Genomic DNA, 144,179 nt, shown 5'->3' on the forward strand with positions numbered 1-144,179 from the left:
ATTTTTTAAAGCTCGTGTTTTGACCTTTAAGCTACAAAATTACACCCCTTAAATCAAATCACCTATCTAATTTCTAAATTGCTCAAGTGATTTTGAGATTGGCCCAATGATGATATTATAGGAAAGATGAGCAAATCTACAATTTAAGCTTGTGGCACAAATTTTTCATACATTCGTCTTGCCATTATTTTTGGCATTTGAAATATTATTTACTTGGCTTAGATTTCACCTAGGGTTATTTAATTCCATTTCCCATTCACCATTCATAGATATGAGACTATTATTAAATGGGTTTTTTTCAGTTATTTTTGGGGTCTTTTGTTCATACAAATTTTAGTTTTTCAATACAAGCTCTCATTTTAGCACCAAACACTTCTTTATCTTGACCATTTTTAAAGAGACGAGTACAATTTATTTCCAAGTTGTCAACAATTTCTACAACACCACTATTGCAATTTATCATTACTCTATAGCCTCCAAGTTTTTTGTTTAAGCATTAGCAACTTCAAAGCTATCCCTACAATAACATGGTTTTGTCTTTGGCACCTTTACACATTACTTTTGTTTTCTTTTTCTCCCTATAATTAGAAAAAGACTCACTGGAGAAGAAAAAAAAAAAAAATTGTATCTCTAAGATACTATCACCACACCTTCAATCTCTAATGTCTTGAAATTTCAATTTCTAAGTGTGCAAATTTTTTATTAGTTATTTCAATTAGAATAGTTCATTAGTTTTAGAGTAAAATAGTTAGAATTAAATTTAATTAGTTTCACACACTTCTCTAAGTTTATAGCATTTTATTTTAGTTCTTTGTATTTTTATAATTAATTTGTTTTATTAAATTAATTTTATTTATGTAAATCTTTGTTTTATAATAAAGTATTTGTTTCAAATATCAACAAAATCAAGCTCGCGTCAACGATAAACAATCACAAACCATTAAGAGACAATTACTGATCTGATTAGCAACCATGAAACAAGAACAAACAATTATTTATCAATTTCATTCACAAAAATCAATGAGTTGTATCATTTGTTTTATTTTGTAAAAATCCATTACGAGCCAAAGGAAGTTAAGTAGAAACATTTGGATTAAGCCATGATTGAGATCATTGTTTTAAATTTAGCCATAAGAAAAATAAAATGAGAAATAGAAATTATTGATTTTTCATGTTAGTTTGCACATTAGTTCGATTTGAATTTGTTATAGTTGCATATAAATCATCCAAAAACAAAACAAATAAACAAAAATATTAGTTGCACTCATATAAATCTCAATGTTAATTGTTAGAAAAGATGTTAGCTGTTTGCATATTCAAAGGACATAAAAATAGAAAAGCATAGATTAGAATTATTTCACTTAATTTTATATTGTTTATTTTGATACTTAGTTTAATTTACAATTTGTATTTTGTAAGGAACCAATTCATTCAAAAAAGTAAAACACAACACTTAGGGCTTCTTTCATGCGAGCCAAGCACACTTTGAAAATTAGTCTTAACAACCATGCATTCACTAAACAAGCAAGTATGCATCCAACAAATCACAAATAAACAAGCGGACAATTTCAACAAATCACAACCAACCAAGAATAGTGAAGCCCATGTTCCAAGAATATAGTCAAATGTTAGTATCATTTAGTATATCATATTAATGTGTCCTAGGATTACAGAGGATTGGATAAAGGTTACCTTAAGAATATGGAGGGAAATCTCACCTCCAACTAAATCCATTGAAGAACAAGAAGTCCAAGCCATACAACAAGCTCAACCCAAAAAATTGACAATCGGTCATCAAGATACCACACTGGCATTTTTTAAAGTAGGAAAACTTTGTCTTAATATCTTCCTAGATAAAACTCATAAAGAACTCAACATCAAATGTATCACCACAAATGAGCATGTTAGAATTATTAAAACCACCTATTTACAAAGACATAATCATTGCCACCCATGAATAAGGCAATCCTCTAGACACTATTTTGTTTCACTAGCCTTTACCATGTAAGCAAGAGTGAGCTATCCACATGTATGCAATACATGTGCCAACCATTTTCAATTTATGCACAATAGTGATGAGTTGAATTCAGAGCATACGTATTTTGGTCAACCCAACACAAAGAGCAAATCTTTTTGAATGAGTTTTCTCGATTTTGACTCCATTCCATCCCATTTCCTCTATCTTTTCTATCTTCATCCATTTGTTTGTGGTTCCTACAATGCCCGCAAATCTATTAGGAGAGACAACCTAAGAGCAATTCAATTCTACTAATCTAATCACCCTTTCCTTTAACCATTACATCCCTCCAAATCATGTGGCTCTTGTAACAAATAAGTACGATTATGAAGACACTGATTCTTAGGACCCTCATCAAGAGCTAGAACAAAGCATGCAGCATAATCAAGACTTCTATACCTTTAACAACCCCAATTGGGGGCCATACTAAGAAATTGACCTTCAACCAAATCCAAACCCTTGAAAGGCCCAATGTGTGGTAGTTCAATATGAGATTCATAGGTAGGACCCCAAACTCAAAACTTACATAGATGGCTACCCACATCAACAACAAAATGGGTCACCTTAAAAAGGATATAGCAAGTGCAAGAATGGTCCTTGACATGGCTTTCCAAATTGATCAAGCCTCCTCACAACACACGCAACATGGAAATCCAAGGTAGTGAGAAAAGCACAAGATGCTAATCAAACAAAAGAAACAACCCCAGAGGCTTTTACCACCACCTTGGTTCAAGGGATCTAGACACTTGAAGCTCAAGGTGTTCAACAATTCTTCTAAAGCTAAACACAAACAAGCTTGGCTTGCATGTCTCTCATACAACATGACTAACACTTTCCAACTTGGACAAATACCCAACATACAATTGCACCACCCAAACTAGATCTTAACTAGTTGTCCTTTTACAACAAAATTATCCAAACCTTTTCAGGTTTCACCAACCCTACTCAAAACTTCAACCATAGTCAAACTATCAAACATATTTGTCAAGACCCATCTTTAGAGGACCACTTCCACTCATGCATGATCCCTTTTCAAGGACTTACCTTGATTATTTAAATAAGTCATTGGATCATGCAACACAAAATGATTTTATGCCAAGACCTCTCTTTATTTTACCCAAATCTAAGGGAGGAGATCCTATGATTAATGTCAAGATGTGTGCAAAGAAATGTGACTCTTAAACGGCCTAAAATAGCATTAAAACAACTTGAAATCACAAAACAATACAACAATCAAGATTAAGCTAAAATGAGGTCAAAAGAGAATATAAATTAACAAAATGAAACTAACCCTTTCTTAAGTAGATTTGCCCAATATGATCAGTTGGATGTGTGCTCACTCGAAAATCCAACAACGTAATGGTGCTCAAATACAAAAAGAGAGAGCAATAAAAATAGTTAGGAGTTGGATATAGAGGATTTTGGATGAAAATGAATGGATGGTTGAGATTGGAGGATGAATATCTATGGTGGAGGATGAAGGAGAGTAATAAAGGAATTAAAAATTCATCTTTGGGTACTAAGGGGACAATCCCATGTGCTTGTGTAAGAGGCACGTGTGTCTGATGTGGTGGGAGGAGTTGAGTTCACTTAATCAAAGATTAAGTGTATGCACATGCTTAGTGGAGGATTAGGTGAAGATTAAAATTAGGATTAGGCTTAAGATGCAAATGAGAAATGTTGGAGGATTTGACACTTGGAGAGACAAAGGGAAGAGGAATTAAAATTTGGATTTTAATTCTATGTGGAGAAAAAGGGAATAAGTGAATTAAATTAAATATATAAGGGTATTTGTTTAATTGAATAGATGAAGGGCTCAAAAGTTGTGTTGAATGGGTAAATTAATTACATGAGGAAATAGACTAGAAAATAGAGGGATAAAGATGATTAATTAAATAATAATAATAATAAATAATTTAATCAATGAAAATACCTAGAATAGACAAATAATGGGGATAAATTGACCATACACAAATAGTCAATTTTAGGTGTCTACAAAAGGCACCTATGATTAGTTGATTAGTGTTCAAGGATTGCTTCAATGGTATATATTAGTCACTTTTTTCCTAAGATCTTGGAACATATTACATTAGATTGGTATTATCAAGTGATTGAAGGGACAACACACTCTTAACAACTCCTTGACAAATTTGTCACAACTTTTGATATGAACAAACTAGTGAATATAAGAATATAAGAATTCTTAAGCATCAAACCATAACAAATTGGTACGTCACTTATAATGCGATGGAGATAAGATCTCTAGCCATCAATAAGTATACAACTCATGGATCACAAGGAATTATGCCTCTTCTTGTGAGCCCTAAACAAGAACACATAGGATGAAGTCTAGAAACTCCCTTACAAATCCTACAAAAAGGCTCTTGAAAGTGCCTTAAGAATTGAACAAGTTAGAATTGATGACTAGAGAACATATGGAATAAAAGGAAGATTGGTCACTCTACACTAGAGTAACAACCAAAATCCAAACAACCACCTACTTACACCTAAAATCTTTAAAATTGATTGAGGTGCCATGATGGATAGGTCGACAAATGCTCTGGCATGGAAAAGGTAGTCCTCTAGACACTCCCTCATGAAGAAGGTGGTCCTCCAAATGTTCCCTCACTTTATTTGCTTTTGCCATCTAAAAAATGATGCTTTATCTATATGCAATCCATTTGCCCCTAGCATTTTCAATTTACATATAGAAACGATGAGTTGAATATGGTGTAAAGACCCTAGGATTAATAAAATAGTAAATTCCTAGGAATACAAGGCTATACGAGAACTTGTCTGTACAAGGAGGTTTCCCAAAAGTAAAACACCACAATAAATTGAAAAAAATAAACAAAGTCTTACATCAACCTACAACTATTGACACCAAAGATTGCACAAGTGCCCAAAAGCATGAATCTACCAAAAAGATTTATGCCAAAATTGAGGAAAGAGGCTTCTTTTTATAGCATTAGAAGATTGCTCACCTAATAGGTGATTAACACCTATTCAATACTTAAGAAAGGCATATGAAAACAACACACTTTTCCCAAGCCCACCACTACTGATCAATTACTCCCAAGACCCTAGAATTGGCCTTATCACTCCCAAGTCTTTACATAGTTTCACACAGCTTGGTACATGCTCCACTAATTCATTGAGTTTCTCAAGGAATCTCTCACAAATTGTGATGCACCCAATCCATTTTGGAGAGATGCAATTTGCTCACCCATCAAGGATTGGTTGGTCTCCAAATGAGCCAATATTGAAGTAATAACCAAGACCTAATCTTAAAGTTGCATGCAAAATTTTGTTGTTTCTTTGATGCATAGGAAGATGACATTAATCTCCCCGTAGGTCTCTCAAACAAAGCTTTTGTTAGTAGGCCTTGCTTTTTTAATCCCAAAAGAAAAGATATGGCCCAATCCAAAAGACTACAAAGACTCAAGTGGGCAATAATTATCAAACACAACCTTTCAAATTTTGTAGAAAAGCAAGATGGCAATTCTAAGACATTTGACATATTTTTTAGAGGAATGTACTTTCTTTAGGAATAATGTAAGGTCAAGTCAAAAGGGTTTTATTTTCCAACTACTAAAAATGATAGTGAAAATGTTGGGATACATATTATCACACAACAAGCATACTACAAAAATGGCAATGTAATCAATCAAACCACCTTCTTGATGATTCCTTATAAGGAAAAGGCATAAGATTATCTAATTTGAGGTCGCCTCCTAATTTGACGATCAAGGATGCATAATAAACAAATAAACAATAAAAAACATGGGTACTAAGAGGATGCATACATTGATATATCCAGTTGGGTTGCTTCATGCCAATTGTGTCAATGTAGTGGGGAAGACAACCAATGGAGATGTTCCGAATATAATGCCAACTTGGAGTTTGTAAATGTGAAAATTCACAAAGAATTTCCACACAAACACTTGTCAAAAGAAGACCCCAGTTGCATTTGAGTAGGGTCATGTGGCAACACCTTTAGATAACACCAACAATTTCCACAAGAGACATACACAGTTGTCATATGAATAACTTGTCTTATTTATGTTACTGTAGCCAAACCAACTAGCTAGAAAGATACTTAGAACTCTTGAGTTAAGAGCCTATAGGACCATCTTCAAATTATGTAGGAACCCACTAAGAAACACTTGTAAAAACAATCCTTACAAGAAACATGACCAAAGAACTAATCCAACATATACATAAGGACTAACAAAACTTTTCCTTTTCACAATGCATGGTACAATCTAAATGACTACCAAAGGGGTTCAACAATTGGGAAAACATCTATACTTCAAGCCTAGGCCCCACCTACCCATCCATAGATTCCTTTTCATAGCACATGGTACAATCTAGATGACTATCAAAGGGGTTCAACAATTAGCAAAACATCTATACTTCAAGTGTAGGCCCCAACTACTAATCCATAGACCATCAAAAGCTAATTAGAATTTGCCAATCGTTCTAGTGATGCAACCTGAAACTTGGAAATGAAAGGACACATAACCAATGAACACATTATAAATGCCCATGGCACTAGCCAAATTATTTCCTTTTACAATCCTACCAAAAATACATATTTCAAATTCCACCTTGGCAATGCATGGCTCTAACCTTGGCATGCACTAGATATATGCCATTACCAAATGGGCAACCAAATTACTATCCGAAATTTGAAGATCAATAGCCAACAAAAGATTTATTTCCCAGCCTTGAGACCTTGCTAACTAACTATATAATTACAAATACCAATTATGACTTTTCATGTGGCTATTAATATTTTAGACCACAAGGACCCACCACTACCAACCTCGTTCCATCAAGTAATAGATACTTCTAAATGAACCGATCAAAATGAGACTAGTCAAATATCAGATGACAAATGCCATATGTGTAAAGTGTTTCAATGTTGATTGAGACCTTGAAAGATCTACAAATTAGAACCCACTACCCAAGCCAACTTGAAGATCTATAGATATTAGTTCGCAATTAACAAAGAAAGGGATATAAACAAGTTCATAAACTTTTGACCAACTAACCCAATATAGTTTGTTGGGAGCAACAATAACTATGTAGTTAATCAAAACAAAGGTCTGTTAATCTATTTGTTAACTGCAAACAATAGGCACTCATCACGACCTTATATTAATTGCCAAAAGCTTTGAAAGAGCAATAGTTAAGACTAGGGGGCAAATTAGATCACATAGTAACTGGAAACTCAAATAGACACACAACCACCAAATACAACCAAAGTCCTTGCAAAGGGAAATCTATCAAAATCAGTCCAATAGATAGTATCCAATTGATGTGGGACAACATTTTGCATATCTGTCACTAACAATTGCAGGTTCAACTATCAATTACTTTGTCTACATAGCATCCAACAATTTTTTCCGTTCTCTATCTCTATCAATGTTGAATTAGTTTCCGAATTTGTTTGTTCTCAAGGAAGTGAATTGCTTTTCCCCATTGCTATAGCACATTAAAATGGTGCTTCTTAGCACCACCCAACTTTTTCCTTATTAGATATACACCACTGAGTATCTTCTACAAGTAGAAAATGTCAAATTCTACAAATAATGGAATCACACCACCCAAGATAGAATCATATTAACTGGACCAGGCTGCAGCAATTGTGTTCCCAGCATAAAATTATGTGGACAACCTAGTTTACATTTTGTCATTATGCTTCCAACACATCCAATTTTCAACAATTTTGAGTTATGGTTAAAAAGTTATTATCAAAATAGTGAACAACTATGTATCAACCATCAAAATCAGTGAAGTCCTTTCCTTTAGTTTCCAAGTTTCTGAGCTGTCATATAATCTGCCACAGCTGCAGCTCCTTATCTAGGATCTTATTATATTTAATTTTATTTTATTCAATTATTAGCCCTAGATGTGAGGTATATTTTTTCCCTATAACTATTAATAAAGAACATTGCTAGTTTCAAAGGAATTGTGAATATTGACACATGATATACAGTATTGACTATGACAAAGTGGTCACAAAATTGACAAGTAAAAAAATTAAGCCTCGTAACTCCTACACATGTTCATGACTTGATTGTCTCAGAACCAACAATGAACTATACTATTTTTAGTTGAGTTTGCAGTTTAAAGGATATTAACAATGAAATTCCAAATAAGCAACAGTTACATGATATGGGATGGGAATGTGCTCTGAGTAATGAAACCCTCCATCTGATGCATTCCCATTCTGGAAAAATGCATAAAGGAAGAAAAAGATAGGAACTCTCTCTATAAGATTAAACCTCCTTTTGCATAAGCATTTTCTTTCAAAAGCATCCATTCATCATGTGGCACTTACAAGTCCTGCAAATTGGTGCACATGCTCAGCAATTGCTTGAGCCAGACTGTCTGCAGCCTCTTGTGTTAGGGCCTCAGCATAGACTCGTACTGCATCCTCTGTACCAGAGGGACGAACAAATGCCCGCCCCTGGGAATGTTTTGCTGCAAAACAGACAATTAATTTAAAATCCCAAAAATCATGAAATCAGTCAACTAACAAACTACTTATCAAGAGTGTAACGTAAGTGAAATATGTTAGTAGCAAGTATCACAATAAAGTTGTTAAAATAAAATAACATAGAAGCACACCAATAAGAAACAATGCATACCAACTTCAGAATCAATTGCTTCCTGAAGTCCCAAGGGCCTCAACACCCTAGTTTCTGCATCAGTGGTGACTATAGATGTTTTATCTGCAACTTTTACCTGGTAGCAAAACAGCCAACTTATCCAGACTGAAAACATGCATAGGTATAACTAAACAATAGTAAATGGAAAAGTGCGAAATCCAATCTCATCAGATATAACATATTGTCATCTCTTAACAATCTTATAAAAATATTAAATAAAATAAAAAGTTTCCAGTAAAACAAACCTCTAAAATAAAGACTAATCAATGTAAACTCCAGAAGAGAGAAGGTTTCAAAGTCAGGGAAATTGGGGGATGGGTGAAGTAGGGGGGGAAGTTAGATGTCAGATATTAGGAAATCGGTTAAGATAAGCTGGCTCCAACATATTGAGTTGAGTAAAACGCACATTAAGTAATAAATGGTCCTATAGGCTATATTAATATCGCTCTTTATGATCCAAACTTGCATCTCATTGACCCATGTCCACCTAGCTTATGTACCACTTAGATGGTCTACCCTCATGCTCTCCTGTCCGCTGCTCAGTAGAGTCTACGTAATAGCATATGGTTCATCCTTTCATGCAAAAAGTGATAGTCCGTGAGTGCTCCCCTGTGCACAATGGTAAAGAGCACCAACCATATCCACTTCGAAAATTTCCATGCCTCGATTTTCTCTATTGTAAATTGCTCTTTCACTGGTGTGAGTTTGCTTGAGAATTATCCTTATTCCTCAGTATGACCACATGATATGAGAACAGGATTCATAAAAGCCCTAAGTTGTTGCTCATCCATTGTCTGATTTGAAAGAAAAACAGCTGGAAAGGAGGATTCTTCTTTACAGTGGCTCGGGAAAAATCAAATCAAAAACAGGTACCTGACTCAGAGTCTTCTTCTCTTTTTACCATACAAGCTGGTGGTACTTTCCCTTTTTCGACTTAACATTTTTTGGAGTTTTCTATAAGGAACAAGGCCTCCTACACTAGGGAAGCTTTTTGGCTTGATCTACAACAATCCAACCATTTTGTTTACAATCAAGCATTGCATGAGTCTTCTAAACAGCTTAAGGAAGAGATCTCTCCAATCAATTGGTGATTTTCACTTCTATATTGCCAGATTGGGGTTCTTATTCCTTGCAACTCATCATCTTTTTTTTGAGATCAGAGCAGTTTCAAGCCAAATTCAACTATAAATATACATCATCGTTATTGAAATACAAGCTTTTATTGCTTTTATCATTATTGTTTCTTCTTTTATTGCCCACCACCATCCCTCTTGGCATGTGAGGAAAATTGTCCACTACAACTCAAAAAGTGAGGATTTCACTCACATTCCAACATTTTTTCTTTTCTTCTCAAATGGATGATATATTCTCTTCATATATAGTTGAAGTTGTAGCAATAACTGCATTATTCTCATAGTAGTCATTTCAGGAATTTGATCCCTTGGCAGATTTGTCATGCTCTACCTTGTGTTATTTTTTCTTGTTCATTGTGAACTTTGAAGTGTGCCCACAAAAATAAGTTTCAAAATGACATCAAATTTTCATGGTAAATATACCAGAGCATTTTGAAAGTTTCTGTCTTCCATGCTGACCCAATCCAGCCTCAAGATGGAAGTTTTTGTCCACCTTAGAAAATGTGTCAAAAAAAAAAGTTATCTGGTTCACCTTAAAAATTTTACCAAAAGATACATTTACTTCTGATGATAATTTTTCTCTGTTGTCACCAACGGCAATTCAGCCTCTGAATTTGATGTCTTGCATGAACTCAGAATGCGTGCAAAAATAAAAATTTCTCAATTTGATCTATTATTTGATAGTAAGGATTATTTATCCTCTACAGTTTTTTAATTCACTTTCTGCGTTGCAAATTTTAGAGTTTTAAAAAGTGTACATAGTTAAAGTTGTAAGACCATGTTTTTTCTTAAGGGCTGCATTTCTTTTTCCCGCACATTTTTCCCTTCTGCTTCAGATGAGTTTGTTCTATTATGCATGTTTCTTTTACATATATTTTGAGTTTCTGCTAGAACTTTTGAAGCTTTATTCATCTTCATATGCCTCTCATGGAGGAGCTCATTTCATTTGTAAAGCAAATAGCTCCATCTTTGAAGTCTTCATCTCCAATAACTTTTGTGGATGCCTGGGGCTTGATTTCCAGTGTCAATCAGATTTCTTAAAACCTACAATCACACAATTTAGACACTTGTATGAATTAAGTTTGAAATTAGCCAATTTTGTACAATGAGCCTTCAAATTAGCCTGATTTGACAACTTAAATTTTAGTGAAACGACCTTTAATAAAAATGCATGAATCACACTATAAAATCTTATTCCTCACCTACATGCTTATCCAATTTTATCTCTTTCCCATGCATGCATGTGTGTCTTTGCTCTCTGCATGTCGATCTTCAGTATGCACTCTGCAATATTCCTTCTATTTCCCCTAATGTTGACTACATATAGTCACTGCCTTCCATGAATGTTGCCTACAAACTTATTTGTGCAGTAAAGATACCAGGAAAGACATTTACTACAGCAAGAAAATGCTGGAAAAAATCCAATTTGCCAGAAACATTTCTGGAGTTTCTAGGCCCTTCTCCAAGAATTTCTGGCTGGGACAGAAATGTTTTGGAATCTCAAAAATAGGTTTCTAACATGCCAGAAACGGTTTTCGCCATTAAGAGAGAACAGCATTAAGTTGCAAGTTAAGAATGTTTGCAAATCACTAAGTTGGAAATGTTTGTGAGGGGGTAGATAATAGAAGCCTTGTGCATTTGCATGCCAAAGGTAAGCATAAGTGGTGTCAAAGTTTGTAAGAAAATTCTGGCCAATTTTATGGGCATCACAAAAACATATCTTCAGAAATCCTTTAGAGAGTGATCAAAGCCCAAACATCAATAGCATCCACCCTGAGAATAGTTGCTCACAAATCTATAAGGACTAATGCTACTCACATGAGATTACTATACACATCCCCAATATGGAGAACAAAATCAATTTTACCTAATTGAGTTCGGAATTTGTTTTACCTTAACAGGTTACCTGCTTGCCTAAGAACAAAGCTGTCTAAAATTATCACTAGAAATTGGAAATGAAAAGATGCATTTTTTTAATAGCCATGTGGAATATATTCTGGGTTGTGTATCTTCGCTGCCGGTCACCACTGTGAGATGATATTGTTTTGGTGCATTATTGGATTATTTTCAACATGATATATTTCTCTTTCTACATATCAATAGTGTATTTTCTATAACACTTTCCTTTCGATTCAAACCTTCAACACATCACATATACAGAGACTAGAAATCAAAAAATGTGAACAAAATGTTATTAATTTTCAATAACAAGATACCAATATTAATACAAAGTTACATGAATAAATCGTAAAATGACACGATACCAATATTATGAAATAACCTAAGGGTTTTTTAATCTGTTTAACCAGTTTCTGATCTTTGATTTCAAGTTAAATCTTCACCAGAGCTGTATTAATTCACAAACAGTAATGCTCAGTTTGTCCAAAATTCATTAAAAGAATTTAATTTCAAAAACAGAATTTCAGTTACAGAATGGATTCACAGCCAGTTTAAAATCAAAATCTGATCTGGTACAAGACTTACAGAATGTGATTGACCTTGAACTTCCACAAAATCTAGTCTCCCTAATGAAAAATTATGATTGGAACAAGGGCTGGTTAATGAAATGACTGGGGCCTGATGTAGATCTGACAATATTGGCTGGAGTCTTCCTTCTAAGCCCGCCCAGTGGCTTTAGGCATGAAACTCTCAGTGAATGGGACCCTAAATGCCCTAACTCTTGAACTCCTATGCAGCGATCTGTCTCAGGGAAAGGCACTCTTCTCTGTCTTGACTCTTCTATAGGGTTTAGGTCTGAAACACCACTCTGACTCCTGTTGTAGGTCATCAGGACTCTTAATGAAAATTTGTCAAAACATCCACTCTGCTGTTCACTGCAGGCCCTCATATTTGGGGTAGCAGCATGCCTCTTGAGACTTGTGTTTGGCAGCAATTCACTGGCCAGATCAGTTGATGAGTATGCCCTGTTGCTGGCAGCCGCAATCATTTGGTCTCCAAAGGGATCAGCAGCCCTATGAAATTCCGCCTAACACTCCATCTTATGGCCCAAAGGACCAAAAGTGATTGGGAATGTTCAGATCAGCAAATGGATGAGCTGCAGCCTGGTATCCTCTCAATTTAATCCTCAGAATTTGGCAGCCACTTGTACATTAGACCTGTTTAAGGATATCACTGTAACTAGGGTAAAAAAAGCAATTTTGAATAGGAAAGTTGATCAAAACAAGTCAGAGACTTCCTCCCAACCTGCTAGGGTAATTGAGGTTTTCAATCAATTTTCCAGATAATTAAGTCATGTATACAATATATATACGCCTTATTTCAAATTCAAATTTTACTTTATTTTTATTATTATTATTTTTTTAGATTTTGTTAAATATATATTAATTAATATGGTGTTAAAAAAACACCTTTTATTAGTTGTTGGGCCAACCCTGCTAGAAAAGGGACATGAAAGTCCTCCCTTCCCCAAATTGCTTTTCTCAAGCAATTTCAAACTTCAATGCTCAAAAATCTCTACTCTTTCTTGTTGATGTGTTTTTTATGACACCTTCAAACACAGAATAAAATACTAAGTATCTTATCCTCTCTTGAACAAAATCTCCTCTTATGCTAAACTTCGTGATCATACGAGGTGACTCCAAGGTTCTGAATATCAGGTCTTACGTGATGTGATTTGCTTGAATCACAAGGGGGACTTAAGTTGAACCTGAATGTTTGAATGCTGCTGGAACATGAAATTTTACTTAAATTTAAAACAAAAGGCAAAATAAATAGGGTCTAGAAAGCTAGTCTAATCCTAGGAATGTAAGAGATTATGAATGACTTAGCAAAATTCAGCTGGACTTTGCTTTGCGAAATTCAACTAGACTTTTCTTTGCCATGCAAAGCAACAACTCCACAAAGTTTAGCGCAATCTTCTAAGGTAGTCTTATCATATTCAAATCACCACCAACAACATAGACACCACCAAGGGGATGCATATCAATGAGTGAGTAGCAATCGAAGTTAAGCTTATAAGAGTTCATTTGACCACGCAAGATACTTCACAATCAGCGAAAATACTAGTAGCATAAACATGCGAATCTCACCATTAATCATTCACAATATCTTCCATCCATCTAATCAACATGAAAATAAATGAGAAGTATTGTAAATGTTGAGTCAACACATGAATTTCACCATATCTTCAATGAAAATAATATGCTTCGTGCAACAAAGTCTTGACGACAATCTCCTTTTCTCCTACTCTACTCTAGCTATCTGCTAATGATCTACCTAATAACTATTGACTATTAACCCTTTCAAATGAGAATACTAAGCCTTATATAGATAGCTCTTTGCAATAAGTGGCTCAGATTGATTCACAATCAATGGCCAAGATTACAAGATGAAAACCCTAATTAGGGTTTGTTACACCTATTACATAGAATTTAATGCTTGTCCAATGATAAAATTACAATAAATAGAACACATGTCCTTCCTTGAATTTCGAGCAATGATGATAAGAGTAGTGTTGTGACCTTTTCACACATCGCCCCATTGCTAATAGGGACCCCCCTCTTTTCCGGTTTCCTGCATTGTTAGGTTAGGGTTTTGGTTGCTTAGTGCGCAATTTTGCATTTCTCATGCCCGAGTCTCGGAGTTTTGATCATGCCTAGTGCCTTCTAGGGTTTTTGAAGTTATAGGATCACGTTGCAAACGTTGATATTTTTAATGATCCTAAGTTTTGTCTAAGTGTAGACCTATTGAGCGTTAACGTGTTTTTAAACACGCAAATCGGTGATTTTAAAGTGCCAAGGTATTCACAGACCTTTTTGGAGTTGTTTTCTCGCTCCCAAGGTATTATTTAAATTGATTTCGCACTTTATTCCAATATTTTCCTAGTGTTTTGCTTATTTTCGGAAAATTTGTCTAAATCCAGTGTAAATTTAAAGTTTCCAAGTGATTTTGAGTGGTTAAAATGATAAAATCCTAAGAGAAATCCTTATTCCAAGGGTAAAAAGGTCAAATTCCATGCTAGAGGTGCTTTTCCCCTCACATTCCAAACTACCCAACCCTTTCCCCCACTCCAAATCCACACTACACATGGGTTTCCCCTGAAATCCATACTGGCTACTATTTTCCCCCACTGTTTATCCATACCCAAGTCGATTTTCCCCTGGAAGTGCTAAAATTTGGCTAAGTGTCAAGATTTATCCAAACTGCCATCGATTTTCCACCAGGAGTGTGGACTGGAGTGCGAACTAAAGTGCGGACAACGTTAAGGATGATTCCATGCCTGGGTCGATTTTCCACTAGGATTTTTGTGACAACTAAGTGCGGATTTTTGTCCGGATTTTCATCCAAACAGAGGTCGATTTTCCCCTAAGAGCATTTGGTAAGGATTTTTGTCCGGATTTTCATCCAGACAGAGATTGATTTTCCACTAGGAATATTTTGAAGAGTTTTGAGTCCGGATTTTCATCCAGACTAAGGTCGAAATTCCACCAGGGAGTATTTTTCAAAGTTAAGTGAATTTGAAGTGTGGATTTTTCAATCCAGACTACCATCGAATTTCCCCTGGGGGTGATTTTTTGCAAGTAGAGTGTATTTTTGTCTTGATTTTTGTCCAAGTTGATATCGATTTTCCCCTGGGAGGTTTTTGTGTGCAATTTTGATGAATTTATGCATGGATTTTTATCCAAGCTAGGGTCGATTTTCCCTTATGGGGCAAATTTGGACATTTTAATAATTTTTAAAGGGATTTTTCAATCCCAACCTAAGTCGATTTTCCCCTGGAGGCTTAATTTTGATTTTAATTTGCAATATTTTAATAAATAAGCCCCATTTTTAATTGCTTTTAAATAATTATTAATGATTATTTAAAATTTAAAAGCAAAATTTAATAACTTGCAATAATTATTTAATATTCGAACCTTCTAGAAGCAAGTTAGGTTTTCACCAAGCAAGTATTTAAGCAAGTGTTTTATCTCACATTGCTTGTGTGGTGAAAGTGAGAGGTGAAAGCAAGTATAAGAGAGGAGCCTTAGCATTATTTTATTATTATTTCTTCCAAGTGTCTCCATGAAAACGATTTTTCTCCAAGTTGGGTGAATTTTAGCAAGTGATTGAAGTAAAGTGTTGGGTTGAGGATTCTTTCCTCCTCCATTTTTTCCAACTTGTTGATCTATTCCCCTTTGCTGCTATTAAAGACCATTACCAGATTTTCGATTTTTGCTAAGTTTGGCGATTTTTCCAAATTTGGCATTTTTTTGTGAAAGTTGGCGATTTTATGTTTGGAGACTTGGGCGATATTTTCTTCCATTATTTGCTTGTTGTCCAGACCTCCATTGTTGCAGATCAAGGCTGCCATTAATAACATTTTTCAGAATTTCACCTTGGTGCCATAGCTTGAAAAATTCGATTTTTGCTAAGGAAGGCGATTTTTTGTGTTTGGGGTATCCAATCCCAACTTGGGCGATTTTCCAGATTGCTGCCATCCTTGCCATTGCAGGTCAAAGCTGCCATTGACAACATTTTCAGAATTCTATTTTGGCGCCATAGTTGGGAAAATTTCGATTTTAGTTTGGGAGTGATTTGATGCCACATTTTGGTGGATTTTCATGCATGCTTGGTGGCTGCCATCATTTCCAGCCTGCTGATTCACTTCAGATCTGAGGTTTGCTTCAGATTTTGACCTCCATTAATGGTTGCCATTAATTTTCAAACTTAAGTTTTTATTGCCCAACCAATTCCAACTTAGGCGATTTGCATTTTGAGGTGTTTTGTGGAGTTTTCTGTGCATTTTCAGAACCATCTTATCGCTGTTGCAGGTCCGAAAACTCCATTGTTAGGCGGTTGTCTTCAGAAATTTTCATTTCCAGCCACCTAACCATTTTGGCGATTTTGCTTAGAGTTGATTCCTTAGCCATTTTTCATCATTTTCAGGGATTTTTAACTACTTTGCAAGGTGCTGGTAAGTCTGAAGTATTCAATTTTCAGACTTGTCCTCAGATATAAAATTTTTACCTGCCAAACTTACATTCTTGAATATGATTATTTTCATCATTAGAACTGATTTTTATCGAGTTTATGCACATTTTGAAGATTGCAACATGTTTTAAAAGTCTGTATTTCAGGTTGTCTTCAGAATTGTTGACTGCGGAAGGTGTCTTCAGACATACATTGTGTGAAAACACAACCTTTCACACATTTCCTTAGTCATCATTTATCCAGTATACTCCTTTGCATTTTAGCTTACATATTTTCTAGGCATAAGGAGGTATTAATGAATTTTATGAAAGGTTTCCATTCCTTAGTGTTGTCACACTTTGAACTTAATTGTTAAAATTTACCAAGTGTATGGATTGTTTTCCTGACTCCATGCTCTAAATTAGCTAAAATCTTTAGAAAGTCAGGAATTTTATTAAAAGAACATTATTTATTTTCCTAAGACTAACTTCGAGCTTCGTACAGGTGCGATGTCAAAGTCTGGATATAAGGAAAGAAAAGAATTATTGAAGATGCTGGAGATTGGATTCTATCCAGAGCTCAGAATTTCATCCAGATGGAAGGAGATCACTAATACAAACATGCATTTCCTAGACTTCGACCAGATGCAGCGTCGAATGTTTGGAGTCGGAGATCAAGTTCCTTCCCCAGCATATGCAAATATTATGAAGAGTGGCCTTTTCCATGCCGCTAGATTTCCACATTCCATACAATGCAGTGAGCTTGTCCTGGAGTGTGCACGATGTTATGATCCACTCACAAGAATGATCAAGAGTCCTAAGGGCGTTGTCATGGCCTACCTTGCTGAGGATGCTATTGCAGAGGTGTTCGGAATTCCACGCGAAACAGACATGAAGGATGTAACCAAGCAAGATTATGCAAAAAGATACACGAAGAAGATGGGTGTATGTAAGAATTTAATTAACAAAGAGTGGATGATTGAGCCTAGGTCTCATCATTCCAAGGCTCCCAAGAAATTCATGTGCATAGATTTTAAGGAGGAATATAGTGATTTGATATTCCTACTCAACAAAGTGATGGGGATGCCGCAGGGAGCAACATTTGATGGATGGATGTTCTAATTCATTCAAGATTGTCTTAGAGGAACACTAGTGAATTGGTCCAAGATTATAAGTGACAACCTGGATTTTCAGCTAAGGAATGTAGAACAGTCCAAGTCATTCGCCGTGACTTCCTACCTAGTGTACCTGCTTGCGCGGTTTGTTTCATACAGAGGATTAATATGCAAAGGTGAAGTCGGGAATGGGCAAGGACAATTCAAGAGTCATGAATGCTACCCCCAGCTAAGCATGTATAGAATTGAAGACTATAAAAGAGTGAATGATGCATTCACTATGTACATCATACGGATGTTGCAAGGCGGAATCCACAGAAGATTGTCCAAGGAGGCAACAGAGTTAATAGAAAAGTATGGATCATGGTATATACAGTTTCCCACTTTTACATACCTCAGGATTCATGGGTTTCAATCTGAACCCTACAGACCTCCTAGGTATCCAACCGACAGAATGATATTGTTGGAAGTGGTAAGACAACTTCCAGAGTTCGATGTTATCCAGAGAGAGAAGCACAAGACAGGAATGACATTCCCTATTTCAATTGGGAAGACGTCAGAGGTTTGCCAGTCCGCCATAGCCGCCAACACTGCGAGTGAGGAGCTTGCATTCTACCGATTTGCTACATATAAGAAGAGAGAAAGATTTGATCCAGACAAGAAAATCGGAAGGATCAGAGGAGAGAAGTTCACTCACCAAATTGACATAGAAGATTATTGGGCTAACCTGATGGACGAGCAAGCAGTGAAGAGAAGAATGTGGTCCAAAATGTCAGTGGATTTCATGAGGAAGTGTGGACTTTTCCTCATTCCTGATCAAGTATTAGATGATAGAGATCATACACATCCACAGTATGAGAGTGAAATGAAGAAGGCAATCTTATTGCCTAATTGGTCAGAGTCAGAAGAGATTGACTTGAATATATTGATGAGAGGTCTTGAATTTCTCCCGCATACGGGTAGACATACAAATGAACAAATTAGTTGACATGGGTGTTCCCTTCACTTATGAAAGGATGAAGCCGGAAGAGTCTACTTCCGAGGATGATCAGAGGACTATCGGTGATGTCAGGATTCATGCAAACGAAGAGAGTCAAGCTCCCAAGAGAAGAAAGAACACGTCAGGAGAAATCAAGGCCAAAGGGAAGAAGATTGAGGAGGTGAAGAAGAAACAAAAGACTATCATTCCTCCACTTATCATTCCTTCACCCCCTCCCAGTGTCTCATCAATCGAAGTGATTGAAGTAACAGAACATGACAAGGAGACTCAACAGTGTTCCAACACAATGATACTACCAGAGAATATTCAGGAGTTCCATGCCACAGCGACATCTGCACCTCCTGATGAGAATAATGATCAGCCGGAATCCCCTACTGTCCTTTTGGAAGTTAGCTTGGGAAATGAGGTATATAATTGGACCAAGAATAATCTTGACGATGATGTTATCTCGGCATTGAAAGAGCTTGATCAAGAAATATGTCTCGATGATGGTATGGAGATGGCTGCTATTCCTGAATGGCTAATGAGAAGTATGGAAAAAAGTAAACAAATGATAGAGGTACAGCCTATTGATGATATTGATGACTACCTAGCTAGGAGTGCTAAGGAGAAGGAGCCCAAGAGAGCGGAGATTTTGTCGCACATAGCTAGAGATGAGACAGGAATGTGGATTGCGCAGATTGTTGTTCCTATTGCAGGCATGACAACGGACATTGCTACTCCTATGGATTTCCAAATCACTTCAGTTGCCCTTGGTCGTACATCCAGAAAGCAGGAATTCCAGGAGATTGGTGAAAACCTCCAAGCAATCGATGCAAGGATAGACAGAGAGATTGCAGAGAAAGAAAAGTACAGAGAAGAGAATATCAGACTTAGAGAGTATATTGCAAGGACAAGGCGTGGAAATCCCACCCTTATTTCCCCTATTGCAGTTGACCATGGAATGCATTCACACTGTGAGGCAGCGAGAGATACACTCTCGGAGGTGGAAAAGTGGAATGAGAGCACAAGAAAGCAGGCAGATGATTTCCTTACTCAGTTTGTTCATGCATATGATAGGACAACAGGGCTTGTATTCAAAATCCAGTATTTGGAGGGAATTTGGGAAGAATTCCGGCCTATCCAAGACAAGACTATTCCACGCCTCTAGGCTTTGAAGAAGATTCCTAATTCCACCTTGGTTAGCGAGAACATTGTCAACAGTGGAGACAGATACGATTTCCATGGCTGGTATTGTTCATTAGCTGTGAAGAAATCAACTTATGAGAACACCCAGTCGAGTTGTATGGAAATGGAAGGATTAATTCGGGACATTCAGATAAAGATCCTTGCCTTGATTGAGGAATTATTGGGTATTGATGTTAGTGATGCTAGTGGTTTACACTTAGCCGAATTAAGAGACAAGATGAAATTTATGTATTTTTGCCAGTTGGACTCTTTGAAGAAGAGTCAGATAGATGACTTGGTCTCTTTGTTGATTCATGTTCATAGTTCGCAGAAGCTCATGTCAGAATGGGAGAACACTTTGATGCTTGCTCGGACTCATTGGACGTGATTGATTTATAGCAAGATACCTTGCCTAGCATTTCCAGAGGAGTTAGATTCAGTATTGGCTAGATTCTTGGAGTATGCTAGGAGAGAGGGGGATGCAGGAGGAATCTTCGAGAAGATTCCCTATTTGATGACTAGGTATCTTTTCATTGGGCCATATATTGGTGGCACCATTTTTTATGTAACCCTAATTAGGGCAATTCTAGGGTTTTGTTGGCATGATCTCGGCCGTTGATCTTAGATCAATCCTAGCCATCCATTTTCTAAGAGACTCTATATATGCCTCCTTGTCTCTCATTTGTAAGAGAGTTTTTGTAGAATTGTTGGTATATGCTGCAGCTATTTGAATCCTAATCATTGTTCAATTGTTGGTGATTTTGCTCTTCAAATGTTGTATTTGCATTCATGGTTCTCAATTCCTCCAAGTTAGATTAGAATTTATTTTCATGTGTGTTAGATTGAGTGAAAGATTTGTTGAATTCATTTGTGTGGAATCCTTAATCCATACCACTAGCCTCTTGCCGCTGGTAAGTGCGCCTTGTGTGGTCAACTAGACTTTTAAGTAAGCTTCACTTCGACTAGCACTCGTCCCTTGACAAGCATCAACTTGGATGGTGTCAACGTTTGATGGTGATAGCCTGAAAATCTTTAAGTATACCTTAGACGATTGCACTAAGCTTGTGTCAATACCTGATTGTGAGACCTTGCCTAGTTTGATTCCACTGAATCCATTCATCATTTCCTACATTCCTAGGCTTAGAATAGATTTCCTGAACCCTATTCGTTTTGTCCTTTTTTAGTAAGAAGTAAATCTAGAGCCATATTGATAAATCTTAAGTTGTCAGCACACCTATTCCGCATCATTCATGATAATCCAAACATTTGTGTAAGTCAGTCCCCAAGTGAACACAGCAATTCACATCAACCATTGAGTTACCCACACGTCAAGACCCGACATGTAGAAACCTTGTAATCATTTCAATTGATCAAGTTCTTAGCATCTAAGGTGATTTTGTTCAAGAGAGGGTAAATTATCTTGGTAATTTATTCTGTATTGTTATGTGCATAAAAAACACATCAACAAGTAGTTACATCGGACTGTGTGCCCACATGTGGTAGTTATCCACCTCGTTGGATGAGTCAAGTGCATTGAATCTAGACATCTTGACTTGAAATCATGTGAAGGTGAGTTGGTGAATACTGGGCACCAACTCAGCTATTTGCTCCTTGGAACTCATCACAAGAGTTTGTGATTCAGACAATATCTCTTGATACTCAACATTTCTAAGCCCCTGAGGTGATTGAGGTGGTGGTGGGAGATATTCCACATTGCATCATCTTTTTGACTAGATGTTGTGTGTTGCACACACTCCCTGTCACCGACAAGGTCCCCCTCTTCTTTTTTGGTCTTTTCGCCTTCGCCCCGTTGAGTTCTGCGCGGGGTGTCTCGCGTCATTTTTTGAGCGTGCCCATAGTCAATCCAGGAGATGATGATGTCATGAGCGGAAGCCTGGGAATCCGCAAGATGAGTTTAACGTTCGGGCATTAAAATTCCAAGGGATTGCTTAAAATTGTAAAATCGCCTAAGTTAGGTAAGGAATGGTAGAAGTTTGCAAAATTCCCAAAAGATGAAACGTCTAAAGGTCGCAGAAGGACCCAAAGTGTCGATTTTCGCCAAAGGGTATAGAAGGGAGAAAAAATTGTTAAAGTGTCAAAAGTTGACAAAACCTCCCAAAATCCCGAAATTCGCACTAAGGGGGAAAATTACAAGAGTTTTAAAAAGTTTGCAAAATAGGTGAAAATCCCGATTTTCGCCAATCAAGGGTAAATTGCAAAGGTTTTTAGAAATTGGCAAAACCCTCCAGAAATGCCGAAATGTGCAACTTGGGGCAAAATCGCAATGTTTTAAAAGACTTTTCAAACTGCTCTATTTTGCCGAAATTCAGTAAAGGCAAAATCGCGATTTTTAGAATTTTTAAAAGTTTTCAAACTCTCCATTTCCCAAAATTGGCCATCTAAGGTAAAAGTGCAAAATGTTTTAAAAGTTTACAAACCTTTTATTTCGCCAAAGTTTGAAAAATACCCCCCCCCCAAATCGCGATTTTCACAAAGTTTAAAAAGAGACTCCAAATGCCTAAAATCGCATTATGGAGGAAAAGTGAAAGAAAGTGAAACTTGGCAAACCTCCTCCAAACCCCGAAAATTGCATTATGGAGGAAAAGTGAAAGAAATAAAAAGTTTGAAAAGCAATCCAAAACCCCGAAATCGCGTAATAAGGCAAAATCGCGATTTTTGAAAAGGTTAAAAAGAGACCCCAAATGCTGAAAATCGCATTCCAAGGGTAAATCGCGATATAAAGTTTGCTTTGTCCCCCAAAATTGTGATTCTTTGGTAAGTTGTAAAAGTTTTAAAAACTTGCAAAATGCCTTATTTTGCCAAAGTTCGACCACTAATGCAAAAGTCGCGAATTTTTTTATAAAGGTTGAAAAGGGCGTAAGTATTAAGGAGTTAAAACTTTGCAGAAAGCAATGGAAATGCTGAAGTCCACGCTGTAGGGAAAACCGCGGAGAGTAGAGTTTGCAAGATGAAATCGCCAAAGTTTGCATAAACCCCTCAAACCCCGAAATCGCGCCTAGAGGTAAAATCGCGATTTTTGGTAAGCGTTGGAAGTTTTAAAAGTTTTCACAAACTCCCCTCTCCATTTGCCGAAGTTCGCCGCCATAGGGCAAAATCGCGAAGTTCAAAGTTTGCAGAAAGCGCCATAAACCCATTCAAAGCGCTATAGTAATCGCGCAGAAGTTAAATAGTTTGTTGGAAGAGAGAGCTAAACCCTACTTTGACACCATTTGAAGAGAAAACGCAGAGGTTAAGAACATTGCAATAGCCGCAAAGTTTACCACTAAATTGCAAAGTGAGAGCTTGCAGCAAGAGTAAATCACCGAAAATTCCAACCAAGGTAAATTGCTAAGTCTAAGTCTTCAAAACTGCATTTTTTTCCTCCAAACTTAGGCGCGAAATAAGAGACGTAGAGTTAACCGTTAAAATTTGAAATTGCAAAACTCTCCCATTCTAAATTTGCAAGTAGTGCATTTGTCTTTTCAAAAGCATAGGGCATAAGAGAGACATTTTTCAAATTTCAAAGGAAATCATTCCTGTGGGCCAGATTGTGCAGATTGACACCATTCGTTTCACCAGGTAAGTTAGCTTTGTCTCTCTTAGAATCATTTCAAATGTATGCAAAATTGGATAGATGTGTTTACGCAAAATTGATCAAATGATTAAATCCTTAAACCACATCTTTTCCCGTTTGAAAGGCATCAAGCAAAATAATTGAAATCAGAGTCTGTTCCTAGGAGTTAACCAAGAACGCAATTTTCAGACTTAGAGAATATTTAAACTTCATCCATTTTGAAAATTGATCTCAAAATGTCTAAGTGCAAATTTAGCAGTCGAAATCGCCTAAGTCTTTGAATCGCAGCCGAATAAGTTATTTTTTTTAATCAAAGAGCTTCATAATGATCATGTTCAAATCAATCAAGCGCTTTAGCTGAAGTATCCTGCTTTCTTCAAATTCGGTTTTCAATTAATCCTTGTGTGCTAACGTATCCCTTTTATCTAACCCGCTTTCTTTCCTTCATCTCGTCTTGTAATCCGCATCCGGCTGTGTAGGATAGATGCCTAAATTTGCGGTAGAATCCTCAAAGACACCTGGTGCAGCCGAAACGTCCCGAGCATCCAAGTCAGACATCCCTCGCAAAGTCGATAAGATGAAATATCAGTATCAGAAAGGAGGACTGAGGGAATCAAAAGTTCAAAGCATATGGGAAAATGTAGGTGATACTGACCTAGGCCACATTGATATTCAAGATTTTAGAAACAGAGTATTCTCCCCTAATGCCTATGGCAGGCCTAGGAAGATGATGGAAAGTGGCATCGCTCAGGCAGCAGGATTTCCCCCGTGAGTGCAAAATTATGAGCTGGTAGTAGAGGTTGTCCAGCATTACCAACCAAACACCAGATTGGTGCTCCTTGAGAATATGGTCCTCGCTGACTTCACTCCCTAAGCCATTGGCGACACATTTGACATCCCCTTCCCGAACAACCCCATAGCAGCAACTATAGATGAAGCACAAGTGGCGTATGATATGAACCCTAGATGAAGCACAAGTGGCGTATGATATGAACCCTGCCAAATGCAGAACATTGATAAATGAGGAGTGGTGCAAGGAGAGAAGACCTCCAAGCATCAAAATTGAGAAAAAGAACCCCAGAAGCGACTTTCACAATGAGCATGGAGATATGGTTACATTGCTCAGCAGTGTTATGGGACTCCCCCAATCTAACTACTTTAAAGAGTGGATGTTCTACTTTACAAAGCGCGTCTTTGCTGGGAAATCAAAGTTCGACTGGGCCCAAATCATAAGTGACAACATCCATACCCAGTTGGTCGAACTTGAGGAGAAAAAATACTTTACCATGACATCCTATCTAGTCTATATGTTCGCCACAAACCAGCCACTGTGAGGTTTAATCATGAAGGGTGAAATTGGGAACGGGCCCAATCAGGTGAAGGTGTACGATTGTTATCCACAATTACACTATCAGGACATAGCTCAGAGGGAAAAGAACACCCCTGCCTATGCAGTTGGTCAGTATGAGCATATCAATGACGCCTTCACAATGCACCCGGTCAGGCTGATGCAAGGGGGACTACACATAAGGCTTTCAAAGCAAGCTACCATTCTGGTACAGAGGTATGGCCCCTGGTTCATTCAGTTCCCAAGATTCTCTTATATCCGAATAGCTGGCTTTGAAGGTGCTCCTTTCCAACTTCCATGATATCCAACCGACAAAATCGTTCTTCTGGAAGTTGCAAGGCAAGCACGTCCGGTGAACAGTTTACTCAAAGACAAGAAGCAGTCCAGATTCGCCTTCCCTATGGTTATAGGTAACCTTGATGTCCATTTGAAGAATCCAACTCATGCCGAAGAATCCCTTGCAGAACTAGCTTCCTACGGCCTACAAGAACATTTCCCAATGCAATGCTTTGATCATGACAATCTGGCGAAAAGAGCCTACGGCTGGCGAAAAGAGCCTACGGAGTCAGTTGAAGATTATTGGAAGAACTGCTCTAATGACTACGAAGTCCAACGGCGCGAATATTTAAGGCTAACTGTGCAGCAAATGCGGCTCTATGAATACCGTCGGGTCCCGGATCAATTAACGGATTCTGGAAATTGCTTACAAGTCCGGGAATTTGAGGCAGTAAGACATCTCTTGCCAGGCATCGATTGGTCACAGGATCCAATCACTGATTTTGAGGCAGTCAAGGCTGCCCCAGGGACGTACACTGATCAGTGGTTGCACCAACAGATTGAGCGGCTGATTCATGAGGGAGTCCAATTCACCTATCACATGATGGGTAGCCTTGATTCTCAGTCCTCCGAAGATGAGGGAACCTCGAGTGCACCTAAGGAAGAGGTTGAAAAGCTCGAAAAAAGGAAGAAGGCTAAAGCCAGCAGAGGGACTCGGACATTTAAAAGAACAAGAAGGGAGAAGATCCCTATTAGGAGACCGGAGGTCACTTCATCATCAAAAGACCCCAGTTCATCTGATGCTGTAATAGAACTAGACAATATACCCACTCCGCCTTCCCAGAGCAATGTTGATGCATTCGGAGCTGATGATCCTCCTGCACAAGACATGCTAAATACAGAGGTGAGGGTCATTGAGGCTGCCGAACCTGAGAATCAAGTTGAAGAAGGAGAAATTCCGTCTACTCAGGGGATTGAACTGCATGAACCCACCCAGGGGAGCCGCCATGAATTACAACTGCATAGTACTGCCAAAGATGACTCCACTGTTGAAGGAGAGCCAAGGACAAATGAGACCCGCGAGCCTGAAAGGACTGAAGAACAACCATCACATGAAGATACCAGACAGTTGTTCACTGAAGTAGGAGAGAATTCAGCTGCAAGCAAAGGACTTGACACTTCCTTCACTCATCCTATAACAGAGCAGCTACAAATATGCGATGAGCCAGCTGAAAACATTAAAGAGCAGAGTAGGAATTTAACCATAGCATCAGGACAAACTATACCTCAAGATTGGTTAGTTGCTCGAGCTAAGCGAAAGGCAGCCACAAAGCCACCCATCAACTTGGAGGACATTTTCTCACACATAGACGAAGCCAACTCCAAGGGGAAGAAAAAGCCTAAAGCATATTCCCGGATAACCAAGGATGAAAAAAGGAACCGTACCCTCCATATCACCACCCCGCCTGTCGATAAGCCAGCAAATCAAGTTACACTCGCTGATTATAGTATCACAAACGTCCCAATCGAACGAGCCACCAAAGAATAGGAAAGGGAGGAGTTCAAGGACTCCGTGTAAAACATGCTCAGGCAACTCGAAGAGATAACTGCTGAGAAAGACATGTATCGAGTTAGTGCTGAGCAAGCCGATGGGTGCATTGATCACCTTCTGAGACCATTGCATAATGCCCCAGAATCCCATATTCCCCCGACAGCATTGGCGCAGAGGACCATCATAGAATTTGAAGGAGTACGAGATACCGCCAAGGTCGTCAGAGAATGGATTCAAAGCATTAAAGAAAGAGGAGAGCAAATCTTCAAGGATCTGCGCGAAATGGCCCTCCATAGGGAATCCACTATTATCAAAATGTGTAAGCTAAGGAAGGAATGCTATAACACTCATGAGGCGATTGCCAAGGCATTGCCCCTCATTGGGGCTCTATTTTGGACCTGCTCTCAAATCCCCGCTATCGATAGTATTCTAAATCCTTATAGTGTCAATACCTTCAAAGAATGGTATTGGACCCTCAGCATGAAGGACGACATGAAGGATAGTATCAATAAAATGCATGATAAGTGCGACGACACTTTATCAAATGTGAAGGATCTTGGTGAAAGGATCCTCAAATCCATGGTTCCCGGTTGGAAAAATAGTATGGAAGATAGTGAGGTGCAACCACAGTGGGAGGACAAGCTTAATCCCAGGGTCACTTACTCCGTAGAGGATCTAGATTCTGTTGTTGGGCTGCAAGCAGACATATCATGTTTTGAAAATCACAAGTCATACTGGAGGGAAGAGCTGGGGAATTTAGATAGCCTCCTATAGGGTATTCATTAGAAAATGTTTAATCCTCCTATGCCGCCGACGACCAAACTATTCGAGTTATATCTGAGATTTCAGGACTACGTTCGGGTAGAGCGTGCAGCCGATCGGGATATCTGGGGAGAGTACCTGCACGACGAGGTCAAATTCATCACAAAGGAATCTACAGCTGGAAAAGAAAAAGTGCTTTCTTAAAATGCATTTTTCTTTTAAAATTGAAAAAGCACTTTTTGGCTAAAGTTCATATTTGACTGCCAAGTCAACTGTAAACTTTAAACTCTGTGCATGTGCACTTTTTGAATTGTTATAGATAGCTTTTAATTACCTTTTTTAGGTAGTTATTGTTCCCCTTTGGGTGGTTGCTGATATTTACCTTCCATTTATGGGTATGAGTACCTTTTTGACTAGATGAATCTAGGCCACTTGTTTAGTTTAGATCTTGGCCATTCATCTATTTTTGGAAATCTATTTAAAGGGACTGTTTTTCCCTTATTTTTGTACAAAGTTCAAGGATTGTTGCTGAAGCTCTGGCGAAATTTACACAGGATTAATGGAAAATTAAAGTTGTTTTCATTTCATTGTGAGTGCATGGTCTCCTTCTTCACCATTTAAATTATTTTGTTATGTCTTTCATTTTTCAATAGCATTTTTAGGATAAACATCTGATAGAATCCTCGCTATTCATACCATTAAGGACTGACTGACTGTCATTCCCTTTGCATGGTTAATCTGGACCAATCTATATGCTCAGTTCGGTTATTAAACAGTTAGTGAATGAATATTAAAATTCTGAATCTATGTTTAATAGCATGAAAACTTATTTTTCCTTGAAGATCGCCCTAGATTCTTACAAACATTGTGCTTAAATAGCTGATAGTGTTAAATATGGTTAATTGGAGGTGTCTGTCTGTTTTTCTTGAACATGTTATCTTAGTTAAGTAATTAGATTTTCTGTATCTCTTTTCCCTATCCCTCTTTTTTCCTTTTTTTTACCAAGAAACCCCACAATCCAACTGAATTAGTATCAATCCAACTGAAATCAACCAATAACGAGACTGTTAAATTTCAGGGAACTCACCCAAAAGTTATTCATCTCATCGTAAGTCCCCTTTGTGTTTCCAGCAAAACACATCAAACCACTGAGTAATCCCGCAGTCAAGACCTGACAATCAAAACCTGAGGTCATCCCCTTTGATCAAACAAGAAACAGCATTAGGGATTTCCTTATCTGAAGAGAGGATAGGATACTCGATGAGATCATTCTATTTTGCATTGGCCAGATGGAGTTTGCAGCGATGCGACTTTAGACACGTCAACACTAGATCACCTTCACTTGAAGCCTCCTATTTGGGAATTTCATCTTTGGGCTGCACTTGATCCTTCATCTTTGCATTGATTCTGAATCTTCTCATTTTGATGTCCTTCACTAAGATTACTTCCCTGTTGTACCAGCAATAATTTTTCGATTTTCGGAGGAAATTCAAGATTGTAAAACATCTTCCTATCTTCATTGCTATACCTTGTCCTTGTCCTAGTGTAGCAATCTTCAATTTGTGATTTTGAAGTGATGAAACTTGATTCCCTATCTTTGATTTCCTCATGATATTGAATGTTTCTATGTATGTCTTGTCCACATGTTGCAATTGAAGTGTGCTAGTGTATCATCATGCTGATCATGTTCTTTGCATTTGCTGTCATCCTTATGTTGATCTTGAAGACTTTCTTGTTACTTTGCAGTTGTGATGATCTTCACCACGTTGCACTCCTTTATTTGGCTGCATCCCAATTGTGAAGTTTGACCTGCTCTTTTCATCAATTGATGACCTTGATACCAGCTTCGTCCGTTGATGAGTTCCTTGATGGTGTTAGCAATATGCACCTTCATCTTTCTCTTCAGTCATATCTGCAAACAAGGATGGCATCAAACATATATGATGTAGACAAATTTTTACGGATCTATTAATCTGATATGTATTCTAAGTGCTTTAATCTTCCGATTTTATGTCTGATTTTACTTCTTTTGATCTAATTTCCATCAATTCGAGTCTGATTTTGATGCTTCAAGGTCAAATTCCTGAGTTACAAGTCTGAGTTTCTTGTGCTTGAAGCCTGATTCTTATCTATCTGCCCTTGGCTGTGGATTCAAGGGGTCATTGGAAGTGGTTTCAAGGTGGTCGGGGTTTTGACCCCCTACTAGAAATGATCCCAAGAAGTTCGCGGTTTTCACCCCCAAGTGGAAGTGGACATCAGCTGATCGGACTTTTCACCAGCAAGTGGAAGTGCTATATGCTTGGTCGGGCTTTTGGGCATGCATTGGAAATCATAGCAATGAGATCAGGCTTTTGGGGTGCTACCGCCATGCTACTGATAGTGCTTGGAGCAGATTGGGGTTTTGAGGGGTCACTGACAATGACCATGGGAGGTCATGGTTTTGGGGTGTCACTGGAAGTCAACATAGGATGATCATGGATTTGGAGGTCCACTGACAGTAAGCATAAGGTGGTCATGGATTTTGAGGTCCACTAGAAGTAACAGCATCCGCCTTACCCATTTACATCTCATCAATTTGATCATCTACTTGCTTGATCATTGCAATCATCTTCATCTCTTAGCAGCATAAACATCATTCATATCTTTGTATCCTTAGGTGGGGTTTTGGGTGTTAACTGGAAGTGGTGATGAAGCAAGGCGTGGATTTGGGGGGTCATTGGAAGTCACCATCTGGTCGTGCTTTTCGAGGGCAAGTGGAAGTCTTCTCGGGCAGGTCATGGTTTTGTAGGGTCACTAAAAGTGCTCTTAAAGTGTCAATGTAGCTTGCCCAATGAACATTTCAAGACATTTCCACTTACTCTTGGCAAACTTAAATAATTTCAAGCGGCATTATTCTTCAAAACTTCAAGCATTCACCTTAATCAGAGCTTATTTCACCAAGTATAAGGGCCTATTCATCCTGATCGAGCTTTTGACAGCCTACTGGAAATGCTCTCAAGGTGGTTGGACTTTTGGAGGGTCTATGGTAGTGGTTCCAGGAAGCTGGTCGGGGATTTAGGGTGTCACTGGAAGTGGTGATGAAGCAAGGAGAGGATTTGGGGGGTAACTAGAAGTGACTTGACTTGTCCCGTTTTGCTGCTTCTATCACTTACTTATCCATTTCAAGGGTTCTTCCTTCATCTTATAGAAGTAACCTTAAAAGTAAACTCATCATCAACAAGGTTTATTCATCATTGCTTATGCCCTGACTACCCTCTCATCAAGCATTTCACTTTCTTTGACAATTCTCCACTCTTAGACTCAACATTTCATCTCTGATTTGAAGGCACATCATGATGATGATCAAATAAAATGATCATCCCAATTCATTCACCACCAAGGCATTGAAAGCTAAACTGACCTCATTCCAACTTAAAGAGAGAGGCGTGACTTGATCACTTCCTGACAACCTAAGGCACTACATCTCCTCAAGTAAAAGGTTGAGAACACTAAAACTACTACCAAACCAGACGACTAAACTAAGGCAACTAACCTATGAGAAAAAAGTGGGGGGTCCCCATTTGCAATGGGGCGATGTGTGAAAACGTCACAACACTTCCCATGTAGCATCCTCAAGTGGGAGATTTTTTCAATTCACCAAATACTCTGAAATAACCTTGTTTCTCAACTTTATTTACCATATTACCTCACATCAATGATACTCTCGAGCTCCAAAATCAATTTCCCATCATCTTCAAGTGGTGGCACCTCTAATGAAGATGTAGGATGTTGTCCGAGTGTTTTCTTCAAACATGACATGTGGAAAACATTGTGAATTTTGCTATTATCTGGAAGTTCCAGCTCATATGCAATTTCACCTATCCTCCTCCTTATCTTATGGAGTCCTTAAACAATGGTTGAAGCTTCTCTGCACTTCCCTTGATAGAAAATTGTCTATAGAGCTGTAACCTCAAAAAGACCACAGCTTCCACCACAAAAACTCTTTCAATTTGGTGGCGATCAGCATAAATCTTTTGCTGATTTTGGGAATGATATAAGTTCTCTTTGTGTGCATTGATAATGTCTAAGTTTTGTTGAGCCCAATCTCTAGCCTCAAGAACTCTACTAGCGGAAAGAATCAAAGCAATGAAGGAAATAGCATCATAACCATAGGCCTATAGACATGAGATGAGTAGAATTGTAGCAATATTCCCCAAAGTAGAGCCACTTAACCCAAGTTGTTCGTTGTCTTGTAACATAGTTCCTCAAGTATCCTTAGATCCATTTGTTTGCAATTTGCCTTTGCCCATTGATTTGAGGATGGTAGCTAGTGCTTGGGATCAATTCCATTCTTGTCAAGCAAAAGAGTTCTTGTCAAAACATGCTTATAAATCTATTGTCCTTGCCACTTACAATGTTCCTTGGCTACCCATGGAATCTAAAAATCTCTCTAAAGAACAAATTGATCAATTGTGGAGCCTTGTACTTTGAAGATATTGCATGAAAATGAGCATATTTGGTAAGTCTATCAACAACTATATAGCCTTACCTTGCACTTTTGGGAGTCCTATGATGAACTCAATGGAGATGCTCTCCCATTTCTGATTTGGAATGGGTAGGGGCTATAACAAACTAGTTGGAAATAAATGCTCTGCTTTGTTTTATCAATAAACCAAACACTCCTTAACATACTTCAAAACATCACTTTTGAGGCCCTTCCATGAAAAACACTCCCTTACCTGCTTGTATGTCTTGCAGTACCCAGGTGACCCGCGAGTGGTGTGCCATGCCATGCCCTCAAAATTTTCTCCTTCACCTTTAATTCTAGTACAAGATACACTCTGTCCTTATAAAGAATGAGCTCATCAACCACTTTATAATTGTCATCCTATAGCTCGTCATCTAAAATGTCAATAGCAAATGTGTTCTTGGCATATTCAGCTATTATAGAAACCTTCCAATAAGCAGATATATAAGTCATAGAACAAAAAATAAGGTTTCCTAGAGAGTGCATCAGCCACCACAGTATTTTTTCCCTTAACATACTCGATGTCAAAATCATAGGCTTGTAGCTTACTTACCCATTTTTGTTCTATATCATTCAAGTCCTCTGATTGAAGAAGACTTCAAGCTGTCATGATCCATTTTAATCACAAACTTCCCACAAACCAAGTATTGCTTGAATTTAGTTAGTGCATGCATGATGGCTAACATCTCTTTGTCATAAATAGAGAAGCTCTTCTCTATCTCCTTGAGCTTCCTACTCTCAAATGCTATAGAGCGTCTATTTTGAATTAAAATTGCCCCAATTTGTCATGCCCCCTGTAGCGAATACACATCTGTGATATGAAAGGATAGAAGGACATCAATGCATTTGGTTCAGCAAATGATTAAGTGACAAAACTGCATTAAGGATAGGACATAGATTAATCACCATGTATTAAGGAAGAGCATCAAATGTGATTCCTTAAGATAATGGCTTAGTTTCCCAAATGGTTTGTTAAGGCAACAAGTTAGTTAAGAGAGCAACAATTAAGACATAAAGGGAGACTGCACCTTTCAAGGAAAAGATCCATCCCAAATGACACATCCCTTCAGCGATGGGAGAAAGGTATAAGAAGGGAGGACAAGATGGTAGAGGATCATTATCAATCAATACTGAAAAAAAATATATCTTCAGATACCAGTATCGATCAGAACATCAGCAAAACATCAATCACAAAAGCAGATTGAATCCTCCAGCACATGCAGACTGAAACAATAGCATCAAACATCAGATCAGTCAAGGTTACAACCAGTCGATCAAGAAACAGCATTTGAGAGATTTCAATATAATCCTTACAATCCAATATTCTTGGTATAAATAATACTCACATATATTTGTCAATCCATTATAAATATGTTTATAAGTTGATGATGCTTAGTAAGATTAATGCTTAGGTGTATGCCTCTATGGTAGTAAATAGATATACATAGTGTCTGGAATCCACCTTCCAGGAGGCTTGAGGTGTGAGAGAAGGGTGACAAGCACGCTCGTAAGTAGGCCGTCCTAGAAGGACCATAGCGGCCTAGGACAAAGAGGGCAATTACAGAGTCAAGGAACCCCATTACAACCTCCCCCCAACTCCACAAGATGGCAACTGTCTTCTAGAAGATGAGACACGAATGGGGAAAGTAGGTGGAAGCCACCAAGCAAGTAAGAGGGTTGTGGTAGACATCCACTCTTGGGCTTGTCATAGAAATGGCTTTGAGCAGATCTATCATGTCTCTTCCTCCAAACCCTAATATGCTTTTGTAGTATTATTGATAATCTATGAATATGATATCATTTGGCCTAACCCTAATGATTGAATACACACACACACACACACAATCTCACCATTTAAAGAGATTCTACAAGTTAAGATGTAACCCTAACCCTAATTTGTTGCAATTGTGATTTTACGGCAAATTAGGAAGGGGACATCACAATTGGTATCAGAGCACCATTCTTGCCAGCCTAAGGGATAGAGAACAATTAATGCAGGCCAACCAAAGGGCCCAAAGAGCTTTGGAAAGGGAAAGAAAGAAACTCACATCCACCATGAACGATGAAATGAGGACTTTCATGGAACAAATCAACCAAACTCTTATAGAACAAAATGAAAAATTGAAAGGACAACCCAACTTCTCTTGCAGGCTATTCAAAACATGAGTAACAATAACCCTAGGTCCAACCAAATCAACGGAAGGGACACCCATTCCAATCATTCTGAAAATGATCACCCCACACGGGTATCAGGACCTAGACCTATGAGACCTCCCGTACCTAGGGAAGAACCAATGATAGAAGAAGTCAACAATCCAACTAATGAAAATGTGGAAGAACTTGCAGAGATATACTCAAGTATAAGCCCTGAAGTTGGGAGGAAATCTCCTTTAGGGAATACTATGATATCAAAACAAAATCTGCACTAAAAAGGAAAAGAGGACAACCCGATAAAGACCTAAAGGAAAGGGTGAGTAAGATAACCCTTCCTAGCTTTGATGGATTAGGGAAACTCACGGCACATTCATATGTACAAAAGTTGGACATTTATCTTTTGCTAAGCCCCATTATGGAGGAAAATGACATAAATTTTGTTGTGCTCCATTTGGCAGACCCGGGCACCATGGCCTTACTATCCAAGGTCATCAACATGTAACCACTTATGACAAATTTACATAGAAACTCATCAAAGGGTTTGATCAAAAGCATCCAAAATGGTATTTCAAATAATTGTCTCAACTTAAGCATCAAGGAAAAGTGGAAGAGTTCGCCACCAAATTCCAAAAATTGGCCGTCATGGTACCCAAGATCTCTCAAAGGAGACTCACTTACTTATTTGTGGAGGGATTGAAAGAATCAATTAGGGGCATAGTAAGTGCCTTAGACCCAACAAACTTGGAAGAGGCAATTCAAAAGGCAATGAAATTTGATACTAACCCATCAAAATAAAAGCCCAAAAGCTTTGCATCAAACACACTCCAAGGATCCTCATAAAGATGAAGGGCATAAGAAGGAACTATGAGGAAGAACTTGCTTTCATTGTAATGAAGAATGGGAACACAAACATGTATGCCGAAATGGAAACGCCCGAAAACAGAAAGATGACCTAAAGAGGAGGAATTTGTGCTTTAAGTGCAAGGAACCATGGGAACGTAGACACATGTGGAAAGGGAAGCTAAGTCCCTAAGATTGAAGCAACTGTTGTCACAAAAGCTTGCACCCTTGTTGAGCTATCAACTCAGCAACCTTGTGAAACATGGAAACAACCCCGAAGTGTGGGACCTTGCGCAAGGGGGTTGAATCTCAGGAGAAGGCCGCCTTCCTTCTCAATCCAAGTGCAAGTGTTGAACCAACTCAACACTCCAAATCTTACTTATAAACCTATCCTAACAGCTTGCAAAGGAAAAGGGAAGAGAGAAATGCTTAAAATGAAAGGAGGTGATGCACCAAGATAAGAGACGTTTCTCTCCCCACCCGAAATGGCACAAAGAATCAACTGAAATACCCAGGAGATGCACAAACTTCAGTTGCATGGATGACCTCAACGCATGTATGGAGGTTAGAACTTGTTGAATGTTAAGAGGGGAGAAGGTTTCCCACAAGTCACACCCAGAAACAGGTTAACACAGCATATATGTGAAAGAAAGCCACAAACATACACTTACAATGAAGGTAAGAACACAGACACAACATACATAAGTTGAAGTAAGGCAAGAATGGTGATTTCAATTCATTATAAGGTCAATGGCCAAACTTACAGTTGCAGAAATGCAAGATAAATACAAGTCTTTAAGAGAAGTGAAAAAGCATAGAATAGCTCAAGCCAACAGGGAGAGAACCCTTTACAATGAGGCTTAACAGCCTTCATATACAAAATTGGTCGCAAAGGAGAGACCATTGGACAAGGAAGAGAAGCCTTGACCCTTGTGTGTGCAAGGGAATGTCAGTCAGGGAATGCAGGGAAGTGCATGCACCTGACATTGTGTACATGCAAGCAACCCGGCCATACCCTGACAACGCAATCCCAAGAAGAAAGGGACTTCCAAAAGGTGGATTGCCTAACATTCCAAAGTCAAAGCATGCAAGCATGACATAAGTAACCACAAATAAGCATGGCCTTGTACTCCACCTGATGGAAATCCTACAAAAAATTAAAATTGTTAAATGCGCCCCTGTAGCTCCACAAAAGAAAATGTACAAGTCACAAGAGTTGGTGGAGCATTAAGGCTTTGAGTGTTGATCACGCCATCTGGAAGTGTTCAAAGTCGTCGGAAGTCGGAAGTTGGGAACTTCGGGGTTTCGGAGTTACGGAGCTCTGGGGAAGGGAAGACTTAGGAACTTGGGAACCTCGAGGTTCCAGAGTTTCGGGGTTGAGGACTTAGGAACTTGGGAACTTCGGGGTTCCGGCGTTCTTGGGTTGAGGACTTAGGAACTTGGGAACTTCGGGGTTCCGGAGTTCCAAGGTTGAGGACTTAGCAACTTGGGAACCTGGGGGTTCCGGGGTTGAGAACTTAGCAACTTGGGAACTTTGGGGTTCCGGAGTTCTAGGGTTGAGGACTTAGGAACTTGGGAACCTAGGGGTTCCAGAGTTCCTGGGATGAGGACTTAGCAACTTGGGAACTTCGGGGTTCTGGAGTTCCGAGGTTGAGGACTTAGGAACTTGAGAACCTGGGGGTTCCAAAGTTCCGGGGTTGAGGACTTAGGAACTTGGGAACCTGGGGGGTTCCAGAATTTCGGGGTTGAGAACTTAGCAACTTAGGAACCTGGGGGTTCCGGAGTTCCAAGGAAGAGGACTTAGGAACTTGAGACCTTGGGGGTTCCGAAGTTCTAGGGAAGAGGACTTAGGAACTTGGGAACCTGGGGGTTACGGAGTTTCAAGGTCAAGGAAGGGAAGACTTGGGAACTTCCTTCTGACAAGACAACACTTCACACTTTATGATTCCATTGTTTTCTCTTTGATCAATTGAGGCAATGTTGGTCCATAGAACATATCTCTAATCGGTTCTCACTGATGGACCAAGGGTGTCATAAAATGACAACAGCAACCACCAATGAAGAAGCAAAAGAAAACCCAAACAAGATAACAAGGCATGACTAAGATCTTAAGAGCCTATAAACAAAAGAAGGGACCATGACCAAATGGAGCTTTTTGGAAGTACAAATCTAGTAATCACAACACCCTCCTATTCGTAAGATCTTGAAACAAGATCTCCACAATAAAATTTGTAATGTGTCAAGCTTGAAATCTCTTTATAAGACCCCAAAGTCTCCTTATCATGTTAAGGGACAACCTTTTCATTAGACTTTGCAGAGTAAAGACGAATCAATGAATCATTCTAGTCAATGAAAAGGAAACTAACAATACACAGTCATGTGTATGCTCCATGTCTAGATGTACTTACGTGTATACTCCGCGCTTGGCATGTTTACTCCATGAATATCTATGATTATCATAAACATATTCCTATCAAGAGATTTCTATTTTTGGTTGATCTAGAATATGAGAATAACAAGAGGGAGCCAAAAGAGCTATGAATTTATTCAGGAAAGAACATTTTATTTGAGGTCATAGATGGTGTCACGCTTCTAAATCCTAATCTTATTACATAAGTTTTGACATTAGGAGATATTGGGTAAACAATGGGGCAACCTAACCATTTACAAACTGATGCAAAATGAGAATGGAAGAAACTTACAATCCATGCCCCACCTAAACAATTAAAACCCTAATGAAGAAAATTGTCTTTTCAAAAAGACTTCACAATTTTCTTTATCGATCCTAGTCAAACATTAATGTAGACAAAAAAGGAGGAGATCTTCAACCATCTAAATCTGAAGTTGCTTGAGGACAAGCAATCTCAGGGAGGGTGGATTGTCATGCCCCCTGTAGCAAATACACATCTACAATAACCTAAAGGAAATTAACGAAAGGATAGAAGGACCGCATGCATTTGGTTCAGCAAATGATTAAGTGACAAAACCATGTTAAGGATAGGACATTGGTAAGAGCATCAAGTGTGATTCCTTACGATAATGGCTTAGTTTCCCAAACAGTTTGTTAAGGCAACAAGTTAGTTAAGAGAGCAGCGATTAAGACATAAAGGGAGATGCCGCCTTTCAAGGGAAAGATCCATCCCAAATGATACATCCCTTCAGCGATGGGAGAAAGGTATAAGAAGGGAGGACAGGATGGTAGAGGATCATCATCAATCAATACAAGAAAAAACATATCTTCTAATACCAGTATCGATCAGCACATCAGCAAAACATCAATCACAAAAGCAGATTGAATCCTCCAGCACATACAGACTAAAACAATAGCATCAAACATCAGATCAGTCAAGGTTACAACCAGTCGATCAAGAAATAGCATTTGAGAGATTTCAGTATAATCCTTACAATCCAATATTCTTGGTATAAATAATACTCACATATATCTGTCAATCCATTATTTATATGTATGTTTATATGTTGACGATGCTTAGGTGTATGCCTCTATGGTAGTAAATAGATATGCATACTGTCTGAAATCCACCTTGCAGGAGTAGCTTGAGGTGTAAGAGAAGGGTGACGAGTGGGGTCATAAGTAGGCCGTCCTAGAAGGACCATAGCAGCCTAAGACAAAGAGGGTACTCCAAAGTCAAGGAACCCCATTACAACATCCCCCCAACCCCACAAGATGGCAACCATCTTCCGGAAGTTGAGACATGAATGGGGAAGGCAATAGAAGCCGCCAAGCAAGAAGAGGGTTGTGGTAGACATCCACAGTTGGGCTTGGTGTAGAAATGGCTTCAAGCAGACCCATCATGTATCTTCCTCCAAACCCTACTATGCTTTTGTAGTCTTATTGATAACATATGAATATGATATGGTTTGCCTAACCCTAATGATTGAATATATATATATATAGATATATATATATATATATATATATATGTTACTAATGTTATGATTGCAATATTCAAATCCAAGAATCACACAATTTAAAGAGATATTCTACTAGGTAAGATGTAACCCTAACCCTAATTTGTTGCAATTGTGATTTTAGGGTAAATTAGGAAGGGGACATCACACAATCCCCTCTCACGAAGTATCACATTCTAAAACAAAAGGAATTCAAAAATTTCGAATAACCAAAATAGGATATGAACTCATTACCTCCTTGAGCTTGTAAAAAACTCTTTGTGCTAAAATGCTCAAAGATAAGGCCCCCTTCATCAAATCTATCAAGGGGGCTACAAGCTTCAAAAACCCCTTGACAAACCTCCTATAGTTTTAGCTATAGAGTCCCACAAATTCCCTCAAACAAGACAGAGTCCTAAGCCTAGGCCAATCTCTTATTGCCTCGGTCTTCTCCTCATCCATGTTAACCCCTTTGGCACTAATCTTATGCCCCAAATACAACATTTTAGTCAAACCAAACTTACATTTGGATGCTTGGTGTAAAATGAATGCTTCTCTAGTATGCCAAGCACCTCATTTGTGTGCTTCAAGTGATCCTCCCATGTCTCACTATAAATCAAGATGTCATCAAAGAAAACCAACACAAATTTTCTCAATTGTAAAACCAATACTTAATTCATGTATGACTAAACCGTGGTAGGTGCATTAGTCAATCCAAATGACATGAACAAGAACGCATAATGCTCATAGTGACACTTGAAAGTTGTTTTGTGCCATCCTCATCTATAACCTTTATTTGAAGGTACCTTGACCATAAATCAATCTTGGAGAAGTATACTGCACCATGAAGTATACTCATCAATCCTAGGTATGAGGTAGTGACTCTTGATTGTCATTTTGTCGAGGGCTCCATAATCAATGCACAGTCTCCTAGTACCATCTATTTTTTTTACGAAAATCACGGAAGAAGCAAATGGGCTAGAGCTAAGACAAATGTGTCCCATGTCTAATAACTCCTTAATCGCCTTCCCAATCTCCTCCTTGTACCTCCTAGGATGACAATAAGGTGTAGTGATGATGGATTTTGCTCCTTCCTCTAGCTCAATTATATGCGAAAAGCACCTATATGGTGGTAAACCTAGAGGAATTTCACTTCACAACTTGCTATATTTATCTAAAATAGACTGGATTTCAACATGATAAGACCTCCCATCCTTGGATAAGCTTGTATCTATAATCAAACACTCTACTGCCTAAGGAATTTGATCTCTAAAATAAATCCTCTCCATCCTTAGTTGAAACTTGAGACCTTCACAGGGCCCCCATTGGATAGGCAACAAAGAACTACCTCTTTTCCATCAAATTTGGATTTCAACTCCAAAGTCTGATAATTTTGTGAGTACTCACCAAGTGAGTGCAAAGATTGCACTACCAAAACTAAATTCGTCTCACCAATGCTAATCACATAGAAATCATCTCGCATCTTGTACCATCCTAGAGTCAACTCCAACAGTCGAATCATTTGGTTCAATGGAATAGTAAACCCATTAGCCATTGTAACATTAAACCCCTCAAAATCTTCAGTCCTCAAACCCATCTTAACCCCCACAATCAATCAAAATCATCCCCTATGCCCTCATAAAAACCCTTTAACTTGGAGGGTGATATCTAGATGCTCCTAAAAAATGACAAGTATGCCACCTAAATACTCTCCCCTCTGATCCTCCTATTCAACCTCATCCACAACAACCTAGGGTTTAAACTCTCCTGCCTCAAAATCCTCATCGGAAACTACCTCTATAAAATGTATGTGCCCTTTGCCCAAACACCTATGACCTAGCTGCCATGGTTCTCTACAACTAAAGCGTAGATTTTTCCTTCAAAGTTCATTCTTAGATTCCTCAACCCTATTTGGTTTTGGGGGTAGTGTCTTAGGTTGAGGGAAACTCTTATGAGGCTTCTTATGCTTAATCATTTGTGCATTTTTAGAGTAGAATTTATTTTTGGTCATTGAATCCTCCAAATTTAGTGCTTTCCCAATTGCCTCTTGCAAGGAATTCAAATCAAACGCCCTTAAGAAACCCTTAAGTGGTTCGGATAGGCCTCTTTTAGTCACATCTAGAACCAATACTAATAGCCTCTAAAACTCTACCACGTAATGCTTAATTATGCCTTCTTACTTCAACTATGCCACCTCCCAGAAGTGAATCTTTGGATCCTTTCTGTCAAACCTTTCCATCAATCTCTAGTTCAACTCCTCTAGAGTAGTAATTGAGCCATGTCCTTGTTAGGATAGGTGACATTAACCTTGCATTCCTATGCCACTCTCATGTGTCTCCACATTCCTTGGAAAGTGTTCTAGGCGATATGAGAGTCAAAATATTATATCTATTTCATTTGACATTGTAATTGCATTCTAAAGAGGTGGACACATGTTAGTGGCAGTTACAGAGCATTCTAGGAGAATACTCCTTCGAGGTGTCCACTTTGGGGAGTGAGAACATCTTGTGTTGCATGTCAATTAATGTTGATCATTGTCATTTGCATATCTTCTTGGATAGGGCGCCCAAGTGTGAATGTAATTGCATGTCTTATTTTGTAGCCAGTGCAGCCTTGATCAAAGAGTAATGAAGCATCCAGGATGGACTAATTTTGATAGATTATGGGCTAGGCACCCATGTGAGATCCATGTGAAGTTATTAATTATTTTTACTATGTTTATTAGTTGCCCATTATTCTAGGTACAGGTTTTTGAAAATGGTTTTAGCCTCTTGTTTTGGGCAGCCACAGAAGTTTTTCCTCCCTCAAAATTCTATAAATTGAAGCCTTGGGATAGTACTTTCATATTGAGTTGCAGCTATCTAGGTGCTGCCAGATTGCTTAGAGAATGGTAATAAAGAGTATTGTTGTATACATATTTTAGAAGATTAATAATATTCTTGCCCTCTTTCTTGTGTGGAGTTTTTTCCCTAAAGGGCTTCTCCACATAAAGTTGGTGTTATTTCTAGTATTACTGATTTTATGTTTTTAACTGACTATGCAATCACTTAATCTTATTGGGTAATCTGTATTTTCAGATTTGCAATCAATTTGCATAAGATAATATTGCAGTGTGGTTTCACCTTGTTCTCAATAGTTTCTTGGGTCACCATGCCATGATACCACCACTCATGAGCCACAACCTCTAGGTGAAGGGTTCTAAACTTGATTGCTGCCTCCTCACACATGGAGTTTAAACAAAAATAGGTATCTGTTGTGCGTTGCACATGCTCCCTGTCGCCGACAGGGTCCCCCTTCCTTTTTTGGGCCTTTCTGTCTTCACCCTGTTGTTTTTCGCACACAGTGTCTCGCGTCCTTTTGAGCGAGCCCGTGACTGGTCCGTGAAGTGATGATGTTGAACGAAGAAGCCGGTGATTCCATTAGGCTAGTCTAGCCCTCAGACACGAATTCCAAGAGATTGTTCAAACTTGTGAAATCGCCTTGAATAGGCGTGAGATGATAGAGGTTGGCGAAGCCCGCCGAGCAAAGGACAGCGCATCTAAAGGTCGCATGAGGACCCAAAGTTGTCATTTTTTGCGTAAGAGCAAGGAGATAGATTACATGATGTTTGTTCTTATAGAGTTTACAAGATTTGAATGAATGACGATTTTCGCCAGCTAGAGGAGGAGCAAATTTCTTTGCAAAATGCCAAGGTCAACAAAATCGCCAAAATGCCCAAGATGGGCGAATTTCGGACTTTCAAGCCAAAATGAGAGAAAAGTTAAAAGTTGACAAAACTGGCTTAAGGTCCGAAATTTGCAAAAAGTTGACAAAACTGGCATAAGGTCCGAAATTTGCAAAAAGTTGACAAAATCGCCTTAAGGTCCAAAATTTGCAAAAAGTTGACAAAACTGGCTTAAGGTCCGAAATTTGCAAAAAGTTGACAAAATTGCCTTAAGGTCCGAAATTTGCTAAAAGTTGACAAAACTGGCTTAAGGTCCGAAATTTGCTAAAAGTTGACAAAATCGGCTTAAGGTCCGAAATTTGCTAAAAGTTGACAAAACTGGCTTAAGGTCTGGAATTTGCTAAAAGTTGACAAAATCGCCTTAAGGTCCGAAATTTGCTAAAAGTTGACAAAACTGGCTTAAGGTCCTAAATTGCAAAAAGTTGACAAAATCGCCTTAAGGTCCGAAATTGCAAAAAGTTGACAAAATCGCCTTAAGGTCCGAAAATGCTTAAAGTTGGCAAAAAGGCCAAGAGGTCCGAAATTCGCTGAAAGTTGGCAAAAGTGCCAAATGGTCTGAAATTTGTTCAAAATTGCCAAAACGTTTAAAAGGTCCGAAAAAGATAAAAGCGTCGAAGTTCGCCCTTGAGGTAAAAACAAAGTTTAAGTTTTAAAGGGCCTCCATATCCCCGAAAGCCACAAGTTGGAGTAAAAGCGCAAAGAAGCAAAGGGGGAAATTGGTGAAGTCACCAAATGGTCCGAAACAGGAAAATGACCACAAAGTTCGCAAAGCTTGCAAACTACCCAAAAGGTCCGAAATTCGTCGTCTAGGGCAAAGTTGCAGCGCGTAAGACGCGTATAAGGAATCCGGCATTGGCAAAAGCTCGTCATTCTCCGAAATTAGAACGGTAAGTCTACAAAAAAAAACCTCATAGAGCCGAAGTTCGCGATTTGGGGGATGAAGATGTGAAGTTTAAAAGTCTACAAAAACCCTCATACCGCCGAATTTCGCAATTTGAAGGATGAAGTTGCGTAGTGTTTGAGGTTTTAAAGTTCCCTCATTCCGCCAAAGTTAGTGTAGAATCGCGTAGGGGAGGATCGCGTGAGGTTTGAAAGGTGGAGCCAGAGAGCACAATTTCCCAAGGTAAAACGTTGGCATGAACCCTTTCAAACATTCAAGTTCAATTACCATTTCATCCAAGGTGAAGATCGCCAAGTCTAAAACTCAAAATTGCAAATTCTTTTCAAACCGCAACCGCGAAAATTTGAATTATAAAGTTAACCGTTGGAATTCAAAATTGCAGACCCCCCCCATTCAAAATTTGCAGAACTATCCATCCATTCTTGCATGGCCAATCGGGCAGTTTCTCACCACCCATTTTCATCAGGTAAGTACGCTTTACCTCTCTCGATCGTCTGAAACATTTACAAATTGGATAGATGTGTGTGCAGAAAATTGATTGAAATGCTTAAATCTTCAAAATTCGCATCTCTTTCCGTTTATAAGGCGTCGTGCAAGGCTGTTGAAATCAGAACTTACTCCTAAGAATCAGCCAGAAATTGAATTTTTAGACTTAGGAAAATTTCTCAAGCTTTGTCCATTTTTGAAAATTGATCCTGGAAAGGCTTAAATATAAACCTGCAGTCGAAAGCTTCATAACTAGTTATGTTTAAATCAATCAAGTTTGTCGCTAACAAAATCATGCTGGTTCCGATTCAATTTTTGAATTAATCCTTGAATGCTAGCATATTCTTTATCTAACCCGCTTTGCTTCCCTTGTATCGCCTCGTAATCCGCATCCGGCTGTGCAGGATAAATGCCTAAATCAGCAGTAGAATCATCAAAGACGCCTGCTACAGCCAAGACATCATGAGCATCTAAATCAGATATCCCTCACCGAGTCGAAAGGATGAAGTACCAATATCAAAGAGGGGGATTGAGGGAGTCAAAAGTTCAAAGTGTCTGGGACAATGTCGGTGATACTGACCTAGGCCATATCGATATCCAAGATTTCAGGAGCCGAGTCTTCTCCCCTAATGCCTACGGCAGGCCTAGGCAAATGATGGAAAGTGGCATCACCCAAGCGGCAGGGTTTCTTCCAACAGTGCAGAACTATGAGTCAGTGGTAGAGACTACCCGGCATTATCAACCAGGTTCCAGATTGGTGCTCCTCGAGAACATGACCCTCGCTAACTTCACTCCTGAGGCCATTGGCAACGCATTCGACATCCCCTTCCCGAACAATCCCACGGCTACGACTATAGACGAAGCATAGGGGGCGTATGATATGAATCCTCCCAGATGCAGAACACTGATCAATGAAGAGTGGTACAAGGAGAGAAGACCTCCAAGCGTCAGAATTGGGAAAAAGACCGCAAGAAGTGACTTTCATAATGAGCATGGGGACATGGTCACATTGCTCAGCAGGGTTATGGGACTTCCTAAGTCCAACTACTTTGAAGAGTGGATGTTTTATTTCACAGAGCAAGTCTTCGTTGGGAAGTCTAAGTTCGACTAGGCCTAGATTATAAGCGACAACATACACACTCAGCTAATTGAACTCGAGACAAAGAAGTACTTCACTGTGACCTCTTATTTGGTCTACATGTTCACCAGGAACTAGCCACTGCCAAGTTTAATAATGAAAGGAGAAATTGGGAATGGGCCTAGTTAGGTGAAGGTATATGATTGTTACCCACAGCTGCATTATCAGGATATAGCTCAAAGAGAAAAAAACAGCCCGGCCTATGCGGTTGGCCAATATGAGCGCGTCAATGACGCCTTCACAATGCGCCTGGTCAGGCTAATGCAGGGAGGATTACACATAAGGCTCTCAGAGCAAGCTACTATCCTAGTACAAAGATACGGAGCCTAGTTCATCCAGTTCCCGAGGCTCTCCTACATCCGGATAGCTGGCTTTGATGGTGCCCCTCTCCGGCTTCCATGGTACCCAACCGACAAGATAGTTCTTATGGAGGTTGCAAGGCAGTCACGTCCGGTCGGCATCTTACTCAGAAACAGCAAGCAGGCTGGATTCGCGTTCCCCATGATTATAGGCAATCAAGACGTCCATCTAAAAAGTCCATCCCAAGCGGAGGAATCCTTCGCGGAGCTTGCCTCCTATGGCCTACAAGAGCATTTTCCAAGGAAATGCTTTGATCACGATAATCTGGCAAAGAGGGCCTATGGCAGGGGGTACAGAGCAAAGGAATCAGTTAAAGATTATTGGAAAAACTGCTCTAATGACTATGAGGTCTGAAGGCGTGAATATTCTAGGCTGAGTGTGCAACAGATGCAACTCTATGAATATCGCCGGGTCCCAGATCAACTCACAGATTCAGGGAATTGCCTGCAAGTTCGGGAATTTGAGGTTGTAAGGCATCTTTTGCCGGGCGTTGATTGGTCGCAAGACCCAATCACTGATTTTGAGGCAGTCATGGCAGCCCCAGCAAGATATACAGACCAATGGTTGCATCAGCAGATTGAGCGACTAATTCATGAGGGAGTCCAGTTCACCTATCATTTAATGGGTGGCCTTGATTCTCAATCCCTCGAAGATGAGGGAACTTCCAGTGCACCCAAGGAAGAAATTGAAAAGCCCGAGAAGAGGAAGAAGGCTAAGGCTTGCAGAGGGACTCGAACATCCAAGAGAACAAGAAGGGAGAAGATCCCCATTAGGAGGCCAGAGGTCACTTCATCGTCAAAGGACCCCAGTTCGTCCGACGATGTAGTAAAATTGGATTATATACCTGCTCCTCCTTCCCAGAGTGACATCGATGCATTTGGAGCTGATGATCCTCCTGCACCCGACATGCTAGACGTCGAGCTAAGAGCTACAGAATCAGCGGAGTCGGGTAACCACATTGAGGAAGGAGAGATTCCATCCATTCAGGGGATCGAAGTGCATGAACCCACCCAACAAAGTCGCCATGAACTGCTGCTCCATAACACTGCCAAAGATGACTCTACCGTTGAAGGAGAGCAAAAGACAGAGGAGACCCGCGAGCTCGAAAAGACTGAAGAGCTACCATCACACGAAGGCATCAGACAATTGTTCAGTGAAGTAGGAGAAAACTCTACTGCAAGCAAAGAGCTTGACACCTCCTCCACTCCTCCGGTAACGGAACAGCTGCAAATTTGTGGTGAGACGGCTGAAAATATCAAAGAACAGAGTGAAAATTTAACCATAGCATCAGCCCAGACTGTACCTCAGGAATGGTTGATTGCCCGAGCTCAGCGCAAGGCCGCCACAAAGCCACCCATTGACTTGGAAGACATCTTCTCACGTATAGATCAAGCTAAAGCCAAGGGGAAGAAAAAGCCCAAGGCATATTCCAGGATGACCAAAGATGAGCAAAGGAACCGCACTCTTCACATCGCCACCCTGCCTGTAGACAAACCAGCAGATCAGATTACATTGGCAGATTATAGCATCACGACCGTCCCCATCGGACGAGCCACTAAGGAACAGGAAAAGGAGGAATTCAAGGATTCAGTACAGAACATGCTCAGGCAACTTGAAGAGATAACAGCTGAAAAAGGACATGTATCAAGCTCGTGCTGAGCAGGTCGAGGGATACATCAATCAACTCCTGAGACCATTACACAATGCTTCCGAATCCCACATTCCCCCGACAGCATTGGCACAGAGGACCACAACAAAATTTGGAGGAGTACGGGACACCGCAAGGGCCGTCAAGGAATGGATACAAGGCATCAAAGGGAGGGGAAAACGAATCCTCGAAGAAGTAAAAGAGATGGCTCACCGTCGAGAGACCACCCTGGTCCGGCTATTAGAGGTAAAGAGGGAATCCCTTAGAATGCATGAAGTGGCTGCCACTACTCTTCCCTTCATGAGAGCTCTCTTCTGGACCCATGCACAGATTCCTACATTACCCACCATCCTAGATCCTTATAACATTAGCACTCTTTAGAATAGTACTGGACTATCACCAAGAATAACGACACGAGAAATCATTGATAAAAAAACACGATGCATGCGAGACAATTCTAAACACCACGCAAGAACTCGGCAAAATGATCCTCCGATCAATGGTCTCGGGATGGCAAAATGCCCTGTCCGATAAAGTGATACGGCCAGACTGGGAAGAAAGACTAGGGATGGATAGGATCACCTATTCCGTTAAGGACCTAAGTTTTGCTGGTCAATTCCAGTCAGACATGTTGTGCTTCGAGCGTAATCGTTTCAGCTGGAAAGATGGTTTGAAGCACGTGGACCAATATCTCGAGGGCATGCAATATAAAATTCGTCATCCTCCTATGCCTCCATTCAGTCTGCTATTCCAATTATGCATCAAGTTCCAAAAGTATGTTCGTGAGGAACGTGCGGCAAGTCGTGATCTTTGGCAGGAATATTTGCATGGTGAAGATGAGTTCTTGGAAAAGGAATCTACAAATGGAAAAGAGAAAGTGCTTTCCTAGAAAGTGTTTTTTCCTTTTAAATCTTGAAAGTGCACTTTTTGGCCAAAGGGTCATGTTTGACTTCCAAGTCAACTAAATGTAAAACTTTATGTGTATGCACATTTTTGGATTATTTTTGGATAAGTTCTAATTACCTTTTGGGGTAGTTATTACTCCCTTTGGGGTAGTTGCTAATATTTGCCTCCCATTTATGGGTATGCGCAGCCATGTTTTATGAATGAATCTGGGCCACTTGTTTAGATTAAATCTTTGCCATTCATCCATTTTTGAAGCCTATTTAAAGGACTGGTTTTCCCTCATTTTGTAAGAAGTTCTTGGATTGTTGCTGAAGCTCTGGCGAAATTTACAGGATTTAATACAAAGTTAAGATTGTTTCAAGTTTCCTTGTGAGTGCATGGCCTCCTTCTTCATTAATTTAGAATTTTTCAGTTATGCTTCTTTCCTTTATATAGCATTTTCTAAGTAAACATCCGATAGAATCTTCTCTGTTCATACCATTAGGTTTGTTGGTATTTTGGTATGGTTTTGTCATTGATGTCAACACCTACTAAAACACTAGCACTTTGGAGATCCAGCAACATTCACCGGCAAGCAGGTAACTATTGCACAGTTACTGGTATATGGCTCACCGGCAGGATATAATGATCACCGGCACTTGGAATGATATGGAAGACATCTGGTAATGTCGAAGACATCATGTGGACACTTTGTTTTGGAGAATTGTTTATTGGTATATTCATATTTGCATATTTGCTTTTATCGACAAATAGGTCCAGGGTTACCTAGGGTTACATCGACAGGTTTATCTTTTCCAGATCAGCATGGCACGCTATGGAAATGATTAATTATTGTTGTAAATGCATTAAGCCGACATGTTCAATCGGTTATTGCATCGGATATTATATTGTTTGTAAAATGTTTTTATTGTAATATCTTGTAGAGCCGACCTACTAAAATTGGTCTTAGGTTATGGTATAAATGTAAGATCTTATTTGTAAGATCGAATGTGGAATGCGAAAAAAAATTGTGTGAAGGTATATGTGAGATTAAGCAGAGCTATACAAGAAGACATCATTTGAAGGTGAAGTTAGGTTTTTGTGGAAGCATATCAGCATTACACCGGTACTGAATCCAGCATATGAAGATGCTATTTTGTGCAGTACATTCTTATTGGATTTAACCATCCAACTGTAGTCAATGTGACTCCCATTTTCTCATTGAGCAGTGAGCTCTAGGTTGTTGGCCTTTCTGCATGTGCAGACCCCATTTATGTACACTTACTATCTGCAGTAGTATCATCTGATTGTAGGTAAGGTTTCCCATCGTGGTTTTTCCCCTTATAGGGTTTCCACGTACAAATATTGGTGTTATGTGTTGTGGATGACTTTGTGTTTATGTTTCATGCATTAATCTTTACCGATATAGCAATTAACTGTTAACACTGTCTACTGGCATACTTAACTGGTTTACCGGTATTAAGCATTAAGTTGGTTAAGTTGTTTTTGGTTTGAATTTAGTTGACAACTGATTCACCCCCCCACCCCCCTCTCAGTTGTCTCCGGGACCTAACAACTGGTATCAGAGCTTAGTCCTCTTTTGCAGAAGTTTAACAACTTGAGGAGATCCAATGTCTACTAATTATTTAAGGAAGGACAGTCATAAACTTGATGGAACCAACTATGGCATATGGAAGATCAGAATGGAGACACATCTAAACTGCATTGGAAAGGACATCTGGGATGTTACAAAGAATGGTTATACTGCTGCTATACCAGGTCAGCCCAGTCCAGCTAACTTGACAAAAGATGAGGAAAATGATTGCAAAGCAAGAGAAGCACTTTTGAGCGCATTATCAGATCAACAAATCATGGGACTATCAGATAGGTCTACTGCTAAAGCTATTTGGGATCATTTGGAAACACTGAATGAAGGAGATTCCACAGTCAAAATTGCAAAATTTGAAAGCTCCCGGGTCAGGTATGAACATCTGAAAATGGAAGAAGATGAAAGGATTTCTGCTTTTATGGAAAGAGTAAATGAAATTGTTTTGGATATTAAATGTTGTGGAGAAACCTTAAGTGAGGATGAAATTGTTTCAAAAATCTTAAGAGGATTGCCACCGGCATATAAAATGAAGGTTACTACTATAAATGAGTTAAGAACAATGCCTAATACATCAGTAACTAGGGATACATTGATTGGAAAACTTTCAGCCTTTGAAATTGAGGAATTGGTCCTGTTGCTACTATAAAGATAGATTTGGCCTTTAAAGCATCAACATCATCTGCTCCATTATTTGACAAATCAGATTGGAAAGCCTTTTATGCAAAAGAACTTGAAGAAACTAGGACGGAGAATGAAAAACTTGAAGAACTTGAAGCACTATTTGCAAGGAAAATGCCTAAAGGTCCAATTGGAAGTAAGTATGAAGGTAAAGCACCCTTTAAATGTTTTAACTGCAATAAGATTGGTCATATGGCTTCGAGATACCCTGATAGACATGCTAGACTAAAAGAAGAAGCTAGAAGGACATACAAACTTAATCCTAAATATCAGAGATACAGATTCAAGAAGAACAAAGACAAATCTTGTTACATTGCTGATGAAGGTGTGACTGATGATTCTGATGAGGATCTAGCAGACAATGGATGGGTTTTTGCTGCTATAATAGAAGATCAACCGGCACCTACTGCTCAACCGGTAGAACAAGCCCTAGCAGCTAAAGTTGAAGTAAATGATGAATGGATCATTGACTCAGGATGCTCACATCATATGACAGGAGACAAAGGTAAATTCTTGAACTTTCAAGAATACAATGGAGGTTTAGTAAGATTTGGAGATGACAAAGCCTGTTCAATCAAAGGTAAGGGTACAATATCTCTTGATGGTAAGCATAACACTGACAATGTCTACTGTGTTGAAGGATTAAAGCATAATCTTTTAAGTGTTGGTCAATTGGTTGAGAAAGGATTTCAGTTGCAATTTAAAAATGGAAAATGCAAAATCATGAATAGAACTGGTTTGGAAATTGCAATCGGTAATCAGACTAGAGGTAATATCTTTCATTTGAATAACAGTGAAAAGACATGCTTGATTGCACATATAGATGAAAGTTGGTTATGGCATAAGAGACTCTATCATGTAAACTTTGATTGCATGGTGAAGATCAGTACTTCTAAGGCAGTTAGAAATTTACCTAAAATTGTCAAACCTCAGAATACAGTATGTAAGGAATGTCAATTTGGAAAACAAGTTAGAGTTAGTTTCAAAAGTATTCCAGGAAAATCAAACAATGCTTTTGATTTAATTTACACTGATTTATGTGGTCCAGCTAGAACTAAAAGCTTACAAGGTGATAGATATTTCATGCTAATTATTGATGATTATTCTAGAATGTGTTGGGTTACTTTTCTCAGAGAAAAATCAGAAGCACTTGGAAAGTTCAAACTGTTCAAAGCAATGGTTGAAAATGAAACCGGTAAGAAAATTAAATGTTTAAGATCAGATCGAGGAGGTGAATTCACATCTAAGAACTTCAATACATTCTATGAAGTGAATGGAATCAGAAGACAACTATCAACACCTCGGACACCACAGCAGAATGGAGTTGTTGAAAGGAAAAATAGAACTATCTTGGATGCAGCAAGAAGTATGTTATCAAAAGCAAATTTACCACATGTGTATTAGAGAGAAGCAGTCAACACAGCGGTCTATACATTCAACAAAGTTCAAATCAAAGGTGAAAGTGAAACCGGTAAGACCCCTCATGAACTATGGTTTGGTAATACTCCTACTCTTAAATATTTCAGAATTTTTGAAAGTAAATGTTATATTAGAAGAGATGAGTATATTGACAAATTTGATCCTAGAAGTGATGAAGGAATATTTCTTGGTTATTCATCTAAGAGCAAAGCATATAGATGTTTTAACAAGAGATTGCAGAAAATTGTTGAGAGTACAAATGTAAAAATTGATGAATAATTCAGAGGAACTTCAAGGTATATAGACTTTGAACCGGCAACAGAAATTGTGACAAATGAACCTACACTAAATCTATCGGTACAGAATGAAGATCCAGTTACCCCGGTACCATCTGAGGATTCCACAGTAATTGAAGAACAACAGCAAACTAAGACACCCCGGTATGTAAGATTGAATCATTCTGAAGATCAGATAATTGGAAACAAATTTAAAGGAGTTATGACAAGAGGAAGATTGGCAAATGAAGAGGTATGTCTTATCTCTCAAATAGAACCATCATCTGTTAATGAGGCATGTGAAGATAAATTTTGGATTAAAGCTATGGAAGAAGAATTAGAACAAATTGAGAAAAATAACACTTGGACATTAGTTCCCCGACCTAAAGATAAAAATGTAATTGGAACCAAATGGGTATTCAGAAATAAACTTAATGAAGATGGTAAGGTTGTCAGAAATAAAGCAAGACTAGTATGTAAGGGATATTCTCAGAAAGAAGGAGTTGATTACAATGAAACCTTTGCACCGGTAGCTAGAATTGAGGCAGTCAGTTTATTCTTGGCTTTTGCAGCACACAAGAACTACAAAGTTTATCAAATGGATATTAAATGTGCATTTTTGAATGGAGATCTTGAAGAGGAAGTATACATTGAACAACCTAATGGATTTTCTTTGACAGATGACAATGATATGGTTTACAGGTTAAGAAAAGCTTTGTATGGACTGAAACAAGCCCCAAGAGCTTGGTATGCAAGATTGGATAAGTATCTTTTAAATATTGGTTTTACTAAAGGAAATGCCGACAGCAATTTATATTACAAAATAACTAATGATGACATCTTGATTATAGAAGTATTTGTTGATGATATAATCTTTGGAGGAGAAGATGGTTTATGTAAGGAATTTTCTACTAAAATGCAGCAAAAATTTGAAATGTCTATGATTGGAGAAATAAAATTCTTTTTAGGATTGCAAATTTCACAAACTGACAAAGGTATATTCTTGAGTCAATCCAAATACTAAAGAGTTACTAAAAATTTGGAATGGAGAACTCGAAACCGGTAAGCACACCTATGACTACAAATGACAAATTATCACAAAGGGATGAATCTACACCTGTTAATCCAACTAAATACAAATCTATGATAGGAGGTTTACTGTATTTAACACAAACCAGACCTGATATTATGAATGCAGTATGTATTGTTTCAAGATTTCAAAGTAATCCTAGAGAAAATGATGAATCGGCAGTAAAAAGGATTTTCCGGTACTTACAAGGCACTGCAAATCTTGGATTATGGTATCCTAGAGATGAAAATTTTGATCTATGTGCATACACAGATGCAAATTGGGCAGGAGATGTGGATGATAGAAAAAGCACCACTGGCGGAGCATTCTTCCTTGGAAAGAGATTAGTTTCTTGGTTCAGTAAGAAACAGAGTTGTACATCTTTATCAACAGCAGAATCAGAATATGTTGCAGCAACAACTAACTGTACACAAGTACTATGGCTTAAGCAAATGTTGAAAGACATAAAGGTAAAATGCAAGGAACCTATTACCATATATTGTGATAACGCTACAGCAATTGATATATCTAAGAATCCAGTATTACATTCTAAAACAAAACATGTTTTTATCAAACTGAATTTTCTAAGGGAAAAAGTTGAAGAAAAGGAGATAAAACTGGTTTATGTGAATACTAAAGAACAGCTTGTAGATATTTTCACAAAACCTTTGCCTAAGGAGACTTTTGAATATCTCAGAGATCAGCTTGGAGTCATACCACCACTGGTAGAGACTTAGACAGTTGATGTTTGTCATCAACCGGCAGAATTAACAGACAAATCTTTTACTCCGGTTTTTGATGAGGAAGCTACTTCTCAGGGGGAGTAGTTGGTATATTGAATTGATTGGTATTTTGTATATGAACTTAGTTTTATTGCAACTTTGGCATTTGATGTCAAAGGGGGAGAGATATATATGGAAAAACACATTATCTTTTGAAGAGATTGGTATGGAAACTTTTGAAAACACATGTTGCTCCCAAGGGGAGAGGTTGTTGTTTAGGAGAGACTATTACTGTCTGATTTCTGGTTATAATCTTTTTGGAGATTGTTGGTTTTTGATACTTGGCATTTCTGTTTTGGCACTTTGATGGTTTTTCCATCTTGTGTTGCCATCAATGCCAAAGGGGGAGATTGTTGGTATTTTGGTATGGTTTTCTCATTGATGTCAACACCTACTAAAACACTAGCACTTTGGAGATCCAGCAACATTCACCGGCAAGCAGGTAACTATTGCACAGTTACTGGTATATGGTTCACCGACAGGATATAATAATCACCGGCACTTGGAATGATATGGAAAACATCTGGTAATGTCGAAGACATCGTGTGGACACTTTGTTTTGGAGAATTGTTTATTGGTATATTCATATTTGCATATTTGCTTTCACCGACAAATAGGTCCAGGGTTACCTAGGGTTACACCGGCAAGTTTATCTTTTCCAGATCAGCATGGCACGCCATGGAGATGATTAATTATTGTTGTAAATGCATTAAGCCGACATGTTCAATCGGTTATTGCATCGGATATTATATTGTTTGTAAAATGTTTTTATTGCAATATCTTGTAGAGCCGACCTACTAAAATTGGTCTTAGGTTATGGTATAAATGTAAGATCTTATTTGTAAGATCGAATGTGGAATGCGAAAAAGAATTGTGTGAAGGTATATGCGAGATTAAGCAGAGCTATACACGAAGACATCATTTGAAGGTGAAGTTAGGTTTTTGTGGAAGCATATCAGCATTACACCGGTACTGAATCCAGCATATGAAGATGCTATTTTGTGCACTACATTCTTATTAGATTTAACCATCCAACTGTAGTTAGTGTGACTCCCATTTTGTGATTGAGCAGTGAGCTCTAGGCTGTTGGCCTTTCTGCATGTGCAAACCCCATTTATGTACACTTACTATCTACAGTAGTATCATCTGATTGTGGGTAAGGTTTCCCACCATGGTTTTTCCCCTTACAGGGTTTCCACGTACAAATATTGGTGTTATATGTTGTGGATGACTTTGTGTTTATGTTTCATGCATTAATCTTTACCGGTATAGCAATTAATTGTTAACACTGTCTACCGGCATACTTAACTGGTTTACCGGTATTAAGCATTAAGTTGGTTAAGTTGTTTTTGGTTTGAATTTAGTTGACAACTGATTCACCCCCCCCCTCTCAATTGTCTCCGGGACCTAATAAGGTTAATCTGAACCTCTCATATGCTTAGTTCGGTTATTGAATGCTCACTGAATGAATGTCAAAGTTCTGATGTTGTATTTAATAGCATGAAAACTCAATTTTCCCTTGAAGATCGCACTAGATTGATGCAAGTATTGTGCTTAAATGGCTAGTGATGCTTAATTTAGTTATTTGGAGGTGTCTGTCTGTTTACTAAATCTGCTATCTTAGTTAAATTTATATTTTTTGTATCTCTCTCTCTCTATATCCCTCTTTTTTCCCCTTTCTATCAAGAGAATCCGCAGTCCTATTGAAAACAGTATCAACCCAACTTAAACCATTTGATAAGCAAGACCATTAAAGTTTTGGAGAACTCATCCAACCATTGCCTATTTCACCGTAAGTCCCCCTTGTGTTTCCAGCAAAACACATCAAACCACTAAGCAATCGCAGTCAAGACCTGACAAACGAAACCTTGAGGTTATCCCCTTTGATCAAGTGCGAGAAATAGCATTAGGGATTTCCTTATCTCAAGAGAGGATAGGATACTCAGCAAGTTTATTCTATTTTGAGTTGGCCATATGGAGTTTGCAGCAATGCGACTTTAGACACGTCAACAGTATCCAATTTCTGCAACCAAGCTCTAGTTGTAACCCCAATAGATCCATCATAAATGGGTATAGTGATCTTTCCCAACTGTTAATGTATATCTCTCCTTGGTTGATCCTGATATCTTCTTCCTCTATGATGATCATTCCTGTTTTCATATCATAACACTCCACGGAAGATATCTCATGGCGAATGACTAGGTTAAGAGCATTATATTTTGCATGATACCATGCCATCTCTTCCTCAAATGGATCCTCTTCTTCTCTTTGCGAAAATTTGGCCCTGAATGTGTTGGTTGGTAAATTGATTGAAACTCCATTGGCGGAGAGACTTCTTTCAGCACCATTTGGATTATACCTTCCAGCACTCAATTGTTGATTCGTTCCTCTCAAAGTCCTCACAATTTCTGCCATAGACTTCCTCATGGTGGACTAAAATTCTTAGGCCAATGCTCTAATTTCATTCCTAATGACCTCCTGGGGATTGGTTTCCTCACTTCTATCCCCCATGACATCTTCCTTTCTCTTTTCTCTTTGCTGTTACCTGATGCCCCAATCATTTTTTTGCATGAATCTACATCACACACACCCACAGGCTGGCAAAAAAAAGTGGCTTTGACACCACTAAAATAACTTTAATCTATTTAACCAGTTTCAGATCTTTGATTTCAAGTTAAATCTTCACCACAGCAGTATTAATTTACAAACGGTACTGCTCAATTTGTCCAAAATTATAAAAAGAATTTAATTTCAAGAACTAAAGTTTCAGTTATAGAATGGATATGCAGCAAGTTTAAAATCAGTTAGCAGTTAATAAAACCTGATCTAGCCGAGGCTTTCAGAATGTGATTGGCCTTCAACTTCCACAAAATCTAGCCTCCCCAATGACAATTCCTGATCAGATCTAGGGCTGGTTAATGAAAAGGTTGAGAGCTGATGTAGATCTACCAATATTGGCTAGAGTCTTCCTTCCAAGCCTGCCCAGTAGCCTGAGGCGTGAAACCCTCAGTGAATGGTGCCCTAAACACCCTAATTCTTGAACTCCTTTTTAGCAATCTGTCTCAAGGAAACGCGCCCTTCTCTGTCTGTACTCTTCTAGGGATTTAAATCTGAAACACCACTTTGATCGCTGTTGTAGGTAATCAGACCTCTTAATAAAAATATGTCAAAACCTCCACTCTACTATTCACTATAGGCTGCAATGACCCCCGATTAATGTAAATATAATATCCTGATACCTTATTCTTGTCAAATACACAACAATTTTAATTATTAAAAAATAAATAATTATTAATTATTATTCATTTTTTATATATATATCACCTTTTAATCAAATGCTACAAATAACATGAGGGACAAATAATAATTAATTATTATTTAATTATTATTCATTTTATATATATATATCACCTTTTAATCAAATGCTACAAATAACATGAGGGACAAAAAATAATTAATAAATAAAGGATAAATCTTGGTAAATATTAATTAATAATGATGAAACAAATAAATAAGAAAGTGAACCGTAATTTATTAAGGATAAACCAATAATGTTAAGGATAGCGTTGGAGCCAATAATGAATTAAATTAAAAAAAAAAAAAAGAGAAACCTTAAGTCACGAAAGGATTAAACTAATATAGGCAAAGTATATATTAGTCATGCACAGGAGTCACACCCCTTGACGGGAACCAAGCCAAATACATAAGACCACGGGGTTGCGCTAAGCAAGGAGGGGGATAGGAAGAAGGATAGCCACGTTGGAAGCAAAATCGTGGAAGGAGGGAAGCGTACCCAGCATATCCAGGATACACCTCCAGCAAGTAATCGGTAATTGGTTCACCCTAAACCATAGTAAATATTTCATAAATAATACCGTAGGATTCGAATCATACTACAAGATAGACTTAAATAGAATAGCCGATAAATAACAGAGATACATTCTAAATTGACAGAGATGCATTTAGAATCAAAGTTGCAAAGATACATTCAGAATTAGCATCATAGAGATGCACCCAGAATTGAAATAACATTTCTAGAAACAGAGATACATTCAAGATTATATTATAATAGAAATATATTAGTGACGTTAAAAAAACAAATTACCATAAGATTGTAGAGATACACTCAGAATTAAAACAGAGGAAATAGAGATTGCTTCAGAGGAAATTTACAGAGCTAGGAATGAGGCATTTCAGAGCAGAGTTGAATGCCCCGATTCCAAGAGGAATCCAGAGAGAGATTCATAGGGAATCTCTTAGAGACAATATATATATCGTAGAGATTAATCATATGCATATGTTAGAGCTAGAGAGGCTTGAGCAGGGGTGGGATCTCTGCCAAGCTTGAGAGCATTAATGACTTCACTCATTAATAGAGATCCCAAATAGAGACCTAGGAGGACGACATCTTGGACTGCTCCTAACTGAGAAATGTTTCTCAATAGAGGGTTGGGTCAATCCAGGCAAGGTCCAACTAAGTATTGTATCCTTTTTATAGATAACAATAAATTAGTTTAACATTAATTGTTAAATATGTAGAATAACGTATCGCAGTCTTTCTTGTATAATTGCGCAAATAAATATATATATGTTTAATTACCTTTCATATTGTTTGTATACTAACGTTTGTGTGCAGGACTTGGACGCCTAATAATCCAATCCCCAACTGGGAACATTACATAGGCCCTCTGATCTAGGGTAGTGACATGCCTCTTGAGACTGGTGTTTGACAGCCATTTTATTTGCCAGATCAGTTGATGAGCATGCCCTGTTGATGGCAATTTTAGTCAATTGGTCTCCAAAGGATCACCCAGCAGCCCTATGAAATTCCGCCCAGCACTCCATCTTATGGCCCAACAGTGATTGGAAATGTTCAAATCAGCAAATGGATGACCTGCACTCATCTTATGGCCCAACAGCGATTGGAAATTATCAATTCAGCAATTGGATGACCTGCCACAGGTATAGTCTTGATGCAATCCTTCAAAATGTGGCAACCACCTGTAGATTAGACCTGTTTGAGGATATCATTGTAACTAGGGTAAGAAAAAGCAAGTTTGAATAGGAAAGTTGATCAGAAAAGGTCAGGGGTTTCATCCCAACCTACTAGTGTAACGAAGGTTTTCGTCCCACCTAACCAATTCAAAAATCTCTCCCAAATTTCCAATCAGTTTTCTAGATAATAGCAACCTATATAATATGTACATATATTGGCAAGGGTGCTAGGGCCAATAATTTGGTGTCTTCTTTCAAAATTCAAATTTTACTTTATTTTTATTTTAATTATTATTATTATTTTTATATTTTATTTGCAAATGTAAATTAATTAATATGGTGTTTAGAAATCACCTTTTATTAGTTGCTGAGCGGACTCTGCTAGAAAAGCGACATGATATATTAACACCAAGTTACATGAACAAATCATTAAAAATCATTAATTAACCCTACACTACTTCTCAATTACAGCTTATGTCATCAACTGTAGGAAGCCGAAAAACTATTCCAACTGAAAAGGCATTTCAGTATCTTATTCCCTTAAAGACCACTAAGAGTCCAATAAGATCAAAAACCAACCTTTATTTGTCTGCTTGGAAGGTCCTGATAAAGTTTGTTCCATGTTTGAATGGAGAATCCCATGTAATGAAGAATAGCTTCTACCAACAAGCAGCCACTCAATGCATCTCCTGTTGCTTGATTGATCAACTTACTGACTGCCAACAATCTTTGAACAGCCTTGAGCTGCTCCAAGCCTGGAATCAAAAGTTTTCAGACAAAAAGTAAGAATAATAAAGGCTTCAACAATTAAATTACCAACAGAAATCATAGATACTTGGCTAAAAGCAGTCATAATACAGTTCGTAGAGTCCAAACACAGTAAAACCAACCTGTTGAAAAAGAACCAAGCTCTTCATTCAAAGCACTAAGCCATGCTAAGAATTTCTCAGAAAACAAAATAGTTCCATGTCCATTTGCTTCAAAGTATATTCCAATATCATATTCAGCAGCCTTCTCATGTAAGTATTTCACTCCAGTGAGAGTGAACACAACTTCCAACCCAAGATACCTCAAGTAATTTGTGGAAGCTCCATTAGCATAAGCAGTCTGCACGATTCCCAGCTTAAATGAATGGCATTTCTCTTGGAGACAGTTCAACTGCTGGTTGATGAAAATAGCAAATAGAGTCAAGATTTTATCACCATCAATAAGATCAATGCTCTGCTTTTCCAAGGATGAGATATAGAAATAAACAAGTCTGTCTGCATCACCATCAAAGCTTGCACACCTATTCATCAATAATTTACAGAAGCCTTAGTACCCATGGGAGTTGCATAAGACACAGAAGAAATGCATTAGCCTGGGTGAATCTAGAGGACAAGTAATCACCTTTTTCCAACATCACCAACTCCAAATCCACAGGGAATCACCTTCTCTTTCTGCACAAAGTCAGCCCCAACTCTTTCATTGAGGCCACCTTCCCCTTCCTTGCCAGAGTTCTTGATCTGCATTTCTAGACCCTCCAGAAAAGACAGCAACAGAGACAACTTTTCTGCACCCACTCCATTGGCTCCATCTACTACCACATCTCCTGTATAAGGTTCTGATTCGAGCACTTTGAGGCTCAATGACATTAAAGTCCTGCAAAGGAATTCATATTTACTAGATTCTAAATGTCCACTTTCAAGCATACAGATAGAAAAAATCAGTCAACAAAAAATTTCAGAAATTGTGTCCCTTAGTGCATTTTCACAGATAAGACTACAATATTGCCATGTCTAATATGAAGATTGTGCAAAGTACCAGACAAAATTTACCTGAATGAGCTTGAGAGTTGTGTGTAATAATCAAATTCTGTTGCTGGCGTAGATCTGTTTCTGTTCCGGACCATCCAGTGAAGTTGTGGAGTTGTCAAGATACCCATGTCTACAGCTACAACTCCTTTTACAGCTCTAATTCCCTTCAGCAGCACCAACTATTAGTGATAGCGATCGTAAAGGAACAAAGATACATTACTTCTATGGTTCAAAAGATATAATTTAAATCATAATAGGTCATTTATCTTGCACCGATTCCAAACGTGCATGTAGAAGTACCACTTCTTACTCGCATGGCAGCACCAAGTAGTGACTCTCCACTAGGCCTTGTGTCTCTTGCTACAAGTACCTCCCCAGAACATGCTTCTTTGAATGATATACCTTCATTCCTCATGAACTCCTTAATTGTCTGAAAAGAAGCAATGTGATCAATAACTAGATAAATTTGAGGAGTTACATGCAACAGTATACGCTAACCATGCATGAATCTTCCTACCAATTTATTTTAGTGGATAAAACAATGTAAGAGATGTCTGCTCCCGCAGCTAGATACATTTTATTAATAATTTTGCAACACATTAACAATCTCAAACTCACTTGTACAAAATCCTCTGGATTGACAGCATTTGCCAAGGCCTCAGCAAATGGTTCCCAGTCCTGGGTCAACATGCCACCTCCTGGATCTGCAACCTTCACACCATTGTCAGAAGCTGGATTATGTGAGGCTGTGATCATTAGTCCAATAACAGATCCACTTTTCAATGACCTCAGAGCAGCCACAATTCCAGCTCTGAACACTGTTGATGACAAGAGTGAAGCATTTGATCGGAACCCTGCTGTTCCATAAGCAAATTTGATACCTAAACATATGCAAAGCAAGTTAAGAAAAATAAGAAAGAAGGAAATATATGGCATCCTAATCAAAGCAGAGAAGATCTGGAATATGTTAACATACACAGAAATTAAATATTGTTTGTGCAAACAACAGCAGATGAATTTTGATCTCACTGCTAAATGCCACCTACTAATGTGTTAATGACTGTTTCCATCAATTGGATGCAAACTAACCTGACTGAAATATACTTATCTTATATAATGTAAAAACAATCACAATTAAGATAAGGAATGAAGGGCAGTGAATGACAGCTAAAATGTTAACAACTGATTCATTAATATAGCAAACTGAACATTAAAATCTTCTGAACCAGTCAACTTCTCTCCAAAAGTTGGTTAAGAAGGGAAACATCCTGCTCAGGTATTTGTTTTGTGCTTACATTTGGTGAAAGAATGCTGCAACCAGAAACCATATTTGCATTTGGTATAAGAAAACTACAGTACTAAAAAAAAGACAAAAGTATCAAAACAAGCTCCTGCCCTATGTACTCAATTATAGCCACAGCATGACCCACTAAGTTGTTCATGTATTTTTACTACCCGCAAGACCCACTGTGCCAAAATTAGACTATTTTACAATTTCTAAGGATCCCTACACTTATGAGATAACAAAGTAAAAGCTAAACCAAAAGAACACTAGTTTATGATTTCTAAGGTTTCCTACACTTCTGACATATCAAAGTAAAAGCTAAACCAAAAGAACAGTAGTTTACAATTTCTAAGGGTTCTTACACTTCTGAGGAACCAAAATAAAAGCTAAACCAAACGAAGAAAAGAAAATATCCATAAGCAATAGAATGAAAAGTTCGTAGGTTGCATCTCAAAAATTGACATCCTGAGAAAAACATGCACCCTAGGAGACCATCCGGTATTTAAAAGAGGTCTTCAAAGAAAAAACGACCTGGGATTGTTTACTATCAAGGAGGACCTATATGTTGAATCCATGGAGAAGCCTTTTTAACAATCAGCAGCATCTTAACTTAAGTAGTGAACTAGAAATATCATCAGAATGAAAATTGAGAGAAGGAATATCTTAGCCCTGATAACTGATAAGGACAAGGAAACAAGAGACATCGAAGAAATAGAACAGGAAGCATCAGGTGGGAAATAAGGAAGAGGAGCAGAAAGCTAATCCCACCATGTTGAAAATGGAGATCTTGGAAAATTTCTTGTTAACAAGAAACAACAGAGACAGAAAGAGAGGGATTACCAGTTGTTCCAACAGAAAATAAGAGGAAGGCACTGCACATAGATAGCTTTCATAGAGGCAGAGCAACAGAAGCAAAGTGACTGCAAAAGGAAGCTCAATAAACGATTTGCAGGGGCACAACTATAGCTAATAGACATTCTAAAAGGAGGTAGAGAAGCAGTATTGAGAAGAAATAAAGTGTCTATCATGGGATGTAAAGGACCTCAATGCCCTAAACAAAATGATACTGCTCAAAAGGCAACCCCAACTAATAACCAAAGTTTGCCTTCATCCAAGAAACCAATTTTGGTGCTGAAGAAGTTGATGATCTTTTGAAAATATATATTAGCCCCAGTTGGAAGATATAGCAGCATATGCAGTTGATGAAAAATAGGGCTTAATTACTATACAAATAAAACTTAAAAGAAACATTTTATTGTCAAGAACAGAAATTGGATTTGTTGCAATTGCAGCCCTTTCAAGAGAACACTTAAAGCATATATTTCAATTTTTTCTGGCCAATGTCCCTGGTAAACAAGCACAATTGCTAAGAAGAGATAGTTCAAAATTCAAATTCTTATGATCTGTAAACAGAGTGAATATTTCACTCACTGTTTGTCAACTATGGAATCCTCCTTTTTTCAACGCTACAACTTCTGCCAAGCATTGTATATTCACCTCATATGGATGTAGTTACAATCAAACATGCTCATACCATATGTAAACAGAAAGGATAACACAAAACAGAAATTGAATAGTCCAAATAGAAAACATATAATAACTGAGACAACTTGTTTACCACAGAGATACCTTGAAAAGGGAAAAAATCTAGCAAGAGTGAGCACACTGCTCCTCATTTCAGTACGCTTCAGTCAAATACAGATGAATACAATTGCATCGTGGGCTACAATGGCTATGCCAATAATACACAACCCCAAAACACCTGCAATGTACTTCCAACACCACGAAACCCTGCTTCAATGTTTACAACAGTCAAAATGGGCAATCTGAATGCTAAAATATGAGAGCCAATCCCTCTAACTTTCTTTACAATAAACATATACCTCTCCTATAATCTCCCACACCAAAATGGAAGATCGAATGCCAGGCACTGCCTGCACTGTAGTGAATTTGTCACTTCCATAGGAGGCGATTTTGAAATTAACATGGTCAAGGCAAAATCCCCGCAGTTGATGATAAAAACACAACATGTACAAACTGGCATTTTCATCAAAATTGGTTTTCTGCTCCATTTCGTCATCTGCAACTTGTTTCATAATATTTTTGAGAAACCCCAGATCCTTCCAAACCTGTCTCTAACAAAAGTGCAGATTCCCCTTCGCTATTTCATCCCAAACTTGAGCAATTTACTCTCCACAATGATTCCTAGGCATCAACTGAAGTTGACATCATTTTGAACCCATGGTGCAGCATCTCGACCCAATTTTTCAGACTAGCTTACATCAGTCCCAGAGGAAAAAATTGTATTGGAAGAAATTTAATTTCCAGGTCAGATAAAAGAAGCAGCAACCCTGGGAGCACCCAAAATTAAAGGGATTTTTTGAACTTTGATTCACAAAGCCTTTTGTGTGATGTTCCAACAAGACTAGCAAGTACTCATGGACTAACCAAAGAGCAGCATTTGGCAAAATTGACTAAAGAATTGACCTTTTCCTAGAACCTTCCAATTGTTTGTAGGATAACCAGATCTTGGAATCTAATATACTGAAAGCATCAAGGTCTGATCATGCCCCCATCACTCTTCAAATAAAATCTGAATATCCTCCCTAGGAAAGCCCGTTTAAGTTCAATCAAATGTGGCTGAGAGTGAAAATCCTCTAAAATAAAATACAGGGTTAGTGAAGAACCCACCTGTGTTTAAGGATCCATTTTGTACCAGCTTGCAAACAAACTCAGCTGCCAAAATTTATCTAAAAGAAATTAATATTAACAGATTTGCCAATATATTTAAGCAAAACGAAACCCTCAAAAGAGCCCTGTAGAATATTAACAGCCAAACACATGAGTCTCGCCTTATTGATGAACTATGTAGAATGAAACATTTACCTTACCAAACTGGGATAAATCTCTGCCAGAGAAATTTCTTGGTGTCAGAAGTCCAAAGAAACTTGGCTGAAAGAGGGAGATTATAACACAAATGATATCATCAAACTATGAAATCCAGAAGGTAGGCAAACGCAAGTTTCCAGATGATTAAATGACCTCCACCTCAAAGGATATTCACTAATAGGCAGTACACTTTTTTCTCTCTTCAAATCTACTTACTGCAGAAGACCAGGGCAGATCCAGAGCAGAAGATGAACTCCATTTTATCCCTTCCACAATTTCTCATAAACAGCAAAATAATCACTTTTACTCTCCCTTTTTGGCAGAATTTTGAGAGATAGCATTCAGAATGAAAGGAGATAGGGTTCCTGGACAAGATGGCCTTTTCCCATCCCTTTTTAATGCCTTTTGGCAGACAGTCGGTAAGCATATGACCCAGTCCCAAAAATCAAAGGTCCTTGATTCAACTGTGCCCCTTCTGTTAAAACCTAAGAGGCCAAGAAGACAAATGTAATTTTTATTGATGATTTCATACTATTCCTATCTGCAACATCATTTCTAAAGCAGTAAATAAAAGGTTGAAAATGTTCTTACTCATTCTTTCCTTGGATAAAAATAGTTTAATCAAGGTTAAAAATCTTGGACAGCAAAATCTTCATATATGAAGCAATTCATCCAGTCCTTTTCAAAAAAGTTTGACTGCATGCTCATCAAATTCAAAATGAGAAAAGGTAATGGAGATCTCTTAAAAGTTCTTGTCAAATTTGAATTTTCTCAGTAATAGTGCCAATGCATTTACAATTGCATCTCAAACAACCAGCTACTCAGTTCTCAATATAGGGGCATTTACTCCTACCTTGTTGATATTATGGCTGATATTTTGTGAAGGGGCCTATCTCATGGCAACTTATATGGTAGGATAGAAGACCAATTACATCCTCAAGTGTACCATCCTCTTCTTGCCAGCAATTTGATGATAGTATCATCCATACAGGGGTAGCGGAAGTACAAGAAACCAAACAGCTATCTAGAATCCTAGACATCTATATGGAAGTGGCTCAGGAAAGGGCAAGGCCTATTTTTCAAATGTCAAACCAATGAATTGGATCATTCTATAACTGGGCACTCCCTTATTTTCTAGCAAATTGCCTTGTATAACAAGCTTGTCATAGGTTCAAAACAGTGATATCCATATGGTATCATAAATGAGTAACACTAGCAGGAGTAGGAAGAACTGGACGCTTAAGATTAGTACTTCAGACCCTTCCCATCTATCTTTTCTTTGACTAAAGAGTGCCATGCATTGTAAGAAAATAGATCATCAATGTGATATTTTTTTGTGACAATGCTACTAATATGAAGTAGAAGGTTCCTCTTCATAATTGGCCTTTATTTAGCAGACCAAAAGAGTCAGCAGGTAAAGGAATCAGAACTTTAAAATTTGTAAATAAAGTACAAGGAGCAATCTTGGTTATGCACTTGTACATTGAGGAATTCCAGCTTTAAAGCCAAATACTCAAATCTATGTATATAGGTGAGTAGTCATTTAAATTGGGAAATTGGAAATGGTATGTCAGCCAGTTACTCTTTGATTAGGTGCATACCTCTTGACAGGACCTCAGACCTTCAATAATTATAGGAAAAGCTCACCAACTTATGGGAGAACAGCATTTGAGATTATTGACCTACCTTACAAACAGATAGTGGAGCAATAAGGAAATGGGAAGCTATAACAGCTGAAGCGGGATACCAAAGTTATTAACTTACTCCTCTCAAGTAGTACCTTGAGACCATCATCATCCAGATATAACCTGACAGATTGAGATGGATGGGTAACAAGTTTGGGTCCTACAGTCAAAGATGGATATCAACCAGCTCTCACTAACCTAGGGATGGATCAGGCTTGGCCCAATTCATCTTCAAAGAGAACTCCTTTAATAAAATGCCTTCAGGCTTTAGTTAACTAGCCATTAAAAACAAATATTAACAAGTATAAAGAGGTAAAAATAAAAAATGAGGTTGCTTGGTCCCACCAAATGTATTGTGTAAAGCAGCATAAGTAGATCAACTTCTCTTGCTTTCTGACTTTTTTTAGCAATCTAGTGGTGGGTCCTGTTGTGACCCTTTCACACATCACCCCATTCCAAATGGGGACCCCCTACATTTTTGTCCTCTTGGTCTTTTGCTTTTGAGTTTTTGGGTAGTCTAGCAATGATTTCCTCTAGTTCCTAAGTATTTGGGTGAATTTTGATGATTTGTGCTAAGTCCAGAGGCAAGCATAGTCTGTTTTTAGGGTTTCTATACCACTAACTTGGAAAGGAAGTCCGTAATCTTGAACATAGTGAAATTTGGCTAAGTGTGGAAAAAAAAATCTTTCAAAGGGCCTACCAATGAAGTTTTTAGTGCTTTTCATGAACTTACTATTTTTGGTAAGTTTAACTGTGGCCACAATTGGCCTAAATTTGAGTTTGAACAAACTTACTATTTTTAGCAGCGTTTATTTTAAGTAAGTCTATTTTTAGTAAGTTTCACTGTGTCCCCATTTGCCCTAATTTTGTGTTTGGTCAAACTTACTATTTTTAGTAAGTCTATTTTTGGCAACAGATGAGCACTGACTACAGGACAAATGACCAAGGCATCGACTTACAAATCCGGTAAGATGAACGAAGTAGGCAGATAATGGAATTTTGGCAAGTCTGAGAATCCTCCTTCAAGATCCAAAAGCTAAATCAAGGAACTCTCCATGGGCACAAATGTCAAGAACGGGAGGATTCCTCCCAAAAGGAAAAATCCTCCTCCAAGCTCTAAATGCACTAGGAAGTGCCTCCTTGGCGCAAATCCCAAGGCATGGAGGATCCATCCTCTTTCTCAAAATCCTCCTTCACCTTCCATATGCGCCCAAGCACTCTCAAGGCGTGGAACTCAGAAATTTGACTATGGGAAAAATCCTCCTTCCCCCTCCAAGTGCGCTCAAGCATTCATGCAGGCATGGAAACTGAAATTTGGCTAAGTATAGGAAAATTCCTCCTTCCCCCTCCAAGTGCGCTCAAGCATTCATGCAAGCATGGAAACTGAAATTTGGCTTAGTATGGGAAAATTCCTCCTTCCCCCTCCAAGTGCGCTCAAGCATTCATGCAAGCATGGAAACTGAAATTTGGCTTAGTATGGGAAAATTCCTCCTTCCCCCTCCAAGTGCGCTCAAGCATTCATGCAAGCATGGAAACTGAAATTTGGCATTGTATTTGAATATTCCTCCTTCACCTCTAGAATGTGCCCAACTTCAAGATGGCAAGAAATGATGAGATTCTACTAAGTATGGAGAAAAATTCTTCACCACCTCTCAATTGCGCCAAGGATTCAAGGATGGAACTGTTGAAATGATTAGCTAGTTCGGACCATATTTTAATGATGTCATGTGGCAATCAAAATATTATCTTATTGTAATAAGGTTAAAGTAATTTATGTCTAATAGGGCTGGGCCCAAATGTAACATGTGGTTTATATCTAATAGGGTTGTGCCCAAATGTAACGTGTGGTTCATGTCTAATAGGGTTGGGCCCTAAAAGGAAACGTGCCTCAACTTACAAATTATGTAGGCCCCAAATTTGGGTGCCAAAAGTGCAAATTAAATATGTAAAATAAAGGGAATTTGGCAAAAGCCGACTTGGGATATCTTGAGCATGAATCTTGTATATAAACAAGATTCATTCTACACAACTCATATCCTTATCAAGTGCAATCAGCCTTATGCAAGAACAGTCAACGAATCTGGCATGTTAGAGAGCGAATCCATTGGACAACTTGTTGGGCAAGGTGGTGCGCTATACTTCAGTGATCTCCCTCGTCAAGTGGTGTCGATATTCTGCTCTCTCTAAAGACATACTACAGCTGCATATTCTAGGTTCAGTCTGCCCTAGATTGGCACTCAATCAGCTAAGTAATCTGATTCATGTAATCTGCTTATAAATAAGGAACTGGTCTGAATCTTTGATGCTGGGTTTTTCCTCCAAGGGGGAGGTTTTCCCAGGGTACTTGTGTCTTGTGTTGTGTGCTTTTATTATTATTTCTGCTTATTCTCAGTCTGATTATAATTCAAGTAACTAGATTAACATTTGATTGCCTAAAATCAACATGGTATCAGAGCCAAGTTCGAATTAGGGGTAATCAGATTGATTGTGGTTGTTCCTCCTCCTTCCATTTCTGCTCTTATTACTTCATTCGAAATGTTGAACTGTCTCAGGGTTGAAGATAGATTGGATGGTGCATCCAACTTCACGTCATGGAGATTTCGAATCATGCTTGCATTAAATGGAAGTGATCTTGCAAACTTTGTGGAGAGATCTTTCATTGAACCTGTGGCAGAAGAGGAAAAGACTTCATGGAGGAAGAAAGATTTTCAAGCTCAGAGAATGCTGGTTGACTCCGTGAAGCATCATATTGTACCTATCATCTCCAAGCTGAAGACTGCCAGCAAAATGTTCAAGACATTGGAAGAGATGTACGAAATCAACAACACCAGTCGTGCCCTAGCTTTGAAGCAGCAACTTCATCACATCAAGATGATGAAAGGTGAATTCGTCATAGCATACTTCATGAGGATTTCTGATTTGAGAGATCAGCTCTCATCCATTGGGAAGGTTATTGATGACAGTGAGTTGACCATGCTTGCACTCGGTGGTCTTCTGGCATCTTGGGAGTCTTACATTCAAGGAATCAGTGCAAGACCAAATCTTCCCAAGTTCGATCATTTGAGAGCAAATTGCATACAAGAAGAGTCACGATTGATAGCAAGAGGAATTGAGCGTGATCATTATGATGTAGACAATCAAGTCCTTGCTTCACATATGGTTAAAGGCAAAGGAAGGAAGTGGGATAGAGACAGAGGTTCAGATGTTGCCCCTAAGAAAAGGAAGAAGGACTTATCTCACATCCAGTGCTTAAGTGTGACAAGTATGGTCATTTTGCTCGGGATTGCAAATTCAGGTCCACTCCTCTTGCTTACTCTGTAGAAGTTGGCATAGGGACATCTAAGGAGGAGCAAAGGTCAAATGAAGACTTCCTTTTCTAAAAGGAGGAAATGTTAGAGGGAGCTTGACATCATTAGCTTCAGAGGGAGCTTGTCAAGCTCAGAGGGAGCCAGTTTCTTTCAGCTTCAAAGGAAAGAAACTCATCTTTTGTGTAATAGTTTTTCATTCCACCCTCTGCGAGTAGGCATGGTGGTGATGCATTCTTCTCTGGAAGAAGTTTGAGGTGAAAGCCCTCGTTCCACCCTCTGCAAGTAGGCATGGTGGACCCACCCTCTACGAGTAGGTATGGTGGGCATCATTGAAGAAATTCCACCCTCTGCGAGTAGGCATGGTGGTCCCACCCTCTGCAAGTATGTATGGTGGGTATCATGGAAGAAATTCCATAATGAGTTCTTTCACCCTCTGGGAGTAGCCATGGTGAACAAATTATTTGTTTCATCCATGGGAGTAGCCATGGTGGTAGTCACTTTGAGACTTAATAGAATCCTCTCTAGCTAAGAGGGAGTGTTGAAATGATTAGCTAGTTCGGACCATAGTTTAATGATGCCATGTGGCAATTAAAATATTATCTTATTGTAACAAGGTTAAAGTAATTTATGTCTAATAGGGCTGGTCCCAAATGTAACATGTGGTTTATATCTAATAGGGCTGGGCCCAAATGTAACGTGTGGTTCATGTCTAATAGGGTTGGGCCCTAAAAGGAAACGTGCCTCAACATACAAGTTATGTAGGCCCCAAATTTGGGTGCCAAAAGTGCAAATTAAATATGTAAAATAAAGGGAATTTGGCAGAAGCCGACTTGGGAAAACTTGAGCATGAATCTTGTATATAAACAAGATTCATTCTACACAACTTATATCCTTATCAAGTGCGATCAGCCTTATGCAAGAACAGTCAGCGAATCAGGCATGCTAGAGAGTGAATCCATTGGACAACTTGCTGGGCAAGGTGGTGCGCTATACTTCAGTGATCTCCCTCTTCAAGTGGTGTCGATATTCTGCTCTCTCTGAGGACATACTACAGCTGCATATTCTAGGTTCAGTCTGCCCTAGATTGACACTCAATCAGATAAGTAATCTGATTCATGTAATCTGCTTATAAATAAGGAACTGATCTGAATCTTTGATGCTGGGTTTTTCCTCCAAGAGAGAGGTTTTCCCAGGGTACTTGTGTCTTGTGGTGTGTGTTTTTATTATTATTTCTGCTTATTCTCAGTCTGATTATAATTCAAGTAACTAGATTAACATCTGATTGCCTAAAATCAATAGGAACTGGAAGATTGATTATGAATGAGAGAATTCAAACCTGAGACTAGAAGAATCAAATGGAAATTGAAGGGATAAAGTGACAATTCGAATTTCAACTAAGTCTAGAGAAAATCCTCCATGTCATCTCATGTGTGCCCAAACGGAAGAATCCTCCACGAAATGGCGTCCAAACAAGAAAAATCCGCCTACCTATCTAATATGCACCCAAGACAAGGAGTAACATGAAGGCAAATTTTGAATGCGAAATATTTTCATTAATGAAATTACTATTTTGAACTAGGCATGATGAGCGGGGTCCGCTGGAACAACAAGTCAACTCTCTCTCAACAATAGAAACATGAAATGTGTTTTGGAAAGAATTAATGAGTTGCTAAAAATACCCCAGTACCAACTTGGCAGCATAGAGGGCAAATTCTCTATTTAAGGGAGGTATGAAGTTTCATTTTTCACATCACATTTCTGAGAAGCACAAGCAAGAGCAAGGCATACTGTGAAGCAAGAACATGGTTTTTCATCCACGAATTCTTTTTCTTGGAGGTTCAAATTTATTCCAAGTCTGGAATATGCAACGTGGAATTCTTCTCATGATGAATATAAAAATTCTTTGACATGGTTTTAATGTTAGTTATTTTATTTTGCCGGAATTTAGATGGCGAAGTCATAGGGGAAATGAAGCATATGACTTCCCTCAGTGGTATTGTGCAGTGACCACCAGAAAGGAATTCTTTGAAAGATCAAATAAAGAATCAGCTCAATTGAGGAAGGCAATCAAGAACATTCAGGAAGGAATCCTCAATACAGTTGAATCATTGTTCACAAGGAGACTGACTAATGAAGAGATGGCAGTGTTAATTTGAGAAACAAGCTGGAGGAATTCTTCCACACGGAATCCTTCTCAGAGGACAATTTGGAGAATGTTTCCATATTCTCAAGCATCATGCGCAAAACTCGGGAGGCAATGTTGAGATGGGAAAGGATTTTCTTCAAGTGTGAAAAGGGTATGGCCATTATGGAGTACAAACTCGAGACTGCAAGAAGTGTCTCTGTGGACGAGCTTGAAACCCTCATGATTGAATTTGTTGCATTTGCCGCTAGAGAGAGGGATAGTGGGTGTGCTATTTTAGGCAATGAGCTATTGAATGCTTAGTGGGCATGATGCCTCATTTATTGCCAGACCCACTACTTGTTGCCACAAGGGTTATTTTTGGTCAAACCCTAATTAGGGTTTGCATGGTGTAATGTCGTCCCTTGATTCCAATTTGATCTTGGCCATTCATTTCATTTTTGAAGTTTATAAAAGGGGTTCACCACCCTCATTTGTAACAAAGGGAGAATTTTATGAAATTGTTGATAGAAATTATCAGAATAATAAAAGTAACTCATTGAATTTTGGTGATTACTTGTGTTGTTTTGGAGTTTGCATGGTTTCCCTTCCTCAAGTAGATTAGATTTTCTTTAAAGTAATTAGATGAACGAGATGGATAATATTGTTTAATTGATTTGTTGCTTGGGAGGGCATTTGGAAACTGAATTGCATGGGATCAGTTGCATTGGGATAAGAATAAAAAAAGAAAGTTGCACATGTGATCATGTGAGCTTTCATTCATCGCATTCAAAGATCTCTTTGTTTGAAGTTTTTGCTTGAAAATAAGGTATTTTGTTGATTCTTCATTTATATTCCATTTTGATTGTTTTGAAAGGTTGCAATAGTATTGGTATGACATTAAACCTTTATGTGCACTTTGTTTCTTTCAATTTGAGTAAATATAAATTTATTGTGAAATTTTTGTAATTTTTCCAAACTACGAGGTTATTATGCCCAACTTTTTAAGAAATGATCAAAATGTGAAGTTTATGTATAGTTACTAGGAGACGCGTCATTGAGATCGATACATGTTTCCAATACCAAAGACATGCCCAAAGATGCCTCCATTTGCGAGGAGCAGCCACAAACATCTCCCGATATCTCCTCATGTCTCCCATGGAAATATAGGCATCTCCCAACTAGCATGGTTGCCAAGTAATAATAATTTTGAGCTTAGAATAAAATGGGTAGCAAGTAGAAAGAGGCATTAAATAGCAATGGTGTACATTATGGATATTTCATCACCAATTTTGTCACTGTCTATTGTGTAAATATTGTAACTATGAAATTAGAAGCACGCTAATAGTTCAAGTGGCACTTGGTACCTGTGCTCTGTCTTTTAAAGCACTCTCTTTTCATTCTAGCTAAGCTCTGGCAATATCTTTTCCTAACGTGTTAAAAAAGAAAGAGGGGTCGTAGCTCAAGGGTGCCGCCATCTGCTAAGCCTTTTTTTTAATTATTTATATTACAACTACATCTTTTGTTGCTATTACATACTATTAATTTATTATATATTAAAAAAAAGAAATGGTGTCTCCAAGTACCCCTGTCTCCTATTTGCAAAAATAGTTGTAATGATCAAAGGTATTTACAATTTATTAAATTTAATTTATTTTATTGTGTTTATTCACAATTTTTTTTTATATTAAAATTTAAAATAGTATATTTAAACAAAAATTCATGTATTTTAATTTATTTTTATATACTTTTTATTTTTTAATAACTGAAATTAGATATCTGATAAATAAATTTTTTTCTTATTAATACATCATGAATTTTATTTTTTTTACAACTTTAGCTCTATACTTATGTTTATATTTTTTTTGTTGCTATTAATGTTGTAGGTTGATAAATCATCACAATGGCATCCCGATCTGCATCCGCTTCAAACTCAACAAGTGCACCCGTTGGTAACCATGACCCCGCTTGGAAACATGGCATAATGGGACCAGTACCAGGGACTGTTATTTGTACCCGGTGCGCAAATGAGCAGAGTGGAGGCATCAATTACCTCAAACACCATCTTGCAGGCATTCCTTGTCATGATGTTCGGCCATGTTCAAAAGCTCCTGAAGAGGTCAAACGAGAGATGATAGCCCTCCTTGCAGCACTAAATGAAAAGAAATTGGCGAGGGCAAGGAAACAAGCGGCCATAAAAGAAGCCATTGCTCCTAATTTGTAATGTCTAAGTTGCCTAAATATGAAATTTATGATGATAAATTTCAAATACAATTATCATAAATTCGTAATAGTTATTACTTATTAGTTAGTAGTTAGTTATTGTATCCAGTTCCACTATCCGGCTTCGTATGATGATGCCATTTTGTAATCCATATGTATTGAACAATCACATTTAATAGAAAACACTTCCTCCTTATTTTTAGACTCATTTGATACATTTTGTAATTGAATTTTGCAAAAAAAATGTGTTTTAATAAAAACAATTGGTACTTTTTAAGTTGCCGAGTTTTTGCCGTGTACTCTCCGAGTCCGAGTATGTGAACTTCAGCTTGAATGGCAAGGCTGAAGCCTGGAACCTAGCAGAGAGCATGCAATTAACCTCTGAACTCAACATTAACAAGTTAAACATGAACATGACTCCATGATTATTATCCAAGTCATCTCTAAAGGTAAAACTCCCAATTGAGATTAATGAGAATGCAGACCTCCTAGCAAATGCAAGACATGTAAGACTTCCACCAAAATCTGTGAACTTTCCTCAACCTGTAACTGTGAAGGGCTTGAAGCTAATCATAAGAAAGACAATATAATTCAAATTAGGAGGATTTGGAATTATTTGAAGAAATGCCTGCAATCTGTAGCCTCATGGCCTGAAAGCACTGCTATATATGCCAAACTTGGTGCTTCAGTGCAGGGTACGTTACTATGAAAAACAATCTAAACTGACCGAAAGAGTTTTTTTCCTGATTTGGTTGATTATATTTCCCAAATAGGCATGCTTATTTCATGACAGGATTTTTCAACTTTCCAATAAAATAACTCATCCAAATGGGGTTGCATGAATTGCAATCACTTGTAACTTGTAAGTATGTGCAGTAATAGCTCTTTCTAGCAAATCCAGCAGGTGTGACTGACTGATAAAGGCTGAGCATTTCCACAAAAGACCTGGGTTCAAATTTCTTTAAATAGAGATGATAATAACATCATTGCAAGATATGCAAGATGATGATACAAAAACATGATTTACGAAGTATTTCTACTGGTAATGCTCCTAGGCAAACACTGCTGGATCCAGCAATCGGGCATAGGATTTTTTTGTAAATGCATTGAGCAGGCATACATACAAACCCCTCTGTAATGTAATTACGAACAATTCACATAGACAGCCTTGATATACGTGGGTGGAAAATGATTGAGAATGGACATTTATTCTCTTAAAGGTTTGGTTTGACTAAAATGCTTAGGCATTAGCACTCCTGTTTAGTTTGATAATGTTTTTAGGTGATATTCGGCTCTAATTTCAGTGGGTGTTCAATGCTCAATGTGAACCTGCATTAGTTATGTTGCAATGCCAGTTACACTTTTACAAAGAGAATATTGTCCACATAAGCATTATGATTATGTATGTGCACTACATGAATTGGAAGCTAGAAGATTCAAATTGTGATCTTAGTCTCAAAGGAGATCCAGATTGCTACATTGGAGTAAACAGGCAACCAGAAATTCAATGATATGGACTCAGCCAGGGGAATTGGGAGCTGGTTTTTTTAGCTCGGGTTGCTAATTTACACGTGACTTGATGAAGGAAAATTCAAGTTCATGATGACAGTGATAATGTACAGCTGATAAAGAACATGGTTTATAACTCCATGGGAAAGTTTCCAATTGTGGATTAAATCAAACATAACCCTGATGAACACCAAAATACGCAATTGCAAAATATAAAAACATTCAAAAGGTGTGAAGCAAAAACTCAACAAACTCTGTCCGTACCCTCCCAGCGTGTGACAAAACTGAACTAAGTGGAACAGGAAATGGAAATTATACAAATTACAAGAAGAAACAGATTTTGCAGATGTGGTAGGTATAACTTCACTGATAGAAATTTGTAAAGTGTGAAGGTTTATAGAAAACCAAGTGGAATTGTTTGATAAAATACCACAATGATTTATTGTCGCACGGGAGATAGTAATTACCAGTTGTGCATTCAATGGCTTTATTGATGAGCAATCTATACTGAACAAGGTCTAATTTTTATTTCACCCTTCGACACTTTGAAGCAAATAAACATGAAGAATGCCGATCCAAGCTTATAGCTGTACAATTATTGGAGCTTGGCAGAAAGACTGCAGCATGCACGCAAATTATTTTACAAAATGTCTTAGCGAACTACGGATGGATAACAACCATTGTTGTGCATCTACCCTAAATTACTTGTTTATAATGCTCAGGAGATTTCGAGCAATTATAATTAACAAATTCCGAGGTTAATTTCAACTGGGTTTTTGAAGAATGTGATCAGTTTAGCTTTTCCCGCTATTAAAAAATAAAAATTTGATTCCTTTTGGACTTTGTATCAAATGCCAAATTATTATTCTTAGCAGGTCAGTGAATCTCTACATTTATTTTCAGTGGGCAGGGATCATAGCCAAACCCGTTGATCTTCATAAAAAAGACAAATCACAAGAAGAAGAAAAAGATCGAATAAAATGCAATTAGAGTGGTAGATCACCTGGTGGTGGGGGAAAGGCAGAAGCAGACTGGAGAATTAAATGTATTGCTTCATCCATTCTCCTGCGCCTCTGCTATAACTGTTTTACAATTCACTGTGAATTATGTTTTAAAAAAATTACGCCATAGGGGTGAATACATCTCATCCGTTCATGCCTCCGCCGTCTTTTATTCGTCGCGACTGTTTTTTTCTGAATGCCTTGACGGATATTTATGTTCGAATATGCTGGTTCACGTTAAGGAGCCCTTAACGTATTCTCCTTAAAATAAACTGAGCGTGAGCTAGAATTTTTCGATTGTTTTTTTAAAGGTTTTTAACTGAATTTTGGCCTCATAATAACGCCAATAGGAAAAAGCTTAGCGTTCTGAATTATGAGGAGAATCGATAGGGGCATTTGAAGCTTATTTTTGTCTAACATAGAGCACATATATATTGCACCTTGGTGTGCAATAGGTATGTCGAAGAGTTGTGGATTCTTATTTAAGGAAATTTTTGGTTTTTTTTTTTTTTTTTCGCATACATTTGTGGTACATGAGATCAATTTTTAGGTCATTTAATAAATGTTGTTTTTGTAACAAAGGTCTTATTGGAGACGTTATAGCCTCAAAATAATTGTACATGTATTTATAGGGATCTAAACATGATTGTAACAAAGCCTCTAGATTAAAAAGTTAATTTGATTCCATTACCAGTAGTCTTGTGTTTTGTTTGCAATAGGGAGCTATGGAGAGAGAGGAAGAGATATAGAGGGAAGAGTGAGAGAGAGGGGGGTGATAAGATGGAGATGACAAAATGGAACTTAGGATACAAAAAAGAGGGAGAGATAAAGAGAGGGAGAAGATAGCCATAGATAGAGATGGAAGAGATGGATATATGGGGAGAAAGAGGGAGAGACTGAGAGAGGGAGAGATGGAAAGTAAAGATGGATATAAGAAGTGATCTATAAAGAGAGGTAGAGAGAGTGAGAGATAATGAGATAGAGATAGAGGGAGACATGGAAGAAGAAATATGGATGGATAATGAGATATAGATAGAGGGAGAGATGGAAGAATAAATATGGAGGGACAAAGATAGAGGGGCAATGAGATAAATATAAAGGTTTAGGAAGAGGAAGATATATAAAGAGAGGGAGAGATGAATGGATAGAGAGAGGGAGACATGTATAGAGATAGAGGGGGAGGGAGGAAGAAATAGATGGAGATGAAGATATAGTGAGATAAGAAGAGGAAGATAAATAGATAGAGAGGTAGAGAGAGGAAGAGGTAGAGATAAAGATAGATGGATGGAAAGGGAGGGATATAAAGGAAGAGGGAGAGAGAGAAATAGAAAGATATTTATGGCGAGATAAAATGTTATATATATATATATATATATATATATATATATATATAGAGAGAGAGAGAGAGGGAGTTGGAGAGGGAGAGAGATAGGTAGAGAGAAAGAGGTAGAAGAAAAGAGGTGGGGGAGGGATAAATAGCTCAATTTATAGAGAGGGAGTGGGAGAGGGAGAGGGAGAGATATAGATAGAGGGTGATACAGAGAGATAGATACAGAAAGGGAAAGAGATGGAAAGATAGGATGAGATAGAGAGATAGAGGTGTGGAGAGAGAGAGAGAGAGAGAGAGAGAGTATAGGAGAGATGCAAAGAGATATGGAGTAAGAGAGACAGAGAGAGGGAGAGAGGGAATGATATAGGTAGAGGGAGATATTGAGAGATAGAGAGGGAATAAATAGATAGAAAGAGAGAAATAGAGTGATAGAGATATAGAGTATGAGAGATAGAGTGAATAAGTGAGAGCTAGAGATAATGAGATACAAAGATAGAGGTAGTTCAAGATATGTATAAAAATAGAGAAATAGAGAGATAGAGATATAGTGTATAAGAGATTGATTGAATAAGTGAGCTACAGATAATGAGATATAGATAGAGAGGGAGAGAGGAGAAGAAAAGATAGAGATAGAGGAGGAAAGAGTGATATAAAAGCAATGATAGAGGTAACTAATAGAGAGATGGAGAGAGATGGAGAGGATAGAGATACAAATAGGGCGGGAGAAATATAGAGTTTGTGTGTGAGCGAGAGAGATATATAGAGATAGATATAGGGTTAGAGAAATAGGGTGTGTGTGTGTGTGTGAGTGAGTGAGATATGTGGAGATAGTGTAGACACTTAAAAATAATTATTTTTATTATTTTTATTCCCTCACATAATTAATTTATTAATTATGCAAACTCTAATTCTCCTCAATATTAATTAATTATAATTAATATTGTCACTATAGTCTGTGATTGATTTATTTAATAAATCAACCCTCTTTTTATTCTTCTAAAATTAAAGCTTCTCAAATCCCCCTCTTAACTAATTAATTTAAATTAGTTAACCTAAATGATTCCTACAAATCATCTTCCTAATCCATCATTAACCTAATAAATTCTTCTAGAAACTCTCTAAGCTCACTTAGTATTATTCTTCTAATTTTTAATTCCCTCCACTCATTCTCTCTCCTAGTCAAATCCTCTTACAAATCTTATCTATCCTAATCCCACCTAACCTTTCCTCTAATCCCCCTCCTAATGAGTTGCTAGTGGCTAATCATCGTGATTAGCCACAAAGTCAACTCCTTGTCCCTTCCATCCAACCACTCTCCTTAAATGCTCTTTTCCTAGGTGAATGTTCCTCTAGGCATCTCATCTCGCAAGGAATTTTTAATTCCTTCTTATTCCTCCAATCCCCATGATCATCCCTTTTTGAAGAATTTTAAATTCTTCCTCCCCATTCCTCAAGAAATGTTTCATCCCTTGCTCTTCTCAAGACACGTGGGAAGTCTTCCCAATGTACCTTGAGGAGTGTGGAGACAAGAAATGCCTTTAAGGCATATCTCTTGGTCTCTACAACCCCTCTTGGGCCTTGTGTGAGCTCACAAGAAATCATGGCCCTCCATCTTGGGTCAATCTTAGCCCTTGATTTTTCCTCTTCTCTTCCTATAAATTGAGGACTCCATCCCTTCACTCATCATCTCCAAGTTTAGTAAGTTTATGTTGTTAGTTTGAGCCTAGAAAATCACAATTGCATCCTTACCATGCCAAAATCATCCCTCATCTATACTTAGTCACATCATCCATCTCATCCCTCAAAGATCCATTTTATCCATTTGTGCACAATGTTGGAGAGCCAACCACATCAAGCAATCTAGGAGCAAATTGACATCACATTGGAGGCATTTGGGCGCGCTTCAACTCCATCTAAGCTCCATCCGAAGGAGAAGGTAAAAAGGTTGTGAGGTATATGCATCTATATTCATGTTTTTCATGTGATTTGGTTTATGCCTTTTGGTTTCATGTGTTTTTATGTCTGATTTGCATATTTACAATCTAATCCACCTCACACTCATTTTTTCCTCTTCATTTTGGCACGCCTGGTGGGACCCATGTCCCTAAAAAATAATATTTTCTTGAGTTTTTGTGAAGTTGTAAGACGCAGGTTCTGGAACAGCGCGAGAGACTGCAAATCATGCGAGCGATTCGGGTTTAGCGCGACAGAATAACTCCTTCAGTGTGTGCGCAAGCGCAAATGCATCAGCGCGACAATTTTATGACATTTAAAAATTTTTCCCGCTCTGTTTAATTTTAAAAAAAATTACCCTCTGCCTATCTATTTAACGCATGCGCAGACGCATCAGCGCGTGCAGACGTGTTTCGACGCGAGCGAGTGCTAACCAGCGCGACTGTTTTTCCCAAACTCCCACCCTTAGCAAAGATTTCATTTTTAAATTTGAATTTTAAAAATTTTACCTGCTAACCTATTGGGTCTCTGTTTTTCAGGTGTTCCAGCGCGACCGATCCAGATCAGCGCGATAGGCAAGTATAAAATTCCAGTTTGCTCTGCATTGAGTTATCTTTTTTTTATTGTTTTTATTAACTGTAGAGCGTATGCAAGCATTTTAGCACCTACGTAGGCGCTTCAGCGCGACTGACTACTCTTCAGCGCGTGTGCTGTATGTATAGACCATGTGAGTACTAATTTCTTTTTTTTAGTGTTGCAGCTTTGCTCGACTGCCCAAGATCTTGAAAAGACAAAAAAACTATTAATCTAAACTGCTTGCAGGTTGCCTAGGAGTTCCAACCAAACATTGTGCTTTCTTTTTTAACTAGGCACCTAGATTTAATTAAAGGGTAAATGAACTATTGTCTTATGTGTTTTGTGAAAAGTGTAAAGGTAGGAGAGTATGCTCTCGTCTAGCTAGACGATCAGAAATCCAGACCCTCCAAGTTTTTCACGTTTGTTGCATGCTTACCCTTAGCGGGTCTGCCCTCCCAACTTGCTCTTTGAGAAGGTAAGAGGGGAACGACCCAAGTGAGTACACTCGAACCCAGGGTTCCCAATTCACTATAATAAATAGGCCATTGATGATGAAAGGGTCAATGGTTGGGGATATATGAGAGTTCACTCTCACATTGGGTGCTTAGTAGGATCGTAGAGATCTCAATAATGCTTGCGTGACCACTAAGTTCTTGGTGCTTCGTTGGGCTATAGGCCTCAATTGCGCTTGTGCAACTGCAAAGGGTAGCTCCTAACGGGAAGACATACTAAACACCTTGTGCATAGCGAACAAAAACCTTCTAGTCTTTGGTCGGACCTCCGAAGCCACCCATATTTCTACGACCCTTAGTAGAGACACAAAGTTCGCCTTGAGGAGTTTTCATGGGAATTGATGCTTGGCTGCCCTTGAGAAGTGAGTGTCATGGAGGGGAACTAGTGGGGTCAAGCATCTAAGTGTCCGCTCTAGTTAAGCATAGCTGGGAAACCAATTGGGATCCAATGATTATTGTCCTTACCAACCTTAAGAGTGTTGTATATGAGCATGAGTGTCTTTGAGTTAAAATTCATTTGATCATTGTGTTTGCTTTGTTTGATACATACTTGCTAAGAGTAGACTAAAAACACATCATTATCCTCAAACACTTTGCAAAAACATTTGTCCAAAAAGCAAACAATCATCCAAGTCATTATTCACACAAAGTCCAAATTGCGTCAAAACTCCATCTGTCTTATGTTTCATAAGCCTAAGTTGTATAAAAATCCTAAGAAGTCAATTCACCAACCTATCAAGAAGAAGAAGCTCACACAAGCACAACTCATTAGGCATCAGAAATTTTGGTATACCAACCGTAAACTCTTGCTCAAACATAGGACATTCTTGCATCATTACCACGATTACGTCCATGGTCATAGCAATGAGTTTGATGCTAGTGATGAACTAAGAGTCTATGCCCTCCATCAAGGTTCAGGATTGTCTTTTAACACCAACTATCATCAAAATCAGGGTGGTCGCATCCCTTCATACAACTTGCCATCCGAACCAATCATCGATTGAATCACGTTCATGCCAAGAATAACCTAGTCACCAAATTTCTTCTAATTATCTCTATCATACCTCCCCAATCAATCATCCTCAATTTCCTAAGGACTTAGCACATCAAATCAATCTCCCTCCATTATCAAGTCAATTTTCAAAATCCAAATCCAATCATCCTTTAATCCAATTTAACCTCACATTAAGGTTGCATGCCTTGTGAAGTTCCATTTAGACCTCATCATTAATCAATTGGCTTTTGTTTTTGAAGAAGAATCCTCTCCAAGTACCTTTTTCCTCATCCTTTGAGTTGATCAAGACTCTCAACTTACGCCTTTGCTTTGCTTAGGGTCACTAGTCAACCCTTGGTGGAAAAGAGGCTTTTTAATCATCATTCCAAGGTCTAAATTCTACCCAACTTGGTCATTACCTTGCTTGCGGTTTCATCTACCACCTAAGATCCTCATCCAAGGACTAAGGTGTCAATCCTAATCAAATCTAGGTTCTAATCCAAGAACCTCACCAATCAGCAAAATTCCTTGTCATCAAGGACAAAATCCAAAGAATCCAAAAGTCTTCCTAAGTCCTCTCATCAAAAATTTCTTCCTTCAAACTTTTATAAGGTTATTCTTGTATGGTCACAACTCGATCTCAAAAGAAAAAGATGGTTGAACAACAATATGGCATGCTGGACATTAGCGTCCTATATGAAGATCCTACACAAAGTGGGCAACCTATCAATCAAGAAACTCTCACCGGAAGTGCAAACTTTCCTAGTAGATTCTTATAACCAAGAGATGACTGAAAAATTTATCTAGCATAATCCTACTATACTTCTAAAGACCCTACTTGAAAATGGAGCTCAACTTCCACCCGAATTTGATAAATCCACTATCGGCCAACAACCACAAGGAGACCTCGCTCCCATGCAAAATGTTGCACCTATTATTTAAACTCAACCAATTGCAGCCCCACCAATCATCCAAACTCAATCAATGCCACCTGTGACACCTCCCCCCGTGGTCTCCATCCACCCTCCTTCCTCCTTACTACCTATACCACTATCAAATCCGATCTCATCTATTCTCCAACATACCTCTATACCATCTTCTTCCATACAACCACATATTTCTATTCCACAAACTTCACTTCTTGTCAACAATGTCGCCAATTTTATCTGGGCCACACTCAATCCCGTCACAACAGTTTGTGGGCCGCAACCAACTATCACTCAAATCCTTGCGACATCGGTCATCACATCTCACATTTCTTCCTCCTCATCATATCAATACATTGGTGGTGGTATACCTTCCTCAACTCATCTGATTCTTGGGGCAAGTACAATCCATCATTATCAAAATCCACAACAAGACCTCATTAAGGAAATTCAAGTCATGAAAAATATCATCAAGGACATGAAAGAAGGGACTAATAAGAGGAAACCTTACTCATTTGAGGAATTTTGTCCTTGTCCTTACAACCCGTCTATATCAGTTGCACCCTACCCCCCAGGATTTGAGATCCCTAAATTCACCAAGTATGATGGCAAAGGAGACCCCCACGACCATGTCCGGGAATTTCACATCTTATGTCAAGAAGTCTCCTATAGTGACCTCTACCTTCGCAGACTCTTCCCCAAGAGTCTCACAGGAGATGCCCTGACATGGTTCTCATCTCTACCACGAGGTTCCATTGTCTCCTTTCCAGACTTGGCAGATAAGTTTGTAGCTCACTATGCCTACAACATGGCTAATGAGGTTTCTATGATGCACCTTTGCAACGCAAAGCAAAGGCCTGGAGAGACTTTCACCAACTTCTTATAAAAATGGAGACATCTCATCAAGAAATTCCAATGGGACATGCCAGAACAACATCAAATTGAATTATTTCAAAAGAACTTGGTGCCCAAACTTTCAAAACCCCTGACGTCTCAATGTATCAAATCCTTTCAAAAATTGACCGATAAGGGCCTCGCCTTGGAACATGTAGTGAGCCCTCTAATAGTGAGCCTCATTTTGTAATCTCATATAATATTATCTTGAGAGTTAACCCTCTCTATGGTTTTTTCCATTTGGGTTTTCCACGTATAAAAATCTATTGTCTCTCTTATGGTTCTATGTGTTTTGGTTTTAATTTCAATTGTTTCATGCTAAGGTTAATTGAGATTAAATTTAGTTTTAAAATTTTGAGTTTAATTTGGGGAATATTGATTCACCCCCTCTCGCCCCCCCTCCCCCCTCAGTACTCCGGTTTGTTCAAGAATTGGTATCAAAGCTTGGTCCCTTGTTGCTAGGCTAACCGCTTGAGAGAGATCTTGACTTGGAAAGATGGCTCCTTTGTATGTGATAGGAGAATACTATTGGATAAAGAATTGAAGATAACCCTTGAAGATCTGGAGAGTGTGGAATCTAATAATGAAGATCTGAAAGAAAATGTTAAAGTAGCAAATGAATGTGTGAAAAATCTAAGCGTTTAGATGTGGAAATTCAAAGAAAGGCATCAAGAAGTTAACAAGGAATTAAAGAAAGAAAATGAAACTAAGATTGAAGAAAGCAAGAAGGTGGAAGAATGTCTAAAGGATACAATTAATCAAAAGTCAAAATAATGTGGGAAGTTAGAACAAGAAACCATGAAGTTGAAGTCAGAAGCAAAAGTAAACTCTTAACCATGCAGAAACCTCAAAAGGACAAGGAAGGATTAGGCTTTGTTGGAGAATGCTCAAATTAGAATGACAAAAGCAAAGGCAAGGAGAAGGTGGAAGCTAAGAATAAACCTAAAGATTCAACCAAGGTCCAAAATCCATAACCTGCTACAAATAGACCTCTAGTTCATCAACCTAATGCTCAAAGGTACTCATCATGCAATAGTTATTATTTTCAGTTCAATTATTTTGGACATAAAGCTGTAGATTGCAGAAGTAAAGTAAATCAGAATACTCAATGCTTTATCTGTAAAAGTTTTGGACATGAGGCTAATAACTACAGTAATCAAGTTATGAATAGAAGCTGATGCACTGCTAAATGGACAAGGTTAGCAAATAACAAACAACACAAGACACAAAAAAATCGTTAGTGTTAGTCAATCAAAAACTAATCTAAACAGGCATATCAAAAGAGATACTGAAATCATGCTAATACATCTAAAAAATGAAACAAAGATAATAAGGCATCTCCATATGCCTCTTAGCATGCTCTTAGCTCCTTCTCCCTTGTTCCTCTCCTCTCCAAATTCCAAAATAGTGTAGCCCTCAGCATCTTTTTGCACTATAGATGCTTATGGAGGATTGAAATTTGGGTATTTTGTTCCAAATGTAAAATGAAAAGCTAAAATACTAGATGCTATTTAAAAATGATTGATTTTAACCAAAATAACAAGATTTTAGTTTGCTATGTTAAATGCTCTCTAAAATGCCTATAGGTTAAATGCATACAAGTTTTCAAGATCTCAATTATGAAGAAATGGGCTCTATTTATAGGAAAAATGGAGCAATGGATGGTTGAGATTGAGTAATCTCAATAAGGGTCAGGATTGAATGATTTTCAATCCATGTGAGGGCTTTCAACCCAATCCTAGGATGACAAGTGTCAATGTGAGATAGGTTGAGAGGAGAGGGAATAAGCATTAAATGCTTGATATGACCTTGGGATTTAAAGTCAAGGTTAGTTGAATGAATAAACTTTTTATTCAAAGAATAAAGCTTTTATCCAATGGATAAACTCTTGTGCAAATGTAAAAAGGGATAAACATGGTCAAAGCAATAAATGTTTGGGGAGACAAGTTTGAAATAACCATAAATGGTTATGTAAGAGTCATAAATGGTCATGTAAGAGCCATTAGTGGTTTTGGAAGACTTTGGAGGTTAATTTGTTGAACACAAAAAGCATTAAATATTTTTCAAAGACTTTTGAAGTCTTTGAGAAGTGACTTCATTTTGCTTAGGAATGTGACAATAATTAGGGGATGGATTAGGCTAATTAGGAAGGGGTTAGAAGAATCTAGAAGGGGATTTAGGAATGCAATTGGATTTGGTGGGTGAGGGAAAATAGGATTTTATTAAAATAAAAATTCATTTATTTCAATAAATGTGTGCAAGTTGCATTTGTAGGAAAATGCAAGTGGGGGGGGATAATGATTTAAATAAATGTTTTTATTTAATTTATTTAAAAGAGGAAAAGGGGATTTAATTAAATAAATAGATTCTATTCATTTAATTGATTGTGAATTTGGTTTAATGAATTAATTAAAATAAATTGAATAATTTATTTAATTAATAGGAGAATGTTTGGAGATGAATTAATTTGAATATTGATTTAATTAACTGATGGCTAGTGGATTTTTAATCAAATAAATAGCAAATATTTATTTAATTAAGCTGGACAGATTCGTGTGACTACATTTGCCCCTCTTTGAGACGGTGCGGTTTATCGCGTCGTTTCAAAGAAAGAAAAATAGGTGTGAAGAAATGTCTCATAAAATATTAATTTAATGGGTGGTATGCCCTCTCGAGAGATGGGTCGAAAATTTTTGAAAAATTGGGCGATCTCTTGAAAAAGAATGAAAATTGGCAGGGTGTTAGAAGAGAAGGAGTCAGTAATACGAGTGAAAAATAGAAGAAATCGGGGGGAAAATGGAGAAATAGGGGGCTCGAGAAGTTTACGGGGACCACGGCGGTGAGCGGGGGGGAGTTATGGTGACAGCGAAGGGTTTAAATGGGGTGAAAGGGGTGAAAACAAGATCATTTGTGACCGCGACCAGTGTGAAACGAGAGCTTTGATAGTGACATTTTGGAGGAGTGAGCAACAGTTAGGATGCCGATACAGATTATAGAGCACAGATTTGAACGCGTCCGACGGTTTCAGCGGCCAGATGACTATGGACCAGTAGTACGCAAATTGAAATTTTGAATTTTTATGCATGTTTGATAGGCTTTTTGCTGAGTCCAAGTTGAGTCGGAGCAATAGCGCTGAAACTATGGTTTTGGCGCTATTGCCCAATTAACTAGTGCTATTGTACCGCAATGGCGCTATTGGCCTATTGTTTGAGCACTTTTGAAATGTTTTAGCGCTATTGCATGCATGTTTAGGCGTTATTGATTAATAAGCGCTATTGAGTGCTTAATTGAGCGCTATTATTCTTAATTAGCACTACTGTGTAGTTGTTTTAGCATATTTATAGTTTGAGCGTTGTTGGATAGCTGATTGAGCGCTTTTGTTAGGGTTGTAGCGCTATTGTTAAGAAACTAGCGCTTTTGTTGGAAAAATGGCGCTTTTGTTTTAGGATAAATAGATGCCCCAGTATGGATAAAGAAAATCTCCTGATGCCAATGATGAATGGATGGCGATGTGAAGTGGGAGTTGTTTTGAACCATAGGACCCTGATGAGACTTAGGTCATTTCTAGGATAAATGCCTATTTAAAGTCTAGTTTGCCATGATTGCTTACCTATTGAGACCCGAAGATACTTGATCAAAGTATCTGTTGATAGTCTAGGTTTAAACTTAAGAAAGTTTGAAACAAAACAACTGATGATGATTGATGAATGCCCATGTGCAGGAGGATCTAGGCATGTTGCAGTTACACGAGAGACATCCGACGACACAGGGGTTACAGGATCGATTGACAGAGGCGGAGATCAATTGTATTGCCGTGACTGGATTATATGAGGTGATGCACATGCCTGTGATTCGGATGAATCACAGATTGATTACGGCATTAGCAGAGCGGTGGCACAACGAGACGTGCACCTTTCATCTGGCACAGGGGGAGATGACAGTGACCCTGGAGGATGTGTGGCGCATCCTGCGGATTCCAATTCGGGGGGAGCTGGTCACATATGACAGATCCTAGGGGATCCTTGCAGTTCAAAGGTTTTTTGATGAGGATGTTTTTATTGATGATGGCTCTATTGCCTGGGAGGAGATAGCTGCGTTATATGAGCCTCTACCAGTAGTTATATCAGGTATCGTGGGAGGACTTCTGTGTCTGGACAGGCAATCACATGGTTTGGCCATGGGGTGGGGGCAGGTGATCGAGATGATGATTACCGAGGGGACCCGATTTGCTTGGGGGCCGTGCGTGCTGGCGCACCTTTACCAGGAGTTGCATGAGGTGGTTTACTGGGGGAGGGGTTCCTTAGCAGTGGGAGTGATGCTGCTTCATATTTGGGCTTGGGAGCACCTACCAGTGACTCGACCAGTGAGTCTGAGGTTCCGCGTAGTAGATCAGCCGTATATGTTTATGTATAGTGGCATGATGAGTCAGCCCCACCTAGGGAAGTTAGAGTGGTGGTGGTGGGCATTAGATGATCTAGATGCAGTCATATGGTGACCATACCTGGAGTGCGAGCCATGGGATGATGATGTAGAGGCACTGCCCTATGTATTTATGACCTGATTCCTTATTGGGAGGACCTTGTACCATGTAGAGAGACAGGTGTTGGGGAGAGTGATGACGCAGTTTGGACGGCAGCAGGGACTGCCTAGTGGATCAGGGGAGTATGCACGAGTGATTCGGGAGAGGTATGCATGGGGGCCAGTGCTGCCGTATGATCAAGCACTGGCGGAGTTTCGGATGCTACAGGCGAGACCGTGGGACATACGACTGAGGATCGTGGATGCAGGAGTAGCAGATGAGTACATGCAGTACCGGGCGGCCCACCTGATCCTACGGATATCTGATCCAGCAGAGCCGATTCCGGATTTTGAGGATGAGAGGGGATGGAGACGGAGGAGGGCAGGAGGTCAAGGATCAAGGATAGGTGGAGGAGGTGGAGGAGAGGGTGGAGACGGAGGAGGAGGTGGAGGAGGAGGAGGTGGTGGGTTGGGGATGCGGATTCAGCAGAGAGGGAGAGGTGGACTGCCACTACGGATAGCACAGGGACTGCTGATACAGAGAGGAGTTCGACTGGGTGGTAGGGGTATGGAGAGGGAGATCCCGATGGACAGAGGGGAGAGAGCTACTGGAGAGGGTGGTATAGGTGAGGCTGCTATGGATACCGGGGAGGGAGCCACTAGAGATCTTTGGGATCACATGATAGCACATTTGCAGACCCGAGTAGAGGATTTGGAGGTGGAGGTGGTGGCTAGGGATGTCCAGCTATTTGCACGGGAGTCAGAGCTGGCGGTGGTGCTGCAGGAGAGGGATAGTGTAGTGGAGAGATTGGCAAAGCTACAAGAGAGAGTCCGGGTTGGAGTAGGAGCACAGGGGCCTACGGGAGAGGTGATGAGGGAGATGCGGCGAGCACAGGCAGAGATAGACTACTGGTGGGGTTTATATGAGCAGGTGGTGCCAGCTAGTCAGCGAGCTCTTAGCTATTCTCAGATGCGGCAGGTTAGATCAGAGCGATCACAGAGGGTGCAGAGCAGTGGAGGTGTGATGGGTCCTCTGCGGAGGGAGAGATTAGGGGATGCAGGAGTGAGTGGGGGTTCGATGAGGCCTCCACAGAGAGATGGGTCAGGTGGTGCGGGTACCAATGGGGGAGCAGGTGGCGATGGTGGTACAGCATCTGGCCAGAGTGGCATTTGAGAGAGCATTTTTGCATATATGTATGGTATCATTGTTTATTTTTTGGACTGTATCTTGGATGGCTCTTGGTAGCCTATTTTGTAGACTTCATTGTACTCTGATATATGAGATGATATATATGAGGAGATCCCATATTTTGATGATATGCATTTGATTTATATAGATGTTTATGCAGGATGATGAGTTATTGCTTAGATGGATATGTGTACATGTATGCATTTTATGAGATGTTTCTTATATGCATGTTTTTTTATGATGAGTTATGATGTTGGATACTGACATATGAATGCAGGTTTATATATGTATGATTTATTTGATTTTTGATGTAATGCTTTATGTACGTAATGCCATGATGATGATGTATGTTTATGATGATTTTGGAACAGGATTTCGGTGTTTCCTTTTGTGATATAATGATGAGATAATTTATGCGATGATGTTATTGCAATGCATGAATGAATGATTTTATGTATGGATATGCATCTAGATGTTTTTAAATGAATGTAATATGGATAAACAAAATGTAACGTACAAATGTTTATATGATAACGTCTAAATAAATGTATATGTATAATGGATATATAAAATAATATGAACCAATGTGTGACAACAAATGGATTTATGATTCTAAATGCTTAAATATGATTTAAGTAACAAATGATAATGTGATGATAATGCAACTCATGGTTTGAATAACTGCATTTTAATGCAATTAAAAAGAAGGATAATGTATGCAATGTGAATGAATTCTAAAATGAGCATAATAAGATATTTAATAATGGATGAATGAATGCACCTTTTACTATAGATAAATGAATGTATGTAATGATAAATGATAAAGGATAATTAAATGATGATGGATAATCGATACTAAATGAATGCATAAAATGGCTAAATATAATCAAGGACAATTTGATCCCATGAATGAATCTAATTATTTATGATTTATGCAATGATGCAAAGGATTAATGAAGACTAATGTCAAAAATGAACTATATGCAATGTTAAGTTAAAAATGACATGAATGTACTTAATGCAAGATGCAACTAAATGTGATGATGATATGACCATGAGGAATGCAAGGTTTTTGAGACTTTGCATGATGCATTGATGATATATCAGAGTACTCGGTCGTGATTGTATCCAAGACCAGCTCAATTCTTACATAATTGTTCATACGAACCTTGTTTACTTTTGGCATATAAATCATACCTATGAATGAGTGAATGGATGGGTGATATGCAACGGAATGCAAGATATAAATAGATGAGATGAAATGACGATCCATAGTGCTCTATTTTCATCATTGAGCTTTAAAATGTTGGAAGAGAATACAAGCATCTTGACATAGTGATTCAAGATGACCTGAGTATTCCTTACATGGATTTTATATAGCAAGTTAATACTAATGACTTGATATAAGGGTCAAGTCGACCAAAGTATTGCTTGCGGAACAAACAAGGATTATCTCCGTTCATGCATGACTTGGATCATCCTCCTTGATCTTAGGCTGATCATATCCTAAGACAAGTGCATACCGTACTAAGAGATAAAAACCTTTATCCAATTTGGATGAGGAGGAACCCAAGAAGGAGCATTGTATCTACAAACAAACAGTATGTACATAAAGAATAAAAAAAAAGGATCCTTGGTAATGGTTCACGCTCATATGGTTGAGGTATACGCTGTAGTCAACAAGCCGTAATGATCTATGACTGTATTTTGCATAAGATCGCGTAGCTTGGTGAACTTCCCACGTAGACACCATTAGTACATGCCCCAGAACTTCATCGAAAATAATGCGCAGACGATACAAAATAAGGCTTGAAAGATCCCGATATAGATAAACGAATGAATTACTCACAAATCAACCAAGTATTTGATAGCTTAACATAATTTTCTTGTCAAAGAAAACGTCACTTTTGTCTTTGTTTTGGTAAGGAAGGATGCATCCTTGTTAAAGACAATTTTGATTTGTTGATGTTGATTGTATGGTTTGATTGATAAGTGGTCATCGTGTGAGTATTTTGTCAATGTTTGTTTTGCACCTGTGCGAATGAGTATGTACGAGGTGTTGCCATGTTTTTGTGTGATTTCCAATGGTTTTTCGTTGTTTTGGGATTTTGTGAGACATTTTTGAATGTTTTTGGATTTTGGTGAGATATTTTTGAATGTTTTTTGGATTTTGGTGAGATAGTTTTGAATGTTTGTGGCCAATGAATCACCAGTAATGTAGAATCCACTTCCATCAACTAGATTTTAAGGGCATTGCCCCCAAGTTGGACATGACTATGAAAAAGCGGGATGCCAGATGCATGAAGTACTTTCTTTGATTACAGATCAGATAACAAGCCATGGTTTAGATGGATGGATGTGTGTATGCATTGAATGTGATCGCAACGAGCTTGAAAGATACTGGAGCCGTAGTCTATTACGAGTGGCGCCTGTTTGCCAGGTTTTCACCATCGCACTTACCCAAGGTGCCACCGGAGTGGTTGTTCACCGTTTGGATGCATGATTTTTCTTTACTTTTTTTGAATGTTTTTTGTATTTCTTCAAGACATTTTCTGAATGTTTTTGGTATTTTCTGGTATGCAGGGGAGCTTGATGCTCTGTATAGCTTAGGTATAAAACCGCTTGAGGTGCATGCTGTTGATTGGATCTACAAGTGGTTCTCCTTCTGATGTAGCCAACTGATATGCCCCGAACCTGAATATAGCAATGCAACATATGGGCCCAGCCAGTTTGATTCAAACTTGCCTTGATGTTCTCTGTTTGGTTGGTTGCGAGGATTCTCTCGGAGAACAAGATCACCTACCTCAAATGTACGAGGTCTAACTCGGTGATTGTAGCTTCTGCTCATGCACTGCTAATAGGCTTTGAGATGGTTGTATGCAGCTTGTCGCTTCTCATCAAGTAACTCTAAGTCTTGGAGGTGTGAGACTCTGTATGCTTCATCATCTATCAGATTATGCAAGGAAACCCATAGTGATGGTATCTCAAATTCAATAGGTAAGATAGCTTCGGCACCATAGACCAATGAGTAGGGAGTTGCGCCTGTAGGGGTTCGAATGCTAGTTCGATATGCCCATAATGTTGGATTCAGTTGAACATGCCAATCATGGTCGGCATCATTGACTGTCTTCTTTAGGATCCTCAATATGTTTTTATTGGATGCTTCGGCCTAACCATTGCGTTGTGGCTAATAGGGAGTGGAAAAGCGGTGTTGGATATGAAATTTCTCACAAAGTTCATGGACATCCTGATTTTTGAAAGGAAGACTGTTATCTGTGATGATGGACATGGGTACACCATACTAGCAGATGATGTAGTTGAGGATGAATGAGGCGATCTGTTTGCCAGTGACTTGGGTAAGTGGAACCGCTTCGATCCACTTTGTGAAATATTCAGTGGCAGTAATAATGGATTTATGGCCATTGGATGAAGATGGATGAATCTTACCCACAAGGTCAAGGCCCTATTGACAAAAAGGCCATGGTGTTGTGATTGGTTGCAGTTCCTGGGCTAGTGCATGTATCAAGTCGCCATGAACTTGACATTTCTTGCATTTTCTGACAAAGTAGTAGGAATCTTTTTCCATAGATGGTCAATAGTATCCATTGCACAGGAGTTTCTTGGCTAGTGACGGACCACTTGAGTGAGTCCCGCAAATTCCTTCATGGACTTCTTCCAAAGCCTTTGTTATCTCACCTTGTTCCAGACATCGAAGGAGAGTACCATTAAGACCGCGGCGATATAGGGTTTCAGCAATAATGGTATATTGAGCAGTTTGGCGAATGAAGGTTTTACGTTGGTTATTCAATTGGTTGGGAGGAAGGGTGTGATTGCGGAGATAGGTGTAGAACTCACCATACCATGGGGATTTAGAACCGACAAGGTGACATATCATCTCGGATCCGGGGATATCATAAGCGGGGATCCAAAGTTGTTCTACCAAGAACTCGTAGCGTGTTGAATTCTGTGGAAGATCTAAGAGAGATGCGATGGTAGCCATAGCGTCAGCAACTCGATTCTGATCTCTTGGTATCTGCTCAAAAATGATAGTAGTAAATGATGTCTTTAGATTGTCCACCACTTGCTTATATGGCATGAGTTTATCATCCTTGGTCTGATACTCAGCAGTTGCTTGTCGAATGACCAGTTGTGAGTCGCCATATACTTGTAGTTCTTGTAATTTCCATTGTACGGCTAGCCTGAGTCTTGTGATCAAGGCCTCATACTCTGCGATGTTGTTGGTGCATGGAAATGTGAGCCTGTAAGACTTCGGGATGCTATCACCTTGAGGTGTGATAAACAAAATGCCTGCCCCCGAGCCGTGCCTAGTGTAGGAACCATCAAAGTATAATTTCCATGGTTGTGTTGTTGTGATCATGAATATCTCTTCATCTGGAAAATTGGAAATGAGAGGATGATCGCCTATGAGTGGTGCATCGGCCAACTGATCTGCAATAACTTGACCTTTGATAGCTTTACGATCCACATACTCAATGTCAAATTCACTTATAATCATCACCCATTTGGCCAAGCGACCTATCAATGCTATCTTACTGAGTAAATACTTGAGTGGATCAATCTTTGCAATGAGTTGTACCTTGTGCGTCAATAGATAATGCCTTAGTTTTGTTGCTGCAAAGATTACTGCTAGGCAAGCTCGGTCAACAGGTGTGTAATTGAGTTCATAGCCCACCAGTGTTTGAGAGATGTAGTAAACAACACACTCTTTTCCTTCTACATTATGTTGTGCCAGTAGTACACCTAATGCTGTACTTGTTGCTGAGATATAGAGTAACAATGGTCTACTTGGATCTAGTGGGATCAACAATGGTGGTTTCACGAGATAATCTTTAAGTGTCTGAAATGCTTGCTGGCATCGGGCATCCCACTGAAAGTGGATGTTCTTGTGTAGCAGGTGTGTGAATGGGTGACACTTATTAGCCAATTGTACAATGAATCTTCAGATGGATTGAAGCCGCCCTTGTAATGTCCTTAGCTAACTGATATTCTTTGGAGGTGGCATGTCCATGATTGCTTTTACCTTTGCTGGGTCGACCTCAATACCTTTTCTTGAGACAATGTACCCTAGAAGTTTCCCGGAGGTTACTCCAAAGACACATTTCTTTGGGTTGAGTCGAACATGGTATTGTTCCAATCTATCAAAGATTTTATCTAAGATGTGGAGATGCCCTGCTCTGGTGAGTGATTTTGCTAGTAAGTCATCAACATAATCTTCCATCATAGTATGCATCATGTCATGGAAGATGGTGGTCATTGCTCTTTGATAAGTCACTCCTGCATTCTTTAGACCAAAAGGCATTACATTCCAGCAATATGTGCCCCATGGACATGTGAAGGCTGTCTTATGTTGATCTTTTGGTGCAATCTTTATCTGATTGTATCCTGAAAAGCCATCCATGAGTGAAAGCATGGCATGTCCTACTGTCAGATCCACTATGATGTTGATATTTGGTAGGGGAAAGTCATCCTTAGGACATGCCTTATTCAGATCTCGGAAGTCAGTACAAATGCAGATGCCCCCTTTTGGTTTGCTGACAGACACAATGTTGGAGATCCATTCTGCATAGTCAATTGGTCTAATGAAACCAACATCTAGGAGTTTCTTGAGTTCTGTTTTAACTAGCACTGCAATCTGAGGATGCATCTTGCGAAGCTTCTGCTTGACAGGTTTGGCTCCTTCTGCGACGGTGAGGTGATGCATGACTAACTCAGGATCAAGCCCAGGCATGTCTGCATATGACCATGCAAAGTTGATCTGACGCTGTTGAAATAACTCTATAAATTTAGGTTGTTCTTCTAGAGTGAGAAGAGATGCCAGATGTATGAGGTGAGGATTTTCAAGAGTTCCCACATTGTATTCTTTGGTTTCTTCGATGAGAATTGTTGATCGTTCCTATTGTGCACTTGCAGGGAGAATGTCAAACCCTTCATCCTTAGGTACCTTAGAGAGGTTTTCACCATTGGATACGCTCTTTCTTTTTACTTTTGTTGGATCAAACAGTGCCACAGTGTGGTTTTCACTAGAAGATCCATGTTTAGTTGTTATATTTTTGCAGCTGAAAGGTTTGGCATTCGCCCCAAAGTATGCTGCGCTATTAAGTTCAATGGCAAATCCAGCTTTGTGATCCCCACTTGGTAGGTTATCCCTTAATTCCAAAAAGTCAATGATGGCCTCATCGTTTTGGAAGAAGTCAAGACATGGGGGATTTGGTTGGTTCCATTCGATGAGTTCAGGGTGGATAATGGGCATTACTTCATCGATTAGGTTAAGTGTGTTAGATGTATCAGTGAGGGTTAAGATGTTATGGTGAAGGTCGTTAATGGTACTCTCCCTATCAGAATCTGGTGTAGGATGAGACATAGGGTCTGTTGAAGATGTTTCCAGTTTAGGAACCCAAGTGGTCTTTATCTGTGCTTCTCCATAAACAGGGATGTCTTTGCGTGGTGGAGGCAGTGATGTGTCTTCCTCATCTGAAGTGTTAAGCTGTACAAAATCAAATTCCCACTCATGTGAGTCGGTCTCTGAGTCACTTTCCAACATCCGATTACTATACCATACTGGGATGTCTTTGGAGTTAAATACTGCAGGTGTGATTGGTTGATGTACCTTTGTAGTGATCGGTGCTACAGGAAGGTCGATGGGGATTAAAGAATCTGGTACAGGGAGTATCGATGGTGTTGACTCAGTGGCTTTTGCTAGAACTGCTGGTGCCATAGATGCTGTTGTGGGTTCTGATACAGTTGTTGTTGCTAATGGTACTATTGATGGGATTACTGGTTCGCTTGGTGGGATGAATGGCATTGGTGATGGTTGTGTTGGGATTCTAAGCCTTGGTGGGGCAATGGTGCTTGATGTTGCTTTGATAATGAAACGTGTCCTTTTTGTAGTAGGTTGACATAATGGTTTGCTAGGTTTTCCTTTGAATTTGAGTTTAGGAAAGATCTCTTTTTCAAAACCTAGGCATGTATTACCTTTGGGATTTAATTTCGATAGCAGAGGTTCATGTCGTCCTTGTTTGCAATATCCCAAAGCACTCTGACCATCATACCCCATTCTTTGCATAATGAGGAGACCTTTGCCATACTGATCCGTAGGAAGTTTAACTTGCGGGAGACTAGTGGTGATGGGATCTTTATAGATCCATTCCGCTAAATCCTCATCTTGGGTTTCTTCTTCTTGACTTTTTCCAAGGATGAAAGACGTCAAAGCACACATTGGCATGATTAGTGGTTGCTGGAGTACCTGCTGTGGTTTACCATGTGTTTTAGGAGAAGTGGGCATCTGTCCCACACAAAAGAGTTGACTCAAGTTGTATTCCCCAGGACCTTCCTTGGCTATTTTCATTTTAAGCTTTTCTTGCTTTGGTATAGTGGTGTTTGAACTGGCAAGAGAGGCGGGACTTATATATGACGTGGAGGAAATGGCTTCTCTATTGTTAGGAACGGTAATCTCTGGTTGATGGTTGATATTATGGCAATACGCAAAAGGATTTGCATCGCCCAGGATTGTGATCTCTACACTGTTATGTGGGAACTTGATACATTGATGGTAGGTAGATGGAACGACTTGCATGGCATGTATCCAAGGTCTTCCTAATAATAGATTGTATGGAAGAGGAAGGTCTAGAACTTGACAGATGATGTGTTTTACCACAGGGCCCACTCGGATTGGGAGTACCACAGCTCCTTTAGATGAACGCTCTGCATCGTCATAGGCTTTGATTGTGATCTTCTTGTGAGGATCCATTGATTCTATGGCATATCCCAATGCTGTGACCAACTGTATTGTACAAATATTTAAGCCTGCTCCATTATCAATCAAGACTCGCTTGATCCTATGCTGGTTGATAAAGCTTTCAATGTGTAGCGAAGCGTTATGAGGTTGCTGGAAAGAAGAGTTGTCACTTTCGAAAAAAGTGAGACAAGGTGATGACTTTAGACTTCCAACCATGACTTGAAATTGGTTTGTATTCAGGTTTGCAGGGACTAACGCCTCTCGGAGTGCTTGATCCAAGATAGTTTTATGGGATGGCGATAGGTGCAATAGTTCTAAAATGGATATAAGTACAGGCATTTTGTCTAATTGTTCCACAAGATTGTACTACTTTGGGATGGAGGTGGTGCCTTGTGGAGCTGCCTTTATGGTGACCTTGCCACGATGTGTAACAACATTGCAATTTGGGTTGAGATTTTTGAAGGTTATAGTTGCAACTTGTTCATTGGCATCATACAGATGATTTACAGTGTAATTATACGCAGCCTGTGTATAATTAGTGGTATCAGTGCCTCACCTGGAAGTGGAAGGACCCCTTTGATCTTGTGATGGAAGTGGATTTTTGAACATTAGATGATCATTATTTGTTGTTTTTGGGTCATGTCCTTCTATTTCAATTTCTCCTCGGTCAATAAGATCCTGAATAAGATCTTTCAATCGGTGACAATTACTTGTCTTGTGTCCTCTCCCTTGGTGGAAATCGCAGTGTTCAGTATCTCGCCACCATGCAGGTTTGACCTGAGGTTCATAGTTTGATGTTTTAGGGAGAGTGACCAAATTTTGAGAAATGAGTTGTCGCAATACTATTTCAATAGGTTCCCCTAAGGGAGTGTATGTGCGTTTTTGTTTTTGCTGACGAGGTCTTGGTTCATCGTGAGATGTGATGCGACCTTGATTGGTAGGAACATTTGTGTTATTTTGAGGTGGAGGATTCTGTCTTGCAAACTGAACCACAGGTTGTGCAGTTTGTATAGTCCTGGCATCCACGACCCCATCGTTGACGATATTCTTGTTTTTGTTCCAGAAGCTTGGTTTATCACTATTGAAGCGTGGGTGAGGACCATCCTTTGGTTCATTAAAGATTTTGATGAGTCCTTTCTTGATGAGGGCCTGCTCACATTTCAAACCCTTGGTGATCATATCATTAAAAGAGTCCGTGTCTTTGACATCCAGGTGAAATTCCATTTCTTTGTTTAAGTTGGAAATGAATATTTCCACTAGTTCTCGTTCAGGTAACTGAAGAGAACGTCTGCTAGACATTTGATGCCATTGTTGCAGGAATACTGAGAAAAATTCACCTGGTTTTTGTTTAGTGTTGCATAGATCAGCCATTAGGTATGTGTCTTCATATGCCACTTCGAGACAAGTGAAATGAAATTCTCTGACATGATCACGAGGATCTCCCTTTCCTCTATATTTTTCGAATTTGGGTGTTTCAAATCCTCGTGGAAAGGGTGGCATATAAAGATTCCGATCAAAAGGATAGGGACAGATGTCATTGAGTGAGAATTGGTTAGTCTTGACACCACTATGAAGTTGTTGGGCGAGATTCTCGACTTGTTGCTACAACATCTCCATTTCATTTGGAGGAGGAGGTGGTGGGTTACCTCGAGGAATATTATATCTGATGGGATCTCTACCTCTTTCCTCTTCATGGTGACTTTGTCTTTCTGATGCCTATCTTAATTGGGCAAGATCAAAGTCAGAGGGGAGTTTTGCTCCTTCTTGAGCGAGCTTTAAGAAGTGAGCATCCGCATTGCTCTTGAGTATTTCGTCAAAAAGTCTGTTAAAGAGAGGGTTATGCTGGGCCCTTTCTATTGTTGTAGGAGTAAGAGTACTTGGGTTTTCATCATTTGCATTTCCTCCAAGTGCTTCTTGAAATTCATTGAGGTTTTCCTCTTTTTCTTCTTCCATTTCTATTTCTCGTTGCCTTGACTGTGATCGGGTTTGAGCCATTTTTCTTATGAGTCTTTGTTGAAGTTGGGTGAAAATGATGATGAGTTTTTGATGAAATGAGAGATTGATGGTTGGTGAATTGTGTTGCATGTAGATCTCTAGCACTTTTAAGGTAGATGTAACCAAAATTCTTTCTTTGAATTGCTTGTTTGTTTTGATAAGATTTGATGTGATAAGGTGTAGAGAAATCTAAGATGTGTTATAGATTTAACTACCTAGTAATGAGAGGATTCACTCATGAACTAGTTTTAACCTGCGTAGATGTGTCTCTTAGGATAAGCTTATCCTAGATGTAGAAACAATCTAAAAAGTGATGTGATGTGTTTGATTCAAGCAATATCTAAAAAGAGAACTTGGGACAAGAACCTCTTAATGTTTCGAGAGTTGGAATAGATTGATGATGAAGTGATGATGTATGAAAAAGATAATGGATGAAAATGTTTTTAACTTCAATAAAAACTTTGTGTCACAAATGGGACAAACTCTACCTCTTCCCTTTCGGGTGTTGGTGGTATTCCTCGAGCTATGTTGTATGTGATACAGACATTTGGGAAAAAGTTGGGATTAATCTTACCTCCTTGGTTTTTGTGATAACTCAGAGCTCTATATTGCATAAAAGCTCCGCGGTTCAATGATTTTGAATCAAATTCGTTTGTTTTGCCTTGAAGGTAGAGACGCATGTGACGTAGAAAAACTCTATGGGAGACAAAGATTTGTTTATTTAGATAAAAGAATTTTCTTCTTTTGATCAAAGCCTTTGAGCTTAATGGTCTTCTTTTCAAGTTGATATTCTGATGATGCTTCTTCTTTCGCAAGATGTGAAGAATGGTCATAAAATTTGACTCTTTGTTGTTTGCACTTTGTTTTTGATGTGTTTGGTTGTTTTTGAGAAATGTTTGGTTGGATGAATACTTTGTTTTTGGAAGTGATTTTTCTGATTTTTCTTTGACAAGAAAAACAAAGCAAGCACACAAACACAAGAATGTTGCCCCAAAGGCACAAATGAGTATGGGTCTAGATCAACCCAATCCTTGGAATTTTATATGACCCTTCCTTTAGATGTATTTTAAGGTGTATTTCCAAAGCCTAAAGTCGCCTCAATTTGCACTTGGTCTTGACTAAAACGAACACACTTCAAACACTTTTTATCCTTAAGGTCAAATGGCCAGTTGTGATAAATTTAGCCCACATCTTGATATTTATTCGACTTTGGTACTACATACCTTATGAATCCCGCCTTAGCAGGTAAGGATGTGATATACTAAGTCTTGCACGAGCATAACAAATAGATGATCCCTATGATGGGGGAGTCACCACTTTTATCAAGCCACAAGTGACTTTTCAAAAAGCTATGTTTCTACTCAAGGAAATATGTATGGTGAGTATCTTGGGAGCAAAACCATCTATGCTCTTGCACTAAATTATGTCGCAAATATCTTCAATCAATAGAATGGGTGGGCTACTACTTAAAGGTGTTTAGTCATGTTTGATATTTTTGGACATAAGTTCATTCTGCAGTGACTCACTTAAGAGCCTTGTAACTAGTGGTGGGGCCCATTTGTCCTTTCGGCCAGTTACACTGTAGGAACAACTATACCCAAGGCTACAGCTTTCGCTCTCACCTAATTTCTATAGCGGCTCGAAGGATTTACCGTGCGAGGTTGTTCCCAAGAGTGATGTGTCTCTTGGCAGGCCTCTCTTAAAAAGATAAAAATTTTGAGTGTTACTAACACTTTTCTCTTACACCTAGGACCACGAAAGCCAAAGGAGAGGATAGTGGGTGTTAGAAGTGGGACCACTCAACCGACTTTTTGCACAAGTGTGCCAAGCATGAAAAACACTTGTTCTTTTTAATTTGCTATTGCAATGTGATCTAACTATTTGGAGATGTTGCTCCAACAGGCATGGTGTTCTTTTTATCCTTTCAATGGCAAATTGTGTTGTAATCTAGAAATTGGAAATCCTGGTCAACTGAACTTGAAGCATGTATGCATGAAAAAAAATCGTTTTGCAAAAAAAAAATTAAAACAAGTTGATTGTGTATTTTATGTGCACCAAAAATAGAAGTGTGGATTGTAAATTCTTTTGATGCAAGAAAAATGGAAGTGTGGATTTTAAGCACCAAATGAAGTGTGTTTCCTAACTTGCAAGAAAACAAATGTTTGTTTTGTTCAGTTTTAATGCACCAAAGAAACAAGTGACCCTAACTAGAAAGAAAGGAAAGTTTGTTTGTTCAAATTTTCAAAGCAGCAAAATAAAGTTTGTGATTTTTAATGGTGAGTTTTAAACCTGCACAAACAACAACTGGTTAGTAAAATCCATGTCTGGGGGGGACTTCCACAAGCCTAAAAACTTTCACTTTTCGGTTACAAGATCCTTTTTACAATGTTCTGTTACGATAGCGCTAGTCTGTGTTTGAACAGAAGCGCTATTTAACACAAATGCGCTAAAAGAAAAAGAAAGACAAAGAAGGCAAACACGCTGAAATAGGATGAATAGCACCAAAACAATGTCAAAAGCGCCAAAACAGTATCAAAAGCGCTAAACTTGATACAATAGCGCTATTGTAAGAACAATAGTGCTAGAACAACAAGTATCAATAGTGCTAGAACGCGATCAATAGCGCTAAAACGCAACCTGTGTGACAATTTCAACATTCAAACATGTTATTTGGTTAAAAAAATGATCTCTTGGATGTTTGGATTCACGTCGGGTTCACCAAATGATGCCCTGCTAAATGGACAAGGTTAGAAAATGACAAACAACACAAGACACAAGAAAATCGTTAGTGTTAGTCAATCAAAAACTAATCTAAATATGCATATCAAAAGAGATACTAAAATCATGCTAGTACATCTAACAAATGAAACAAAGATAATAAGGCATCTCCAAATGCCTCTTAGCATGCTCTTAGCTCCTTCTCCCTTATTCCTCTCCTCTACAAGTTCCAAAATAGTGTAGCCCTCAGCAGCTTTTTGCACTATGGATGCTTATGGAGGATTGAGATTTGGGTATTTTGCTCCAAATGTAAAATGAAATGCTAAAATACTAGATGCTATTTAAAAATGATTGATTTTAACCAAAATAACAAGATTTTAGTTTGTTATGCTAAATGCTTTCTAAAATGCCTATAGGTTAAATGCATACAAGTTTTCAGGATCTGGATTATGAAGAAATGAGCTCTATTTATAGGAAAAATGGAGCAATGGATGGTTGAGATTGAGTAATCTCAACAAGGGTCAGGATTGAATGATTTTCAATCCATGTGAGGGCTTTCAACCCAATCCCAAGATGACAAGTGTCAATGTGAGATAGGTTGAGAGGAGAGGGAATAAGCATTAAATGCTTGATATGACCTTGGGATTTAAAGTCAAGGTTAGTTGAATGAATAAACTTTTTATTCAAAGAATAAAACTTTTATTCAATGGATAAACTCTTGTGCAAATGTAAAAAGGGATAAACATGGTCAAAGCAATAAATGTTTGGGGAGACAAGTTTGAAATAACCATAAATGGTTATGTAAGAGTCATAAATGATCATGTAAGAGCTATTAGTGGTTTTGGAAGACTTTGAAGGTTAATTTGTTGAACACACAAAACATTAAATGCTTTTCAAAGACTTTTGAAGTCTTTGAGAAGTGACTTCATTTTGCTTAGGAATGTGACAATAATTAGGGGATGGATTAGGCTAATTAGGAAGGGGTTAGAAGAATCTAGAAGGGGATTTAGGAATGCAATTGGATTTGGTGGGTGAGGGAAAATAGGATTTTATTAAAATAAAAATTCATTTATTTCAATAAATGTGTGCAAGTTGCATTTGTAGGAAAATGCAAGTGGGGGGGATAATGATTTAAATAAATGTTTTTTTTTTTTTAATTTAAAAGAGGAAAAGGGGATTTAATTAAATAAATAGATTTTATTCATTTAATTGATTGTGAATTTGGTTTAATGAATTAATTAAAATAAATTAAATAATTTATTTAATTAATAGGAGAATGTTTGGAGATGAATTAATTTAAATATTAATTTAATTAACTGATGGCTAGTGGATTTTTAATCAAATAAATAACAAATATTTATTTAATTAAGATGGACAGATTTGTATGACTACAGAAGCTATAGACCATTCATGAATGAAGTGAATGGATCACATATAAATAAGCCCTTTCAAGGTTATTGTCACATATGTTGTAAATTTGGTCACAAAGCTAATCAGTGGAGATCTAGAACAAATTCGGTGAATTCAGGATAGAGGAATATCAAGTGTTACAATTGCAACAAATATAGACGTTTGGCTAATAGATGCAGGAATGTGAATGTTTCGGTAAAATTAAATAAACTTGAGAAGAAGAATGCTATGTGTGTATGGTGAAAATGGATAACAATAATAACAATATTGAAAGGCTAAATGAATTCAACCACAAAACCCTAGCCTAACAATCAACAAAGATCCACCATAACATATGAAGATTACCTAAGACAATGCAAATCACATGAAATTACAAAGATTATACCATCATATGTCCAATAGGGTTTTGATCTCCATTCTTCCTATCTCCATTGATCTTGCTTGATATATTTGCTCTCAGATTTTTATATGCACAAGAGCTCAACAAAGAACGGAATGTGGTTGCAAGTAGGATCGTAGTGTAGCCAAGTCTTCAAGATTAGTCATTAGGGTTTGATAATGAAGGAGGCATCTGCTTAAATAGAAGACACAATATGAAATGGAGGGATAAGATTGAGAGGTGTAAAAAGAGAGGTCGGCTAAGATTAGAGGGTAGGTAAAAGAAATACCAAAATAATGAAAGAGGTAGGGAGTGTATGAATTAAGAGATGAATGACGTGTCATGTGTAGAAAAAGATAATGAATTGATTAAATAAATAAATATTTATTTAATTAATAGAAGAAGTAGGATAATTAAATAAATAAAATATTTATTTAATTTAGGAAAGGGATAATTTAAATAAATAAATGTATTTATTTAAATGAGAAATAAGGCTAGAAGAGGATAAATGAATTAATTAAATAAATAAAGATTTATTTAATTAATAGAAGAATTAGGCTTAGATAATTAAATAAATAAAATATTTATTTAATTAGACTGGACAATTTTAGGTGTCTACATTTTGCCCCTCTTTGAGACAATGCGGCTTGTCGCGTTGTTTCAAAGAAGATAAGATGAACTGATACAGAGTTGCCCCAGAATGGGAATGATATGCCCCCTCGAGAGATTGGATGAAAATGTCTGAAAAGATTGCAGACAATCTCTCGATAAGAAAGAAAGGCTAGAATGGACTGACCGGATAAAGTGACAAAGTCGCGGGATAATGAAGACTGACTCGGAAAATGAAGGCTAAGGCCAGGGTAGGCTATAAGATAGACCACAGGCAAAAGACATCCTCGTTGCCATCTACACCTTCACGAGATCACAGTGCAGAGCAAGAAAAAGAGCAGCAGCAGTCAGCAGCGATGGCTTTCGTACACAGATTCGACCGCGTTCGCCGATTTCAGAGACCAGCAGAGGCAGGAGAGTCGGTAAGTACCACCAAACCTCCTCGTACTTTGACGCATTCAATTTTGTCATTAATGCATGCTAGTTAGCAATAAATGTGCTTAGGAATAGGGCACAAAAAAGTGTAAAAACGTGCAACCGCATCTGCGTCAGTGCCAGGTGCGTCTGTGTCCAACAGGCGCGTCTGTGTCGGTGCCAGGCACGTCTGTGTCTGGAACCGCGTTTGTGCTTGATGCGGGCGCGTCTACATCCTGAAGGGGCGTTTGTGTGCCAAAGTCGCATTTGTGAATGATTTAGGCACGTTTATGTCAAACAGGCGTGTTTGTGTCATTTAGGCGCGCTTGTGCAGTCTATAGGCACGTTTGTGAGGTAGAAACGCGTTTGTGAGTTAAAAGCGCGTATATGTCAAAAAAATGCAAGGTTTTGGTGTTCTAGGTCAAATCGGCAGCTCTGTGATGAACATACGCTGTCGATTGGATAAGCTGCTGAGAGGATACACTCAAGCAAGTCCTCGAGGAAGACTAGGATAGATCAAAGCACTTTGTGATGAACAGGGAGCACCAAGATAGAGTACTTTGTGATGAACAAGGAGTACCCAAAGTATGAGCAGCACTTTGTGATGAACAGGGAGTGCAAAATGTGAGTAACACTTTGTGATGAATAGGGAGTGTCACAAACGTAGTACTTTGTGATGAACATGGAGCACTACTAGGATAGAAGCAACACTTTGTGATGAACAGTGAGTGTCACTAGAATAGATAACCATATGCATTTAGATAGCGAGTAGCATTTTGTGATGAACAGTGAATGCCACCCTGACTGACATGATTGATTTGCTTGACTGCAGGAGTATTTGCCTATGTTGGAGTCACGGGAGAGATTCCCGTCCACACAGAGGTTGCGACCAGAGTTGTCATTTCAGGATAGAGCTGCCATTGAGGAGATGGGATTGAGACACGTGCTGTATGTGCCTGAGTTTCGGGCAAACATGGGTTTGCTGACTGCGGTGGCCGAGAGATGACATTCAGAGACATGCACATTTCATTTGTCGATGGGTGAGATGACAGTCACCCTTAAGGATGTTTATAGGATTCTGCACATACCGATCGATGGAGAGCTGATTCCATACGATCGCGATGGAGACAGAGAGGCTTTGAGACGGGTGTTTCAGGATCCCGGCCTAGAGATGAGAGCAGGACATGTGGCATGGGACACCATGACCGCGACAGGATTAGCTTTGCCAGCTGTGATCGGAGGAGCTATCAGTGGGTTCCTATGTCCGGACAGGGCGACACGGGGGTTGGCAGTGGGCTGGGGAGGAGCACTGGAGATATTGGTGACTCAGCACACCAGATATGCGTGGGGTCCATGTGTGTTGGCCCACCTATATTATGAGCTTCACCAGTTCATCTACCATGGATCAGTGGGACTGGGCTATGGAGTGACACTTCTGCAGGTTTGGGCATATGAGCATCTGCCTATCACACGACCGATACATTTCAGAGGCAGGGGTCATGGACGGAGCTTTGTGCATTTATATGACATGATCACTTCGCAGCCTCGGATTGGCATGTTAGAGCATTGGAGGCGAGTGATAGATGACATTGACGTAGTCATCTGGAGGCCATATCTGGGATGTGAGAAGTGGGAGGATGACGCAGTGGAGTTGCCTTATACCTTCAGGAGTAGATATCTAATTGGGCGGACGCTCTATATATTGGAGAGGCAGCTGGTAGACAGAGTATGCAGGCAGTATGGCAGGATCCAGAGGATGCCACGAGGCTTGGGTATGTATGTCCGTACAGTGAGGGATCAGGCGCAGTTCGGGCCATTGTTGTCATATGATCAGGCAGTTACACAGCTGACAGAGATGATGCCCCTACCCTGGGATATGTGGCCAGAGATTGAGGATGCAGGCATGGATGTAGAGTATACAGCATATTGGGCAGAGCATCCGTTCCCACGACTGACAGATCCAGGAGATCCACTGGAGGGAGAGGTAGGAGGAGATGACGATGATGATGGTGGAGGCGATGGGGGCAGAGGCCGATGGAGGCGGAGGGGAGTAGTTGGGGAGAGGAGGGTGGCACCTCGGAGGGAGGGTGGATAGGAGGGACAGGCCCAGGTGGTGAGGGGTCGCGGTGGAGTGCCCCTGCAGGTACCAGCAGCATAGGGTCCTAGGGCACAGGGACAAAGACAGGGACAGGTGCAGGGACAGGTGCCAGTACAGGCACAGGGACAGAGACAAGTACAGGGACCTAGACATGTACCGAGACAGGTACAGGGATAGGTACAGGAGCAGGCACCCGCAGAGGGAGAGCCATAGGCAGAGGAAGAGGGTGGGGATCCAGAGGAGGATGAGCTGATTGAGTTCAGGGAGATCTGCCAGGGCCAGGCAGATGAGATCTAGGAGTTGGAGAGGGAGAGGGATCGGCTCAGGACCCAGCTCAGGGATACTGAGCGGGAGAGGGATCAGGCGATTCAGCGCTACACTGAGGCTGAGACAGCGCTGAGGGCAGGGAGGCAGGCGGCGGAGGACACAGGAGCAGGCTATGCATATGTCCTGCGAGCTGGAGAGGAGATTGCCTACTGGAGGGACCTGTATTATGGTGCCGTGCCAACAGATCAGCGGGCGAGGAGCTTCCATAGACCATCGCGGACAGCGACAGCTACGGGAGGGAGCCAGAGGAGACAGGCATCGAGTGGTGGGGTCATGGGTCCTCCTCCACCACCAAACAGGCAGGGTGATCCTGGAGCGGGTCCTTCTAGAGCTCAGATTTCGTTGAGGCCAGGCGGCTCCGAGGGAGGGAGTTCATCATAGCCATAGAGGGCTCCCTTGTATCAGTATTTGTACCATTTTTTTGTATTGTAGACACCTGCGGGTGATTTTGTAGCCATATGATTCTTTTGACATCATTGTATCATGACACATTTGATTATATAGGAGAGATGATTCATTTTTGCGGCAGCTATATGCATGTGTACCTATGTGATGAGATGTTCTTAGAATGTATGCTTATGATATGGATGCAAATATGTATATGATACAATGCAATATTTTTGTTCTTTTATGTTTTATATGTGATGCATGACGCAAATGTGAATGTATGTAATGCAGATGAATATGATAACGCAAATGTAAATTGTGCTAACAAGTGTTGTGTGCAGGATGTGATGCAATTGTGATATCTATATGTATGTGTGAAATGCTTATATGTGGTAATGTCAGTGTAGCTACATGAAATGCAAATGTTTTTGGTGTGTCATTATACTCAGTCATGTGATAGCAGGCTATGCGGACTCAAGAAGGATGATGGAAGTCAATCAAGAAAGGGGGATGGAAGACAGAAGATATGAACGTGAAAGAGCTTCTTGTTAGAGTAAAGTAATTAATTAACTTTGCTCTCCTCTTAAGATTTCTCTTTATGCATACATTAGTCATTTAATAATTAATATTTAATTATTAAATGCTCACACCTTAGGGTTAGGTTTTCCTTTTGGTGTTGATCTCCTTTATAAGGATTGATCTCTTGTATTATTCATATTCTTGATTCATTTTTCTCTGATAATACATCTTTTCTCTTTGTCAGAGCCAAAACCCTTGTATTCGTTCTCTCTCTTTCTCTGTGACAGGTTTCTTGCATGCAGGTTTCTTTTGGGTTCTGTGGATTTGTATTTCTCAAATCCTACACTTCTTGTGCGTTATCATCATTGAGCTTTATTATGGCAAGTAGGTTATGACAATCGAGGCATATGTTCGACCCAGAAAGTCATTGTACCTGTTTGCATGGAGATAAGACAGTCACAAACAAGGAATGCCCCAGTTCACACTAGACTCATAGTGTCCTCATATCCTTGGACAAGTCATAGCATTACTAAGAGACAATCCACAGACAACAAATACAAATAGGTGATGATACCCCATCCTCGCCTTTCTAGTCAAAGACATCCTGGAATAGAGTCTCTAGTTAGAGACATCCCGGAAAAGCTAAAAGACATGTCACCAAAAAGATGAAATCAAAAGAAAACCAAGATTCGACCCCCAACATCCACTGTAGTCCTCAAGTTTAGTGTCTCTTGTCACTTGTATAAGTCGTATTTGATTGTGGTCACAATGTTCACTTTCACAAAAAGGATAGATAGCACTGAACCATATGTTGTCTGAGTCTGTTGAAAGATTTGATTTTGTTGAAGCCCATTATTGTTGCTGTGTCTCATCTGAAACTGACTGAATCCATGAAACTAATACTTTATTGCGGAGAAGATGAAACTTTATGGCGGATCTGCGATGCAAATGTTGCTTTATTGTGGATTGTGCGCGGATAGACTGAAGGAAGCTGGAAGAAACTGTACTCCTCAGAACGTGTGATGTTCTTAGTTCCACACCCATCACTAGACGTAGGATTTACCTTAGCCACAGATAGGATCTGATTTATTATGGATGAAAAGGGAGGTTTATTATGAATGGCTAACCAATCTTGGGTAGATCAATAACAAGCCATGATGGGAATGGGTAAGTTTATTGTGGACGAATAGGTCGTGAGTGTGTGCAAAGTGAAGGATGAAAGTGAATCCTGAAGGAGGGAGGAGCAATGTCTCGACACATGGCGTTGGTGACCCAGTTTTCACCATGGTACTTGCCCAAGGCGCCACCGAAGTGGTTTTCACCGTTGGACGAAATTATTTCTCTTTACTTTTTTTCGATTTTTCAATGTTTTTTTGTTTTTTTTTGTGTCACAAGGCACCTATTTGCCAGGTTTTCACCAAGTAACAATTTTTTATGTTTTATAATTTTTTTGTATTTTTGAATTAGGATATTCCGAAGAGCTATGTGTAGAACCTGCGAAGATGCATGCTGTTGATAGGATCCTCCAAAGGTTCACCCTCTGTAGTAGAGAGCTGATATGCCCCAGATCCATAGACTGCTGTAACGATGTAAGGACCCAGCCAGTTTGGTTCAAACTTGCCCCTCTTCTCTCTGTCTTGTTGATTTTTAGGATTTTCTTTGAGAACCAAATCACCTACCTCAAATGTGTGAGGCTTGACTTTGTGATTGTAGCTGCGACTCATTCGTTGTTGGTAAGCCTTGAGATGATTAAAAGCAATTTGTCTCCGTTCATCCAACAGTTCTAGTTCTTGTAAGCGAGAGACCCTGTAATCTTCATCACTGATGATGTTTTGCAAAGAGACCCGTAAAGAAGGTAACTTGACCTCAATAGGCAAGATGGCTTCAGCGCCATAGACAAGTGAGTAGGGTGTAGCTCTTGTAGGTGTGCGGACACTTGTGCGGTAGGCCCAAAGTGCAGGATTGAGTTGGATATGCCAGTTACGGCCATCGTCGTCGACTGTCTTTTTGAGGATTTTAAGAATTGTTTTATTAGACGCCTCAGCTTGGCCATTACCTTGGGGGTAATATGGTGTGGAGAAATGATGGGAACTATGGAAGCGGTCACAGAGTTCACGAACATCCTGATTTTTGAAGGGACGCCCGTTATCAGTAATAATGGATTTAGGAATACCATATCGGCAAATGATATAGTTAAGGATGAAAGTAGCAATTTGTTTCCCAGTGACTTGTGTGAGAGGCACAGCCTCAATCCACTTTGTGAAATACTTTATGGCTGTGATAATGAATTTATGACCATTGGAAGAAGGAGGGTGAATCTTGCCTATGAGATTGAGTCCCCACTGACAAAAGGGCCAAGGAGACGCCAGTGGTTGTAGTTCTTGTGCTGGTGCATGTATGAGGTCTCCATGAATTTGACATTGCTTACATTTCTTGACAAACTGATATGAGTCTTTTTCCATATTGGGCCAATAATATCCAGTCCTGATGAGTTTCTTCGCCAAGGTAGGACCACTAGCATGCGGACCACATATCCCTTCATGCACTTCACGTAACGCAATCTAAGCTTCATCGCTTTCTAAACATCTAAGAAGAGTGCCATCTAGACCTCGTCGGTATAGGATATCAGCTAAAATGACATATTGAGAGGATTGGCGAATGAAAGTGCGGTGTTGGTTATTTGATAGATCAGGAGGTAAGATATTGTCACGAAGATATGTGAATATGGAACCATATAACTGGGATTCGGGACCGACAACGCATATCATTTCAGTAGGAGTGATCTCATATGAAGGAACCAATAGGTTGTCTACCAGGAACTCATAGCAGGTTTCATTTTGAGGCAGGTCAATTAGTGAAGCGATTGTAGCCATGGCATCTGCAGCACGATTCTGCTCTCTTGGTATCTGCTCAAAATCTATCTTTGTAAAGTGTCGTTTCAAATCATCTACCAGTTGCTTGTAAGGCATTAATTTTTCATCTTTCGTTTGGTAATCATCAGTTGCTTGATGGATGACAAGTTGAGAATCCCCAAAAACACGAAGTTCTTGGATCTTCCATTGAACTGCAATTCGTAATCCAGTTGTTAATGCCTCATATTCCGCTATATTGTTAGTGCAAGGAAATGATAAGCGGTATGATTTTGGTATAGAATCGCCTTGAGGAGTTATAAAGAGAATACCAGCTCCTACCCTGTGCTGTGTGTATGAGCCGTCAAAGTATAGTTGCCATGGTCTTTCGTGTGATATTGTTAAAATGGATTCATCTGGAAATTCTGAATTTAGAGGAACATCATCTATCATGGGGGCATCTGCTAATTGATCTGCGATTGCTTGTCCTTTTATTGCTTTTCTGTCCACATACTCAATGTCAAATTCACTCAGGATCATTACCCACTTGGCCAGTCGCCCAGTAAGTGTAGCTTTGTTGAGAAGGTATTTTAATGGATCAATTCTTGCAATCAACTTAGTCTTGTGAGTGAGCATATAATGGCGTAATTTCTGTGAAGCAAAGACCACAGCGAGACATGCACGCTCGATTGGTGTGTAGTTTAGCTCATATCCCACCAATGTGCGACTGATATAGTATACTGCTTTTTCCTTACCGTCAGCTATTTGTTGTGCTAGGAGTGCCCCTAGTGCTATTGGAGTAGCTGATATGTATAGTAGCAAAGGCTGATCTAGAACTGGTGGCATCAAAACTGGCGAATTCAAAAGATAATCTTTGAGCATCTGAAAAGCTTGTTGATAGTTATCATCCCATTTGAATTTGATATTTTTATGTAGCAGGTGCTGAAAAGGATTACACTTATCTCCAAGTTGTGCTATGAATCTTCGTATAGACTGGAGTCTCCCTCGTAAGGATCGAAGTTGACTGATATTTCTGGGTGGCGGCATGTCCAAGATAGCCTTGACTTTTGCTGGATCGGCTTCGATTCCTCTTTTGGACACAATGAATCCTAGGAGCTTCCTGGAGGTTACTCCAAAGACACATTTCTTGGGGTTTAATCTTACCTTGTATTTTTCCAACCGATCAAAGACGACTGAAAGTATGTCCAAATGTGTATCTCTGTCTATTGATTTACCCAAGAGATCATCAACATAATCTTCCACGGTTATGTGCATGAGATCATGAAAGATAGTGGTCATTTCTCTTTGATATGTAGCACCTGCATTTTTTAGCCCAAAGGGCATAACATTCCAACAGAAAGTTCCCCACGGACAAGTGAATGATGTTTTGTGTTGATCCTTGGGTGCAATCCTGATTTGATTATAACTGGAAAATCCATCCATTAAAGATAACATTTCATGACCTGCTGTGAGATCAACGATCAAGTCGATATTTGGTAATGGGAAGTCATCCTTCGGACAAGCTTTGTTGATGTCTCTGAAATCTGTACATATTCTGATGCTGCGATCTGGTTTACTGACAGGTACTAAATTGGAGATCCATTCAGGATAATCAATTGGGCGTATGAATCCAACATCCAATAATTTCTCCAACTCTGCTTTGACTAGTAATGCCACTTGTGGATGCATTTTCCTTAATTTCTGTTTTACTGGCTTTGCCCCCGGTTTGACTGTCAAATGATGCATTACCAAATCCGGATCTAGTCCAGGCATATCAGCGTATGACCATGCAAAGTTGATTTGTCATTCTTTGAAGAAGCTTATGAATTTTGCCCTTTCGGACTCTGTCAATGATTGAGCCAGGAATATATTGTGTGGAACTTCTTCTGTACTAATGTTCGTTTTGATAGTCTCTTCTACCAACATGGATGACTTTTCCTCATATGATGCTGGGAGAATGTCGAGCCTTCCATCTTCGGGTGCCTCAGAGAGGTTTTTGCCCTCAGATACGTCCTTTCTTTTTACTTTTTTGGGATCAGATAGCGCCACAGTATGGTTTTCGCCATAAGACCCTTGATTTGTTCTTATTTTCACATTTTTGCAACTGGAAGGTCCGACACCCTCACCAAAATATGCCACGTTGTTGAGTTCTATGGTGTATCCTACTTTGTGGTCCCCAGGGGGAAGATCATCTCGTATGCCCAGATAGTCAATAATAGCTTCATCATTTTGAAATGTGTCAAATTGTGCTGGTCCTTCATAATCCCAGTCAATGAGTTGGTGGTGAACAAGGGGAAGGCCTTTAATGTTTTCGGAGTTTGCGGGGCTAAGAGTGAACATGTGGTTATATTCGGGTATATCGAGGCAATTGTCGAGGTCATCGATGGCACTCTCCTCATCAGTTTCGATCGCAAGCGAATCCCAATTGTCGTCACTAGTAGCGCCTTCCGAGACAGGTGTCCTCATCCTATGTGATTTCGACCTAAGACCTTGAGATGAAGACTGTGCGGAATCTTTATGGGTTATTTCTTGACCCACCCTGAACTTTTTTTAAAATTCCTCTTCTTTTGTCGGTTCATTTGGCTCTCTAAATGTCTCGATGAGCTCATAGTCACTGGAGGATTTGTCTGAACCCCATTCCCATTCGTTGGAATCTGTGGAATAGTAATCTTCTTGTTGAACTTTGGCAACTCTGATTTGTGATGCCTCTTCTGTCCTTTTAGTGTGGATCTTGGAAGTCAGAAAACCAAGTCCCTTTGAGCATTCTCTTTTTACAGTCAATTCAGGTTGTAAGGGCTCCATAGTGCCTTCTTTGCGTAACCCAAGAGGGCTTTTTCCATCATACCCAAATTTTTGTAGAATCTTGAAGCCTTTGCCATATTTCTCACAGGGTATATTGATCTGATCTTGTGTGTCCTCTTCAATGTCTTTATAGAGCATTCTGTATAAATCTTCCTCTTCTAGTTCGCCCCATCTTTGAAAGGTAGTAGGATCCCATTTGAGTATCATGATGGATATTTGCTTGTTAGGATGTGGCCTTCCATATTCTTTTGGAGAGCTCATGACTTGTCGTAAATACATTGTCTGATTTAGAGTGTATTCTCCCATGCCTTTGTCTTGAAATTTGCCTTTAAGTTCACCTTGTTTTGATGTCGAAGGTTTCAGTGACTCGGGGTCAATGTATGCCGAAGAAGGAACAGCTTCACGATTATTGGGAATGATGGTCTCCGTATGTGATCTCAAGTTATTGCAATATATGAACAGATTAGGATCACCGTTAACTGTTACCTCGACTCCATTATGAGGAAACTTAATGCATTGATGGTATGTCGATGGGACTGCCCTCATTTCATGAATCCAAGGACGTCCTAGCAATATGTTGTATGTGAGATCCAGATCTAGGACTTGACAAACCACATCGTTTGTAACTGGCCCAATTCTTAGAGGTAAGGTGACCATGCCCTTGGATGAGCGCTCTTCATCGTCATATGCCTTGATGGTGATTTGATTTTTTGAATTCACAACTTTATCAGAATATCCCAATTGTTTAATGGTGCTCAATGTACAAATGTTTAGACCTGCTCCTCCATCTATCAGGACTCGCTTTATTCGATGTTTGTGTATGAAGGCTTCAACATGTAAAGGTGCATTATGTGGCTGACATACGGAGGCGTCATCAGCTTCTATGAATGTAAGGGAATGTGGAATGGAAAGGTATCCCACCATGGCTTGAAACTGGTCCACGTTCAGATCAGTAGGAACAGCAGTATCTCTCAAGATTTTGTCAAGAATAGCTTTATGAGCGGGGGATATACGTAGGAGCTCAAGGATGGAGATGAGCGCGGGTGTCTTCCCTAACTGTTCTACAAGGTCATACTCAGGTTTGGTTGATGAAGAAGCGGCATTTTTAGTGGAAGCACCTGGCAAAGTAATCTTACCTCGACGGGTTGTAACATGACATTCAGGGGTATGTTCGGAAGAAGATCCAACACCTCTTAGGACAATCTTGGGTCTCTGAGGAGGATTCTCAGGATTTTTGTTCTTGATGGTAATAGTAGAGATATGATTGTCCGTCGAGATGTGATTGATAGTTGAGTCATAGTTGTAAGGTGCTCTAGTATAGTTGGTCTGATCATCTGTTACTTTGGCTTTTCCTTTGTCATGCTTTGGGAATGGTTCCTTAAACATCTCATGTTCTTGATTGGATGAGTGTCCCTCAATCTCAATATCACCTCTATCAATGAGATCTTGCACAATGTTCTTCAGTTGATGGCAATTACCTGTCTTGTGACCCTTGCTCTTATGAAACTCACAATACTCATCATCATTCCACCAATTTGGTTTGACCTTTGGTTCATATGGAGGAAAATCTGGAACTGTGATCACTTTGTTTGCCACAAGCTTTTTGAATACTGATTCAAGTGGTTCTCCCAATGGGGTGTACTTCCTTTGTGATCTAGAAGTTGTTTGAGTATTCACTTGATTGTTTGTAGAACTTGATCCCGAAAAGATGAACTTGGGTCTCACTGTATTGGCATCAACAACACCATCATTGACTGTGTTCTTGTTTTTATTCCAAAATCTTGGCTTGTCTTTTCCTTTAAAGTCATCTTTGTTTTCCTTGAATATCTTAATGATTCCTTGCTCAATTAAGACCTTTTCTGTTGCTAAGCCCTTTTCAATAACATCCTTGAAGGTGGACAAACAAGCTTTCCTTAGATCATAGCCAATGTCCTTGTTAACGTTTTGAGTGAACATTTCTACCATTTGTTTCTGTGGGATTTCACAAGAGCATCTGCTAGCTAGATTTCTCCATCTTTGTAAAAATGACGCAAAAGATTCTCCCTCCTTTTGCTTAGTATTACACAAAGTAGTGACTGAGATATCTGTTTCTATATTGTAAGAGAAATGCTGAATAAATGCCTCTGCTAAGTCACCCCATGACTTAATACCAGGAGGTAATTGAGAGAACCATTCCATAGCTTGATCGCCTAAGCTTTGCGGGAACAACCTCATCAAATATGTTTCTTCTGCCGCTACCTCAATGCAAGCTGTGAAAGATTATCTTATGTGTGCCTTGGGGTCTCCTTTTCCTCTATACTTGTCAAATTTTGGCGTCACAAAGTGTGCAGGAAATGGAGGCATTGTAATGCTCTTATCAAATGGATAAGGACATATGTCTCTCATAGTGTATGTTGGTTTTGGTGTACTCATGTCCTCCATTTTCTTTTGTAAATCTCTGATTTGTTGCTCCAAATTATTCTTAGGTGGCGATCGATTTCTTGTAGCATACCCCATGTTTGAGACACCAATTTGAGGAGGAGCTTGTTGCATGTATGGATGATATTGATCATAGACATGTTCATATGGAGGAGGTCTATATTGATGCGGCATATAGGGAGCACTTGGTATAGCTTCATGTTGAGGAACCCCATATCTATTTTGTGCGTGTATATCATATTCTATAGGCATGTCATGTTCTATTGTGTTGCCCCCAAATTTGACATGAGGTTTCCTTGTGTCCAAATTTTGAGCATGCCTTTGAATGTCCACTTGTTTTGATTGATCCATAGCTTGAGCATGTGATTGAGCATATCTATCTGCATAAGACTTCCATAATGGTCTTCGAAGGTAAGTATCATATGTTTGATCGTGTGTATGTGGGATTTCTGGTTTTTGAAGCAAAGCTGATGGTGATTCAGGTACCATATGCGGTCCTCTATTTCCTCCACTATTGGGTCTCTTTTGATCCATGTTGGAGTGAGTTTGTTGTGAGGGTCGGTTTTCCATAAGTTGAGACATGTCAAAGTCATGAGGTATTTTAGCTCCACTTTGTGCCATCATGTGTAAGAAGTATTGTCTATCCCTCTTCATTATCTCTTCAACCAATCTATTGAAATGAGGATTCATTATGGATTCTTCTACATCTGCTGATTGTATTGAAAAGTTGTCCACATTGTCATTGTGTGTAGCATTTTTGTTTGTAGTGTCTGTGTTTTCCACATTTGGAATGTGTCTATAAACATCCATGTCAGGCAATGTAGTGTGCTCAGGATTGAAAAATAAATCGTTGTCATACTCATAAGAACTCATGTTTGCAGACTCTTGAGCTTCTTTAGCTTTTCTCCTAGATTTTTGAAGACGGGTTTCAACCATGAACTAGGTGTTTGACCAAGATGTGAGAGACTATATGAAAAATGAAAAGAGTATGGAAGACCAAGAGTTGTATGGAGTGTAAATGAATCTTAAGGTGTACTTGCAATGTCCAAAGTATAAGACCAAGTATGTAAGTAGTAGAGTAGGTGTGACTTCCAAAGAGATGATTGTTTCTCTTGATGAGGTAAGCTGACCTTGACTCTAAGTAAGACCAAATGAGACCCAAAGGTAAGAAACCTTGATGAGGGACCACTTAGCAAAGTGTAGTTGTATGTAGTATGTTGACAAAGTATAATGAGGACAAGCAAGTGACCTTTTTGACTCAAGTTTAGACAAGTATGAATGTAACGAGATATGAAGCAATGATGGACTGTATGAGACCCAAGGATAGATTGAATGCTAGATGAAACATGAAGAAACAACCTAGGAAGCTCAAGTATTCCGAAACTGATTTCTTTTATTTGCTGGACTGTAAAAATTTTCAATTCTGGACATAGACGCTTCTGTATACTTCACAGACGTGATTCCCAGACACAGACGTGTCTCTGTTTGACACAGACGCTGTTATAGACATAGACGCTATTCTGCCCTTCACAGACTTGCTTAGATGACATAGACGCGGTTAGAACAGACACAGACGCGTTTCTGTAAACTTCGTGCAATTTTTCCAATCTGTGAAGTTGTTTTGTTGTGACCAAATCCGACTGTTTGACTGTTTTTCGTGACAAGAGGACACAATGTTAATGAGGACTCAATGTTTGCAAGTGTTTAGACTCCAAAAGTGTGTTGTTTGATGTAAAGTTGTTTTGCATACACTTGAAGACACAAAAGACACAATTTTTAGTTGTTTGGTCTTGAATGTTTGAATGTTTAACATAAGACAAGCACAATTCTTATGGCTGGCCAAGACAATAATTGTTGATCCCACATAGGGTTTTACCCCCGAGGCTACGCTATTCAGAGCGGATACTTAGATGCTTGACCTCACTGGCTCCACCCTCGGCACTCACTTCTCAGGTTAGCCAAGCATCAGTCCCCATGAAAACTCCTCATGGCGAACTTTGTATCTCTACTAAGAACCGTATGTGTGTGGGCTGCTACCAGAGGTCCGACCTCCTACCTCAACAACTAGAAGGATTTGGGCTTCTAAAACAAAAAGGTGCTAGTAAGGGCATCCGCTCGTGTGGCCATACATGCGGCACTTTCAGCTCTGTAAATACAAAAGGCTCCCAGCCGGTAGGGGTTACGCCCTACAAATGATCAAATAAATTTGATCAAACGGGTTTATGGGGAGACATAGTGTCGGTATGAACTAATCAGCACACGTTATTCATAGTTTTCACCATGAATACATTTGATTATAGTGGTTCGGATGAGGTGGGTTTTCCTCGCTACCACTTGGGTCGTTCTCTTCTCACTAGTAGTCCTAATAACCACACAGGAAGACAGACCCTCTAGAGATTAAACAAAAAGAGCCTATTGCTCAAGACACAAAAGACAATGATTCAATTTTAGTGCACCAATGGAAGTGTTTGCTAATCTATGAAAACAAGGCACACAACAAAATCTCAAAAACCCTAGCCAAGGACCTGCAACAAAATTTGTTAGTAGTTTGGGTTGTTTCAAATGATCACCCCTTCCTGCAAGCACACAAGTTAGGTAAATTTTAGAAACCCAAAAGACTTTGTGAAAAAGGGGCCTTCAACAAAAACATTTTTTTTGCTTCCAAGACAAGCTGCACAAACTTGGTTAGCTAAATCTGCAAGGGTTAGTCCAAAAATAAACCAGATCTGAAACCCTAGGTGCGAAATCCAAAAACTGAATCAAAGAAAGTTTGAAATTCTGAAACAGTAAAAACACAGACGCTGTTATACCAGACATAGACGGTTCTGTGATGCACAGACACGGCCAAAACACACAGACGCCCTTCTCAGACACAAACGTGATCAGAAGTAACTCAGATGCGATTATGTAACACAGACGCCCCTGTCTGAGACCTGCAAAACAAAATTTGTTGAAAACACAGACGCGATTCCCGCCTCCGTAGATGCTCCTGAAACTTAGAGACGCGGTCCGAACACTCGCAGACGTGGAAATACCTAAAATGTCGTTGAAAAATGTCCGATCTGCAACTTCAAAAACGCAAAATCTGCAACAAAAGGGTTAAATGCAAAGGGACAAGAGTCCCACCGGGCGTGCCAAAATGTGTATGGTGAAAATGGATAACAATAATAACAATATTGAAAGGCTAAATGAATTCAACCACAAAACCCTAGCCTAACAATCAACAAAGATCCACCATAACATATGAAGATTACCTAAGACAATGCAAATCACATGAAATCACAAAGATTATACCATCATATGTCCAATAGGGTTTTGATCTCCATTCTTCCTATCTCCATTGATATTGCTTGATATATTTGCTCTCAGATTTTTATATGCACAAGAACTCAACAAAGAACGGAATGTGGTTGCAAGTAGGATCGTAGTGTAGCCAAGTCTTCAAGATTAGTCATTAGGGTTTGATAATGAAGGAGGCATCTTCTTAAATAGAAGACACAATATGAAATGGAGGGATAAGATTGAGAGGTGTAAAAAGAGAGGTCGGCTAAGATTAGAGGGTAGGTAAAAGAAATACCAAAATAATGAAAGAGGTAGGGAGTGTATGAATTAAGAGATGAATGACATGTGTCATGTGTAGAAAAAGCTAATGAATTTATTAAATAAATAAATATTTATTTAATTAATAGAAGAAGTAGGATAATTAAATAAATAAAATATTTATTTAATTTAGGAAAGGGATAATTTAAATAAATAAATGTATTTATTTAAATGAGAAATAAGGCTAGAAGAGGATAAATGAATTAATTAAATAAATAAAGATTTATTTAATTAATAGAAGAATTAGGCTTAGATAATTAAATAAATAAAATATTTATTTAATTAGACTGGACAATTTTAGGTGTCTACACTATGGTATGGAGAAGGAAAGATGCAACTGAGTTTGTTGCATCTAAGTTTCATGTGGCTTCTTCTTCCTCCATAAATCGATTTGGTAGCTTTGATTTAGGGGGACTTCAAAGAAAGATCTATTTGTAACCCCTCTCGTGAAGGAAATGCATGTGGTGGCTTGCACGTGATGGTGTAGTTGATTCTATTGGTGTTATGTGTTGGTAGATAGTGTATGAGTACAAAATTCAGTTGACGTCACTATGACAAGACAATTTTTGGTAGCGGAACCCTAGGTACAATGAACAAGTTAGATATCTAACTTTCAAGATCATTTTGCATTATGCGTTGAAAAGTTTGAAGAGTAGAAGGAAATTCACATCAGAGAAAACATGAAAGGTATTTTTCATATCTTTTCTCTATGGATCCTAAGATTTCAGTTGTAGGAGAATCTAGCAATAAAAATATTCAAAAAATTGAAAAAGTGCAATTACAGGAATATAATCATGAGAAGATTAGGAATTTGGAAAATTCTTTGTCGAATGAAGAATTGCAAAAAATCATGGAATTAAGGCACAAAGGCTTGGATATTTGGAGTGAGTTTCTATGGTTTGTAGATGAGGATTTGATCAAGTTTCTTTTAAATCATATTAAGGATGATCATATGATACTAGACAAACCCTATCCGATTTTGAAGGAAACAATCTCTCTCTCTCTCTCTCTCTCTCTCTCTCCTTTTTGAAGATTACCTCATCTTTTTATTTCCATTTTGCATATATTGGTGTCTTTTCTATCATTGAATATGCCTTCATGAGAGTACATGTGTGTTCCTTTCTTAGGACCTTTCCTTTGCTTGAAGTGCTACATATTCTTATGAATAATCTCTTTTTGGAAGTTGTGTAATTCTTCTCATTGTCCCTATGCTTGGGGGGCATTGATCTCTCCTATCCCTTCTAAGGATCCACTTTTCCTTTGTTGAGTGGTGTTTTCTTATAATATGATGCTATTCCTTGTGTGAAGTGGCTTGTTCTCTCAAGGATTCTCTCTTATGCAAGAGGTGTATATCCTTGTGTACAACATCTTCTTCACTTGTAAATGTATATCTATAATAAACCCTTCCCTTTAGGTCAAAAGTGTGTTATCCTTCATCAAGAATCACTTTTTCTTATCAATGGGAGGTATGTATGAATTCTTTTTCTCCTTCCTTTCCTTTGGTCAATGATGTCATTTTTGCTCAAACATCTCTTCTACATCTCCTCTTGGAGGTAGATGTATTTGAGCAAAGATCTCTTCCTCCTTCTCCTCCTAAGATTCCCTTTACACTTGTTGTAAGATGTCTCTTTTTCAACCATCTTTTCCTTGCTTATAAGAGTGATGCCTCTTTATCTTGGATTTATGAACATTGTTGACTAAAAGGATATCTCCTTGGTTTTGAAGATGCGTATCCTTGTTTCTAGCTTCCTTAAGACATGAACATAGGACTATGGTGACATCTTAAGGTGGGGGGTGGGAGGGAAAGGAGAGACATTGCATATCGCCCTCTTTGTACAATATTTTTTTTATTATATTCTACTTGTTGAAAGAACATGTTGTTGTGGTTGTCATTGATGTCAAACTTGTTGTTCCGAATAGTTGTTGGTCTAGAATGTCTGTTGGTGTAGAGAAATATTGGTGTGTTGATGTTGTAGTAGTTATATTGGTTGTTCCAAAAGTGTCCGAGTCCAGAAAGTGTTGCTGACATTGTTTGATGTTGTTATCTTCTTTGGTTATGATTTTAGTATCATGGATATATTGGTTTTGTGGTCCGAAAATATCTTTGTGTTCTCCACAAGTTTTGGTATATTTCATAGCAGATTGTGATACTCTATTCCAGACCTATCTTTGGGTTTGAATATGATTTGTGAAAGGCAATTTGATGTGTTGTGGATCTCACCGTAGCGTGTGGAGATCTGGACTAGAGTTATTTGTATTGGAGAATATGTTTTGATTGTTAATTGCTTATATGGGTGTATAGCGTGTTGGTATGAGGTTAGTTATGTTTTGGTGATTGCAGATTAGTGATTTGATCTTTGGAAGATGTTTTTTGGTCTCCCCTCTTTCTCCTGGAGTGGATCAGTGTGTGTGTTTTTGGTCCAAAAGGTATATTTTTGGTTCAGGATGACTGTGTTCAAGCTTTGATGATCTATCTTATATATAAGGAATGAATATGATTGATTTAAAGATGTAACAAGGTGTTGAATGTAGAGAGAATGGAAAGAACAGTGTAGAGGATTCAAGAGGAAGTGTGCAAAATTTAGTGAAGAGCAGAGAAGAAGGGTTATGTTCGAATGATATGAAAGTTGTTTTGAGACTATGGAAGATGTATGAGACAGAGTGTTGAGAGTTGAGGTCTGAGTTGTGTGTGTCGATTTTGGTCACTTGATGTAGAGTTCAAGGACAACTTCATGATTAGAAGGTCCTTCTTTTTAGATTATTTTTTGTATCTTGCCCTATTGCAGTTAGCTTCAGGTTTTGAAAGTCCTCTTTTATATCTTGCCCCAAGAGCAGTTAGCCTTGGTTTGCAAGTCTGGACCAGTGAGCTCTTTTCATTATAATATGATATTGTTGGCAATTGACACTCATCCGCTATCTTCTGATGGTTTATTATTAGTTTAGGGTTGTCATTGATAGAAATTATTCATGGATATTTGATCTGGTAGCCTTAATTCTTCTTAACTGGAAGCAGATGTCAATCGGTAGCCAGTTAATCGATATTTCAAGATGAACAAAGCAATTTTGGTCCCGAAAACTTTTCAGTGATTGCGGTGCATTGAATTGTGTTTGGATTGATTGGGCCGACATTGAAACATCATTGTATTATTGTTTTGGTGATCCACATTTATCTTTAGTGATCCGGTCAAGCCGACATAAGACTATACATTACACTAGCAGGCCAACATGGTAAACGATCTATTTTGTGATTGTTAGTATATAAGTTTTGTGTTGATGATATTTTTGGTGTATGGTATGATTGTATGCGAGTGAGTTGTGATCGAGAATCCATTTTGGCATAGTTTCACATGCGCATTCTTTATCTGATAGCTGATTGAGACAATCAATAGGGCATAATAGAGCAGATCAGCAGAGGTAATCGAGTCAGTATATTTGGCGCTCAACCAAAACTCATCCAAGCATTGTAGATGCTATTTTAGAGTTTATTTTGTTGTAATTAATCATCGTAACTAATCAGTAAGGCAGTGAGCCTTCTGAGGTTGTAACCCTTATTGTATTTGAGCAGTGAGCTCTAGGTAGTGTGCCTAAATGCTTGTGCATTCCCCATATTATAATATGATTTTTCTATTGGCCATAGTAAAATAATATTGTGGGTTCAAATCCCATTGTGGTTTTTCCCATTTGGGTTTCCATATAAAAATCTGGTGTTATGCTTTTGTGGTTGTTTGTTCTATGTTTCTGCACTTTAGTTTCATTTGTATGCTTCTGGTGGTTTAAAGTTAAGTTTGAAAATATGCTAACTGGTATATCACTGATTCACCCCCCCTCTTAGTGATCCCTGATTCCAACAATTGGTATTAGAACCTAGTTCCTTTGAGGAAGCTTAACCACTTGAGGAAGGTCTGAGAGATTGACTCAATGGATTCCAGTTTTCAGAGATAGCTCAGTGTGGCACTTGAGGATCTTGATGCAGTATGAAATGAGATCAGTTCCTTGAAGAGAAACTTGAATGTTGATGATTATTTCATTAATGACTTGAAGGATTGAGTGAGAACATCAAGAGACAAGAGGAAGGAATTGATGGACAAGCTGAAGGAGAAAGAAGATTAAATCATGGAAAATAAGGGTAAAGTTGATGAATGTAACAAGCTTGAGAGAGAGAATGTTGCCTTGAAGAATGAGATGCAATTCATTGTGATGAGGCTGACTAAGGAGATTGAGGACTGGAAGAAAAAATGGAGAGAATATGGCACAATCATTAAAGGAAAGAGCCGATGAATGCTTCAGGCTTACCTATGAGAATGATCAGTTGAAACTTGAGTTGACATAGTCAAGGAATAATGGTCAAGAACTTGAAAGACAAAGTGTTGCCTTAAGGGATGAACTTGCTATTGCTAATGACTACAAAGAAAAATTCAAAGCTAGCTTGGAAAGGCTTGATGAGATGTTGGAGAGTCAGAGACATGGAAAGGAAATGCAAGGACTTGGATTTGAGAAAGTTGAATCCTCTGGATCTGGACCAAGCAATTCAAAAATTGATCAGAAGAAGAGTAAGAATCCTCCGGTAAGACAACCTAATGCTCATAAATTCAATGGTAGATGATTTACTTGCAAAAAAATTAGTCATATGGTGAATCAATGTAGAACTAGGATGAATAATGAAATGAACAACATGAATAATGCTCCTACCTTTACCAGTCAGTGTTTCATATGCAATAATTTTGGTCACAAGTCAAATATGTGTAAAGCAGCAATGAATAACTTCCAAAATAAGAGGTGCTATGCTTGTGGGATGTTTGGACATATCTCTAACGAGTGCAGGATGAGGTCAAATAAGATGAACTTCAAACCTATGAAGAGAAATGTTGTTTATCGTGCATGTAACAAAACCAGTCACATTGTCAAGTATTGTAGTGTAGCGTCGTAAATTGTACGCACTTGCTAAAGCAGTACAATTTCACACCTAGTTTAGCACCCGCCTTGGCGCAGTTTGCATTTTGCATTGCATTTCCCCTTTAGCACTTAATTAATCAAATTAATTAGGTCTAAGGTTCTATTTCATCATCTTCCACATCATAAAGTCGGGCCCTTTCATTAAAGTGTGCCCCTTTTCATTTTATTCCTCCAATACATCATCTAATCAAAAACCCTAATTAGGCCTTTTTTTGAACTTGGGGGCTTGATTTCGAGGGTCAAAACATCTCGAAATCACCTGTAACTTCGGGATTCTCTCTAAAATCATCATATCTGACGACCCTGAAAATTTGGTGAAAAGTTGCCGAGACCATGGCGCCCGGAGTGCACATGGTCTCAGACATTTTTCCTGAAATTTTAGGAGCACGATCCAATCATAAAATAAAGCTTAACCCCAAGAAATTGGCGGGATATTCAATCTCTAGGTCGACCAAAAGTTGGAATTAAGACCTAAGGTTTCATACATAAGAGCTCTCTTTCTTCATTAGAAAGGATCAGAATTTTGGTTTTCAGGAACCTCATATGTAGCAAAAGAGTAGATCTTTGAAGACTTCAGCAACTCTCAACATTCATCCTCCAAGCATTCATCAAATCCATTCATTCACTTAGGGCTTTGAAGGCATTGAAGAGCAATAATGGATCACCGACTGAAGATTGGCTTGTACCCCTCCCTTGGGGTTGGGTATGATTTCATGTTGTTTTCATGTCTTTGCATAAGCCTCATTAGGTCACTTGCATTCATGCTTTAGATCACTTGGCATCTTGATTTGGAGCATTTACATTGTCATTTACAAGCAATTAGGGTTTACTTTCTAGGTTGCTCTAGTTTGCTTACTTGCATTTTAGATCTTGCACACACATAAGGTCTGCACACACACTACTTTAACAATACAACTTGGCTATTCGTGGAGGTGAAAATCACCGAAGTGGGGGTTTGACTAAGGCAAAACCCTATATAGCCGCCCAAACACCTTTTCAGATATAAGTGCAGATTTCGGGATTCAGACGACGCCGCAAGTTGCAGATTTGAAAGAAGCAGACGGAGACTGAACCATACACCAAGTGTCAGAGCAGAAGACCAGGACAGGGGCATGGGGCACCCTGGTCCTGCCAGGACAGGGGCGCTAGGTGCCCTGGTCCTCCTAACAGACAGCAAGTTTTGGCAGTTCCGACAGTTTTCCAGGTTGCAAAGTGGCAGTTTCAGGTGTAGAATCAAGACAGTGGCGCCCGCGCCCCCGTCCCGAACATTTTCACTCAGATTTTGACTCTGGGTATGCATCTGCATTCTTGTCTTGTCCTTATGTTTGCAGCTTTCCATTGTTTAAGTTCAATTCTGCAATCTTGTTATTAGTTCATACTTGCATTTTGGGGTTAAGAATTGAACTTGCATAATCTTACCTTTCAATTACAACAAAGGAATAGAAACCCTAATAGGTAGCCTGTGGCTCTCTCTTTCACCAAAAATAAGTAGCCAACTGTGCGATACCTCTAGGCTCTTTCATATTCCGTAATGTGTGTCAAAAGGTAGGATTAGGACATGTTAGCCTAGTCTCGCTTTTTCCCCCACACATTTTGGTGAGCCCGATGTGAAACAAATTATTTCTTTCTCTTGCATTGCATTTGTTAGATCTAGATCTAGATTTAGTGTGTTTCATTTAAGTCCATTTTCAAAAAAAAAGAAGAAAAAGAAGAAAAAAAAAAAAAGAGTGTGTTTCTTTGTTCTTTGCATTGTGTGTCTAAGTTTTATGCAACTTTTATTTCAAAATGTCGGATTTTTATTTGCAAGATGTTCATATTTATGATGATGTATGCAATTATGCCGATTATGAGTATAGCCAAGATGAATTAGATGAAGCTTTAGATGAGTTTTTGAATCCTAAAGAGGCCAAACCTTCATTTTACCAAAAACTCATAAACCTTGTTACTATGCCATTTCGTTGTGATGAGAAAGATAAGTTGAATGATTCCTCTCAAGGGTACATTCCTATCAACTCTTCCACTGAATCTAGTAACATGGTTGTTTTCAATAATCCCCTCTATGAGGAGATGTCTCCTTTTGAATCAAAAGATAAACCTTTTAATCGATATGATCATGCTTTGTTGGATGATGTTCTTGATGACTTTGTGGCTTTGTCAAAATCTCTAAACAAGAACAAAACTTCTAAATTAGTTAACATGATAAACCTGAATGAGCATAATAAGCCTCTCTTTAAAGTCCAAGGTGCTTGTCCTTCTGCCACCTTTCAAGTTCCTAAATCACCTCTCCTTACTATCCAAGGGGGGTATGATTCCTTTCTTACTCCAAATAAACCTATCATCACTGTGCAAGGAAGAAAACTTATAAGTCCTTATAATTATGCCAAGCAATTAACTAGAGAGAGTTATCATGCGGTTGCCCATACTTATCATACTAGAAATAATAGGCAGCCTAATCCTCCTCCGGTTACTCCAGTTTCTCTTCCTAATCCTCAACCAATTCTTTTGCAAGCTCCACATATTTCACAAGTTCTTAGTAAGGAATATGATCTCATAGAACAACTTAAAGCTACCCCTACTAAGATATCCCTTTGGGATTTGATTCAAACTTCTTCTGCTCATCACAGAATGTTACAAGGTGCTTTGAAAGATTTGAATTTTCCTCCACCGAATACATCTAGTAATATAGTGTCTTTGGTTAACTCTGTGATGAATCCTAAAGCTCATATTGTGTTTACTCAAGATGAGTTGCCCACTAGTGAAATTCAACATCAATATGATCCCTTGATGATTATGGTTATCATAAATGATAGTGCTATAAGATGAACACTAGTAGATAATGGCTCTGGTCTTAATGTGTGTAGCATTAATCTTTTGCATAAGATGAATGTGGATACATCCCTCATTGAGCCCGACTCTCGTCCTATTCGAGGCTTTGATAATGTGGCTAAAACTTCATTAGGTATTATCACCTTACCTATCATAGTGGGGCCTGTTACTTTACCTACTCCTATCCATGTTATGTCGGGAAATCTAACATACAACTTGCTATTAGGTAGACCTTGGATTCATAGTATGCAAGCTGTCCCCTCTACATTGCATAGACAAGTTAAATTTATTTATAATAATAAGACATATACCTTGATAGGTGATACTAATTTCCAAGCTTTTTTACAAACATCTACTTCCAAAGGGGGTTCTTCTAAGCCTTCCTCGTCTAGTGATTACTCTTTAAACAAGATACCTATCAATGAATCCTCGCTCTCTGATGATCAAAATTCTTTGGATAAGTCTGGAGCTCCTGAAGAAGATTCTTCTCGACTTGAATCTACACATAAGAAGGATTTTGATCTTGAGAAGGTTCTCGCAGAAGATGATTGGGGATCTCTTGATTTTAATCCCACCTTCGTAGGTGAATATAAGGTTCCTTCTAGAGAGCTTAAAGCTGAAAAGAAGGAAGAAGCTAAAAATCAATCAACATTACCTAAGCCTATGAGCAATAACTTCGTGGCTGCTTCTCAAACTTCTTCTCCTCACACTTCCAATTCTGAAGGGTTTGATTCTTTGTCTTATGAAAAACCACCTTCTCTTTCTGAAATGGCTGATCATTATGGTCATGGTTTTTGTATTCTAGCTAAGCATGGGTATAATGGAAATGGCTGTGGCGCTCACGAACAAGGAATAAAGGTTCCTCTAGAGAATAATCTTTATGATTATGCCTTTGGACTTGGTTATAATCCCTGCAAGCGCACTAAAGCTTCTAGAAGACCATGTATTAGTGTTAATGTTATTTCTACATCTCTACTAATGAGACACCCTGAGTATATTGATCCTTTGTATGCCTGTGCTTTGGATGTTTTTCCTACTGATGATGCTTTAGCTGAGTTTTTAGGAGCATATGATACTCTTCCTCATTATCATCACAATAGGGGATTCCCTTATTGTTTGAACACTGAAGCCTATTTTGGAAAAGAGACTGATAATGATGAGATTGTGAAAGAATTTCCTTAGTTAAAGGATACTCCTCAACAAAGTAATCTTCTTATAAGGGACACCATTGATGTTAAGATGGATTCTGGCAATGAAGAAAAAGTTATTAAAATTGGAAAATGTCTGGACGAAGAGGAACAAAAACAATATGAAGATTTATTGCGTGAATTCCCTGAGATCTTTGCTTGGACATATTCTGACATGCTTGGTATAGATCCTAAGATTGTCACTCATAATATTGTCTTAGTTCCTGATGCTAAGCCTGTGAAACAAAAGATTCGAAAAATGAATCCTAAGGTAGCTTTGCTTGTTAAGGCTGAGATTGAAAAATTATTGGAGGCTGGATTTATCCGCCCTATTGATTATTCCCCATGGATTTCAAATATTGTCGTTGTGGCTAAATCAGATAATAAATTAAGAATGTGTACTGACTTTCGAGATTTAAATAAAGCTTCTTTGAAAGATGATTTTCCCCTCCCAAACATTGACATGATAGTTGATTCTACAGCAGGACATGCTTTATTATCCTTCATGGATGGTTTTTCAGGATACAATCAAATTTTCATTAATCCTCAAGATCAATTCAAAACTACTTTCACCACTCCTTGGGGTACGTTTTGTTGGGTAATGATGCCTTTCGGACTTAAAAACGCCGGCACAACTTATCAACGAGCAATGACCCTTATCTTTCACGATTACATGCATAAGATTTTAGAAGATTATGTTGATGATGTTTTAGCCAAATCCATTCTCCGCATAGATCACATTAAGATCCTTCGTCAAATCTTTGAAAGGATTCGTAAATATCACATGCGCTTGAATCCCCGAAAATGTGTTTTTGGTGTGGATAGTGGAAAACTATTAGGATTCATAGTTTCGCAACGTGGAATTGAGGTGGATACTAAGAAAATAGATGCTATTGTCAACATGCCACATGCCACCTCCTAGAAATGTGTCTCAACTCAAAAGCTTACAAGGAAAGATTCAAGCTATTCGTAGGTTTGTATCTCAACTTGCGGATCGTACTTTTCCTTTTACTCAACTTCTCAAAAAGAATATCACTTTTCAATGGAATGAAGATTGTCAGCAAGCATTTGAAGATTTAAAAGTGTATTTGGCTAATCCTCCTATCCTTCAACCTGCCGAACCTTCTAAACCCTTTCTTCTTTATACAGCTACTTCCTCTCATGCTCTTGCAGCATTATTGGCACAACATGATAAAGATGGTAAGGAGTGTCCGGTTTATTATATAAGTCATACCTTACTCGATTATGAGACCCGATACTCTGCGATAGAAAGACAATGCTTGGCCTTGGTGTTTGTGACTCAGAAATTGAGACATTATCTTTTAAATTTAGAAGTCCACGTCATGGTGAAGTTTGATCCGTTGAAGCATCTTTTCTCTAAAACTGATTTATCAGGACGCCTAGCTAAGTGGGTTATGATGTTAACTGAATTTGACCTTAAATTTGTTTCACAAAGAGCAAGTAAAGGGCAAGCGTTGACCGATCACCTAGTTGAGGCCCCTTCACCTTTCTCCTTCCCTAACCCTGAGTCTTTTCCTGATGACTTCATCCTTTGTACAGAGAAAGATGAAACTTGGGAGTTATACTTTGATGGCTCTAAGTGTCGTACGGGATCGGGGGCAGGTGTTGTTCTGATTTCTCCTACAAAGAAGTCTATTCCCTTATCTTATCATCTCAATTTCCTATGTACCAATAACATTGCTGAATATGAGGCTCTTATAGCAGGAATAAAGGCAACCTTGGCTTTGAATATAAAACACATACATATTTTTGGAGATTCTCAACTGATTATAAGACAAGTAACATGACTGTATAAAGCGAAACAAGACAAATTATCACAATATAAAGACCTTGCTATCTCTTTGTTACAAAAATTTGATTCTTACACCATGGAACCTGTTCCTCGAAAAGATAATCGACATGCGGATGCAATGGCATGTGTAGCTTCTCTGGTATCTTTAGAGGACCCTGTGGTTGATCTTAAATTTGTTATTCACAACCTTATTTCTCCAGCTATTGTAGATGATTCTAGCTTGGTGACATGTTGTGACTTTATAGACTTAGATGAATGGTATTCGCATATCGTAAGATACTTGACTGATGGTACCTTTCTTGATTCCACCAATAGGAATGCTAGGGCTAGAATTCGCAAGCTGTTCGCTAGATATATCATTCTTTCTAATGTTCTTTACCGAAGGGGTTATAACAGTCTTCTCCTTCGTTGTCTTAATAAATCAGAAATCCCTATTGCTCTTGAAGAGGCGCATTCAGGTGCCTGTGGGGGGCATTTTGGAGGCAAATCCTTGGTTCAAAGGTTGCTCCGTATGGGATATTATTGGAAAACTATGCAGTAGGATTCTTTTTCATTTGTTAAGAAATGTCATCAATGTCAACAACACAATAATTTGATTCATGCTCCTGCCCAAGAACTTCATTCTCATTTAGCTTCTTGGCCTTTCTCTGCATGGGGGCTGGATCTTATCGGTAAAATCTCTCCTCCTTCATCTCAAGGACATACTTTCATTATAACCGCAACAGATTACTTTACAAAATGGGTAGAAGCTATTCCCCTTCGCTCTACTACTGCTGAAGTGATTTGTCGATTTCTTCTAGAAAACATTATTTCTTGATTTGGGATACCTTCCACTATAATCTCTGATAATGGGACATCATTTAAGAACAAGGATGTGAAGAAATTCCTCGAGAAGTATCATATCAAACATTGATTTTCTACACCATATTATCCTCAATCAAATGGTCAATCCGAATCATCCAATAAGATAATTGAACAAATTCTTCGTAAAACTATGAATAAGCATGGTAAGGATTGGAGTACTCAGCTAATCTATTCTCTTTGGGCTTACCGAATGAGTGTACAAATTGCTACCGGAACTACCCCTTATAATCTTGTTTATGGTGTTGATGCTATTATGCTTTTAGAATTAGAGATTCCATCACTTAGAGTTTCTCTCAAAGGTATAGTAGATGATGACGCTTATAGAGAACAAAGACTTCAACAGCTTGAGATGCTTGATGAACAGCGTATAAATGCTCTTGAGCATATTCAAGCGTATCACAAAACTCTACAACGAAGCTATAATGATAAGGTTATTCAACGTTCCTTCTCAGTGGGTGACTTAGTGCTCTATGAGAATCAGCACAATGTGAATGCCTTACCTGAAGAAAAGGAAAAATTTAGTCCTAATTGGCTTGGACCGTATATTGTTATTGAAGATTATGGATCAGGTGCTTATAAAATAACGGGTGTAGACGGTACGTCTCTTAAAGACCCTATAAACGCTATGCACTTGCGTAGATACTATGCTTAAATCCTCATTCCTTATCATTCATCTATTTCCTTTCTCACTTCTTCAAAATTGGATAATATGTTAGCATATCTTTGTTAGAGCAAATAGAATTAAATGATGTTTTGTTTAATCTATATTGCTTCGTTCCTGACAAGCGTGTTTCTTTACTTTATGGTTTGTTTTGAATTCATTTATGTAAATTGCAAAAGATTTACATTTTTCATTATGTTGACATATTATACAATGTCTTTATGTGTTAAGTTGAATCGTGTCATGTTGTGTTTAAAATCAAATTAAATCACATTAGTTATATGATTCTTAGGCTTAACACATATTTTCTTCCTTATCATCAATGTAGTACTTGATCAAATATTTTAATTAAGTCACACATGTATCAATTTAATCATGGAGCATTGAGAAATCAATCACATGGAAATTAAATTCAGAGCATACATATAAATCTACCACATGTGTTAGCTTTAATCAAAGCAAAATATATATACATTGTTTTAGGCATTAAAAGATAACATGTTTGAGACAAAGAAGCATGTATATATATATGTGGATCAATATACAAAGGTAGGTCACTATACATCCAAAATGTGACCTACCCTACATCATAAGATCATCTCCTATCCCTAGGGTTGGTGGCTGGAGAGTGACGACTAGATGCTCCCTCCTGATCCGACCGTGCAGGTGGACCCATAGGGGGTATACTGTGATATAGATCGTGAATGACTCCGAGAGGAACTCCTACGATCCCTATCCATAAGGATCGCGCGATATGAGGTAGCCTCGGCCTGAGCTACTACTAGGTCACGCTGTGCCCACTGAAGGTCCTTTGATAGAGCTCGCTCTCTCTCCCTCCATATCTCTACCTGTACTCGAAATGGGGAAAACAAATCATCATGCCGACCCGCGTTCCCTTGAGGTCTATAAGCAACCTGTGAGGAACTAGGGATCTGCGCCGTCGTGGAGATATCTGTCACTACTTGCTGGATCAGAGAACGCCACTCCTGCACATTAGCTGTAGCAGTAGAACAAATCATGTATTAGTACCATTTTATATCATCAAAATATCAATCAATCAATATAAACCTACTATACCTGGATCTCCCTCACGCCAGTAGGGATCATGATATGGTAGCATCTGTGACTGGGAACTACTAGGCTCCCCACGCTCGAATGATCTGTGTGCGATGGGTACAGGTCTCCGTATCGCCTCGTGTTCCCCCTTTTGGGGAATAACGGGAGGATATAAGGCTATGGTATCATCTCCTGAATGATGGGGAGCTGCATTTGACTCCTCCTCATCATCTCTATCCTCCTCCTCCTCGTCATCCTCATCCTCATCTGCATCCTCGTTCTCCTCATCATCATCTCTATCTGTGTCATCTTCCTCTCCTTTCTCCTCCTCGGCACTAGGCTGATCTCCTATGGGTGGATCAGGCCCTCCTGCCTGCTCATGACCCTCTCCCTCCTCTAGCTCCTCCGATCTGGATCCCTGATCCTCATCTCGGTCTCCATGTCTCCATGGACCTGGATGGCTTGTCGGGTGATCTGGTGGAAAGATAGGCCCCAAGTATGTTCTCATAAACCATGAGAGATACCTGTGATGTGCCCCGGGGTCTGCAGCATAATCAGTGACCACATCCTGGTCGGACCCCTCTATATCTGTGATCTCGATATCATCTATCGTAGGTCTCGCTACTGCTCTGGGTCTGGGAAGGACTCGTGAGTGTCGAGTGTAGATGGGCACATCGGCTGGAACACACTGCTCTAGCCCAAACTGCCTCCGTACTCGGTCAAAGTAGAATGGGACTATGATGTGTGGATATCGCCCTCTCAGTAGGCGGTTCCTCTGTAAGCATGCTAACTGTCTCTCCATCCCATCCCATCTGTGCATCCGCAGATATGGTCTCCATACAGTCACCTTAGCTATCAATCTATCAAATGTCACTCTCCAATACAGTAGATCTCCAAATCTCCACTCGCTGGTAAGTGGATAAGCAAATACCCTAGGTCGCTCGCTAGCCGCACTCATCGGATAGCCGACAGGCCTGGTGCATGTAAAGTGCTCAAATATCCACACCTGCAGAAGTGTGCATGTCATCAAGCTGCAACCCTATCTGAAAACATACTCCTCAAGGTCGTGATAGAGATGTGCAAGCATACTTCGAGCCCAGGCGTATACTCTCCTATGTCTCTCCATAGCCCTGATGCACCATGTGAGACCCCCATGCATGTGTGTACCTCGCCCATTAGGGCAGACAGCTAGTGTGATGATGGCTATCATGAGACGTCTCATGAGGGGCACCTCTCCTGTAGAATGTAAGAGCCAGCTAACCATGATACGACCTCTCGTCTCACTCGGCATGACTCTCCCTATGCAGTATACCTGCTCCCTCTGATGATCCTCTGCCGACCAATCGGTCGCATATGTCACGGTAGCTCCTCTAATCGGTAGGCGAAGAATGCGGTACACATCCTCAAGTGTCACCATCATCTCCCCTACTGGAAGCTGGAATGTGCATGTGTCAGGATCCCATTGCTCCATGAGTGCCATCAACATCACAGGATGAAATCAAATGGCCGGCATAAGAATCATAGACCACAAACCTACTATAGACAATGTATCTCTCTCTGCCTGAGTCAGCCGGGGAATCTGATCTCACAAACTATGAAGAATCTACCCCGCCGTGTGCTCTCTCATGTATGGGAGACCCTGCAACACAAAAACATTAGTGTAATCAGTAATCAATCATCAAAATCATGTATGCCAAATACGCAAATTGACGAACATCGAAAGTTGACCCCTGCCAAGTCCTGATTGGGACCATGGCGCCCTGAGGGGACCATGGCGCCCCACAGGGACCATGGCGCCCTGTAGGGACCATGGCACCCTAGGTGGGACCCAGGGTCAGATTCCAGGGCCCGCTTTCGATCACAGAAAATCAGAGTCAACAGAAATGCAGAAAGTCAAAGTTCAGTCAACTCACCTCGTCCAGTGGCTCGTCGTTGATCACGGCCTGTCGCATGATCTCAATCCTCGTGGGACGCTCCGGTCATCGTGAAGGCATGATGATGGCTATGTGGGCTCCGCTGCAATGAACAATACTCAGAATCAACAAAGTGACAAATGCAATAGTCACTTTCAAGGTATATACTTTCATTCCTTTACCTTTACTTTCAAAACCCTAATTTTCCCTGAATCACTCATTTCATTATAACTTGAGTTTGGGAGATGCGATTTTCGAACCATTTATTGCGTAGGAATCATATTTTCGTTCCCTTACTCCCTTGATGTTCCAAAATGTGCCCTGATGAAGCCTTTATAGTGAACATCTCTCATCAATAATCATTCACACAATTTGTTGTAAGTAAACATGCTACCCTGTTTCACCTCCCTAATAAGCAAGCCGAAATAGGGGGGGCATATAGCTACTCACAAATTTTATCACTTTCCTTAGTAAGCATTAGGTGATTTTGCTATCTAACATGTGTTTTATAAGGTGCGGTTCCTAACTGTGTACTGCAGATACCGCTGGGGGCTTCGTTCGACGAACTTATGGATATATCCTTTTTCAAATAATGTTTACTTTCCTGTACTTTAGCTTGCATATGCACGTAGTACTCATATGACCACTAAAGTGGGGGCTAAATATAGCATCGTAAATTGTACGCACTTGCTAGAGCAGTACAATTTCACACCTAGTTTAGCACCCGCCTTGGCGCAGTTTGCATTTTGCATTGCATTTCCCCTTTAGCACTTAATTAATCAAATTAATTAGGTCTAAGGTTCTATTTCATCATCTTCCACATCATAAAGTCAGGCCTTTTCATTAAAGTGTGCCCCTTTTCATTTTATTCCTCCAATACATCATCTAATCAAAAACCCTAATTAGGCCTTCTTTTGAACTTGGGGGCTTGATTTCGGGGGTCAAAACATCTCAAAATCACCTGTAACTTTGGGATTCTCTCTAAAATCATCATATCTGACGGCCCTGAAAAATTTGGTGAAAAGTTGTCGGGACCATGGCACTCGGAGTGCACAGGGTCTCGGACATTTTTCTCAAAATTTTAGGAGCACGATCCAATCATAAAATAAAGCTTAACCCCAAGAAATTGGCGGGATATTCAATCTCTACTTTGGCCAAAAGTTGGAATTAAGACCTAGGGTTTCATACATAAGAGCTCTCTTTCTTCATTAGAAAGGTTCAGAATTTTGGTTTTCAGGAACCTCATATGCAGTGAAAGAGCAGATCTTTGAAGACTTCAGCAACTCTCAACATTCATCCTCCAAGCATTCATCAAATCCATTCATTCACTTAGGGCTTTGAAGGCATTGAAGAGCAATAAGGGATCACCGACTGAAGATTGGCTTGTACCCCTCCCTTGGGGTTGGGTATGATTTCATGTTGTTTTCATGTCTTTGCATAAGCCTCATTAGGTCACTTGCATTCATGCTTTAGATCACTTGGCATCTTGATTTGGAGCATTTACATTGTCATTTACAAGCAATTAGGGTTTACTTTCTAGGTTGCTCTAGTTTGCTTACTTGCATTTTAGATCTTGCACACACACAAGGTCTGCACACACACTACTTTTACAATACAACTTGGCTATTTGTGAAGGTGGAAATCACCGAAGCGGGGGTTTGACTAAGGCAAAACCCTATATAGCCGCCCAAACACCTTTTCAGATATAAGTGCAGATTTCGGGATTCAAACGACGCCGCAAGTTGCAGATTTGAAAGAAACAGACGGAGACTGAACCATACACCAAGTGTCAGAGCAGAAGACTAGGACAGGGGCGTGGGGTGCCCTGGTCCTACCAGGACAGGGGCGCTAGGTGCCCTGGTCCCTGGGACAGGGGCGCTGGGTGCCCTGGTCCTCCTGACAGACAGCAAGTTTTGGCAGTTCCGACAGTTTTCCAGGTTGCAAAGTGGCAGTTTCAGGTGCAGTTTCAGGTGTAGAATCAGGACAGTGGCACCCGCGCCCCCGTCCCGAACATTTTCACTTAGATTTTGACTTTGGGTATGCATCTGCATTCTTGTCTTGTCCTTATGTTTGCAGCTTTCCATTGTTTAAGTTCAATTCTGCAATCTTGTTATTAGTTCATACTTGCATTTTGGGGTTAAGAATTGAACTTGCATAATCTTACCTTTCAATTACAACAAAGGAATAGAAACCCTAATAGGTAGCCCGTGGCTCTCTCTTTCACCAAAAAGAAGTAGCCAATTGTGCGATACCTCTAGGCTCTTTCGTATTCTGTAATGTGTGTCAAAAGGTAGGATTAGGACATGTTAGCCTAGTCTCGCTTTTTCCCCCACACATGTAGAAGCAAGAATAGTGCTCCAGTAGACAAGAACAAATCTAATGAGAATGGAAAGGCTAAGGTAGATGAGATCAAGATAAACATGAGAAAATGTGGGCCATAAAAGATGAATCTAAAGTAGATAATGGATATGTACCCAAATCCGATGCACGATCTTCATCCGGTAACTAGGGATTTATGCCTTAGGGGGAACTTTTCATGCAGATTCTAAGAACCCCCTCTTCGGTGATCTACAATTGATTCTGAAAGGTTGCAGAAGGCTTAAATCACATGTGTAGATGTTATCTGGAAGTTTTAGAGAAGATTTAGTGCTCTGATAAGCGATTCTATGAAAATCATGGTAACCAGTTGTAGCATTTATTGCAAAGGAAAATTAGGTTTTCGAAGGATAAAAAGGCATTTCAAAGCTTCATTTGACACAATGAGATCAAGAGAATAGTGCAGACAAGTAGAGAAAAGTGATTTGGTGATTTCAACAATGATTTCGGTGATTCTGAAGTGAATTTCAGTGCCTGATTGCAAATCAAGGTACTTATATGTTCAAACTATCTATTTTTGCAAACCCTAAGTTTGAAATTGCTTCACTTTTTGGTATTTCTACCCCATTGGTTGTGGAGATTAAGGATAGGGCCAGACCTGTATTCAAGAAACACCCTTTCAAGTCGATTCAAGACAATCTGGAAGGTGCATTTTCTTTGGTACCCTATGACATCCTTCATAATGAAGATATTAGGGCATACATACATTGTGATCTTGAGGAGCTTGGTAACGCAAACATGTTGAACTTGTATAACAAACACTTGGCAGATAGTTTGGGAAATCTCAAACCAGAGTACAAGGTTCTTTAGGATAAGGGTTTTTCATAGTTCCTCCATTTTTCATTCTTCGATGAAGCAAAGTGGATCCAGTACATTCTCAGTCGAGTTCATGATGAGTTTATATGGCTTGATAGGCCTCACAAGATCACTAAGCAAGCAATTCAAGCCGTGACATGCCTCCATGAAACTGGTGAAGTACCTGGCCTGAGGAAGGTATCAAATAACATGATGATAGCCACTATTGGTTCCAAGTTTGATAGCAAAGCAATGACCATAAATGACATTCTAGATCATGATGTGAATTTTGCATCTATGGTGGTCAGATACAAAGTTTACCAGTCCAACAGACATAACTCCATCTCCAGAACTGTAATTTACTCTGCATATCAGATGTTGAAGAATGACATGAGGTATGATTTGTGTACAGTCCTTCTGAATGAGTTGATAAGTGATTTGAAGAAGATCAAGCAAGATAAGAAGCACACTTTCAAATGTACTCATCTTATTTGCTAAGACTTATATTTCCCGAATGAGATAATCAGTGTGAAAGGAAAGGTCCAATGGGCCTATGATAGACCAGTGGCTATACAAATGAAAGAGGGATTATGGGGAATAGGTGATGCTACAATGAGAATATCTTCTCTCTGGGGATACTTCAAATCCTTCCAAGCTACAATGAAAAATAGAGAGAGGATCCCTAAAGAGATTGTTGAGAAGTATGAGCAAACCATATGCTTTATGGTAGACAAAGATCAATGTCAAATGGAAGCAACGAAGCCTAGGATAGTTTGGATCATGCCCATGGGGTATGAAGTTGAATCTATCACTCTTGAGGCATATGCTCAACACTTATTGATTCAATCGATGGATCCTAAAGAAGGAAGATTTGGAACATTCAAGGAGAAAGACCTTGAATTGCATAATCAATTCACTGCACCTGCTAGGAAAAAGAAGGTTACAAATATGGCTGAGGAAGTAGCAGTGCAAATGGGATTCACCTATGAGGAGGTGAAGTAGGAAAGAGAAAAACATGCTCAGAAGGAAGCCAAAGAGGAAACCAAGAAGCCCAAGGTTGATTTGGTTCCCTCCAAGGTCAAACCAAAAGAGACCAAGTTTTCCCCTGCTTCGGTGGTATCATCTTTAGGACCTAGTCCATCCAGGAAAGGTGTATTAAAGAGAAAGGAGAAGCCCAATAGGACTTATGTTTCTATGTCTTCAGTGGCGTTTGAGATAGAATCTGAGGAAGAAGTAGGCAAGGCGAAGAAGAAAGTGAATTTGCTAGAGTGGTGAGGAAGCTACAATCTGGTGGAGCCCAAAAAAACAAGAAACCCAAATCTGATCCCGCTCCTACCGAAAAGCCCAAAAGAGGTAGAGAGGTCGGGAGTCAACTTGACAAAGACCTTGAGTCTGGTGACCTGCAAGGTAAGTACATAATTGTTTCTCCATTGTCAACAAACCAACTAATAGATGAAATAATAGTTGATGGGAACTTAAAGAATCTTGGATCTTATTATGAGAGTCTAGATGAAGGTGATCAGAGAAAAGTGGAAGGAGCAGTTGTATTATACTTGCACAATTTTAGCAAAACATTGATTGAGATAGAGAAGAGTATTCCTAAAGACTTGTACAATCTTATTGATGCAAGGAGACTAATTGCCAGCAAAACTGACAAGGAGATGAAAGAAAGAGAGCTAATAAATGTTTGCACCTGTATCACCCATGATGAAGTCAAAAGACTTATTGAAGAGGCTAACAAGAGATAATTTATAAGCAATAACAGGGTAAACTGGCTAATGATTGGGAAGGTGGAAGAGGTGAGGAAGGAGACATAAGACATTTGGAAAAAGATAATTGTGAAAGATCCTCTATATAAAGATGCAATCAAGTCTTCTCAACCAAAAGAAAAGAAAGGTGTTCCCGGTGATCAAAAGGGTGAAACTCAGACTGAGGGATATCCAAAAGATAAAGATTACACAAGACTTGACTCTAAGACCAGTGATACTCCTCCAGTGATGGACAACTCAAAAGCCCTTAAGATCCAAAACGATGATACTGCACCAAGTGGCAACACCAATGCACAAGATAAAGGGGATGGGGAAGAGAAAAAGGATGCTGAGAGTGCAAAGGCAAAGGTTGTAGAGTTAAACAAAGGCAAAAGAATTTCTAATCTGGCAATCGACACTCCTGTAGTTTCTATGACCCCACCGCAGATCTCTATCAATCTTGATGGTCCACTGAACCTTGGACAAATGTCTCCTACAGAAAAGCTCATGCTTGTAGCTGTTGTTCAACCTCAGGCTAGCCAGGATCTGGTGAAATCTGAATCTGAAGATAAGAAGCTCATTTTGATGTCGGTTGATGTTTTGCAGAAGGTGGCTCTGAATGTATAGTTATACTCCAATGCCAGCCCCTTTTATATAGACAAGCAAATGAGTGTTTGCCAAGGCAAACTTGCTAGTATTTCTCAATCCTTTGATCCCAATGTCGCTCCAACCAACAATGTGAAAGAAAAAATTTTGGTTCTAAATTATCATATCTCAAGGCTTAATGCAGAGAAGGATGGGATTTTGAGGAGAGTAGGTGAACTCTGGAACTTAATTGCCCCTGATTGGACACCATGCTAAGCAATAAGGTAGATTGCATGAAGGCTATGGCACAACCTATGTCATCAGATCTGAAGGAGGTAGAGATTCATGCCACTGTATTTAGTGCATTTATTACTATTTTGTATAACTTGAAGAGCGGGTGGGATACTCACCTAGGATCCTTGAAGACCATTTTTGCTGACATTTTCAAGTATTTGTAGAATATATCCGACAAGTATCTTTGTATATAAGTTTTGGACAACACTCCATCTTTGGCATTATTGTCAAAGGGGGAGAGAGAAACGGTGAAAAAATGTACAATATAGAAGAGTGGAATTCTTTGTCTAAGGGGGAGCCTTAGAAATTATTTTGATCCGGTGTACAATGCTCAACACTTAGCCATTTTTCACGAGTGTTGCCATCAATGCGAAAGGGGGAGATTGTTGGCAATTGAAACTCATCTAGTGGATTTTGATGGTTTATTATTAGTTTAGGGTTGTCATTGATGGCAAATATTCATGGAGATTTGATTGGACAGTAGCCTTAATTCTTCTTAACCGGAAGTGGATGTCAACCGGTAGCCAGTTAACCAGTATTTCAGGATGAATAGAGCAATTTTGGGCCTGGAAGCTTTCCAGTGATTGTGGTACATTGTATCATGTTTGGATTGATTGGGTCGACATTGAAATATCATTGTATTATTATTTTGGTGATCTACATTTTTCTTTTGTGATTCGTTCAAGTCGACATGTGACTATATGTTACACTAGTAGGTCGACATGGTAAATAATCTATTTTATGATTGTCGATATATAAGTTTGGTGTTGATGATATTTTCTGTGTATGGTATGATTGTATGGGAGTGAGTGGTGATCGAGAATTTATTTTGGCGCAGTTTCATGTGCACATTCTTGATCCAATAGCTGACTGAGACAGTGAACATGGCAGAACATAGCAGATCAGTAGAGGTGACCCAGACAGTATATTTGGCACTCAACTGAAACTCATCCAATCATTGTAGATGCTATTTCAAAGTTCATTTTGTTGTAATTCACCATTGTAACTAATCAGTAAGGCAGTGACCCTTCCGAGGTTGTAGCCCTTATTGTATTTGAGCAGTTAGCTCTAGGCAGCGTGCCTGAATTCTTGTGCATTTCCCATATTATAATATTGTTTTTTTACTGGCCATAGTAGAATAATATTGTGGGTTCAAATCCCATTGTGGTTTTTCCCATTTGAGTTTCCATGTAAAAATCCAGTGTTATGCTTTTGTGGTTGTTTGTTCTATGTTTCTGAATTTAGTTTCATTTGTATACTTCCAATGGTTTAAAGTTAAGTTTGAAAATCTGCTAACCGGTAGATCACTGATTCACTCCTCCTCTTAGTGATCCCCAATTCCAACAGATATACATAGTGGATATATTTTGTGAGCATGTGCTCACCGTGGTTTTTCCCTGTTTGGGTTTTCCACGTAGAAAATCTTGGTGTTCGTGTGTTGGATTTGTGTTGTTGATTAATTGTTTATGTGTTGCATTAAATTTTTTATTAGACTGATTCACCCCCCTCTTAGTCCTTCCTTTAGTTCAAAAATTGGTATCAAAGAAAGGTTCCTCTTGAGTAAGCTTAACTGCTTGAGGTAGATCCGGTATGGCGCCATATGTGTATTACAAAGTTTTGATCTTTTATGGTACAGACTTTCTATACTAGAAGGATAGAATGGAGTCACATTTGGAGACATTAGAAAATGGAATATGGGAAATCATTCAAACTGAATATACACCCCTATTGGGTGGTCCTCAGACTCTGGATGAGATAAAGCTAAAAAAGACTAATGCAAAGGCTAGATCTATAATTTTTATTTGTATAAGTGATTCAGTGTTTGGGAGAGTAAAAGGATTGAAAGAACCTAAAGCTATATGGAACAAGTTGTTTTTGGAATATGAAGGAAATTTGAAGACAAAGCAGGTTAGGCTGATGAATCTGAAACAAAATTGTGAGTATCTAAGAATGCTTGAAGATGAAGGTGTTGAGAACTATATTCATAGATTAATTGATCTTGTTGATGGTATTAGAGCTTCCAGTGGACATTGGGATGATTGCGATGTTATTCAAAAGATATTGTTGACCTTGCCTAAATCCTACAAGTGAGAAAGAAAGAAATGATTTGAGTAAGTATACTTGTTGACGTGAGTTTTGACACACTCACCAACAGTCAGGTAGTTTATGCAAACACTCACCACCTCTCCTGAAAAGTAACGAGTTTGGAAAAACTCACTACTCCAAGGTCTCTATAGTCGGGTCTGAACAATGATGGATAGCCCAATGGTTGATGTGGTTATACCTGTAAAGGGGCCTCCTAGTTATAACTAAATCTCGTTGGTTACAGATAATTGCACTTCCTCTCTTTTTTGTAGTTTATGATTTAAGATTCTCTGGGGAAATAAAATGTGAAGCGTAAAGGGAAACAAGAAAATAACAATAAAGATCAATATAATGGCAACTTAATGAACTACTCAATCAGTTCCCTGCAATCCAAGCAATTATCAAATATTATCCAATTTAGAATTCAACATCGGACCTTCAAAAAACCTGCAAAATCATCAATTTTACAAATCTATGGAAATAAAATCATCAACAATATGGCCTATCACAGTAGTTCTCATACACCACTGACGTGCACAATATGATTCATAAAATGATAGACAAAAAGATTAAACCACGTTTCTAACTCAAAACAATAGACGTTACCAGATTACACAGAACAATTTGGTAGAATATAAATGTAGATCAAGGAATCTACAAGCTGCTTTTCATATTAATCTCCATGAATGTATAACAAAAATAACTCAAACTTCTTAACAATCTGCAACATACTCTAAAATATTTGGGTAGGCCACAAATCATCAATTTGGGACCCTTAAAAATGAATCCAACTTCTCAATTTATAGAAGTTTTCCACCCTACTATCTAGGAAATAACCCTATTCAAAATTTAGAACTGATCCTAGGAGTCACAGTTAACTTGCAAGTTTCTGCATTGATACTCCACTTAACAACTACAACATGAGGATTGCATGAGCACTTCAAAGACCTTTCTTGGTGAGCCATGTTTTCGTAATCATGCAGAATTTCTCTCAAAATTGGAATTTGAGTAGGAGTAGCAGTTTTTAAAATACAAGAAAAAGCTTTGCTATCTTTAGCAATTGTGTGCTAATCTTTTTATTTCTTGGTAAAAGCCTTATAATTTTAAATTATACATGC

General features: G+C 38.9%; 1 protein-coding gene across 1 annotated transcript; it reads right to left on the reverse strand.

The window, feature by feature from the left end:
• Positions 1-8,041: 8,041 nt before the first annotated feature.
• On the reverse strand, positions 8,042-77,036 carry LOC131067023 (phosphoacetylglucosamine mutase). Its single transcript, XM_058001957.2, has 9 exons — positions 76,735-77,036; positions 61,329-61,591; positions 61,021-61,140; positions 60,732-60,874; positions 60,304-60,555; positions 59,805-60,202; positions 59,494-59,669; positions 8,677-8,773; positions 8,042-8,509 (listed from the first exon to the last, which is right to left on the reverse strand). The coding sequence occupies exons 1-9, from the start codon at positions 76,790-76,792 to the stop codon at positions 8,352-8,354; spliced, it is 1,665 nt and encodes a 554-aa protein (XP_057857940.2). The 5' UTR covers positions 76,793-77,036; the 3' UTR covers positions 8,042-8,351.
• Positions 77,037-144,179: the final 67,143 nt, after the last annotated feature.

The sequence above is a fragment of the Cryptomeria japonica genome, chromosome 3, assembly GCF_030272615.1.
Source record: "Cryptomeria japonica chromosome 3, Sugi_1.0, whole genome shotgun sequence".
Taxonomy (NCBI): domain Eukaryota; kingdom Viridiplantae; phylum Streptophyta; class Pinopsida; order Cupressales; family Cupressaceae; genus Cryptomeria; species Cryptomeria japonica.

Coding starts and splice junctions, on each gene's coding strand:
- LOC131067023 (XM_058001957.2), bottom strand. CDS start 76,792: ATGGATGAAGCAATACATTTAATTCTCCAGTCTGCTTCTGCCTTTCCC. Junction 61,592..76,734: donor TGCCTTTCCCCCACCACCAG/GTGATCTACCAC, acceptor GCATATGTTTAG/GTATCAAATTTGCTTATGGA. Junction 60,875..61,020: donor TACTTGGTGCTGCCATGCGA/GTAAGAAGTGGT, acceptor GTGCTGCTGAAG/GGAATTAGAGCTGTAAAAGG.